Raw genomic sequence first — 144,179 nt, 5'->3', positions numbered from 1 at the left:
TTCAACACTCCGGTGAGGACATACTTACCGGAAAGTGTTGGAAAAAGTGGGTTAAAGTTCATGGTCATCCACACTCCGGCTAGGACATACCTACCTGTTGCAAGGGAAAGAGGTGGTCAAAGGTCAAGGTCTTCGAAAGTCCGGCAAGGATATACATACGTGACATGTGGGAAAGAGGGGGTCAAAGGTCAAGGTCTTCAACACTCCGGTCAGTACATACCTACCTGACGAGTGAGAAAGAGGGAGTCAAAGGTCAAGGTGTTCAACACTCCGGCGAGGACATACCTACCTGACGCGTAGGAAAGAGAGGGTCAAAGGTCAAGGCCTTCAAGACTCCGGCAGGACATACCTACCTGACGCGTAGGAAAGAGGGGGTCAAAGGTCAAGGTCTTGAATACTCCGGCGAGGACATACCTACCTGATGCATGGAAAGAGGGGTCAACGGTCAAGGTCTTCAACACTCCGGTGAGGACATACCTCCCTGACGCGTAGGAAAGAGGGGGTCAAAGGTCATGGTCTTAAACACTCCGGCGAGGACATACCTACCTGAAATTGTTGGAAAAAGTGGGTCAAAGGTCAAGGTCTTCAACACTCCGGCGAGGACATACCTACCTGACGTGTAGGAAAGAGCGGGTCAAAGGTCATGGTCTTAAACACTCCGGCGAGGACATACCTACCTGAAATTGTTGAAAAAAGTGGGTCAAAGGTCAAGGTCTTCGAGACTCCTGCGAGGACATACCTACCTGACGTGTTGGAAAGAGTGGGTCAAGGGTCAAGGTCTTCGAAAGGCCTGCGAGGACATACCTACCTGAAGCGTGGGAAAGAGCAGGTCATGGTCTTCAACACTCCGGAGAGCATATACCTACCTGATGTTTGGGAAAGAGGGGGTCAAATGTCAAGGTCTTCAACACTCCGGCAAGGAAATACCTACCGGAAATTGTTGGAAAAAGTGGGACAAAGGTCAAGGTCTTCAACACTGCTGCGAGGACATACCTACCTGACGCGTGGGAAAGAGAGGACAAAGGTCATGGTCTTTAAAACTCCGGCGAGGGCATACCTACCTGACGCGTGGGAAAGAGGGGGTCAAAGGTCAGGATCATCAACACTCGGGTGAGGACATACTTACCCGAAAGTGTTGGAAAAAGTGGGTTAAAGGTCATGGTCGTCGACACTCCGGCTAGGACATACCTACCTGTTGCATGGGAAAGAGGTGGTCAAAGGTCAAGATCTTCGAAACTCCGGCAAGGATATACATATGTGACGCGTGGGAAAGAGGGGTCAAAGGTCAAGGTCTTCAACACTCCGGTGAGGACATACCTACCTGACGAGTGAGAAAGATGGGGTCAAAAGTCAAGGTGTTCGAAACTCGGGCGAGGATATACCTACCTGACGCGTGGGAAAGAGAGGGTCAAAGGTAAGGCCTTCAACACTCCAGTAAGGACATACCTACCTGACGCGTAGGAAAGAGGGGGTCAAGGTCTTGAACACTCCGGCGAGGACATACCTACCTGATGCATGGGAAAGAGGGTTCAAAGGTCAAGGTCTTCAACACTCCGGCGAGGACATACCTACCTGACGCGTAGGAAAGAGGGGGTCAAAGGTCAAGGTCTTGAACACTCCGGCGAGGATATACCTACCTGATGTGTGGCAAAGAGTGGGTCAAAGGTCAAGGTCTTCAACACTCCCGCAAGGACATACCTACCTGAAATTGTTGGAAAAAGTGGGTCAAAGGTCAAGGTCTTCGACACTCCTGTGAGGACATACCTACCTGATGCGTGGGAAAGAGTTGGTCAAAGGTCAAGGTCTTCAAAATCCGGCGAGGACATACCTACCTGATGCGTGGGAAAGAGTGGGTCAAAAGATTCGACACTCTGGCGAAGACATACCTACCTGAAGCGTGGGAAAGAGCGGGTCATCCTCTTCAACACTCCGGAGAGCATATACCTACCTGACGTGTGGGAAAGAGGCGGTCAAAGGTCAAGGTCTTCAACACTCCGGCAAGGAAATACCTACCGGTCAAAGGTCAGGGTCTTCAACACTCCGGTGAGGACATACTTACCGGAAAGTGTTAGAAAAAGTGGGCCAAAGGTCAAGGTCATGGACACTCCGGCTAGGACATACCTACCTGTTGCAAGGGAAAGAGGTGGTCAAGGTCTTAGACACTCCAGCAAGGATATACATACCTCACGCGTGGGAAATAGGGGGTCATAGGTCTTCAACGCTCTGTAGAGGACATATCTACCTGACGCCTGGGAAAGAGGGGGTAAAAGGTCAAGGTCTTAAACACTACTGAGAGGACATACCTACCTGACGCGTAGGAAAGAGAGGTCAAAGGTCATGGTCTTCAACATTCCGGTGAGGACATACCTACCTGACGTGTGGAAAATAGGGGGTCAAAGGTCAAAGTCACCAACACTCCGGTGAGGACATACCTACCGGAAAGTGTTGTAAAAAGAAGGTCGAAGGGCAAGGTTTTTCGACACTCCGGCTAGGACATACCTACCTGACGCGTGGGAAAGAGTGGGTCAAAGGACAAGGTAGACAACACGCCGGCGAGAACATACCTATTTGAAGTGTTGGAAAAAGTGGGTCAAAGTTCATGGTCTTCGACACTAAGGCGAGGACATACCTACCTGATGCGTGGGAAAGAGCGAGTCAAGGTCACCGCTCCTGAGAGGACATATCTACCTGACACGTGGGAAAGAGTGGGTCAAAGGTCAAGGTCTTCGACCCTTCGGCGAGGACATACATACTTCACGCTTGGGAAAGAGAAGGTCATAGGTCAAGGTCTTTGACACTCCAGAGAGGACATACCTACCTGACGTGTGGGAAAGAGGGGGTCAAAGGTCAAGGTCTTCAACAGTCCGGTGAGGACATACCTACCAGATGCGTGGAAAAGAGGGGTCAAAGGTCAAGGTCTTCAACACTCCGGTGAAGACATACCTACCTGAAGCGTGGGAAAGGGGGGGTCAAAGGTCAAGGTCTTCAACACTCTGGCAAGGATATACATACCTGATGAGTGGGATATAGGGGGTCAAGGTCAAGGTATTCACCACTCCAGTGAGGACATACCTACTGGAAAGTGTTGGAAAAAGTGGGTCAAAAGTCAAGGTTGTTGTCAGTACAGCTAGGACATACCTACCTGACGAGTGAGAAAGAGGGGGTCAAAGGTCAAGGTGTTCGACACTCCGGCAAGGACATACCTACCTGACGCGTGGGAAAGAGCTGGTCAAGGTCTTCAATGCTCCGGAGAGGACATATCTACCTGACTCTTGGGAAAGAGGGGGTAAAAGGTCAAGGTCTTAAACACTACGGAGATGACATACCTACCTGATGCATGGGAAAGAGGGGGTCAAAGGTCAAGGTGTGCAACACTCCAGAGAGGACATACCTACCTGATGCGTGGGAAAGAGTGGGTCAAAGGTCAAGGTCTTCCAAAGTCCGGCGAGGACATACCTACCTGACGCGAGGGAAAGAGTGCATCAAAGGCTTCAACACACTCGCGAGGACATACCTACCTGACGTGTGGGAAAGAGTGGGTCAAAGGCTTCAACACTCTGGCAGGGATATCCCTACCTGACGCGTGGGAAAGAGGGGGTCAAAGGTCAAGGTCTTCAATACACCAGCGAGGATATACATACCTGATGCGTGGGAAAGAGGGGGTCAATGGTCAAGGTCTTCAACACTCCGGTGAGGACATACCTACCGGAAAGTGTTGGAAAAAGTGGGTAAAAGATCAAGGTCGTCGACACTCCTGCTAGGACATACCTACCTGACGAGTAGGAAAGAGTGGTTCAAAAGTCAAGGTCTTTGACACTCCTGTGAGGACATACCTTTCTGACGCATGGGAATGATTGTGTCAAAGGCCAAGGTCTTCGAAAGCCCGGCGAGGACATACCTACCTGACGCATGGGAAAGAGGGGTTCAAAGGTCAAGGTCTTCGACACTCCGGCGACGACATACCTACCTGACACGTGGGAAAGAGGGGGTCAAAGGTCAAGGTCTTCAACACTCCGGCGAGGATTTACATACCTGACGCATGGGAAAGAGGGGGTCAAATGTCAAGGTCTTCAACACTCTGGTGAGGACATACTTACCGGAAAGTGTTGGAAAAAGTGGGTCAAAGGTCAAGGTCGTCGACACTCCGGCTCGGACAAACCTACCTGGTGTGTGGGAATGAGGGGGTCAAAGGTCAAGGTGTTCCACACTCTGGCGATGACATACCTACCTGACGAGTGGGAAAGAGCGGGTCAAGGTCTTCAACGCTCCGGAGAGGACATATCTACCAGACGCGTGGGAAAGAGGGGGTAAAAGGTCAAGGTCTTAAACACTACAGGACAGGACCTACCTACCTGATGCATGGCAAAGAGGGGTCAAAGGTCAACGTCTTCAACACTCCGGCGAGTACATACCTACCTGACGCGTGGGAAAGAGGGGGTCAAAGGTCAAGGTCTTGAACACTCCGGCGAGGACATACCTACCTGATGCGTGGGAAAGAGGGGGTCAAAGGTCAAGGTCCTCAACACTTCGGCGGGAACATACCTACCGGAAATTGTTAGAAAAAGTGGGTCAAAGGTCAAGGTCTTCGAGACTCCTGCAAGGACATACCTACCTGACGCGTGGGAAAGAGTGGGTCAAAGGTCAAGGTCTTCGAAAGGCCGGTGAGGACATACCTACCTGACGTGTGGGAAAGAGTGGGTCAAAGGCTTCAACACTCTGGCGAGGACATACCTACCTGAGGCGTGGGAAAGAGCGAGTCAAAGGTCAAGGTCTTCGACACTCCCACGAGGACATACCTACCTGACGCGTGGGATAGAGTGGGTCAAAGGCTTCAACACTCTGGCAGGGATATCCCTACCTGACGCGTGGGAAAGAGGGGTTAAAGGTCAAGGTCTTCAACACTCCAGCGAGGATATACATACCTGACGCGTGGCAAAGAGGACGTCAAAGGTCAAGGTCTTCAACACTCCGGTGAGGACATACCTACCGGAAAGTGTTGGAAAAAGTGGGTAAAAGGTCAAGGTCGTCGACACTCCTGCTAGGACATACCTACCTGACGAGTGGGAAAGAGAGAGTCAAAGGTCAAGGTTTCCAACACTCCGGCGAGGACATATCTACCTGACGCGTGGGAAAGAGGGGGTAAAAGGTCAAGGTCTTAAACACTACGGAGAGGACATACCTACCTGACGCGTGGGAAAGAGAGGTCAAAGGTCATGGTCTTCAACACTCCGGCGAGGGCATACCTACCAAATGTGTAGGAAAGAGGGGGTCAAAGTTCAAGGTCTTCAACACCCCGGTGAAGACATCCCTACCGGAAAGTGTTGTAAAAAGTGGGTCAAAGGTCAAGGTCTTCGACACTAAGGGGAGGACATACCTACTGGAAAGTGTTGGAAAGAGTGGTTCAAAGGTCATGGTCTTCGACACTCCTGCGAGGACATATCTACCTGACGCGTTGGAAAGAGTGGGTGAAGGGTCAAGGTCTTTGACACTCCGGCTAGGACATACCTACCTGACGCGTGGGAAAGAGGGGGTCAAAGGTCAAGGTAGTCAACACCCCGGCGAGGACATACCTACCTGATGTGTTGTAAAAAGTGGGCTAAAGTACAAGGTCTTCCACACTAAGGCGAGGACATACCTACCGGAAAGTGTTGGAAAGAGTGGTTCAAAGGTCAAGGTCTTCGACACTCCTGCGAGGACATACCTACCTGACGCATGGGAAAAAGTGGGTGAAGGGTCAAGGTCTTAAACACTACGGAGAGGACATACCTACCTGACGCGTGGGAAAGAGAGGTCAAAAGTCATGGTCTAGGCGCCTTGACGCCCTTGGGGCTAAGTCTGCGCAAGATAAGATCCTTTTCATTCAGGTCTTTGACACTCCGGCTAGGACATACCTACCTGACGCGTGGGAAAGAGGGGGTCAAAGGTCAAGGTAGTCAACACCCCGGCGAGGACATACCTACCTGACGTGTTGTAAGAAGTGGGCCAAAGTTCAAGGTCTTCGACACTAAGGCGAGGACATACCTACCGGAAAGTGTTGGAAAGAGTGGTTCAAAGGTCAAGGTCTTCGACACTCCTTCGAGGACATACCTACCTGACGCGTAGGAAAGAGTGGGTCAAAGTTCAAGGTCTTCGACCCTCCGGCGAGGACATACTTACCTCACGCGTGGGAAAGAGGGGGTCAGAGGTCGAGGTTTGACACTCCAGAGAGGACATACCTACCTGACACGTTGGAAAGAGGGGTTCAAAGGTCAAGGTCTTCGACACTCCAGCGATGACATACCTAACTGAAGCGTGGGAAAGAGTGGATCAAAGGCCAAGGTCTTCGATACTCCGGAGAGGACATACCTACCTGACGCTTGGGAGTTAGCAAGTCAAAGGTCAAGGTCTTCAGCACTCCGGAGAGGACATATCTACCTGACGCATGGGAAGGAGGGGGTAAAAGGTCAAGGTCTTCTACACTCCTGAGAGGACATACCTACCTGTAGCGTGAAAAAGAGTGGGTCAAAGGTCAAGATCTTCAACACTCGGGCGAGGATAGACATACCTGGCGCGTGGGAAAGAGGGGGCCAAAGGTCAAGGTCTGCAACACTTCGGCGAGGACATACCTACTTGACTTGTTGGAAAGAGTGGGTATAAGGTCAAGGTCGTGAGTGACTAATGAAATAGAGGCATGGGTGACCTTGTGGCAAACAACGAAGATGACATACTTGCCATGAGCAAAGAGGTCAAGAACATACTGGGTTCCCTATCTAATAAGGTTGAAGAAATCAAGGCGCTCTGGGAAAATTGAAAGATTCGTAAAACGGATCACGGTGAGATAATGTACTGATCCGGAATGTTTCGGAACAGAGGAATGTGATGACATCATCCTGTACCATAAGTCTCTTTTCCAAATTGTACTCAAAGAGGGCCCACCACATAAGATTCCCTTAATCCAGGCACATCGAGTAAGAGCACAACGGGAAGCACCTGCTGTCTGCCCCAGCAGCATTATACTTAAGCGGGGGTCCTCCCACCTAAAGGACATTGTTAATGTGAGAAGTAAATACATTAGATCTGCTCATTTTTCGAGAATATACTCTTGACCTTTTCTAGGATGTTTCAGATGTGGCCATGAACAAATGACGCATGCTATCCTTAGTAACTCCTGTGTTTCACAGTCGAGTGAGTCATATCCATGCAGTTCTCCTGAGTGGGAACGGGAGGGTCGAAGAGTGGGGGAGGGTCAGGGGAGTCTGGTCTGGGCAGAACTTGATGTTGGAAGTGTTTTGTATTCACTTTGACTGATGGTCCACACTGTTTTATCCTAATCTATAAAAACAAAGAGAAAAAAGAAGGCTGGAGGCAGAAATCCCAATGCTACTGTGTGATGGAGGGGACGTGCCAACAGCCTCGCCAAACTCACAAGGGGAGCCTATGACAGTGGAATTGTGCTACTGGATAGCTAGGAATAATATTCTGCATTGCAATGAGCCATTCCTAAAAGTAGATACAGTGATTCTGGGAAATAGGGGCTACCCAACGGTTTTGTATGGACCCAAGACAATGGCAGAACTAAAGTGTCATACCAAGTCCATGATTCTATCATGGAAGGAGACCACTAGATAAGTGTATGGGAGAAGGAAATAGTGAATCAAACCCTGATATGGGACAGTGTGGCACAGGCTGAAGTGCAGAAAACGCAGAGATCTGAGGGATGGGACTAGACATGTTCCTAAAAATTGGGAGCTTGTGCCAAAATGGGAGGCTGATACACCAGGGTTGTCCTTTGGGAGGACTGCCAGATGGCTGAGATGGAGGTCTTTTTCTAGTTCCAGACACACCATACTATGTCGACTCACATAGTGGTGGGAGCATAGGTTGCGAAGGCGCCCCCGCTGAAAGACCACCCTGCTGTCAGAACCCCTTACCAAGAAACCATCATACTTACTTAAAGCTGCTCAACAATTACTGAAATGCCGTAGAGAAGCTAAAGAGGGGGTGGGAGTAGGCACTTAGCACCCTCGAGAAATAGTGATCTGGGCTACCTTTTGCCTGGTCCAGCTGCTCTTTCTACAGACATCCTACTAAATAAAATATAGGCTGTGTAAGATGGGGAAAGTAGGGTCAGATCTCTGTGCCAGAGGATGCAGCTGATTGGGAACCTATCTTCACGCACTATGGGGCTGCCAAAGGCTAACTGGCTACTGAAGGCTGCATGGGCGTGCCAGAGCGATGTCACTGGATCCCAGGGAAAACTGTCTCCCAGGCTAGAGGTACTCAACATATGGAGAGATTGAACACACCCCACACACACAGCACTCTCACCACCATGGGGCTGATAACAGCAAAAAGGAATGTGGGCAAGAAATAAGGATCTGATATGCCTCAAAATTTGAACCTGGGTAAACAGACATGGATGGGTGTATGTTGGTGGAACAGCAGGTCTATGAGTGGAGGGGCCGCCCCTATAAGAGGGAAAGCATATGGGAGCAATGAAGAATGCACTGGGGACAATAGTGGCCTGGCCCTTGTGTGAGGCAAAAAAGGAAACCACTGGCAGAATAGTGGAGAATGGAAATGACAATTTGGAGTTGCCAGAGCAAAAAGGTTTGGTGTGCTAATCTTGCTGGGTGCTTGAGGTACTCCTTCCCTGAAAAAGCTTGAGGACATGCACAAGTGAGGCCTATCCATGTGCAGGGGAGAGGGCTCTTCCACAGATTTAAGTAGTGCAATTTGATGGACTGATAGAGCGGGAGTAGAGCTGGGGTGTTTTGATGGAGATGTTTTGCACTGTTTTTGTAGTTTTCTTATGTCTTATAAAAAGGACGCCTTGCAGTACCTGGCAGATTGGAATGGATTTAGTTACAGGAGGTCCCTGTCACTCTTCTTTCTGTTGCTTTGGCTCTTACTCCCCATTATGGGGTCTTGTTGGTTGTGTTCATGATTAAAGTTAAGGCTTTTTGCATCTCAACCAGTAGATCTTGATGGAGGTGGGTGGGGCTTGGGGTGATCCAATCTCACGCTCCTCTGAAGATGTTGGATCACAGCTTTCAACATGATCAGTGTATGAATGTGATTGTTTCTTTAAATATATGACAAATGCTTTTTTTCAATTTATCATTGTGTGGCTAGTGTCCTTGACTTTCTGTCTGTTGCGTGTTGCCATTGTATTTGCAGATTTGTTTGCCAAAGGCAATAGATTCTTTGTTGAGGTGGGCGGCGAATCTACCACTACAAGCTCAGGCTTTTTCAGTGGGTTTGATAGTTTTTTTTTTGTCTCATGCTGTAGGCAATATTGGAGAGTGAGTCATCGCAACACTTGTGAACTTTGGTCTGCAGAGGGTTATGTTGGGTGAACCGTAGCTTGGTATCTCTATCCTGTTTGTTTCTGTTACAAATTGTGTCACACCAATGTCTCTCAAATCTTGCCTTTGCGTAAGATGGTATAGTCTCAGAGAGTCTTCAAATTCCCTAGTTTGCTCTGATTTTTTCAATTTTTAATCAGCGCAATGCTTCAGATTTACCAATTTAGCGTCAATTTTTGGTGTTGAATTTGGCGGTTGAGTAGGAGATTCGGTTTAAATGTGCCCAACACTGATTGGAATATTAATGGAACATTCCCAATGTGTTAAGCATTGGGGGCAGGGACATGCCCATGGCTCTGGTTGGTCTTATCTTGCGGCCAAATTATTAAGGAGTCTAGATTTTGCAGAATGTTCTGCCCTTAATGCAGAGTTTAGTTGCCTTTCAAACAATTAGATGTCCTCTGGAAGAACTCTAGAGAACTATAATGACAGGAGAAAGGTAAATACTGTAAGTTAACTTTAGTTAGTCACATTAACAAGAGCAAATTCAACAATTAACAACAGTAAATACAACAGCGGCCCTGATTTAACTGAATACGTTTCTCATGGTCGCTCACAACAATTCAGGCTCTCTGCCAAAGAAGAACACTGGTCCAGTTATGGACCCTGCAATGTGCCGGCCTTTGACTGGCCAATAGTAGCTGCTTCCATCCGAGATATTATATGCCGGAGATGGCTACTTTCCCCAGGAATGCAAATGCAGTCTCATTTTATTGTGTAGGGCAGCAGCCAGTGTAGGACAGGAATGGCCATGTCGGTTTCATATCAGTCTGTCACATACGATCTTACATTCTTTTCAAGTTAACCATGTGTATGACAATGAACCTTTAAACAGATGAGCTGCTTGTGTAACCACTGAGTGCCAGGTGTACAAACCTTTTGTGAGGTCGCAAACTTCCCCAATCACAGAATACGATTGCGTCCTCCAAATAACAATTTTTAATGTACAAAGGCCCAATTTGAAATTTAGTAATCTATCACTGAATTGCAAATTGGGTTTGCGACTTGGTGTTAGTAAGGGGCGTGTTTAGTGCGTCCATTCCTAATACCGAATCGCAGTGGTATGGTGAATGTTTTGCAACCGACGTTAGGTTGCAAAACATCAACATTTTTCCACCTACTTCAAGTAGGTGGTAACCCTTTTAACAGTAGTAATAAGCTTTATTCGATAAAATGTATCATAAAAGCATGTACATCCAAAATTCATATATATAAAACATATATGCAATGTAATAGTTAAGACCGACCGTATATCATATATTTACAATTAAAATTAGGTTAAAAAATTCCATTAAAAAACATAGAAAACAATGATCAAGGTAAGTACATCAAGTGACATGTGCATGGGCTGCCGGGCAGCTATTTCTCGCTTAGAGCTTTGTTCTTGTTATCCATGTGCAACCCAAAAATGTAGCCACACCACAGACCAGAGTAAGGGAGGAGGTGTCAGTCTTTAAGATGCGCAATGCCATCCAGTAGTAGTTCTTGGAGCCAAGCATTTTACAGACTGGTTTGAGCCACTTGGCTCTAGCCATCCTGTACCCCGGGCACGCAAAGAAGAAATGGGCAATGGACTCATTTGGGGCTGCACAGCCTGGGCAGGGAACAGATGGAGATTTATGCCAGTTCCAGGTTGCTATCAACTCGTTTAGCGGGAGAGTCCCTATCTCATTTTCAGATAAAGTGCCCTATCTCTGGGTGTTTGAATAAAATCAAGAAAGGATTCTAATTTGCAAATGGGTTTATGCTCAAGCAACATCTCAGTGATTTTCCCCATTTTGGGATTGCGCATCTCTTCTTCCTGTACCCATTGCCAGTAGGCACTTTTTAGGTCCTGCTTGGATGGTGGAGTTTGACTAGCCCAAGCCTCCCCAAACCCAATATCAATTCAAAGCTGTCTGAGGTTGGGGATCCATTTGATCCTATTTCCTATGTCAGCTATTATCAATTCGCTAAGGGCAGCAGCATAATTGGACAGCGCAGGGGTCCTTCTTTTGCATGCCCAAAAGAGTAGGGGGCGCAGACGTACAATATCCTTGATGGAACGTCTTCCCAAGTACTGGTATAGGGGCTTCAGTGGGGTGAAGGTTGGAAGAGAGACGAGATCCCTAAAGAACTTATTTTCGGATCTTGCCAGTTCAGTGGTGTTCTCAAAGCCCCATAACTTGGCCCTGTATAGGGCCGAGGGTAGCGCTTTACCATCATAGACCACAATGGCGGGGGCAACTGGTCTGCTTACAGACAGATGCTGCTCTCTTATGATAGCCCCGGACACCCGTTTATGGGTAAGGAGCATCTTGGCCATGTGGGAGCTCCATTTCATCCCTTTTAGGTCCCGGATTCCCAGATAGTCAAAAGACTCAATGGTGTCAAGTGGAACACCATTAAGGGTCATGCCGTTTCGGAAGCGTTTCGGTGGGTTGATTATCATTAACATTGTTTTGCTTGTATTTATTGTCAACCCCCGAGAGTCACAAAAAAGGCTAAACCTGTTTAAAAGTTTCTGAAGGCCGCCCGGTGTTTTGGAAATCAGGAGGGTGTCGTCGGCGAACAGGAGGGTGGGGGCTTACTCCCAGGCCAGAATTGGAGCGTCAGCTGGTACCGCTTTAAGATGATCTACCACCCCGTTCATAAATAAAGAGAACAGGGTCGGGGCCAGGACTCAACCCTGGCGCAAACCCCTGTTCACCACAACCCTCTCCGTCAGCTGCCCCTGAGAGCCCCACCTTATTCTGGCAAAGTTGTCCTCATGGAGACGTTTGATAAAATTCAGAATCTGAGGGGAGATGCCCAGTTCATGCAGGACCTGCCAAAGCTTGGCGCGTTGCACGAGATCGAATGCGGTCTTCAGATCTATGAACGCCAAATACAAACTACCTTTCCCAATCACCACTGCTATCCAGTGGATCGTGAAAAATCTGAAGACCTGGTCTATCGTGCCCACCTTCAGTCTAAAGCCTGCTCGATAGTGCGAGAGGATATTCCCATCCTCCATCCAGGACCTCAGCCTCATAAGGAGGACCCTGCCAACCACCTTCTGAATCGCATCGATTAAACTAATCGGCCTGTAGTTGGCAGGGTCCTCCCTAATTCCCTTTTTGTAAATTGGTACTACCTCCGCACCTTTCCATGACTCAGGGACACCAGACCCCCTATCTATCAAATTCATTAACAGTAAAATAAAATGAGCCCAAGGCTTCGGGTCATGGAGAAGCAAATCACCTGGAAGGCCGTCAGGTCCGGCAGCCTTACCCATAGAGATGCAGCTTATTGCTAGCTCCACCTCATATAGATCAAAACAGTCAGGTAGCAAGGAGGCACCAGGGGTAGCTGTGTGAATCTCAGTCCTGGAGCACAGGGGGACTTCGTCTCCCGAATAAAGGTTGGAGAAGTGATCCTGCCATTGTTGCCCTGTAATGTGGTTCGGGATTGGGTCAGATCCCTTTCTTTTCCCACTATTAATTAGCTCCCATAATAGGGTAGAGTTCTTTTGTTTGTGGCGTGTTTAAGCTCCTGCCAGTGTGCCTCATCCCAATTTTGTTTTGCCTCCTCTAATGCCCTGGAGTACGCCTTTCTTGCTGCTCTGATTGCCAGGGAGTCTTTCTTTCTGACAGCTAACGCTAAGGCCTGCCTCTTTTCCCTACAAGTCGGTGAGTACCATGGGTTTGTGGGCAGTGCTGAACATCTCTTTCGTGCCCTGTTCCCATCTATGATAAAAAAGGAGCCAATCTTATCTAGAGTTTCTCGATAAAACAGAGGAAAAGAAGGTAAGTTCTCCGCTTCACAGTGGATCGTTTCAAGCTCCTTAATCTTTAAATCAAGAAGTTCCCTAATGTTTTGGAGTTTACATTTTTTTTTTTTTTTTTTTTTAAACCTTTATTGAGAAACAGGTAGAAGTACAAGCGCAGGCCTACAACCACAAGGGCCGGCCGCAAAATCAGGAGAGTCAAAAAGGAACAACATCAATGTGTACGGTAGGATGAATACAGGATAGACGTGTAATGAAATCGTTGCACAGTAAGCGCCAGGATAAGAAAGGTTTCATTTTATGATATATAGAGGAGGCAGAAGCCATATCTACCCATGTGTCATGCAACATACTCAGAAAAAGAGGGGGGGGACGAGAGGGATGCAGCCCCCTGCGCAATCAAATAACCACAGTAGAGCAAAGCCCAGAGACATCCAATGCCCATCAAAGGTTCAAAAAATAAAGGACAAAGCGTAGCAAACAAGTAAATGGGTCACCGCATAGACCGCCCTCCCGCCCCGAAAAAGGAGAAAGTGCAGACACTTACGAAACGAAGGAGAAAGAACAAAGGGACATAGCCCACCCCCTAGAAAGAAAGCAAAGAAGGGACCATAGAAGAAAACAAACTAAAATAACAAACACCCCCCCCACCCTACATCACTGTAATGGCTATGGCCTATCCCACTAAACAGCGTGCCTGTCGCCCAGAGTCACCCGAAATATAGAAGAAAGAGAAAGGGAATAATAACGAAGGGAAAAAAGAGAAAGGGATAAAAGGAGAGGAAAAAGAGGGAAGAGAAGGAGAGGGGAGAAGAGAGGAGGGGAGCCAGCGATCGAAATACAGAACACCACCCCACCCGCAATAACGGATCACTAGTCGAGGTCAAAAAAAGGATACTGAGAAAAGCCTACATAAAGGATGAAGACAGGAACTGTCCAAATGATGAGGCACGGAGATGCCAATTAACAAAACAAAAGTCCCGCAGGTACCCAGGCACGATCACCCCTGTCCACTTCTATGAAAAGCAGAGCTGCTAGACCCCGCCACGGCCAGGAAACAGCATGATACAGTGGGTCCATACCAGTCAGGGAAAGCAAGTGGGATCTTCACGGAACACCGTCTCGGCGAACAAGAAGCAGCCAGGAAAACTCGGCAGCAGTCAGAATGCAAAAGTAACCCAAAGATCCACGTGGCCAAGCACAAAGTCCGGGCTGTCCAGCACAAAGCAAAGAAATCAGGATGTAGGAAATACTGCTGCATCGGCACCGGGTCCACTTGATCCCATGGAATCGAACACCCAGCCGGATATCCCAGCACAGCAGCTGGAGAAGTCTCAACAATACCAACTCGGGGAGACGACACCGCGTCACAAAATGGCTGAACAACCATGGCGGCGATCCGCAACTCCAAGTCCCGGCAGTGCAAGGACAGGTCGATCCGCAGAGCACCCAGGGCGAACAAGACAGCACTCCGTGTAGGGGCCGCCCGAATCAAACGAGGTCTGGGGAGAGCAAATGCAGCAACGTCCCTGTCTCCCGGAGGAAGACACTCCGAGGGGCCATCCGCCATCTTGTGCATATCGCCCGCCGCCATTGTCGCATCCGCCTCCAAGCCCACCAGGAGTGCCGGAGGCCCCAGGACACACAGCCGATCTGCGGCGGATGGCGTTCGGCGGAGAAAGGAGAGTCACCAGAAGAACGGGCGTGCTCCCCACAACACTCGGGGGAGCCCTGCACCGGATCCCAGGCGGGACAATCAACAGGAGTGGGCTTCTCACCCGAGGGGTGCCGGACAACGCGGCTTCTCTTCTTCGGGCCGGCAGGCAATCAGGCATGCGGGGTGGCCCACCATCGGGGGTGGGTCCACTCCGGCGCTTCCGGCTCGCGGCTCTCAGGCTCCCACCATCGGGTCTCTTCAGCGGTTCCGGGTCGCCGGCACTCCGAACACCTCCGGGCAGACACAGCACTCGAGGCCCCGGCGTCAGGGCCGGGAAGGCCAGCAAGGCTACAAGGGCAGAACGCAGAAACCACTGCACGCCAGAGCCCCGGAAAAAGACAGTAAGTGAAGGCTCTTCCCAGGTAACCGAATTCGGAACACCCCGATCAGGATTAAAGACAGGATAGGCGGCGGGGAGGAAGGGATCTCGGAGCGAGGCGTTTATGCGACTGTTCCGATCGCCATCTTGGCTCCTCCTCGGAGTTTACATTCTTGCTGAGATAATTTGTGCCATTTAAAGCGTCTATTGCAGTTGGAGGGGGTTACCTCTCTTGTTGACATTAGAGAAGGTGTTGGTGCCTTTGTCGCGGAGGGTGACCAATCGTTATTGATTTGCATACATAAAGGATTATGGTCGCTATCCAGAGAATGTTTGACAACCATATCCAGGATGCCCCCCATAATCGCACATCTAGAAGTATGTAATCTATTTGGGATGGAGAGCTAATCCTGTTAAAAGTATTTGCCCCACTCTGGTCCGAGCATGTCCTTCCATTTACCGCTCTTAAATTGTATTCCATGGTCAGGGCATTAATTTGGATAGCCCTCTTTGACCACTTCTTGATAGGAGCAATAGTAAGGGTCGGAATAGCCCATTTAGCATCTTCTTCGTTTGTTCCCAAGAGGTCCTCCCCGCACAGAGGTTCAAATGTGCAGTTGAAGTCCCTCGGCTACTATCGTGGTTAAATGAGGCAGAGTGCGGGATAGCTCCCACTCCAGTGCTGCTATGGTTGCTGATGTTTGGGTGCCAGGAGAACCTCTAGCATATATATTAAATAGCTCAATAGTTGTGCTATTAGCTGGCTCAATAATGGTCAGATGAAGAATGTCTCGTGACGAGGAGGTGTGTGTGACAATCGACGAATTTAGCGACATATTAATCCAGATGTGCAATCCCCCAGAGGGACTACCCTTGCCTGAACTTATTGCTGGAATAAAATACGTGGTGAAGCCAGGTTTGTATAGAGGCGTTAGGCTCCAAGTTTTCTGGAATAGGCACACATCGAACTTTTCGATGAACTCATTCCACTCAGGGAGGAGTAGTTTCTTCTGAAGCCCCGCTATATTCCAGGAAAGAAATTCGAGGACTTTCAAATTGGACCATTCCGCTAGGGCTTTACTGTCTAAGGTACAGGCGAGGGCCCGTGCCTGGTCAGCAATAGGTCTCTCGCTCTTTGATCCTTCTATATGGGGGAAGCTAGGGATAGAATTAAACTCCCTGCATCCGGCTCCTACCGGGATGGTAAAGGTATTCTGAATTAAACCCCCATTTAGTCAGTCAATTGCGTTTAGGCCGGACCAACCTCCCAGTCTCCCTGGCACATCACGCTGTGACTGTCTCGATCATGGGTACTCACAAACTTTCTCTCGGGGGCCAAATTTACAGTGTAGTTTGTGTCCGAGGGCCGCACCGGTGGGGGTGGGGTCAGTGGGGGAGGGGGCAGGGCTAGAGAAACAAAAAAAACTGGTACCATGAGGTTGATCACTGGTCCCTCCAGCGGACGCCTTCATCCTCTGAGCCACCAGACCCGGCATACACACATTTCTCTCTCTCTCTCTCATTCTTTTTCAGTCTCTCTCTGTCAGTACCCCAACTCAGATTTTGGCAACAGTCCGCTCCGATTTGACTAAAACGAGCGAAGTACTTCCAGAAAAACATTCCTGGATGGTTCTCGTTCGAAATTGGCATTCCAAGATGGCCGCCAATTTCGATATCCAAGTTGCGGTAGTCTTTAGACCGCAGCTGCTCGGTGATCGATGTGAAGCGCGAACGTGAGGGAAAGTGCGCACTTCACCAGAGAATCAACCAGGTTAAGCAGCCATTTTACTACGTTCCTAGTTTAGTCGGAGTTATCATTTAAGCCCCCCTTGTAGAGAGGTTAAGGTAACGAATAGCCGAGAGTCTTGAATACAGAATTGAGAAAAAAGGATTTAACTCGTTTTTTTTAAAGAATTACCTGACCATTGTTTGAGCACCACCGGCATTCCTGTGAATTACGGATTCAACACAGCGGCAGATATCAGCGCGAGCTCGTAGTGAGAACCGGAGACCTGAGGAGAGAAACATCGAAAGAAGACAAAAGCTAAGTGATTTGAGAGAATGAGAATATGAGTTAATAAGACACATAAATAGTGAATAAGATAATTCGATACTTACCAGCAATCGTAGAGGAGAGGTTTTCCTTCGAATCAGTCAGTCAAATAAGAAGGGTAACCTATGAAACAAAAGGAACAGAAGGTTAATATTAAAGAAAGCAGGAAAGAATAGACACCTAATAGAAGAGAAGGAGCAATAAGCAGCAAACACTCTTAAGAGTAAGTGAAAAACTTAAAAATAGATAAATACATGGTTAAGCTTAGGTGGAAAACTAATGAGCATTTATGTATTCTCTAGATAGGAGTGAATAAACACGGACATAGGAAAAAAATATCTAAAACAGAGAAGAAAAGAATAATAATAAGAGTACGGCAAATTAGTGAAGTAAGTAAAGGAGTCAGAAGATAATAAATAGGAAGTTAGACAAAGCAAGAACTAAAGTTAAAAAACGTCAATCTTGTCATTTCAGGTTCAACTAATTTGACATAAATCTGATAACTAGAATAAACAGAAAAGACAGAAGAGGAGCATAGATCTTGGAAGACCAGGGTAGGTGAAAAATAAGTTAAGACATTATAAGAATAGAGTAGGAGAGGAAAGATTAGAACTGGTAGTTAATTGCCTATTACAACTGGATTACAACTGACTGCAAACGCTCTGGCCACATCTCACCTGCTCTTAACACCCTTAAATGGCTTCCTATAGAAGGCAGATCCTCCAATAAAATAGCCTGCATTACGTACATAGCCCTTCATCAAAAGACCCCACTTTACCTCTCAAACAAACTCAATAAAGTGGGCAGTGCCCAGCCGTTAAGAAGCACCAACTGTCTCCTCCTTGTCCCCACTCTGTTAAAAAAGAAAGCTGTGCAATCTTGCTCCTTCTCTTGTAAGGCTCCCAGCATCTGGACTGCACTCCCTAAAGAGCTACGACTCTACCCTTCATACGCCAGTTTCAAAAAAGACCTTAAAGTGCACCGCTCAACAAATATTGGGGTCCTTAATCCTTCCATTACCATACCTGTTATACTCTCCCCCCTTCTTGACACCCCGTCTTCCCCTCTCTTCACTCCTCCTGTGTCGACCCCACCTATTCACCCCTTCCCTACCCATCTTCACCTTTTCTTCCACCCGACCATCCCTTTCCGAAAACTTCCCCTCCCCCTTTTTCTCATTTGCACAACCCTTCCTTATTCACAAAAAATTAGTCCACCTCCTTTATTCTGTGTAATAATTTGTAATTACTCTCTTCACCTGTTGTTTTGTAAATTGCTTCTTGTTTGCATTTGTTTTAAGTCAAGTCCATCATGTCTGAATGCTTCTTTTGGACACCATTGTTTTGTATTCCATGAATTATTGTCATTCCAATGTAAAGCGCTCTGATACCCCCGGGTGGAGCCAGCGCTATATAAAACCTTTTAAATAAATAAATAAAATAAATATTACATTTCAATGAATTATTTATTAAATAATTAATGTAATTATGTATTTTATTTTAGGTGTGTGTTGTGGTGTTTGTAGATATAAATGGTGGGAAGTAATTTAATTTAAATTTATGAATTAATAATTGGTTATTAATTACATTTAATTAATTTGTAAATTAATTATGGTTATTGTCTAATTAATTTTAAGTGTGTGTTGTGGTGTTTGTAGGCGTAAATGGTGGGAAGTAATTTGGGTTTAATTAATATATAGTTGTTAATTAATGTTAATAGATTCATATTTTGGGTAATTTTTGAGTTTTTTTGTTATATTTATTTTGTAAAAGGGGTAAAGTGTGGGTATTAAATACATTTTAATAATTTAATTATTAGTTGTTCATAGTAATTTGATTATAATTTTAAGATAATTTCTAAATGTGTTTTATTACGTGATAGTTTAGTTTAGTTTGTGTGGTGGAAATTATAGTGTTAAAGTGTGTGTAGTAGATTAATATTTATAATTCTTGTATTAGTAAGAATTTCTTAATTGTTTATTAATTATGTAAAATATGAAAATAAAAGTAATTAAGAAATGTGAAGTGTTTTATTATTAGTATGGTGTTATAGGTTAGGAAATTATATAAATATTTATTTTGTCATTAGTTGATTTTTTTGTAAGTATTTTAAAATAAATATATGTTGGTAAAAGTATTTGTTATTTTTTTTGTATATAGTATTTGTAAGCTTTTGTTATATATATATATATATATATCCACATTTGTAAAGCGCATAATCACCCTTAAGGGTCTCTAGGCACTGGGGGCCGTCGGGAAGATTAAGCAAGCTATTGCCCAGAGTCACATGGTGCTGGGCTAATTTACCGCCGGTGCCGGGGATCGAACCATGATCCCCAGATTCCGAAGTCAGTCACCCTGGCAGCGGCACCACACCTCTTCCTACTATAATTACTATAGTTATATGTATTTTTAAATGTTTTAACATTAATTGATTATTCATTTTTATTAAATTTTTGATTTTTTTATATATATATATATATTTTTTTTTTAAGTGTTTCAGTGTGAATAGTATTTTTTTTACTACGGTATCCAGCACTTTCCCTACTCTTTCACTCATTGGAGTGGTAATAGTAATTTTTACCCCTCCACTATGAAACCCTTACCCTACCGTTGCACTCACTAGAGTGGGAATAGTAATTTTTACTCCTACACTATCCAGTACTTTCCCTACTGTTGCACTCACTGGAGTGAGAATAGTAATTTGTACCCCTCCGCTATCCAGCACTTTCCCTACTGTTGCACATGCTGGAATGGGAATAGTAAATTGTACCTCTCCACTGTCAAACACTTTCCCTACTATTGCACTCACTGGAGTGGAATTAGTAAGTGTTACCCCTCTGCTATCCAGCACATTCCATACTGTTGAATTTACTGGAGTGGCAATAGTAATTGTTACCCCTACACTATCTAGCGCAATCCCTACTGTTGCACTCACTGGAGTGGGAATAGTAATTTTTACCAATACGCTATCCAGTGCTTTCTCTACTGTTGCACTCTCTGGAGTGGGAATAGTAAATGTTACCCCTCTGCTATGAAACACTTTCCCTACTGCTGTACTCACTGGAGTGGGAATAGTAATTTTTACCCCTACGCTATCCAGTGCTTTCTCTACTGTTGCACTCTCTGGAGTGGGAATAGTAAATGTTACCCCTCCGCTATCAAACACTTTCTCTACTGTTGCACACACTGGAGTGGGAATAGTAATTTTTACCCCTACGCTATCCAGCACTTTTTCTACTGTTGCATTCACTGAAGTTGATTTTTTTTTTTACAGACTTTAAAATAGTTTAATGTATTAATTTATAATATAATGTAATTTATTAGATTTTATGTTATTGGTGTTTTTGTATATATATATATATATATATATATATTTATATGTATATTTATGTATTTATACACTTTTAGAATAATACAATAAATAGTTTACACATTGTTTTAAAATACTCATATATATAATTACATTTTATATACAAATGTTTAAATGAAATGTATTTGTTATTTTTATTCACATGTATATTAAATCCAATTAATGTTTTCAGTTAGTTTTATTTTTTATATATTTAATATTATTTTGATATATATTAAAATCGATATTTCGTACAACTATATTTTCTCATCTATATATTTTTTTTAAATGTGTACTAACAATAATAAATATAGGATGTCAATATTTTTTACATCGATATTCAAAACTCGATATTTGTGTATGGGGATATTTTGGGGGTTGATATTTTGTCATTGAACCCTATTTAACTCCCTCTTAGGATTCCGAAGCCAGGTCCACATGGATTTAAGGACTTCGTATGCTCTGAGATTGCTGCCCATCTTATGTAAACTTTAAATGCTTCCGAGATTGTCTGATGAGAGCCAACTGACCCTACATTCTGTTTAAAATATTCATCTATGGCTGTCCTCTTTGCTCTGAATACTGCGTCCCTTAAGGCTGATGATGCAAACACCCAAGGTTCATGTCTGTATAGTAAGTCGGGTAACATAATGCCAAGTACAACGGATGAGTGGTCGGAGAATTTGCAGGGTTAGTATTCAAGGGAGAGGACCCAGGGGACCTCCTTGGGGGATTAAAGCAAGAAATCAGTCCTCAAATATGTGTTGTGGGCAGCGGCGCACTATGAGTAGGCCTCTGCTTCCCCCCGCAGCTTACACCATACAGCCACTAAACCATCATGCTCAAGGATTTATTGCAAGGCGTACGCTGCACTGGGGGCGCTAGTCATGTCTCTGTGTCTGCTATCAAGTTCTGAATTAAGAACTAGGTTAAAGTTTAAACCCCCAAATAACACTTATGTCTCCATGTCTATGATAATGCTGCATAACGTCCTCGAAAAACTTTAGGAGACAAAGTTGGGTCTGTAGGAGTTTTTGACTGTGATGGCAAAGTCACAAAGTAAGCCAGCTAGATTAATGAATCTGCCCAAGGTGTCTCAATGAATATAATTAAATGAGAAAGGCAATGTTTGATGGATTAAGATTACTACTCTAGCCATGTATGAGCTATAGGAAGCAAAGTAAATTGTGGTTCCCCACTGATGCACAAAGTTAGCCCTGTTCCAAGGTATCAGGGGCATTGCTTGAAGAAAAGCCACTTCTGCCCCGTGTCTTTCTAAATATGCGAGTATCAATCTGCATTTTTAGAGATACCAATTTCTTGTACATTGCATGTCATACACCTAATTATATCTTCCACCCTTGAAAAGAAAAAACATAGCACACATTAATCAACCTGATGCAAATATCCATCAACAGTGGTGTAATGAAGATCAAGTAGTTCCAGACAGCTCGCTCCTCAGTGAATGACGCCAAACCAAAATTGCGAATGAAACCAAACCCCTTTCCTCCCACCTCCCGTCCTGACAACCCAACCATCAGTGACAACTGAAAAACTCAGCAACTCAGTTCAGAATAGCAAACGTGTGCTTAGCACAGGAGACTAGAAAGTTAGAGCCAGCTACCGACACACAGCTCAGTGCTGCACAACTGTGATTTGAGATTAAATACTTGGGGCATATTTACAAGCCCCTTGTGCCACTGGAGTATTGCATTATTTATGCTACGGTGGCGCACAGTGCAGGCCAATATCTACAAGTCCCCGTAAAGCCACTCTGCGTGGCTTTGCTTGACTTTGTAGATACGCTGAAAGACCACGCAGCAAAGTCGCTGCGTTGCCTCATATTCCGGAAGGGAGGCGTTCCCATGCAACACCCTTGGATTTTGAGACAGCCCCAGATTTACAACATAGCGTGAATCTGAGGCAATATGCCTCCCAGAGCAGACATAGCGAGAAGAAATGTTTACATTTCTCCTAGTTTTCTGCTCTTTCCATGTGTGCTGCATTCTGCAGCACACATAGAAAGAGGATAACACCTCTTGTGATTGTTTTATGCAGAAAGGTGTCCCTTGCTGCACAAATATAATCATGCCAACAACACAACACCTTGCACCCTGGTGCAACGGTGTCTGCATTGGCGCACATCTGCAATTTTGATTTGGCACTGGCTGAAAGAATAGGAATGCACTGTATCTTGTAACTGCAGTGCATTTCTGTCCTTTCAAATTGGCATAGGGCAGCGCAGCAAAATGAGTTGCGTGCTGCCCTGCGCTAATTCTTTGTAAATATGGCTGTTGAATTTTGCAACAAATGACTAAGGCAGGGTGGAACATCAGGTTGTCGTAACTGTTATTGAGCGGACCACCTACAAGTATGTAGCTGAGACACGCTGCCGTCTATCACTCACTGTCAGCACATCAGAGCTAAGTGTGCACTCCAGGGGACGTCGTTTGTGAAGGAATAGTTAAGGTTAGGCGTGACTGGGGGCCATTCCTGGTTGGAATGCAATCGCTGATCGGACACCAACAAAAAAACAGCCAAAACAAATAACTTTACCCTGCAGTGGATTCTGCTGAAAGCAATCAATCTCAGCAAAGGTGGTCAAACCCGAGAGACAGCATTCCACACATGCAATGCACATATGTAACTGCAATAACTATGAAAAGACCTCAGTCTCATGAACTTACATCTCATATCCTATATACAGTGGAATCTGCCAACATAGAAATGTGCCAGACATTGCATCATCTCGCTAAAATCAGACAAAAAATACAGTGGACTTTCACAAGTAAGAAATTACTTTCCAGCAACGATTAGCATTAAATCGCGCAGCACATGTTCACAAAAGTAAACTTTTTAGCCATTTAAAAAAGTTCAGGCAAGTAGTGTAACATTGGAAAGTCATTTTATATCAGCCCAGATTAAAATCTTCTGAAACATGCAATTTTCAGTTAGGTAAACATAACAGCCCACTGGAATTCTATCTCATCTTGTACTGGGACAAACTCCTGATCAATAAAATTGATGTAAAACTTACCAATCAAATTTGTCAAGTGAATCAGCGGAAAGCAGCATCCTGCGACCTCGCTCCATGAAAATCAGCGAGACATTGGGGTCTTGAATCACATCGACAGGTCTTCTACTGCTTATGCTGAACAGGTCACAATGCGGAACGCATCATTCACACTATGACATCACCAAACGTGACAGAGCTTCAGGCTAGCAGTATAGGGTCCCTAACGCCATGGCAACAAGGGAGCACTGGTACAGGAAAGTTCACCTATTTCTAATGAATTATTAGGCAGATTTAGTTTTCCTATTTGTTGTCAATTTATGAATCACTGTCCACTACTACGTTCAATTTATAAATGCCTCTGGCACTTGTTAATATCAAATAAAAAATTATTTAATAAAAGGAAGACCAGTTGATAAAAACAAAGAGATTCTAAGGGCCTCATTTACAAACTTTTGATGCATGGCAGCGCTGCAGGCCTTTCTGCTGCCCTGTTGTGCGTCACAAGAAAATGGCAGGAATGTGCTGTATCTATAAGATACAGCGCATTCCTGTCCTTCTTTCCTGTGGCAGCCCACAAACAGCAGCCGTGCGCCAACACAGCCACCCTTGCGTCATGTTGCAAGGGTGCCTGCATTGCGGGTATGATTGTTTCTGTGCATGAACGGACGCCTTCCTGAAAAAAAACAATAATTCATTAAATTTTCCTCCTCTTCTTTGTGTGCTGCAGAATGCATCAAGCATAGAAAGAGGAAACAACTAGGAGGAGTAAAAGTATTTCTCCTTGTGGCGCCGCTCCCACGCCTCCCATGGGGAAGCGTAGGGTTATGACGCAATCCCAGGTTTGCGATTCCTCGTAAATATGGAAATGCTTCAGATTCCATGGATGTTGCGTGGGAACACCCACAGCGACACACATGGAACTCACCTTTAACGCAGTGTCCTGCATGAAAGGGGCACACATTTACACAGCAATGAAAAGCCACGATCGGTGACTTTGCGTGGCCTGGTAATTATGCTGTGGCACTTTGTACCACCGGAGCGTCAAAAAAGTGCCACTGGGGCCTCGTAAATGAGTCCCAAGTGTCCAACCAACCAATAAAGAAGATGTAATAATCCCTTTTCATAAATAACACTGTACACCGCGGCTGTCATAGAGACATACCCAAGAAGACGAAATCCTTATATTTTGAAGTGCTTCTTTTCATTCACAATTAAGCACGTGCGGATGCGGATTTTTTTTTTTTTTTTTTTTTTTTTTTGGTTCAAGACATTTATTGAGCATTGCCAGGAATACACAGCGTCTCGCCAACAACCCGGAGGCCGGCCGCTATCAGTGCATATAGAAATACACAACAGTTAGACAAGTACGTGCGCTAAAACAGTTCCGCCAACAGTACCATACATTTGACAAATGCAGCGTCTTCACAGCTAAATAAATGAGTCCCGAATTTTAAAGTTTTTATATAACCATTAACATGTGCAGTGTCTATACAACTCAGAAATACTAGGTGGGGGGGGGGGGGGCACATGGGCATCCAGGCGGGCATATCTGATCTCGGGAGGCACATGACCGGTAGAGCAGCAGAGTTATGAGATCATAACAGGTGGAAGGGTGAGTCACAGTACGGTAAGTAGCGGGCTGCCAGGCACTTGGGCGATGTCTCGGACGATGGGTTCCTCACAGAGGGTCCTGATGTGGGGGGGGGGGGGGCGGGAGGGGGGTAAAGAGGGGGGGGGAGAATGGGGGGGGGGGGGAGGAGAGGAGGAAGCAGCTGACATAATATGTCCTACACATTGGTCATGTAACTGTAGTGGAAGTCCAACAAATTATCATCCCCGGATTTCAACTTCCCCACTTCAAGTGTCCTCAACCTCTGGCGTGAATGGGGGGGGGGGGGTGGAATCAGCAAACATATCATGCCATATACAACAGCCAGGTGGTGCACTGCAAGATCAATAAACATCATCAAATGGTCTCTATACCCCAACCTCAATTGCTGTCATCCTCGGGCGGATCAGTTATCAAATAACAATGCAACGGGGCCCAGATATCAGCAGGCCTAGAAGCAAGCGGCAAGAGTTCGGAATAGGTATGCAATTGTTCCTGGCAGTACACCATGTCATTCATCCAGTCCTTAAATTTGGGTGCTCTTCCCCTCCCCCATCTACAGGCCACCCTGCGTTTAGCCAGAAGCATAGCCAGTGCCACATATTTGCGGTGAGCCGCTTGGAGAGGAGCAACATATCCCAGAAGGGCCACTAATGGGGATGGATCCACCGTCATGTGTATCATTTTGGAGAGGGCCTGGAATACTTGTGTCCAGTATGTAGTCACTTCAGGACATCCCCACGCAAGATGAAGGAAATCAGCCCCTGGTGCCCCACACCTGTCACAGTTATCTGTAGGTCGAAGGTGGAATCTGTGTAAGCGCGCCGGAGTGTGATACAGCCTATGCAGGAATTTATAGTGGATTATCCTAAAACGGCTGTTAGCTGATATGCGCTCAGTTTGCTGTAAGCAAAACTCCCACTGTGTGTCCGTGAATGTCATGTCCAGATCCTTTTCCCATTTCTGCTTAGCGGGCAGAGCGGTGTATGTCGTGTTAGCCCGTACAGATTTATAGAGTGTAGACACCAGCTTAACAGGCTGGTCTCGAAGCAGCATGGTTTGTAAAGGAGAAAGTACCTGGGGCTCGCAGGGGAACCCAGGCGTGATAGCCTGCAGTCCGTGTCTGAGCCTAACATAATAAAACAAGTCTAGAGCGGTTGGATGGATGTTCTCATATAAATGTTCCCTAGTCCGGAAGACGCCATGTAGATATAGGTCCCCCCACGTAGCGACATTAATTTTTTTTAATAACTTCCGAAAACCAGCCTCCTGGAGAAGCGGTAATTGTGGGTGATAGGCCAGCGGCAATCTCGGTGCGTATAGGAAGTGCAAGTCCAGCTTAGACACAATAGAACGCCACGCTGTCACCGTGCTTGACACAGTGGAGGGGGTCTTGTCCCTACCTTCAACCTGGGAGTAGAGCGCGCCTTCAATAGGGATCGGGTGTGCCAACCAGTGTTCAGCTGCAAGTTGAGGCATATACCTCTGCTGGCGCACCCAAAAGTATGCATAGTGGGCCTGAGCAGCTCGGTAATAGAGCTCAACATCAGGGATATCAAATCCCCCTTGTGAGAAGGGCCGGATCAATATCTCCCATTTGAGTCTGGGCGATTTACCACCCCACACTAGTCGGATCAATTCCGAGCGTAGCAGTCGAAAAAAATGAGATCCGGGGTGATAAGGAATGTTCAAGAATAGGTACAGAAGCTGAGGGAGTATGACCATCTTGACCAATGAGGCACGTCCCGCCATAGATAGAGGGAGCGTTATCCATCTAGATATATTGTCTCTCATCTTGTCCATCACAGTGCCATAGTTCGCGCGAATCAGTTCCTCCTTATTCTTTTCCACATATATACCTAGGTACTTAAAATCCCCTGTGCTCCAGGCCAGTGGGAACTCCAGCGGAAATGGATTCGTCGCGGCAGTGAGGGGGAAGATGCACGATTTCGTCCAGTTGATCTGAACCCCCGAAAGGGCACCAAACCGAGTGAACTCACGTAGTATAGGATGAAGATTATTACTGGGGTGGCGAACATAGAGGGTGATGTCATCAGCATACATAGAGACGAGTAACTGCCTCTGAAAGCAGCGCAACGCCTTGTCCTGATGGTGCTGTCGTAATTTAGCCGCCAGGGGTTCGGTGGCTATGGCAAAAAGAAGGGGGGACAGAGGGCATCCCTGTCTTGTCCCCCTGGTAATCGGGAAGGCAGACGACAGTTTTCCATTGATGAGTACCCTGGCAGTCGGATGCGTATACAGTAATTTAATCCAAGAAATAAATAGAGGTGGGAAACCCATGCGCTCAAGAACCTGAAACACATAGTCCCATTCAAGCGAGTCAAACGCCTTGGTGGCGTCTAAAAAAACGGCTGCCATTGGGAGATCCTCGTGGACTGAGTCGTATACCGAAAAAAAAGTACGGAGATTATGCGATGTCGCCCTACCAGGGACAAATCCGGACTGGTCCGGAAGGATAAGAGCAGGCAGGAGGAGGGCTATGCGCGTCGCAATCAGTTTCGCGAGAATTTTAACGTCGCAATTTAATAGGGACAAAGGCCTATAAGAGTCGCAGCTTGAGGCGGGTTTTCCTGGTTTAAGCAGCGAAGTAATGAGGGCAGCTCTCATGGAGGCAGGGAGATGCCCCACCTCCAATGCGTCCTCAAAGACCTCCCGCAACACCGGAGCCATGAAGTCTATGAACGTTTTGTAGAATTCTATAGGTATGCCATCTAAACCAGTGGCCTTACCCGACTTCATGCCCATGATAGCCTCCCTGACTTCATCCAACTCAAAAGGGGCGTTCAAGAAGTTTCTTTGCGCATCGCTCAACCAACCCAAGGAGACATCAGCCAAATAGTCATCTAACGTGAGTTCACTATGTCTGCTGGTGGAGTATAGTGTACTATAATGCCGCACAAATTCGTTAAGGATTTGGGTGGTGTCTCTAAGTACCAGCCCCTCCGCCGTTTCAAGTTCTAATATTATCGTCGGCGATCGCATCAGTTTGACCGTCGCCGCTAGAGCCTTCCCAGGCCTCTCTCCCTCTCCATACCTCCTGGCCACCCAGTATTTGTTCCTAAACTTCACCTCACGAGCAGCCTCCTCAGAGAATTCTGACAATTTGTCGCGGATGGTAGCGAGGGTCGTATTGTCAGGATGTGTCCTAAGACGGCTTTCAGCACTGCGCAAGTCAGCTTCTATGCTGCGTAATCGAGTGAGTATGCTCTTGAGCACTCCCGAGCCCTTCGATATGCATAAGCCTCGGAGTGTGGCCTTAAAGGCATCCCATACCGTCTCTACATCCCGGACGGAGTCCTTATTGCGTTTAAAGAAATCCAGGCATTCCTCCCGGAGTTCTTCCTGGAATTCCGCATCCAACAACATAGCAGGCTGCATGCGCCACGCCGTCACTGGGGGGCCAAGCTCAGAACCAACCAATGTGATTAAGACGGGGGAGTGATCGGAGTATGTCCTGGGGAGATGAGACGCATGTATCAGTGCTGTGTATAGTTGCGAGGTTAGGAGGAAATAGTCAAGTCTCGCCCATGACCTAGCTTGCGCTGTAAAGTGTGTACCCTCCTCTCTAGTCCCGCAGTGTGACCGCCAGGCGTCAATAAGATTGCTACTAGCAATAGTCGCTCTAAGGACTTCGCGCCCATTAGTATAGTGGTGTGGGGCAGGGTGTGATCTATCCAGGGGGGGGTGCAGGGTCGTGTTGAAATCTCCTCCCCATATGAGGTGTTGGGGCCCTGTCTCAATTATCTCTGCCCACAGAGAGGAAAAGAATTGCGGGTCATCCGTGTTGGGCCCATAACAACAGACAAGTGTCACTGACATGTGTCCCAGCCTACCCCATAGTATGCAGTACCTCCCCTGGGGGTCTACCTTGGAACCAGCTAGCCGAAAAGGTGTGGATCTCTTAACCAGTATGGCTGTACCCCGTGCATAGGAGGAGTAGTTAGAGAAGGGCGAGTGAGAAGCCCACCTGCTCCCAAAGGCTTGCGATTTGTGGGGTGCAAAATGTGTTTCCTGTAGGAAAGCAATGTGGACATTGTGGCGATCCAGGTAGCTCAATATGTGCCTCCTCTTCCTATGATCACCCAGCCCTCTCACATTCCAAGTAATCACATTCAGGCGTGCGCTACCCATGTAGACTTGTAATACCATAACTGCAGGAACAAAGCATGGAAGGCTGCCAAGCCCACCTCATCAACAAATAAAACATCACACAATCGGACCAGTCCTATGCCCTTAATCGAGAGTGGAAATAGAAGCAGAGAGGGATCGCCTCCAACCTCTCTGCCAAGGCCCTGCCATAAGTAACGCGAAGTACACCCATCTCGCCCCCAGACCCCCCGGCCATAATCACGGAGCCCTCTGAAGGGCAAATAGGTGAGTTCAGAACACAACATGCACATGTCAAAACTTGAATCCCAACAGAAACCCCAGCAGCTCCCTCCCCCCATACCACCCCCGATAACTCCAGGTAACAGACCTAGTTGGAAAGAGGACCAACAGGTCCCAGCACGTGACCATAAGTAACTAAGCAGGCCAGCATCGTTAACGGAAGTTCCACATCGCCCAGTGCTAGCCCGGTCCATCTGATAGTTAGTCCACCACCCCCCACCCACTGAAGCCACCCCAACTCGCCAGTGTCCCAGTCCCGCCCCCCGCCCTTGAACCAAAACAGCGCTAAATAGCAACCAACAAGCAAGTAACCAAGTCAATGTCATTGGGGAACACCCATCAGGGGTCATCAGAGGTGCACGGTCTACCACCCCCAGCCATCCCACTCCGCGCATGTCCATTCCTGGGGTCACCCGTGGAGCAGAGAGGGATGAGGGGGGTGGGGCCTGGCATACATTACCAACTGCAGTTCAACACCCGTCCATGGCATCCCAGGGGCAGCTGCAGTCCACTTCAAGACGGATGACTTTCCCCCCAGCATCGAGGGGAGTTAGGACGGATCCACCACTCGCAGAAGAAGTAACTGCAGAGAGCCAGCCGTTATCTACTCAGGATCAGATGCATTTAAATTTCCAGCGTCCTCAGGTCGTCTGGACCTTTTAGGCAAGGATTTAATGTAGTCTTCGACCTGTTGTGGGTTGAGAAAAAAGTGTTGCGTACCCTGGTGCGTGACTCGCAGCTTAGCCGGGTATAGGAGGGCATAGTCAATGTTCAAATCACGAAGCTTCCTCTTAACAGCAAGGAATTTCCGTCGCTGTTCTTGGACCACAGGGGTAAAGTCAGGGTATATCGAGAAGGGTACGCCATCATACGTCAGATTCTGATTCGCTCTGGCCGCTCTCAGCGCCGCATCCCGATCTCGGTAGTTTAGCAGGCGTGCAATTATGGGTCGCGGTGGGGCTCCCGGTTGGGGTCTGGGCCCAAGGGAGCGATGTGCACGTTCCACAATAAAGTGAGCCGACAGAGCTTCTGCCCCCACTGTTGCTGACAGCAGTTTCTCGACATATAGCTCCATCCTCCCCGTGTTGGTCGATTCCGGAACGCCCGTGACTCGGATGTTATTTCGCCGGCTTCTGGCTTCCAATTCCTCGTTCTTGGCAGCGATTACCCTCAGGACGTTGTCCATCCTGGCAAGGCGAGTGTCATGAGTCGCGGTCGTGTCATCATGTGCCGATATCCTGCGTTCTGCCTCCGATATGCGTTCTTCATGGACGTCTATCTTCTGGGCTATGCCGTCCATCCTAGATGTGAGTCTATCTACTTTGTCGACCACCGTCGCAAAGCCCTGCCGCATTTCTTGCAGGATGGCAGCCATATCTGGGGTCAGCTGGGTCGATGTTGAGGCCTCCGTAGCTGGGCTTCGGGGTGGCACCACGTCTCCAGTGTGTCTTGTCGCCTTTTTTTGCACCACAGCGTCAAACTGCAATTTGGGTTGGCGACTGTCCGGCTTCCCCATGGCGGTAAGATAAATGTGAATTGTCTGCGTCTGTGTGCCGTGTGTACCACTGTTGGGGGGAGGTTGTCAGAAGATATAGCGATCACGCCTTATGTAGTGCTGTGCAGCACTGTTCTTTTCGCAGCTGATGTGCCCAGCACCAGGGGAAGCTTAGCTATCGTTCGCGGGGTGGGTCCCAATGAGAAGGATCACAATGCAGGAGCAGGCAGGCCCCTTATAAGAGGCGCGGGAATGGCAGCTAAAGGATGCAGCGCCCAGAGGCCAGGAACATGAAAGCCAGGTAATCCGAGCCGTCCACTTGCTGGGGCACCGGCAATAGTCAGTTTCCGAGGCTGTGTATTGTGACTGTAAGGCAGGTTACCGGACTTCACAGGCCTCCCCCTGGTACCCCTCTGCCAGTTCGTTAAGGCGCCAAGAAGCCTCGTCGATTAATGCAAATAGGTAGTTTGGCCGTACGGGGAGACCAGCTGGAGCGTCCAGCCTTCACAGCCCCCGCGCTTCAGTTAGTGCTTGGCGCCCGTACCTGCAGCCCATGCCTGCCGTCCGCTGCAGTGTCAGCCCCAGGCACGCCACTCATGAAGTGCAGGAGGCCTACCTGCCTCATGTCGATCCCCGGGCTCGCCTAGTCCAAGGGGCCGATAGCGGGCACCACCGCCGCAGGGTCAGTTCAGCCAGTGGGGTTCCGCTCAGCACAACTCCGGGGTTCCTGGGGGTATCGCCGCCAAACTTTCACCGAGTGTGAATAGTGGCTAGCTGCCCCTCCGTGGGGATTTTCACGCGGGTGTGTGCAGTAGAAAAGGATAAATTTGCGGATAAAGATGCCAGGCTGCTGGAGCCTCACGCAAATGCGGCCATGCAGCAGTGCGCCCTCTAGCGCCCCCCGCGGATGCGGATTTTTGCTTCATTCTATGAAGTTCCTGATATATTTTTTGTTAACTATCGTGCAGCTGTCTGGTAGTACCTCAACAGCCTGACTTCTTAATCTGGTGCTCATGTAAAGCACACTAATCCCCTCGGGCCAAGTTTGCACTAAATAAATATTCGAAAAAATAATAATAAAAAAAAGCATATTTGGATTTTATCCTAAACAGTAAAAGCCAACTTCAATGACTCAGTAGAAGCCAGTGGTGAGCAGCTGCACTCATTCCCACTCTGAACAAGCGGACGGGCATCAGTACCCTTGACATTGGCACATAAGTCTCCCAGGAAAGGCACCTGTGTGTGTCTCTCGTGCCACCTAGTTTCAATTTGTAATCTTGCCAAAGTCCCTGACAGATCGTGGGGGCTTTGTCAGATTACATACTACTAATGGAGCAAGGATTCAAGAAAACAAAACTTGCTCGAAGAAATCCCTCATTAACAGTACTACTTATTTGAAATAATAAAGAATACAAAATATATATATATATGCACAACTTTTACATATGGGGAAAATAGCTTTACGCATGCTTGAATAATGAAAATAGAATGCAACACGACTAAACCCCGCTTTAAACTGGGAAACGCTTTTGCGCATGTGCGAATTAGAACCAAGTAGATAGTAACGTGACTAACACGTTTTGAGAGGGAAAACTCTCACACATGCACAGAAATTACTAACATTTGCTCTTGAGGCACTGTGTGCCTGGCATGCTTGCCTGAATCTAAAAAGAGCTGTCGCTGCTAATGATTTTGCATAACGAAGGAGAAAATAACATGGGATAGATTAGAAGTGGGTGGTGAACAGTAAAAATCCCTTATTTGAAAAACGTAACATCTGTTTATGATTCCTTTAATAATAGTGTATGTTTGGGCCTCATGTGGCATACAAGAGAAAAGATGACAACATAAAATGGAGAGATTCATCCTTTGTTTTGAAGACCCCTCACTCACCAACCTGGTTGGTGACATGCTTCATCATCGGGGTCCCACCCGGATAGCCGAGTGCCATCCAGGTGTGCTGCGACACCTGACTCCACGGAACGCGAGGGTTTGCAAAATAGCCGCAGCAGATTTAGCGACAGGCTCCCACAAATCGTGGCGGTTTCGAGTCAATGCAAAACCCTCATAAGTTCATGAGGCTTACTAATACAGAGCTTCAAGTACCTTTTTTCCAAACATTTTGAGAAAGAAGTTGCAGCCACCTACTGAATTTTTTTAGGTGGTTATTTTTCACGTAGTCAAGGGCAGGGTGCACCCGGACTACCTTTTTGGTCCTGACGAAAACCCTATATTAGCAACAGCGGTTGAAACATGTAGACCACATTTTAGATTTCATCACTCATTTCCGTACACCTGAGTCCTTCCTAAATAGGCATTTGGTGTCCAGCTAAATTAAAACGATTTTATCATTGCCCATATCCCTCCAGAATAAAATTTAAGTTAGTGAGTAGTTTATTGGACAATTTTTAATTATCACCACATCACTTGTTTTTAATTCACATATAAAACGAAGAAAACGAAACCCACTCCACTGTAGTCAGGTGTCGCAGCACACCTGGATGGCACTCGGCTATCCGGGTGGGACCCCGATGATGAAGCATGTCACCAACCAGGTTGGTGAGTGAGGGGTCTTCAAAACAAAGGATGAATCTGTCCCTTTAAACACTTTAGTGCACTGCTTTCCTCCACCTGACGAGAAAATAGCACAACCAGGGGGTACTCCTCCATTTGTTTATTTATGATTAGCCAAGGGGTCTAGGAGTATTCCCATTATATTCAGATATATAAAAAATACCCTTCCTCTCTGTTTGTTTTCTAACAAAAAATGGAGGCCAGCTAGACATGCGCAGTGTAATAGTGATGTGACACGCTGCCCGAGTCACTGAGAGGCTGCCGAGAGCCAAGGACATCCGCCGCGTGAAACTTCTTCTCGACTGTGGAACAGTATTGAAATGTATTTTAAATTCTAACATTAAATACATGTAAAAGGAAGAGATACACAATATTAAATGTGCTAAAGGGGATGAGTTTGTTAGACAAAAGAGTTTATTAAGAAATTAAACATGTCAGTGTGAGGTGGATGACAACTCCCCTGTCCCTGCCCAAACAGAGTTCGTATTTCATCAAGACTTGTAACTTTTGAGGGTCGGACATGCAGAAATGAAGACTATAACTAGAGTGACTTAAATGTTAAGAATTGTCATGCATGTAAGCGAGGCGAGGCAAACATGAGTGCAAGAGAGAGAGATGCAAGAAGTACTGCTGCTGAGGAAAGAGAGAACAGACTGGGAAGATTCACCTCTGGAAGACACTTGATTAGATCGAAGATTCTGGAAGAATATCGAGTCATGTGACCCAGAGACAGGCTGCAAAAACTAAATGGTTAAGGCAGGCAAATGCCAACTTTCTAAAAGTTGAAAGAAAAAAGGGGCGAAAGTAGCGACACCAACTGCTGCACTGCTGAGATTAGGACAACAGTCTGCACTGGGTCAAAGGATAGTTGGCATCACGTGTCTATGTTTAAGTTTGGATAAACAGCATACAGCATCTGAAAATGAGGAATAAAGTATTCCAGTTCAACTTATCTGTCTCTGCTGTGATTTCATAAGAATGGAAAATATGGATTATTTTACACGTTAAAAAGATGGAAATACAATGGATCATTTTGGTTAAATGTTTGAAAACGGTTCAAATACGAAGGACTGTTGTCCTAATCTCAGCAGTGCAGCAGTTGGTGTCGCTACTTTCGCACCTTTTTTCTTTCAGATTTTGGTATGCTGTGTTGGGATGATAACAGCACTGTAATGCAGGCACCCATTTGGCAGTCAAAGCAAAAATTCACTATTTAAAAGGGAAGGAGTGCATTCGCAATTATTACTTTAACTTTCTAAAAGTGGCATTTTCATAATTGTTATTTAAAATCTGACCTTAACGTAAAGAGGGTTTTTCATTACAATTCCAAAGACACAAAATATAAACTGGATACCTGTTTCCATTTGGAAGTTACAGCTAATTAAATGTAATAAGGTAACACCAATGTTTTCCTATGGGAGAGGTAGGCCTTGCAGCGCCGAAAAACAAATGTAAGATTTTTTTACCACAAGGACAAGCAAAATTTAAAAGTACACGTCCAAATTTGAAATATACTTCACCTTGCCCTCTGAGCTCTCCAGGGCCTACCCTAGTGGTGACTTATATGTATTAAAAAGGAAGGTTTGGGACTGGCAAGCAGTTTATTTTACCAGGTCGCAATGGCAGTTTGCTCACACAGGCTGTAATTGGAGGCCTGAAGGACCACTCAAGTGTACCTGGGTACATGTAATATTATTTTAATAGGAAATTAGAAGTAAATTAAGTATGCCATTTGGGTATAAGCCAATCTTACCATGTTCTGGGAGAGAGCACAAGCACTTTAGCACTGGTTAGCAGTGTAAAGTGTACAGAATCCTGAGGCCAGCAAAACATGATCAATGGAGGAGTCTTCCCACCGGGTCCCTGAGAGGGATTGGGGAGCGGGGTTGTGGGGACGGTTTCTTAGCGAGGGGCGAGACACACTGCCAGATTTGCCCTCTGAAGTTTATAATTCCTATCCACACATGAAGGAAGCTTTGATGACCAGGTATGGGTTAACTCCTGAATTATATAGGCAGAGGTTCAGGGGGTGTACAAAGATTCCTGGGGGTACCTATGCTGAGTATGTAACCTTTTTCTGCAGAGCACTGCATGGTTGGGTGAAGGGTAGCAAAGTGAATGATTTTCATGGGCTTCTTGATTTAATGGCATGGGAGCACTTGTCTAGTAATTGTTTTCCAGAGCTACCCCAGCACCTGATTGATAGCAAGCTGACTAACCCTAGGAAGCTTGCTGAGGAGGCGGACCGCTGGCTCAGCACCAGGGTCCACAAGGATTAAGTGGTGGATTCCGCCAAGGGTGGGCAGGGTCCCCAGCAGAAGAGTGGGGGGGACAAGGGTAAACAGAGGGAGTTTCAGAAGAGGCCCCAAAGTAGTCCCCAAGGTAACCATGGGAAAGGTTCTCAGCCTCCCCCACCCCAGAAACAGACTGGGGCCCGACAGGTACCCCTGTTCAAAGAGGGCCCATACATTTTACAAGTGTGGTGAACTGGGTCATTTTGCCAATGATCTCCATTGTCGCCTGTTTGGTAAACCAGCACCCACTGGTGCCCCGCCCCGGCAGATGGCTAGTGTGGCCTTTGGGGAGGAGGTAGAAGTCCAGGGTGGGTAGGACCCTGTTCAGATGACCTTGGTCTCTTTAGGAAACAGTGCGATGGTCCCTGAGAACTACCTGCCCTTAAACACTAAGAAATATGGGCAGGTGGTGACCATCAATGGAAAGAAGGTGGAGGCTCTTAGAGACACAGGAGCCAGTGTGACTGCAGTCCGGCAGCACCTGGTGTCTCAAGAGCAGGTTGTACCCCATGCATACTGCCGGGTTGTCAATGCTGACAACTCTGAGAGTCAGTGTCCAATGGCTCAGGTTGAGTGGGGGGGGGGCTCTGGTACTCTGCAGGTTGCTGCGAGAACTTCCATGCCTATAGACTGTTTGCTAGGGAATGACTTGGAAGACTCCCCTTGGGAAGAGGTAGAGAAGACAAGACAACACACCTGAAGATGGTGGGTTTACCTGACTGGGCATGCGTGACCACCCGGTCAATGGCAGCCAGTAGGAGAGCTCAAGAGGTCCTGGAGCCTGACGGAGAGGCCCAGGAACCGGCCTTAGGGAGAAGGCGCGGGAGGCGCGGGAAACCGGCCCCTGAAGTTCCCACAGCCCAGGAGGAAGCAGACCATGAGGGGGATGCCCTGGAGCCTACCGGGGAACAGATAGCTGAACTGGGAGACCTGTCTGAGCTGACCCATTGGCAGCAGGAAGGAGGCCCCTCCAGGGAGGAATTCTGCAGGGAGCAGAAGGAATGCCCTTCGCTCGTGGGTGTGCGGCAGCAGGCTGCAGACCAGGCCAATGGCGATCAGTCCGGTACACATTTCATTTACTGGGAGAATGACTTCCTGTATTCAGAGCCTAAGGTTGCTGAACCTGGGTCAGCCCGTGCACTGGTGGTACCCCAGAAGTTCAGAGCCTTCCTACTGGGGCTGGCTCACGATGTGCCATTAGCAGGGCATTTGGGGCAGGACAAGACCTATGAAAGGCTTGTCGCCCACTTCTATTGGCCTCAAATGCACAGGAACTCAGATGCTCACTGTAGGACCTGCCAGACTTGCCAGGCAAGTGGTAAGAGTGGGAGGAAGCAAAAGGCTCCTCTCCAGCCTTTCCCTGTAGTCAGTACCCCATTCCAGCGAGTGGGAATTGACATTGTGGGGCCACTGGACCCCAGGACAGCCATGGGCAATAGGTTTATCCTGGTCCTGGTGGATCATGCCACCCGGTACCCTGAAGCCATGCCTCTGAGGACAGTGACGGCCCCCGTGGTGAGACGGGCACTGATGGGAATTTTCTCCAGAATGGGATTCCCTCTAGAGGTGGTGTCTGACAGGGGCACCAATTTCACATCCAAATATTTGAAATCCCTTTGGCAAGAGTGTGGTGTAACCTACAAATTCACCACACCTTACCACCCCGAGGAAATGGGTTGGTTGAGAGATTCAACCGAACCCTAAAAGGCATGATTATGGGTCTTGAGGAACCCATGAGGCATAAGTGGGACGACCCCTTACCATGCTTTCTCTTTGCATACCGTAAGGTGCCACAGAAGTCTCTAGGGTTCAGCCCCTTTGAGTTCCTGTATGGTCACCCAGTCAGAGGACCTCTAAGTCTAGTCAATGAAGGCTTGGAGCAATCTCCCAGGAAACCTCCCCAGAATGTATACAGTTACATGCTGGCCTTTAGGAACCAGACTAGGCGTTTCAGGAAACTTGCTGAGGCAAACCTGGAAGCCAGCCAGGAGGAAATGAAGCGGTGGGATGACCAGAATGCCACTCTGGTTGAGCTTCAGCCTGGTCGAAAGGTGTGGGTCTTGGCCCCAGTGGAGCCTTGTGCACTTCAGGATAAGTGGACAGGCCCCTTTGAGGTTGTGGAGCGCAAGAGTCATGACACCTACTTGGTGGACTTGCAGTCTACCAGGAACCCCTTGAGGGTCCTACATGTCAACCGCCTTAAGCCCCACTTGGAGAGGCCCGAAGTGGGCATGCTCTTGGCAACAGATGATGGAATGGAGGAGGAGACAGAGCCTCTTCCTGACCTCCTGGTAGCCACAGAGCAAGATGGGTCAGTGGATGGAGTTAACCTCTCACCCGCCCTGACCCCTGAACAACAAAATGACTGCCGCTAGTTGCTGGGACAGTTCTCTGGCCTGTTTTCCCTGGTCCCTAGTATCACTGATTGGTGCGTCCATGATGTGGATACAGGGGATAGTACACCTGTGAAGCACAAGGCTTACAGGGTGACTGACAGGGTCATAACCTGCATCAAAGAGGAGGTCTCAAATATGCTTGCTCTTGGATTAATTGAGTCCTCCAGCAGTCCTTGGGCCAGCCCAGTTGTCTTGGTCCCAAAGGCTGCAGCGCCGGGAGCCACACCCAAACTCCGGTTCTGTGTGGACTACAGAGGACTCAATTCAGTCACCAAGACTGATGCGCACCCCATCCCCAGAGCTGATGAGCTCATTGATCGGTTAGGGGCTGCCCGGTACCTCAGCACGTTTGATCTAACGTCTGGCTACTGGCAGATCGCCTTGACTGATGGGGCCAAAGAAATGTCAGCCTTCTCTAAACCAGATGGGCATTTCCAGTTCCGGGTTATGCCATTTGGGATGAAGAATGCCCCTGCCACCTTCCAGAGGTTGGTTAACCAGGTGTTGGTTGGGCTGGAGGAATTCAGAGCCACCTACCTGGATTACATAACAGTGTTCAGTGTCACATGGGAAGAACATCTGCGCCACCTCTGGGAAGTGTTGATGGCACTGCGCAAGGCAGGCCTCACGATCAAGGTGAGTAAGTGCCAGATCGGGCAGGGTTCTGTGGTGTACTTGGGACACCAAGTGGGAAGCGGCCAGGTGGCACCTCTCCAACCCAAGATTGAAACCATCCTGGCTTGTGAGCGCCCAAAGACCCACTTGTTTGGGTCTCACTTCCGGGTTCAGACAGACCACAGGCCCCTCAGATGGTTGATGCAAATGAGGGGTGAGAACCCAAAGCTGTTGAGGTGGTCCATTTCCCTACTGGGTATGGACTTCACGGTGGAACATCGCCCTGGCACAGTTCACGCCAATCCTGACGGTCTGTCCAGATTCTTCCGCCTTAGTGATGAGGAACTCCCTGGAGTAGGGTAGTTCTCCCCACATTTCAGCTGGAGGGGACACGTGTTAGACCTGGCACCTTGCCATGAGTCTCCCTTCTACTTTTTGCTGGTGTGCCTCATGTGTTTTGCTGGTGTTAGCTGCTCAGGGCACTGTGCCTCTGCCAACCAGTGCCATTGTGCAAGTGCTCCCTATGAAAAGTGTATACATTGATTGGTTTCCATGATTGGCTTATTTGGTTTACTATCATTCCCAGTAAAGTGCACCAGGAGTGCCAGGGCTTGCAAATACAAATGCTGCAGGTGGGCTTGCAGCACTGGTTGTGCCACCCACAGAAGCGGCCTGGTAAAATGTGTCTAAGGTCTGCCATTGCAGAACCTGCGTGCAGTCTGGTACTGTCATGCTGACTGCGCAAGTGCACCTACTTGCCAGTCTCTAAACCTTCCCTTAATTTCATATTAGTCACCCCTAAGGTTGGCCCAAGGGTAGGGTGCATTGTAAGCATAAGGTTGGACACGCCCTGATGTGTGTGGCATGTCCTAATAGTGAATTCACTATTGTAAGGCTACCTGCTCTCCATAGGACAGAATGGGCTGCTGGAATTATTACACTGTATAATCCTAACAGACTCAGAGAGCATGGTAGAAAGTCAAGTTTAGTATGCTTGAACTCAGAATAATAAAATACATCTTTTAGTAAAGTTTATTTTAATATCCTGTGTTTGCAAATACTACTTTTAGAAAGTTAGTATTTGCTTGCCAAACCATTTCAGCCCGCCTCTACTAGGATGTGTATCTGCTGTCTGGTTTCTGTGAGTGACAGGGCTGGGGCTGAGAGGTGGTGAATAGAGGGATTACACCAGGATGGGTGGAGGGAGGGCCCCTTGACTCTGAATATATCTGTGCTCTGCCACCTCAATGCCGGCTCCGCCCTCTGGGGAGCGGCTGATGTCTCTGCCCAGCACCTTGTAAAGAGAGAGGGGAAGACTGTCAACAGAGTACTCCTGGACTGTACTTGTCACTACAATGCTGGCTCCACCTCCTGCAGAGCGTCTGATGTCCCTGCCCTGCTCACTGAAAGAAAAGCCAGAGCTGCCCAAAACAAAAAGCTCAGGGCCTGGACTGGATTAGGCAAAGGCCCCCCTGGCCTGCAAGAACAAAGGATTTGTGGTATAAATGTAGGAGCCCTGCTCCTAAGAAATCAGATCCTGCTTGAACCAAGAAGAACCCTCTGCCTAAGGAGAAGGAACCGGGAAAGCGCTGAAGGAGGTAAACTGTCCCTCTCCTTGGGACTGGCCTGCAGTGGCTGCCTTGCTGCCAAAGGAGAAGAAACCCTTTTCAAAAGACTTACTACTTTCTACTAAAGACTTGTGCTTCAAAGAAAAACGATCTCCAAGGGCTTGGAAGCGAGCTTGCCCCCTGAACCGAGCCCCAGGACCATTGGGCTTATCCTGCCTTCCTCTCTGCTGCTGGTCTGCTATGTGCCCGCCTCACCGGAGCCGTGACCTCCAGTGCGCCTCGCCCCTTCCTTGGGCCGTGACGTTTGGTGCCTGGCCACCCCTGCTTTGTGAGAGCCCTGCTCGAGTTCCAGCCGCTCTCCCTACGCCTCGCTGGTCCGCCCGCACTCCATTCACCTCGCCCACTTTGGAGCGCGCTGTGCGCACCTCACCCCTCCCGCCGAAATCAGTTTGAAGTGCTGACTGAAGCCCCAGACGGCCCGTACGTTCGAGACATACCCCGCCGCCCCGCTCCGCACTCCTGCATCTGAAGGGCCATGCCGCACACTGAAGAGCCTCCGGTACAGTCCGTACTAGGAGCCCTGTGCCGCACCTTCCCGCAGCGCACCACAGCCCCCCCAGCAGACCCGAAGGTACCACTCTAACAACAACACATACGGAAGGAGTACGCCTCGTACGCCTAACAGACACCTCGCCCCACGAACGCTGAAAGCCCCGGATCGTCCGCACCTCTCCCCGTAGTCCCGCTCACACGCCTCACACCTCGAGGCCGCCTACGAGCCAGACTGCCAGTAGGAAGTCGCCGACCACGCCTTTGCCTGTGGCCGCATCTATACGCGACGACCTCTTGCATCCTAAAGGTACTGTGCGACTCAAACTGAGTCTTATAATTCGCATCAGACTGCAGGGTCCGTAACGTTTGTTTAGTTCATTTAAAAGGTACGAACTGCCACGAACGGGTCGCACAGCCAGCGTGAAGCATACAGGACCCAAAATTAAGCATTTTGAACGAACTCTTGAATACCAAAGTCCTGTGGCCTTATTTTAAAATTGTTATTGTGGTCTTGTATTTTAAGCCTGCCTAAGAAGTATATATTTACATAAAGTACACATAATTTTATATAACTACGCCTGGTGTCCATTTGTGGTATTGCTATATTACTGTGTGTGGTCATAAATGCTTAACTAACTAAACGCCCTGAAGATTAGTCTGGTCTGCTCGCGCCACACTACCTAGAGGGTGAGCAGGGATTATTTTTAGGAGTAAGTCCCTTGCCCTGACTAGAGGAGAGGGTCCCTGTTTGTCACAAGTGCATACCTGTGCCAACCAGAGACCCCTAAATCTAACAGTACCAATCATCCTCAAATTAAAAAAATTATTAATCAAAATTAGATTACTCATATTAACCAACATTTTTCAGTGATGCCGCAAACTTGCACTCCTACTACTCAAAAAGTGATGCAATGACTCTTCACCCTTATTGTTGTTAATGCAGGTATATAATCCCACCCCATCTAGGGTGACCAATAACATCCCTGATTCCCATTGAAGTCCTGTAATTTATTCAAAACATCCATTGTGTCCTGGACATAAGATGGAAGATTCACCACTAGTGGTTTTAAAAAACTGTCCACAAATTCAGACAAATGTTCCATGGGGCTTCCAATACTAGAAACTATCGGTCTCCCGGGGGGGGTCCAGTTTAGATTTATGAATTTTGGGTAACGTGTAAATAAAGGGGGAGGTCGGATGAGTCACATTCAGCTATTTATACTCTGCCCCGTCTATTAAACCATCCTCTTTCCAACTAAAGAGTCTCTCTGAAATCCGTCTTGTTACAGCCTTAATGGGATTCCCCAGTATTTTCACATATCAACTAGAAACACTTAATTGTCTTTCAATTTCTTGAACATACTTGATCTTATTAATAACAACAATGTTGCCCCCCTTGTCTGCCTCCTGGATTACTAGTGTTTTGTCGTTCCTCAAATCCTGTAAAGCTACCCGTTCAAAACGAGACAAATTGTCCTTCAAATTAAAAACTTTTGAGTCTTGATCCTCCAACCTATGGAATTCTTCCATGGTTATCCGGACACATATCTATTGCTGCAAATTGGCTACCTTGCGGAATAAATTTAGATTTAGTCCTCAGTCCACTAGTACATGAGTAATCAGTCACAACCCTACATGCATCAGCTACTTCATCCATATTAAGTTCTGCATCTTCTGACAGAGACAATAGTAAATGAACATTCTGTAAATCAGCAACACTCATCTCTGAACCTTTATTCCACAATTTATTTTGAACATTTTTATCCAACATGGAAAAGAAACTTTTCATTTTGAGATTTCTAGAAAATTTTAATAAATCAATTTCCAAACTAGTATAATCACACACATTAGTGGGGCAAAATGAAAGACCTTTTTTCAGTACTGATAATTCATGTACATTAAGATTTCTGTCTGAAAGATTAATAACCTCTAATTCCCCTCTCGACTGTGGGTCTAGATCTACTTCCTGATCTTGTTCTGGCTTCTGGTGCCCATCCTTGAACTTCCGATGTTTCCGCCCCCTTCTGGTTCGTTGGGGATTTTTCTGTGTCCTTTCTTTATTCTCATCAGTTCCTTGCAAAAAGAAGATCTTTTTGCAGGAACTCCTCCCACTGCTCCTGGGGCGGTTTGATCTTCCATCGATGATATACTAGAACTACTATAATTAGCAGAACTAAGTTCCCCTGGCGGTGCCGCTCCACCTGACTGTCTCTGTTTGGGAAGTTCATCATAGTCCCTTGCAAAGGTAAAGACCCTTCAATGATTATAATCACATTCATCCCGTCACAGTATGCTGAGTTTTTTATCTTTAATTTGCAGTTGATGATGGTTAATCACCTCTTTTAAAAACGTGTAATTTTTCTCAGTAAGATCTGGCAAGTTCATATCTTTAATTTCTTTTTACAGATCTAAAATCTGTTGTCTAAGTTTCTCCACCTTTCTGTCAGCATTTTTAATCAATATATTCATCATCGTGAATGATGACGCATATAAATTCTCTTCCCATTGTTTCAAATGATCTTCTTCCAGATCATCAAAAGTCGGGAAGATAAGTATTCTTAACCCTCTCGGTATTCTTTTTTGATCCAAATAATTCTTAAGGGTCATGCCATCCCACCATTTGGAGAGTTCGGCTTTCCAAAGTCTCTCTAACTTGAGAAATGTATCTCGCAAACTTGTGTTGGAGTTGTCCTTGCTTGCTGTCGAGCTGACTGATTTCCCCAACTGAAATAGCTCTGCTGCCAATTTGTCTCTATCGTCATCCATTTCTAAGCTCCCGTGCTACAATAACCCTAAGAAATACAACTACTCTACGACTGGACGATGTGGGGTCTACTGCTATGTGCACTGAGAGTTATTAAATAAAATCTTGCACTGGATACTTTAAAATGAAAAAGTCACGCTCAACTTCCTAAAGGGGCATCGTCAATAACCCTCATTGCTACTACAAGAATTACAATCAAGATGGAACCTGAAAATACAAAACAGATTCATGTAATTCAAATATCACATTAGCATTAATAGATCTGATTCCATAAACAGTTTTCCAGACGGACGTTGTGTGATTCGTTTTCTTTATTCAAATCATTTGCTGTTATAAGTCAGCTCTATATTGGTTTTAAGTACAAAGTTAACAGCCGACGCGTTTCGTCCCCATCTGGGACATCATCAGGGCTGTGAACAAGGAAAAGAACATACAATCACTGTATAATAGTGTATTTCAGCAAAATCAAACACTCAACATTTTTACAACTAATACCAGTAGCATGCATTTTTATTGATGATATTTAAACAAGAAAAATATATACTCTGCCTATTGAACAATCTAACAGAAAATATCAGGATGCCACATACATCATTAAATCAAATAATCATGTTACAGCGTGGAGAAATTAGACCAATTGAAAGGACAGCTCAAGATAAACAATAGATCATACTTTTATACATTATTATTTGAAACGTATCCCTTACTCCTACTTCATCAAATGACCATCTATTTAAGAAAGTATTGCGACCTGTCGCCAATCAAGAAAAAGGCAAAAAAAGTGTCCTTAGCTCACCTTCCTCAACGATCCCCGTAGATCAAAATCTCAATGCAATCCTTCAATATCCACACTATCTTCGAAGATGATCATAACAGTGAATAACCATCATCATAAGTAAACCCAAATCTCAATAGGGAAAAGGTGAAGATTTTAACTCTAGTGCCCTATTATGAAAGTTCCCTCACAATTTACTGTTGATCAGTCTACATAACCTTACTGTTGGGCGAAGACGATTTCCCATCCCCAGGTATTTGGCTGATGCCCCAGTAACATTATATATTTATGGTTATTGGTCTAGAACACATTCAAAAAGTCTAATACTAATAGAATATCCCCAGGTTAACACCCTCCAAGAATAGAAACCCAATTATAAACTGGGTTCACAGTCTTACTCACCTAATAGTGACCTTCTGGAGTGCAACCACAACGATTATTCACTAAATCTTCAATTCTATTCACAATCCTTTTATTCAGACAATACACCGACTGAAAAAGACAATTCATGAAAGATATTATAAGATAAAGTCAAGAGGGATAAGCCCTGTTTACTGTAATCTCCTGCATGGGTCCCCTGATCGCCCAACTAAATCTCTCTTACCCTTTCAAGTGTCCATTCCACAAACCAATAATATTTCTTTTTCAATCAAAAATAGCTCCAAATACTTTCGCTACAACAGCGACCAGCTACTACGAAAAAAAATGTTAGAAAAATTGCTTAAAATCACTTCTCCTCAAGTATACAAGACAGTGTATCCCCACCCTTATTCCTTCCATCTCTTACCGGATTCAAGCATTCGAAATCCGCAACGCACTCCTTGCTCCGGGCCCGATAATTCCAGAATGCAAGGAAGACCCGTTTCGCTGTCCTTTTAAAGTTCCCGTTCACCAATCATAAGCGTAGATGCCTCCCGCCAATATGTACCTCCGCCCATTCTCTATACAAGGCAGGCTTCCCATCACGTCCGCCACCTATTCTACAACCGGCCGGTGAAGTGACTTCCTGTTCATAGGTTGAACATCCGGCCGGTGACGTGACTTCCTGTTTATAAGTTTGAACCACTATTCCCTCTCTGGTCCGCGTGTCATACCTCCGCATTATTACTATTATTATTATTCACTCGTATTTAGGCAGCGCACAATTATTATTGATCAAATGTCTTTCTAAATCGCATACCTACAGACTCTGTTTGTCTCATTTGTAACGACCAGCCAACACCAAAAACAAAATGATAGTCTCTTGCACTCATCAGAGATGAAATATAATACATATATGTCATCCTGCTACAATAGCACCTGAAGACAACCTGATCAATAGGTCTGACGACCACCTAACACCCAACAATATCTCATTGCCATTTTCAATCATCAGAAAAGAGCCATGCACTTGTCCATATCATGGCAAAAAATATACATCCACAACAATCATATAAACTGAAAGGGAAGTAGTCTACTAATATCCCTGTGTGTCCATCCAAACAGAGTTGATTATCCAAACAGAATTACTTACTCCAAACAGATTAAATTAAACAAAAAAATAATGCAATTCTGAATCAGTGTTCAAACCATTGCTTACCATCCTACATTTACAAATCCACTTTGCTTCTACTTGTCTAATCCTGAGGTCCCAATCTCCACCCCTGATATTTTGGCTCACCTTCTGAATCCGGTGAAATTTGAACTCTTTCTGTGAACTATGATGTGTCTCCATATGCACATATAATGGTGCCCTGATATCTTGATTGGCTACAGGTCTTCTGTGCTCGTTTCAATTAATGATGTATAAAAGTATGATCTATTGTTTATCTTGAACTGGCGTTTCAATTGTCCTTTCAATTGGTCTAATTTCTCCACGCTGTAACATGATTATTTGATTTATGATCTATGTGGCATCCTGATATTTTCTGTTAGATTGTTCAATAGGCAGAGTATATATATATTTCGTTTAAATATCATCAATAAAAATGCATGCTACTGGTATTAGTTGTAAAAATGATGAGTTTTTGATTTTGCTGAAATACACTATTATACAGTGATTGTATGTTCTTTTCCTTGTTCACAGTCCTGATGATGTCCCAGATGGGGACGAAACGCGTCGGTTGTTAACTTTGTACTTAAAACCAATATAGAGCTGACTGATAACAGCTTATGATTTGAATAAAGAAAACAAATCACACAACGTCCACCTGGAAGACTGTTTATGGAATTGATTCTATTAATGCTAATGTGATATTTGAATTACATGAATCTGTTTTGTATTTTCGCGTTCCTTCTTGTTTACTTAGTGTAAGAGTTAGCGTTTGATAGTTAGTATAAGTTAGTGTTAATCAATCAATCAATCAATCAGGGTTTTGTAAAGTGTGCTACTCACCCGCGAGGGTCTCAAGGCGCAGGGAGGGGGGGTGCAGCTCCGGATCAGTCGAAAAATCAGGTCTTGAGGCTCTGCCTGAAGGTGTGCAGAGTAGGGGATCACCTGATGTTGACTGGGAGCTCGTTCCAGGTCTTTGCAGTTGTGTAGGAGAAGCCTCTTCTACCTGCTCGGGTTCTGGCGATGCGTGGGATCACTGTCAGGGCAAGGTTGGCGGAACGGAGGTTCCTTTTGGGTATGTGGAAGGTGACTCTCTCGTTGAAGTATTTGGTCCAATGTTGTGGAGGGTAAGTAAGTAAGTAATGTATTTATTTGTACATGATTAATTAAAATCTTTACAAAACAGTGAAAGCATTGCTAAAAATTGTTAAAAGTTCATTGTGCGCGTTTTCCTCAATATTACAAATTTGATTAATATCAGTTCATTGTTGTCCACAAAATATTTCAACGGTCTTCAAGTGCTCTTGTGTCTTTTTTCTACTAAATCAAAAAACTTTACGACCCGACAGTTTAATTTTGTTTTAGTGGGGTTAAAGCACAATTTAACAGCCTGCCTGCATGTCTGGACGCCATGTAATTTGAAAGAGGGTCGTAAAAAATTGTACCTCAATACTTTTAATTTAGGACGAACACACATCACGAGGACAATGTCTTACTTATCAGCTTTATACAGGCGGCACTGCTGCGAGAAGTTTTGCCTTACCCACGGTGGTAAATGCGTGATTACCGGAATTACGCCAATGCATACTTTAAAAAACGTTTCTTTCGTGTTTAGATTCATTCCAATGTTGAGATATGCTTGTGGCTGCATTCTTCCATAGTCACTGAGCGTGATCCAACCGTACCCTCTTTTTGTTAATGTCTCCTTATCCTCAATAGAAGAGATGATTCGTGCTGATTTGTTTGCAAAGTTTTTGAAAGACAAGAGATCAGTTGGGGTGCCCCAAAGGTCAGATAGACCCAGGACTTGGAGTGAATCAAATAGATAATCTCTAGCTGAGGATTTACTATGTCGAAGCAGCTCTTCCCATACGTTGGAGTTTAGATAACTAACCTCAGCGCTGCAAATCTTGTGCCAGCTGGTAACATACGCACTCCGCCTTTCTAGTGTTTGTTTAAGAATACCGAATTCTAACCGGATTTGTGCAGGCGAGACGTATCTTGGCAGGTTAAAGATAGCCCTGTATGAGTTAGCTATTACTATGTCCAATACTGCAGCGTCCTTCCCTTGAAGGGATTCACTCCCATATGTGAGAGTCGGCTGTAGCTTTGCGCGCAGAACCCGAAGAAGAGGGTTGAGCATTAGGTTTCAGAGTTTGTCCATTAGAGATTTTATGGCCTGATAAGTCATGGTTCCCTTTCCTCGTAAGGAGTCCAATTGAGGTTTAAGCAAGTTCTTGGAGTACAGAATTACTCCCAAACATTTGTAGGTGGTTACTTGGTCCAACCCTTCTCCATTTATGTGCCAATTGATTTTCCTTTTTTTTGTAATTCACTGCCATGACCTTAGATTTGTTGAAATTTATTTGCAAGGCATTCCTTTCTGAAAAGGAGTGAGCTACATTTAGAAGGTGCTGGAGGCCTATTGGTGTCCGGCTTATCAGCACCAAATTGTCCGCGTACAGCAGATTGGACAGTGGAATTTTCCCTAGTTTTGGTGCGTGGCAGAGGCATTTATCGAGTTCCCCTGGCAGGTCAGCAAGAAAAAGGTTGAATAAAATTGGTGCTAGCACCAACCCTGTTTTAACCCTTTTGTTGTTGGAATGGGTTCAGAAAGGTGTGTGCCCGCTCCTAGTTTAAATTTAATCCAGGTGTTTGAGGGGAGTGATATCTGCACGTCTAGGAGATGTTTAGGTATTCCCCAGCTGTCCAATTTCTGCCAGAGTTTGTTGCGATCTACATGGTCGAATGCAGAAGTGTAATCAATAAAGGAGAGGAATAGGGAATCGTTGGTCTCTTTTGCTGCTTCCATCAGCAGGGTCAGTGCCATGATGTTGGTTGTGGTCCCTCGACCCCTGCAGAACCCTGTTTGGTTGATCGGAATTACTGAGTTTTCAGATGCCCATAACGTCAGCTCCTCCAGTATGGTTCCTGCAAAATACTTAGCCTCCACATCTATGAGGGCAATAAGCTGATAATTATTTGGATGTTTCTTATTGCCATGTTTGAAGATTGGGCTGATTATTGACCCATGCCAGGATTCAGGAAGAGTCTGGGTGTTCGTAATGTTGTTGAATATCGGTGTTCGCGCTATGCTCCAGAATTCCGCGTCTGATTTATACAGCATCAGTGGAATGCCGTTTGGCCCAGGGGCTCCTGACGGTCTGCCCCTGGCTATTTGCCTTTTGACATTGGCTGGCGTGGTGGCCAAATGTCCAGACTCAATGTGGCATGAAGAACTAGGATCAGGCATTGATTTTTCCGTTCGAGGTGGTAGCATGACTCCATTTGTGTGTATTCCTTGGGTCGCGGCCGTTATATGGTGATTGTCTATTTTTTCCCTCTGAGCTTCTTTGCAGAGCTTTTTTGTCACCGCTTTTTCAAGGCTGACTTCAGTGTTGAAGTGCTTAAGTAGGTATTTTGTCCATACTTCCTCCGTTATGTTTGAGTTTAGGTCGAGATGGCCTGGATTCTTTATTCTTTTAATCATTTGCCAGAACCTTGAGCTTTTTTTCCGTTTAACTTCATAGAGAAGTTTTGCCCATAGCTCGTCATTTCGTTGTTTCTGTTTTTCCCATTTATTCAGTTTTAACAGTTTTTTTGCTTTCCGTAGGATTGTTTGCAAGTCCTGGTTTGTTGAATCCTTTGGCCTCTGTCTCAATGTTCAGTTTATTAACTGTTTTTGCGTTTTCATTTCTGGGGTGAATTGTAATTTGGTTGATGTTTCCTGTCCTTGGCATAACCTGTTTGGCGGACCTTTTAACAATTTCACACTGACATCTAGAATAAAGTTATCCATAGTTCTGTCAACTTTGTGGAGCTTGCTGTTTCGGTGAAAAGAGTTTTCGCTGCAAGGCTTATAGAGTCAATGTTAGAGGGATTGCACCGAAGCCGCCTTAGATTTGAAGTCACTTCAATATCAATGCATGTGTGTAGTTCAGTATCCAGAAGTGAATTGACTTTTATTGTGGCTTCTTGGGGCAGGTGGTCACTAAGGTTGCTCATCCCTATTTTGAGCGCCGTTACCCTGCCAATCATATTTAGAGATGTAAATGTGTAGTCCAGGTTTGAGGATTGCTTGTCGGAATGAAAAGTTGCGACCAGTGGATCGTCTTCCACGTAGCGCCCATTCAAGGCTCTTAAATTAAGATGTTCTAGTTGTCGAAGTAGATTTTTTGAGCAATTAGTAGATTTGTTGATTTTTGCGGAGCCCTGTCTTGGGACTCCCCATGCAGCGCTAAATTCTTGGTTACGGTCGTCATCTGAATCCGAACTGATGAGAAACATGTAACGTCCTCTGCCAGGATGATTAAATCGGAGTCCTCTTCATCCAATATTTTTTCCAAAGCTTTTATCAGTTCGTTGGCAGCTTGTCGTTTCTGTTTAGGGTGGATGTAAGTATTGATTATTATTACATCTTGAGGCTAGTCTTGTAACCGGAGTGAGATCTTTGCAACTTGTATTGCGCTTGGAGGGGGTATTTGAGATTCTTTTTTCATGGTCTCACCTATTATTGCTATTGAGGCAAAAATCGTTAGACCCCCCTGATCTGCGACCGAAGGTGGAGCTTTTGTTTGCTGGAAGACAATAAGATGTGAACCCTTGCAGCTCAAATGCATTTTCCTTCCAAGTTTCTTGGAGCAGTAGCAGGTCGAATAAGTTTAAATATTGTAAAAACTCAGGGTCGTTGCTTTTGCGAGCTAGGCCATTGATATTCCAAGTGCATACGCTAATTTGCTTGGTCTTTTCTAAGGGATGAACTGAGTTCTTACCCCTTTGTCAATTTGTGTGGTTGAATGTGTTGATGGTGCGTTGGATCGACTTCCAGTTCGGAGGGGTGACCGGCGAAGCGTAACCACCCTGCCTTGGTTCTTGTCCAGAGAAGAATGTTTTTGTTTCTTGGGGGTGCGCTCTTGGAGAGGTGCTCCTTGCTCCTTTTGATACTGAGTTGGTATTTTTCCGTGCTGGTGACCTGATAGGGGGTAAGAAAGGTGTCGAATAGGGAGGTTGCTTTTTGAATCTCAAATTAATCCCCCATTGTTTGAACGTTGCTTCTTCCTTTAAAATTTTCTTGGCTGTCTCTGTGGAGTTCCAGGTTGCTTTAGTTGTTTCTGAGTGTTGTGGATCATTGCTTGACAGAAACTCTGTTTGAAGGAGATCGGAGGAGCTTATGTTTCCTAAGCTTGTAATCGAGTGTAAAAGTCTTAGTATGTTTCCCCTGTTCAGTATGTCGTCCCTACCTCGGGACTTGTATTCTGGAGTGAAGAGGATGATGGTCGGACTGTCCTGGTGTTGCACTGTTGTTGGTTTTGGTTGGTTGGAATTGAAATTGATGTTGGAGTTGCAGTTGAAGTTGAGGTTGCCGTTATGGGTCCTTCTTTGTGTACGTTCTTAACATTAGGATTTACTTCCTGAGGATTGGCTAAATGTGATGACATTGCTGGCTCAAGTTTCCATTTCCTCGACTTAGACTTAAAGTTGGATTTTGGTTTAAGTAGGGGTTGCCTAACTCTGCCCGATCTCATAGCTCCTGTGAATTGTTTTTATGGACTCATTTTTTTATTTTTTATAATTAAGTTAATTGTGTTTGATTTGGTGTTTGAGGCTTGAGGAACCTCCCCTCTGCAAGACCCCTCTTGACCGGGTCTAGCTCGGGGCTTCTCCCTTGACAGAGTCTAGCTTGGGGCTTCTTGCTTAGCCTGACTAGAACCCAAATCTTTGGTACTTTGATATTGGACCTTGAGTATTAATATTGTAATTGGTGTTGATATTGGCAATGTGGTTGCTGTTGGAACCTCAGTGCTTCATTTGGAGTTTGATAAGGTCTTGATCTCGTCCTGATCTGCCCTCTTGGGGAGGCCACTAAGATGAAACAAAGATTGAAGAAGTTGACAAACTGAGGATATAGGAATTATGACTGGCCACCCCAGTCTGGCGTGGCAGAAACACAGTCTCAGCCTCAATCTCATTCCGGGGGTACAGTGAGGTGCTGGGCTGCACAAAAGGCTCTGGGAGGCACTGGAAGGCAGTGGGGGAGGGGGGGGTTAAGAGAGCAGGGGCGAGAGGCCTGGCATGCTGCCAAGAGGGCAGCTGTTACAGCGTGCTCGGTTGGTTTTAAGCTCTCGCACTCCCCTGCCCTTTTTACCTCTTGCCTCCAATTTACTGCCTCGACTTGTGCCTGTCTCCAATGCGGACTCCAATGCTGGCTCCAATGCTCTCTGCGGATCGAGGGCAACCAGCGCCACCTCTGCGCTATCTCTGTTCCTAAGCTACCTGCTACAATGTAGCTTTTGGTGTGAGCTTTTTGGGGGTAGCTCACTTGCGTCCTTGTCTTTTGTCTTTCTGCCCTTAGTGTGGATCCGCACTCTGCCCTCTGCCCCATTTTTCCTGGTAATGTTTTTTTATTCTCTGCGATGCTTGCGATACTTGCAGGCAGGTGGGCGGGCAGGCAGGGAGCAGGCCAGCAGGCTCCTTTCACGGACTGAGCCGTATATAGGTAGTCCTCAGGTGGTCAGGTGAAGGAGGGCTGAGTAAAGGATGATGTGGGGGGCCCAGACGCTTTTCTGTGTCCCCAGCCCTTGAACTTGGATGATCTGGGCAACTGATGACAGCCGTGACAGCATTCTCCGCTGTGTTTTCCGTGCTCAACCTCTCCTCTGCTCTGCTCTGAACTTGCTTCCCGCTTTCTGCTCTCCGCCCTCCGGCTCCTGCTCTGCTAGAGTGGGACTTCGAGTGGGGCGCGGGACAATGCAGGCGGGAGCTGGGGCTGCGGCAGAAAAGTGTCTTCCTTCTTGTGGGCCAAACGCTGGAGATACCTCAGGCTGCCGGCACCGAGCGAGGTCCTGTGCGTGGAGCTACAGTGTTCTTTCCGCGGCTCAGCTCAGCTCCTGCTCCTGCTGGGTGCTGGACGCTTGGAAGTGGATGTACCAAAATCACAAACTGGAGTCACTGCCGGGATAGCAGAACCTGTGAAATCAGTAATGTTGTAGAGGGATTTGTAAGCGTGGGTGAGTAGTTTGAAGGTTACTCACTTTTCAACGGGAAGCCAGTGATGGTCTTGTGGGTGCTGGGTCATGTACTTGTGTCGAGGGGTTCAGAGGATGAGTCTGGCTGCGGTGTTTTGGATGGTTTGGAGCTTTTGTAGTAGGGTTCTGTTTATTGCAGCCTAGAGGGCATTGCCGTAGTTCAATCTGCTGTTTACAAGTGCATGGGTGACGGTCTTTCTACTTTCGGGGGGATCCACTTGAACGTCTTGTGGAGTATGCGGAGGGAGTTGAAGCAGGTGGAGGTGACGGCATTGATCTGGCGGGTCATGGAGATGGAGGAGTTTCTCATGATGCAGAGGTTACGGGCATTGTCTGATTGAGTGGGTGGGTTTCCGAGGGCAGGAGGCCACCAGGTGTTGTCCCAGGCGGTGGAGGAGGGTCCAAGGACAAGGACCACTGTCTTCTCCAAGCTGACCTTCAGGAAGTTATTGTTCATCCAGGCTGCAACTTCCTTCATTCCTTCCTGGAAGCAGAGTCTGGTTTCTTAGGGGTTCTTCGTGAGAGAGAGGATGAGCTGGGTGTCGTTGGCATAGGATACTATGCTGAGTCAATGCTGTCTGACGATGGCGGCGAGGGGGGCCATGTAGATGTTGAAGAGCATAGAGAGGGGTCATGCAGGAGGGTGGTGCTGAGGTGTTCCTCTATGATCTTACTCCAGTTCCTTTGTGGCATGCACGGGTAGGGTTTGGGTGCGGTGGTGGTGTTGAAGTTTAGGTACAAACAGTGGTGGTCTGCCCGGAGGGGCTGTGTGGCGTGAAGAAGGCGACGTCTGGCAAGAGGGTGTTCAGCAGGTCCCAGATCTCAATGTCATGTCTGTGTATGGAGTGCAGTTAGTTAGGGTTAGAGAGTTAGTGTAAGAGTTAGGGTTAGACAGTTAGTGCAAGAGGTAGGGTTAGTGTAAGTAAGCGTTATATAGTGTAAGAGTTAGGGTTATATAGTTAGTGTAAGAGTTAGTGTTTGAAATATTCTAAAATGATAATTTGGAACCGGAGAGCAATATCCTATGTGAGGCCCAGGGCTCAGATTATGCTTCTCTCTTTTTATTTTTTTTACTGAATTTTCACAGCTACCAATCATAATTAGGGCTCCCGGTTTCCGTTTAAACTGATTTTTACATATAAATACAGACGGGAAACAAGTTTTCCTTTATTTGTATCCATATATAAAAATGGGAAAATACTAGTACATTTTGCGGCACTGCCGTGGGAGGAGACAGCCATCAGACTGTGAAGTTAGTGGAAAAGGAAGGTTTTCAAAAGTTTGCGAAACTTAAGTAGGTCTGGTTTGCTAAGTAGGGGCAAGGAGTTCCCGGGGGAGGCGGCGTTCCATGAGAAAGAGCGTCCACCCCATCAAGCTCGATTAATTTTCCGAGTTACTGCCAGGAAGGTGGTACTGGAGCATAGATTTCTTGGGGGGTGGTAGGTGGTGACTAAGGAGCAGATCAATGCAGGGCCTGCGTGCCACATAGCTTTATGGGCTATGCACATCGCCTTGAATTGGATCCTGGCCTGTATAGGCAGCCAATGGAGTTTTTTCAAGGCAGCTGACTCTGAGTGTCTCCGAGGCAGTCCCAGCAATAAGCGTGCTGCAGAATTCTGAGTTACCTGAAGTTTTTTGATGGAGCTCACCGGATGAACTGCGTTTTTCTGCTATCCAATAAATGCCTTTCTTTTCCAATCTATTAAAAGACACTTTAACAAGTCGAGCTGTGCCGTGGGAGGCTCAAGTAGTTCTTTTTGTTTTTGCATTTTGGAACTCGTAGTTAGCTTTCTAATTAGCGGCACACCAGAATATATTGGACATCCTCAAATGTTTGGATTGCTTCGGTGATGTAGCTAATTGGTACCACACTTTTCTGGTATTAGTTATTCATCCAGGGCAGGTACACAACCTAATGCAAAACAGAGACTGAGACAGTGGTTATGTATGTCTTAGCAGAGCATCATTGCAAAGAAGGAACACGTGAACCATCTCCGCCAGACACTGGTGGCAAGAAGTCGAAGCAAATAGATCGGAAACAGGATTAACAATTCAGTTCCAGTGAGAGATCGAATTTCCATAAGGACTGCAAACTTTCAAGAACTTTAAGATACACGCCCTCCCAAAACTCTCCTGTGTGCAATATCGAGTCTGGTATGCTGAGCCGAACTAAGAGAAAAGTGCCCCGAGCTGACAGGGGAGAAACATGCCAGTTTACTGAAGAATTAGCCCCTCCCGAAATTCTTATTAGCCCCCCCACCCTGAAAATACAACCAATAAATACATAACTAAATAAAGCAAGACAGAGTGGTCGCAAAGTGGCAGATTGGTTTTATTTACACTCAACACATTAGCGCCACCTTACAGAGTTTGCCAGTGAAGCGCTACTTTTCTTTTCATGTTGTTTGTTTTTCAAGCAAAAACACTAATTGATTTCTGAATAATTTGTGTAAAAGCGTTAAGTTGTATTCCCTATGAGTGTTTGCTTTCTTCCAGTCTGTTGTAACTTTTTTTCAGTCAGTATATAACTGTAGTCTAGTGCATAATTTGAATTGAATTGCTTCCAGGTGTTTATAGCGGGGCACAATTGGACTCTAGCTGAAGGCAGTGTGAGTTTCTCTCAGTGGGGCAGTATGGTGTTCAGTGGGGAAGAGGATGTGGCACCCTGCGGATGACAGACACTGCTAGGCTCTGAGACAAACGGCTTGTCATAGCACTTTTAAGCATATTTGTGACATTCTGCAAATGGCAAAGTCTTCAGATGAATGTATAGTGTGGACCAATAACAACCGGGCGCATGTGTGCATTGTCAATTTAAATAAATGTGGAAAAATACTAGCTGTAGCATCATCTTTTGCTTGTGGCAAAAATAAATGTGGATAAATACAGAAAAAATGCCCCCCCAAAAAATATGGATAAATACAGACAGAAATGGCAAAACAATAATTACCATAAAACCAGGAGCCCTAATCATAATGCAGTAATCTCAAAAGCCAGATTTATATACTATATATTAGTAACCACAGCCTACCATTCACTGCCCTTTATTCTCCTCAAATATGGCCAGCACCATCTTGACTGCCTCTTTTTTGCTGCTCAGCAGCCAAAATGAATGCGGAAGTATTTGATTGCAGAAGTAATTGTAGGAATGTGCCCCTTTTTGACATGGTCACCCCTACTTTATCTAGTATTTTATGCGATTTTGACTGGAAGTGCATTGGGTTCCTGCTAACCAGGTTTCCATTGCCAGATCTCTTTCACAAAATTGTTCTATTGTTTCCACAAATGGCAATACCTTTAGCACCCTCTGTAAGTCCTTAGTAAATGGTACCCCAGGTACCTAGGGCAAGGAGGATAAAGAGGGTACCTAAGGGCTGCAGCATATATTGTGCCACCCTAAGGGACCCCTCAGCAAAAACATACACACTGCCACTGCAGGCTCATGTCTTGGTGCAGGCAAAAGTGAAAACACCACATCGCTCACCTCCCTGTCTGCCATGCCAGAATACACTGCATGCAGTGTAGGTAAGTCAACCCTACAGCGGGACTTACAGCCCTAAGGCAGGGAGCACTCTGCTACATGTGTGGACATATCTGCATGAGCAGATATGGCGCTGTGTTGATCAGTTCCATTACTGCCTGTAAAAGTGAACAGGGAAGCCGTTTTAAGTGCATGTGCAGAACACTGGTGAAAACGAGTTCCCCAACTACATGATGATATCAAACATCTCGTATTGATACGCCCACACTGATTCCAGTGGTGATTTATTAATACATGCACCCAGAGGGCACCTTAGAAACCTACCAACTACCAATGTGCTACGCTGACTGGTCCTAGCCATCCTGCCACCACAGACATAGTTCTGGCACCCAAGGGTGACGGTCTTTCTCTCAGGAGGTCCGACACAAAGCCCGCTCAGGCAGAGGGTGTTTACAACCCCTCCCACAGGATGACCTCTGAATTAGTATTCCAAGGCAGGGAGCTTCAAAGAGCCCACCGCATTTGGGAACCTGGCTTCGCTCACAGGAGAGGATGCTGATTGCCCTTGGCCAGGGTCTGTTTGGCTCCTGTATAAGGTGGGAACATTAGTAGTCAGACAGGTGTGTTCACCGTCAGGATAGTTCCGTCCCTAAGATGGGCTACCTGAGTGAACGTGAAATCTCAGAGTCATCTTTGTGATGAAAGAATTAGCAACTCTGGGACAGAGTTATGCTAACTTCCCTCAGGACTCTTTGGCTACTACCCTTCACTCCCCTAAATCCAGTATTTAGGGGAGCCCCTTGCACCATGAAATCAGATCCTGATGACCTGAAAGAAGAAGACGGTTTTGAAGATTCGCAAGAAGGAACAGAAGACACTAACTGACAAGGATTGCTGTCCTTGACAACTGCGACAAAGACCACTTGTCCTGCAGCTGCTGTGTCTCCAGTAGCCTGAGAGAGGTGCCATCACTTCACCCACGAATCAGGATCGCCCATGGAGCAGCATAGCTGCTTCCCTGCATCCTGCAGGCCCCCAAACAGGACTGAGAGGACTCCGGACACCAAAAACCCAACACGGCATGCACCGTTGGTGAAGAGGACCAAAGGTGTCCCTGAGTATCATAAGAGCCGAGTCCACCTGCTGATTCAGCTTGACTGGCCTCCCAGTCCAAACCCGAAGCCTTTTTTCAACCAGACCGATCCCCGTAGATTAACATTGGGCACCAGATGCTGAATTGCACCACTGCACCCGGCCGCCCTAGTGCCCCTGAGGGTGACCTGTTGATGCCGCCTTGGACCTTTCCCCATACTCACCTTAAGTCCAAGAGAGTGATCAGGTGAGTCGCTGTAAAGAACTTGTATGCAGCTTTTGTTTTTCCTCCATAGGATAGCGTTGACGCTTATGAAAATTGCACTGTTACCTGATCGTATTGATTCTGGTGCCTAAATATATATCAAGATATGTGTTATTTTTATAAATTGGTGTGGCTCTCCTTATTGAGTCGTGTGTACCATTTATTGACTCTGTGTGTATCACAGATGTCTGAAACTCCTCTCTGATAAGCCTAAAGCTGCTCGACCACACTACTCCCTAGAAGAGCACCTTGAGATTGCTAAAGCAAACCCCGTCCGCTCATGACTCCATGCAAAGTATACCTCTTTTTGGTATACTACATAAAGAGCCAGTTTCCTACAGTTATCATTCATATATCTGGTTGTGGTGATATCTTCTTATATAAGCTTATATACGGTGTATTTGCTTATTGATTGATTCTTTTATTTGATTGTTAATGTAATTGAAAGAGAAGCTGCTACACTTGTCTGTCTAGTGATGCAATCACTGGGCAATTGCCACAGCGTTTTCATCTGTGGAGCAGTAGATTTGGGTCAGACTGCACCCTCTCTGATCGGAGGAGCGCAGTCTTCTACTGCAAGCTTTGATGCACGCGCCCCAGTGTGCCCACTCCGCTTTGCACGAGCGATAAGCCCATGGCTGAGCTGTGATAATTAGACCAACCAGACACGTTCAATATCACCTCATACACTGATCGGGAAACACTGAGGGCCTCATTTACCAAGAATTGGCATACAGCAGCATTGCAAGTCTTTTTTGGTGCACTGCTCTGGACCAAACGAAAGGGCAGGAATGCATCATACAGGACACAGTGCATTACTGGCCTTTCAGGCGCACATTTTGCAGCCGAGCACCAACACAGACACCCTTGCACCATGGTGCACTGGGGTCTATGTCTGCTGAAGAACGTGGCACACATGGAAAGAGGAATAAAAGAGGAAAAATGAAAACATTTGTCCTCGTTATGCCTGCTTTGGGGAGGTGTAAGGTTTTGGCATTGCCACAGGTTTACTTGAGTGTCTAAATCTTGGGCAGTGTCACAATAAATGCGTGTTTCGTGGGAAAACCCACAGTAACACCCATGGAACACCTCCTTGATGCAGAGTAAGCCAATGCAACGCTTTGCGCTGCCTAGCCTTACGCCATATCCATGAAGTGTTTTGCGTCACCTTGTAGATATGGTTCAGAGGCCTGCACCACACGAGCTTTAAAAGAAAAGTGACGCTCCAGCTGGGCAGGCCTCTTGTAAATGAGGCCAGAGTTTGCACCAGCAAGATCAAAACTATTTCTCTACAGAGAGTAGCTGTCAAGTACTAGGGTACTCGGCCCCTGATGCCCTTACCACTGAAAAGGACTACAATAATTCAATTAAGGGTGGACCGCCCAGAGTGAGACATCCCTCCATGCTTATTTTTCAGGGTATAGATCATTCCATGTCAAATAACATTTGGGTGGGGGGAAAAGTGAGATATTTCTTTAACAACTGGGACATGTTGTCTCAAGACACCTAGATACTAGACAAGATAAAAGACTTCAAGTTGGAGCTTTACAGCTCTTCAGCTGAGTGACGTTTATACAACTATTGCAGTGTTCCAGGTTAGACAAAGAAGGTAATCCCATTTAGGACCCGGATATTGTGGTTAAACTGTTTGAAACTGAGCATACTCAAATACGCGGCCGTAAGATGGTGCTGGCTATACCTGAGCATAATGGGCAGTGATTTGTGGACTGTGGTTACTGACATCATGGGAAATGTAGTTTTCAAGTGTACTGTTGATTGGTTGCTGTGCAAATTCAGTAATAGAAAAAGAAGCATTATTCCCACCAATATGTGCTTAATAAAAGGTTTAATTCTTGACGTGATAGCTCAAATAAAATTTCTCTCAACACCTATATACAGATACATAAACATTAGGTCTGGGCGGTGAACTCCGCTCTGTTCATAGGCTTTGTGGAGTTTTTAGCACTCCGCAGAGCACTCGGAGTTCAGAAAAACATTTCCTTGCTTGTGCTCATCAACATTAAATTGAAGAGTGTGAGCAAGGAAAATCCAGCACTAGACCATCTCCCAGCCAGATTTCTCATTGCGGCTGCCCGGGCATGGGCACTCGCACTCGTGTTGAGAAACCTTCCATTCACGTTGAGGAAGCTGCCGCTCTAGTAGAACTTCTACTCAAGCGGCGGAAAGATGCAGCGCCCTCTTGCACTGTGCGTGGTGCTGTTCGCACTGATTTTACTGCACGGGACAAACATCTGGCGCCAAAAAATCACTGTGTTTTAGTAAATTAATTTTGAGTCTAATATGCTAGTAACTTGTACTTTTAGAGCCTATGTAAACCAAATAAAGTTTTATGTCTGGCCGATATGCCGTAAATGTGCCAACGCAGCTGTAACAATCTTGTGACCTGCTGGCTTGCTCTTGACAATAATCCAGTAGCACAGCTTCAGCTGAGGCCCCCAAGTGGAGAAGCGTGGCTCAGTGGTTAGAGGCGGCAGACCTGGAAGCTGAGATCAGCTGTGGACCAGGGTTCGATTCCCCGCCTCGGCGGGTCTCGGGCTCAAAAATTCCACGGACTCGGTAATTCTCGTTCCGGTGCCTACTCAACTCACGGGGTCACACTCTGCAACTCTGGGCAATAGCTTGCTTAATCTCCACTACGGCCCCTCGCGGCGGGATGCCTGGCTTTCACCTTGTGGACACCCTGCCGGGGTATCTCACAGGGGAATACCAGGACGGGTTCCCTAAGCAAGCGCCGAGATGCCTACGGGTAGTCGTGCGCTATACAAGAGCGTAATCATTTCATTTCATCAATTCCTAGTCTCATCATTCACTTAGCCCCCAGGGCGTCTCATCATTGCACACACATACATGCCACCATTGCTACTTAGTTCAATCCTAGAGATCCGCACGTCACTGCAGATCCAGGGCTTGCTACCAGCCACAGCAAGCTCTAGCACTTGCCCAAATAGGATAGGATAGGATATATGTTTATTGAGCGCTCGATTGCCGTGACGTCTTGGCGCTAGTGTATGTAGAAAGGAAGTATGGCCTGTGTTACCGGGGGACTATGTGGAAGTGAACAGCCATGTTTTCAAGTCCTTCCTAAATACCTGCTGATTAGATTGAAATTTCATGGCCATAGGCATTTTGTTCCATAACTTTGATGCACAACTTGATAAAAACCTGCCATCCCATATTGCCCGTCTGATTTTAGCAATCTGGATGAGGCCCAAATTAGCAGATCTAAGGGCACTTGGGGGGTATAAGGTAGGAAAAGTTTTGGGAGATCCTCAGCATCGCCACCATAAAGTGCTTTGTGCACCAGGCATAAGGCCTTAAATTACACCCACTGCTGGATGGGAAGCCAGTGCAGTGACTTAATTCCTGCTGAGGTTGATTGTCCTTTAGGAATCTTGATGCAGTGTTCTGTAGAGACTACAGTTTTCTCAGCTGGGTCTTATCAATGCCCAAAAAAAGGGCATTGCAATAGCCCAGCTTAGACAGGAAGAGCACCACCACCACCGTCTTTTGCAATTCTTGTGAGAGAAAAGGGAAGATTTTTCTTAAGGTTTTTAGTAAAAAAGAAGCAGGAGGAAGTGAGACTGTTTACCTGGGCAGAAAAATTAAACTGGTCATCGAAGAGGACTCCGAGGTTCCTGACCTTGGGGGCAAAACACGGGCATTACCCGGCCTCAACCGGCCACTAGGAGTCATTCCGCAGGCACCGGCCAGGGCCAAACTCTATCACCTCCGTTTTGTCAGTGTTCATTTTCAGGAAGCTATGGTTCATCCAGGTCATGATCTCAGTGAGACAAGCATGAAAGCTGGCGGCTGTGGCCTCAGGCTGATAGAAGATAAAGATAACAAGCTGAGAATCATCAGCATATGAGACCAGGGCAAATCCATGCCTCCTGATAAGTCTGGCCCAAGCAGAGATGTAGATGTTAAACATTGTCGGGGATAGGGGTGGCAACATGGGCACTGGTGTCTGAGTGACCCCAGAGCAGCCTTGCACCAGGCATCTGTCTGACCCTTGCTTCATGGTCACTGATGACTATGGGTGGATCTTGTGGGGGACACACAACATTCATCAGGATGATTCAAGACTTCATACACTAGTGCTGTTGCTTCCATATAATAGTTTGGAGGCAAGCCTTGTGCGCTCACAGATGGCACAGTGTCCAGAGTAATCAGACTATTTTAAGCCAACCAATACGCTCAGTGAAGGAAAAGGTCCAAGGGACAAAGGTGTTCCCAAAGCAATTACACTATTAAACTTCAAAGGTTGTCTTCTGAAACATCAACAGTGCAAATTGTACTTGTAAAGCTTGCACTACTCCAATAAACACAGTGATGGAGCAAACTACACACTGGAATGCCTCACATCTTTGGGGCTGGTGGTTGGAGGGCTGCAGGGGAGCATAATCTCCTCCCCACCCTCTTCCGGGACAGACTAATCACCAAGATAGAAAACAGACACTCTGAACGTACTGATGAGTTTGAAGTATCTCACGTCTCATCACCACGTGAAACAGGCAGGCAGATTGGTTTATTAGCAAAGTTTTATTGCGTAAAATAAGACATTCTTGGCAAACAGCTCACGGCAGCAGTGTCCTTTGTCTAGTTGTTAATCTCACCCCTCACACTAGAAAAGGACACAACGACCTCACAAAACACATCACAGCATGCAATGAAATACTCCTTACAGTATCTTCACCAGACAATCTGCTTTGTTTTGTAATATATGTGAACGTTAGTTTTTGGGTATTTAATTCTCACCAAAATAGCGACCAAACTCCAGCCGACTTCTACCATATGGTCTGGCTTTGCCCAGGCCTTTACCCATTTTGGTCCAAGGTGGAATCTGAGCTCACACAGACCTTGGGTCGCCAGGTTCCACACAATCCCTTACGTCTTCTCCTGGGTGTATTTGAAGGTTTGGACGGCTCTATAGCGGACAAACATTTTCTGGGAACAGCGGTCGCTGTGGCTAAATGAGATATTGCAGCGGCCTGGGCCCAGCCCAACCCCCCTACCCTGCGAAAGTGGCACCAGGGAGTGGATTAGTGCGTGGCCCAGAAGGAACATGGTTGTCCCACGAGGTGCCAAATGGCTCAACCTACTGTTTTAAATTGCCAGCTTTGGCTCTCCCATGTAACAGGGAGCTACTTTGCAGCTTGGGTGGCTTGCATAAATACTCCTACCCACACAGTGTTTTATTTTACTGTCTGTTGGAGATGGAATTGGCTTTACTGTGTAAGATGTATGATGTCTTTTTTTTTCTTTTCAAAATGATAATAAAATTGATTATCAAAAAAAAGAAAATTCACACCAGAATAAACCATCTCAAAACATTGTGAATTGTGTAACGGTTTTGGCAGTTGAAACTGCAGAATTATATGGGTGGTGCCTCCTTTGTAAATTGTTAGACTTTGGACAGCCATGAATCCTCTTTTGATCTCTCAGCCTGGATGGGTTGTACAGAATATTTACACAGCCGGTCTGAAGATACCGATAGGGAGTAGAAGTTCCTGCTTTAGTGATGAAAGGAGTTTATATTTTTTGTCCTCAAGTGGTTATTGATTCCTATTTCTTCTCCTAGTTTCTTTTTCCCATGTCCTCAGGTCTTTCAATAATTTTTTGTTGAATCTTAGAAGTTATGTCTATCAGGATAGTTTATGATATACACTTGGTAACGTCCTCAACACTGCCACATTTCATGAGAGTCTGACAGGTTTAATTCGCAGTGAAGCAGCCTCTGTGAAGTTTGTTGCTTGGTGAAGTGACGTTAGTGACTTTGAAGAACCTACATTCTGTTTGGAGACACTGCGAAAATTAGAGTTTGTCCTTTAACTCAAAGCTCTTCTGACATTCAGAGGAAAGGGAGGATCTCAGCCCGGAAGGATCGTTAGATGTCATAGGAGGTCTAACTTCAGCTGTAGATTCTTAGATGATGTAAAAGATCAAATTTTTTTTAAATGAAGGTTTTTTGACAGTGCTTCGAGGAGGCTTCCATCTTGTATGTGTTACTTGAGGTTGCTGAGCACCACCTTTTGTTTACAGCAGTTTCCATATCCTGTACGGCGTCATTGCCGTCGCCTGTGTGTTCTTTGATGGCGTACAAGGCTTGCCTTAAGATTAAAGCTCTTGCTACACACAGTGCAGTGATAAAGCCTCTGGTCTGTGTATACGCTTTGATGCCGTACAAGGGACCTCTACTCACACACAGTGCAGTTATAAGGCCTCTCTCCTGTGTGTACGCTTTGATGCCGTATAAGGGTCTCCTTCCGAGAAAATCTCTTGGAACACACAGTGCAGTGATAAGGCCTCTCTCCGGTGTGTGTTCTTCGATGCAGTACAAGGTGTGCCTTCCGAGAAAAGGGTTTGAAACACACAGTGCAGTGATAAGGCCTCTCTCCGGTGTGTGTTCTTCGATGCAGTACAAGGTGTGCCTTACGAGAAAAGGGTTTGGAACACACAGTGCAGTGATAAGGCCTCTCTCCTGTGTGAGTTCTTTGATGCCGTACAAGGGTCGCCTTCCGAGAAAACCTCTTGGAACACACAGTGCAGTGATGAGGCCTCTCCCCGGTGTGTGTTCTTTTATGCAGTACAAGGTTTGCCTTCTGAGAAAAGGGTTTGGAACACACAGTGCAGTGATAAGGCTTCTCTCCTGTGTGTACGCTTTGATGTTGTAGAAGATGTCCCTTCTTAGTAAAACTTTTCTCACAGATATTGCAGTGAAAGGGCCTCTCTCCTTTGTGAGTTTTTTCATGTGTTGCCTTATCAGCAAACCTCATTTCATGCTCAGTGTAGGGATACCAATCTGTGTGCGTTTGTTCATGCAGTAAAAGATGCGTCTTTCCAGTAAATGTCTTCTTACACTCTTAAGCTCTTAGGCTGGTGTCTATTCTTTTCTGCCATGTAAGTAGTGTTTTATTGTTAAAATTCTCCCTGCTCTGTATTCCTTGGTGTTTTCCTTCATTTATTTTATAAGCAAAATTCTTCCTTCCTCCAGAAGCTTTACGTTTTTCTTTCCCATTCATACTTTCTGTCTGCGACTGCTGTGCTGCAGAATGAAATGAACACTGAGAATTATACATGGGAAATATTTCTTGAAAGAAATGCACGGTTATAATATGATAAAGGTGAACAGTAATATCTAGGAAGGAAGGAAAATGTTCCTACCTGTAAACAATAATTTGGTGCTTGTAGTTCTACCGTTCACATGTGGTGATCTCTCATGGGTTGGGTTCTGACTACTAAAAATAATTAATTTAAGATTGAGTTTTGATCTGGAAAACGACTCGTAATCCCATACCAGAATGGCATAATGCATCAGCGCGCATACTCCAATTAAAATCCTTGTGTTGTTTTCTCCATCGGAGTACAACTGCTTATATGTGTAAAATAAAAAAAAATAAACTGCTTAATCTGAGCAACCTATATACTTTCCAACCATACAGCACGTGGGTGATGCATGTGAGCCTGCAACATGACAAGCAGATAGTATTTGCAAGTGAGTAACATTTTCCATTTGCAGCAAGCTGTGGCACATCACAGGCTGTGCCATAAATTAAAAGAATCGGTAAGGTCCAGATTGCCGCAGCCAGGCTCATTCTTGGGACACCACGCCACAAACATATGACCCAACACCTACGAAGCATCCACTTGCTCCCCATCGAGAAGAGGATCACCTTCAAACTCCTCACCCGCGCCTACAAATCCCTCAACAACATCGGACCCACATAACTCAACGACCGAATATGTTGATGTCACAAGAGAAATATTTTATGAAAGGCTGCACAGAACCAAATGTTTCTACTTTACAAATATCTACTAGAGGTATGTTGGGTAGAAAAGCCATGGTTGCATCTTTATCACACGTGGACTCAGCCTGTGGTATTTCCACGTGGTGTCTCCGCTAGGCCTGGGCGGTAAATTCAGTTCCACTTGCGGAATTTGTGGAATTTGGGTACTTTCACATTCCGCGGAGAAAGTGGAATTGCCAAAACCTCCGCGATCCGCAGCTTCGTAGAATTTTTTGCTTGTTCACGTTTTCAAAATGTGTGTTCACAAGATATTTCCCCCCCCCGGGCACGCAAACAGGAAAAAAGCATTGTGAACGAGCGGAAGAAGCAATTCCGCGTGTTTGCAGAATTCTGTGTGCTCACAGAAATTTTCTATGCTGAGCTTTGCGTAACACGATTCCGCCCACCCCTAGTCTCCACACGAGTAGAAAACCGAGTATGCCAAACTGTTCCAGTGCAAAAAACTGTCTTATTTTTCATACATTTTCAATTTTGATCATGTAGAGCATGAGTGCATGTTTAACACTGGATGCATATTTATCTTTGTCTTTGTAAACTTGCAGGAACTGTTCATCTAGTAATGGGTCATGTAGTTTGCTAACTGTTTGAGGAAGTGATTGCTAATAGGTAGACAACTATCTCCATTAAGGCTTGCAGTCATGTAGTGGCTTAAAAGGTGGACTTGTTACTCTTGATAAAATCTTAACTGGATGCCAGGGGTGCTCTGGTGTGATAACCATTCTCAACTCTCCCATGAACATTTTCACAAGAGTTTTTCAAAAGTATTCAAGCATTAGTGTAGGCTAGGCCAGCTTCTTTATGTATGCATGTATATGTTATTTCTATACTGCAAACCTAGCTTGACGCCAGAGCCAATGATGAGCATAAATTATTTTTAAAGAAGGAAGTCCTCAACGCTTTCCTAAATGGGAGCAATGTCGGCGGTCCTGATTGATACAGGGATGTTGTTCCAGATCATGAGTTCATAGATGGAAAGGCCTGCTAATTTATTTTTTTTGTTACAGTTCTAAGTCTGCAGTCGATGGAGTTCTCCAACCTCGCATTTGTTGCACTTGAAAATAAGGAGCTGAACTTAAGGACAACAAGAATGACGAACAAGTGATAAGGATCCCCTGTGGCTACAAAATCACCCGCAAATACAGCGTCGACCAACCAGGAGAAGGCAAAGCCATCATCCCCAAGAACATCCACCAACTGACCACTTACTCGAATGACTCAACGACTACCATGGAACACCTCCCCTTCCAAATCCAGAGCAACTCCAACACCACCCTCCATGGCTCCCAAATCTACAGGACCCCCGGCCCCCACCCTTCAATGATGCCATCGAAGACATCATCGCACCCCAGGCTCTAGCATCCACCGATTACATCCTACTCGGAGACCTCAACTTCCACTTGGACAACTCCAGTGACCAAAACACCGACACCCTACTGGAGAACCTCGCCAATATCTGACTCAAGCAGCTAGTCATCACATCGACCCATACAGCCAGACACACGCTAGACCTTCACCTACAGCCACACCACTAAACTCCTCTGGACCAACCCACACTGTGTGCACTTAGCCATTCCCACCGTTCACCATCACCATCCCCCTCTCCCCCCCCCAATGACCCATCTGTTGTAGCTGGAGCAAGGCCACCGAAGAACTTCTCGTCAACTTTCTCAGCATGACCGCACCACCAGTACACGCCAACACTGCAGCACACAACTGTCACCAATGGATCTCCAACTGAGCTGACACACCAGCACCCCTCAAGAAGACACCAGGCAGGCAAAACTTCAAGAAAGCCATCTGGTTAACTTCAGGCCTCCACAAGTCCAAACGTACCAGCAGACAACTCAAGAAGAGATAGAAAAACAACAAAATCCCAACCCAAGCAACCTTCAAAACCCCTGTCAACGCACACCACCTTCTCCTTAAAACCACAAACAAAAACGGCCATCAAAGACAGAATCAAACGCACACAAAAGCACAGAAGTCTTTGCCATCGTCAAGGAGTTCGCTAGGCCCAACAGCGAGACCACAGACATCTCACCCTCCCTAAGACCTCAGCAACAAACTCAGCACATTATTCCACCCCAAGATCAGGCAGAACTACGACACATTTGACACCCAAGACCCTGCTACAATGCCTGCCACCACCGCACACATCAAGGCCTTACCTCAACATATCGTGCTCAACTGGACTCCACTCATCACAGATGACACACTCAAGACCATAAAGAGCATCCACTCCGGAGCCCCACTGGATCCTTGCCGGGAAACAGCCGTTACATCGCAACTTTTACAACGCACTTCTATTACAACGCAACTTTTACAACGCTGGATCCATTACATCGCATGCCTTTACAACGCATGACATTACATAGCAGATGCTATTACAACGCATGCCATTACAACGTAAGTATAGGTAAGTATATAATTTTATTTTATATTTTATTTAACATTATTTAATTAATTTAATTAATATTAAAAATAAATAAATATATTAATTTATGTTTTTTTATATTAGGTTTGGGTTTTGGGGTACGGGGTATTTTTAGGTTTCAGGGTTGGGTTTGGGTTTTGGGGTACAGGGGTATTTTTAGGTTTCAGGGTTGGGTTTGGGTTTTGGGGTACAGGGGTATTTTTAGGTTTCAGGGTTGGGTTTGGGTTTTGGGGTACAGGGGTATTTTTAGGTTTCAGGGTTGGGTTTGGTTTTTGGGGTACAGGGGTATTTTTAGGTTTCAGTGTTGGGTTTGGGTTTTGGGGTACAGGGGTATTTTTAGGTTTCAGGGTTGGGTTTGGGTTTTGGGGTACAGGGGTATTTTTAGGTTTCAGGGCTGGGTTTGGGTTATGGGGTACAGGGGTATTTTTAGGTTTCAGGGCTGGGTTTGGGTTTTGGGGTACAGGGGTATTTTTAGGTTTCAGGGTTGGGTTTGGGTTTTGGGGTACAGGGGTATTTTTAGGTTTCAGGGTTGGGTTTGGGTTTTGGGGTACAGGGGTATTTTTAGGTTTCAGGGTTGGGTTTGGGTTTTGGGGTACAGGGGCATTTTTAGGGTTCAGGGCTGGGTTTGGGTTTTGGGGTACAGGTTTTTTTTTTAGGGTTTAGTTTTAAAATACAATCTTTTATTTTAATTAAAAAAAAATATTTTAATAATTTTATTATTTATTAAAAATAGTTCTTTATTATTAAAAGTTCTTTTAAAAATAAACTTAAAGTAATATATGTAATAAATAATTATTTAATTTTTTTTAAATTTATTTAATTAATTAAATTTAAATTACTTACATTTTAAAAAAAAATAATATACTTACCTATACTTACATTGTAATGGCATGCGTTGTAATAGCATCTGCTATGTAATGTCATGCGTTGTAAAGGCATGCGATGTAATGGATCCTGCGTTGTAAAAAATGCGTTGTAACGGAATGCGTTGTAATATCTCGCGTTGTAACGTCATACATCCATCCTTGCCCGTATCACATCTTCCATTGAGCATCCGCTGCACCAGTTGCTCCATCAAAACTGTCACCTTCCCTGCCGCCTGAAAACACGCCACGATCAACCCCTGCTGAAGAAGCTGTCTGCCGACCCGACAGACCTCAAGTACCACACACCTATCTCCCTAGTCCCCCCCGTTGCCAAGGTCATCGAAAAGATGATTCAGAAAAGGGGGTGGTGATGAACAGAGTGCCTGAATTAAGCAGACCACTCTTACCCAGTCCAAAGATCAGGGCTTGATCCATCACCGTTTTTTAGCTCACTGCACCATCCCAGCTCAGAACTTGGCTATATGCAAATTAGTCTGTTCCTGTCCCAGTGCATGATGGGAACAGGGCAAACCAAACTACCAAGCCAATTCTTGTACTGGGAAGGAAACAAGCTTCCGGGGACCGGTTTCTGCCATTTCAGGCGTCGTCGGCCCGGCTTGCTTGAATCCTGATGGTGCAATGAGCAAGGGACTCACATCTGAGTATACCCTTCCACGCTTATGGTGGACAAAATGATTCAGAAAAGGGGGTGGTGATGAACAGAGTGCCTGAATTAAGCAGACCACTCTTACCCAGTCCAAAGATCAGGGCTTGATCCATCACCGTTTTTTAGCTCACTGCACCATCCCAGCTCAGAACTTGGCTATATGCAAATTAGTCTGTTCCTGTCCCAGTGCATGATGGGAACAGGGCAAACCAAACCAGACTGGTCCTAGACATCCCCTGCTGCAGCCACATAGCAGCACCTCAGACAACGCCACTGGCTCCCAATCATCAAGAGAATCACTTTCAAGCTCCTCACACATGCCTACAAAGCTCTCCAGGACATAGGACCAGCATACCTGAACCACCGTCTAACATTACACACGTACCCGTCAGACGACTTCACTCCGCCCAACATGCCCTGGCCACCGTCGCACAGGTGCACAAGACCAAAGTCAGAGGAATAGCCATCTCTTACGTCAGGCAATCCCTGTCGCTGATCCGATTCAGGAAGGACTTCAGGACCCGGTTCTTCTACTGAACCTCCACGCCCAGAGGGATCAGTAGCCCCGCCCCGCTCAGCGCCTGAAGACCCTCGGGGGTGAGTAGCTGCACTATACAAACTCCTGATTAATTGAGCAATGCCTGCTTTTGGGAATAGAGCCCACTGGGTCTGTGAAACTGAATACATCAGAGGATCTGATCCAGTATGAATACTGTGTAAATGTGGGCGAATATGTGATTGTACGAAATCATATGCCCACTGGGGTTCTCCCTCTGATATTACCGCAATGACTTGCATTGTATAATTATACCCTCACTGTCAAGTCCCAAGTGATATATTCATAGTTAGGGTTCTACTCTTCTGCAATGGAATAGAGCATCGAATAATACATTGTGATACTTGCTGCCAGAGTTCTCATTTCACCCCTTCCCCTCTAGTTTGCTAAGCTGCTATGGGCCAGGCTCTATTGTTTGGACTCATTATGATCCACCACAAAAGAATGACATCATCTGATGAACCCACATGCATTTACATAGTAGTAACAAATTGCTGGATGCTATAGAAACAATAATTTAATTATACATTTGTGACGGGTCGAGTTAAGTCCCATTTCTATGTTAACTAATGACAGAACCAAAGCGGATACCGAATACCATGAAAATGAATGTAAAGCTCTAAACACTGTAGGAATGAACAAAGATGATTATAATGAACCTGTTTTTAGTATGGTGCATTGGTGCACAAAACAAATGCATCCTAAAAATGAATGTGATTGATGATGTGAAAAGGAGCAGGCAATGAGTATTGATTGTCTATCGCAGACCAAAAGATGCAGATCTATGGAGATTAGGGCACTTCACTTGGGGTAGACAAAGGCTTGTTGTTAAGCCGCAACGCATCACTACGACACTTGCTGAACACAAATTAGGCATCCAGGAGTACTGGCTTGGACCTCTTCTGTGGGGAGTTGAGGAAATACGAGTTACGAGTCTGCACACACACACAGCGCAGTGGCAGTAGTTATAGTTAGGTCAGAGTTTCCATAGGAAGAGTGTTTTTGTATCACTAATAACTTAGGTCCCGTTTGACTCAAGGCTAAAAGTAACATTATAGTTAGGTGTTGAAATACTACAAAAACTAATGTTAAATAACCAAAACACTAATATTTAACAACTATAACCCTAACTAGAACTTGAGCCCCCGCCATGCACTGCTTATGACCTCATATATTACATCACATCTGACAATATCGATGACATCACTGATGACACCATACAGACATTATGACACCGTACTATTGAGTGTGTTGACATTAAGTAATTCAACATGCTTGACAATTTTCTATTATCAACTTAAAGACTTCGGATGGATCCAAATTTTAAGCCCAGAGGTTGACAAGTTTACGTTTGCTTCTCTAGGGCTACATGGGCTCAGTGCTAAGAAGATTAGTCAAATACACTGAACACATCCTGGAGATCGGCATCACAGCTGCAACCTTAGAGTCATGCCTACAGCACTAGAATGAGATAAACCACCTCTAAGTGGGACACCCCTACATGTTACATTATTCAATAATCTGTAATGCCTGCAAACCTTTAGTTAAGTTCAACAAATAAATATGCACAGCTTATAAAATGTCTCGGGACCACTGTATCACAACTACTTAACTTGGGCCAGAAATCCAGATTGTTAATGAATTGTCAACAGCTACTTTGGCCTTTTTCACAGATTTTCTTTTGAATGGGCGTTAAGCCGCAACCTACTTTCAAATATACCTCTGTAACCCACGTCAGGTGCACTCAGCTATTACCCTTTTCAACATGGAGTAATTCTTCCATCTGAACTTCAGTGATTTGAAAAGCATGCACAATATAGTTTTTAAAATGCACATATACACTTGTCTCTTGGGCTTACACTATTTTCATGCTATTGACTTCCACATGTACATTCAGTCACCTTATGCTGCATAGGACTATGATGTCATCAGTGATGTCATCAGTACTGCTGTTTGAGAGGTGAACAGTGATCTCATCGATGATGTAATTTAACATATCATGATTGAAGTAATATGTGAGGGCATAAGCAGTGCCTGGTGGGGGCACATGTAATGGTTAGCTCAGTAAATTATACCTGGCGAACTTCAGGTTTGTTTTTCATTCCTTTTTACCTTATTTCAACACCTAACTAAGACAGAGAGAAAGAGAGAGATAGGTTCGGGGTGATTCATCAAGCAGGGACCAAGAAAAGGTGACTGGGGGATGTGTGGGGGGGGGGGTGTCCCAAAACACGTTTTCCCCATGCAAATTCCCATAGGATTTTCGACAGGACTACAGCAAAACCGCTGAACGGAATTACACCAGATTTAGCAGAAATCTAGATCTTGGTCCAGAAAGAGTTCTTTGTAATTTGGTGTAAATCAGTTGAGTAGTTTTGGAGTTATTTAAGAAAAAAGATTTATGTATATCTTCGAAGCGGATCCACGCGCCAACAGCAATGCTGTGATTGTCTGGCTGGAAACCGTGACAAAAGTTGCAGCTGCCATTTTGTGAATTGGGACAGGGGTTTCGGGGTGGGGCAATAAAGTGTAAATAGGATATGAGGGGTCAGGATAGAGGTATCCTGACCCCAAGGGACTAATGTAGGGGTCTGTGGGGGAGCCCTTCTTGGGAAAGAAATTGTCCTAAAACATTGTATTTTTGCAGCTGGAGGATCCACCACGACGCTCAGCGCGCACCCCCGCGTGAATCAGTGGAGATCCGCAGATCCAGAGCCCAATTAAAACAAGCGTTGGCACAGACAATAGGCCTTGCTGTTTGGACCAATAGGCTTTACTAATGCTGATCAGCATAGACTAAAAAAAGTTACTTAAAAAATGGATCTTCACATTTTATTTTCTCTTCGCTCAACAGCAAAAGCTTTGAAACAGCTGTTTGGGGTATTAAAAATAATTAAATTTCAGGCAAGCAAACCTGACTTTGCATCCCCTGCTTTTATTGCATTTTCACTAAATTGCTACTTTCCTAATTATTTTAAAAATAAAGTGCTAAATCCACAAACCAAGAATTATAAATAGGCCTTGATTTTGACAGGAGGATATTCTTCTCGTTTGGTGGAACTAACCTGTTGGACTTGGCCCTGCTTGGTCATCCCAAATTTTTTTGCCTTTCCCCTAGCCCTTTCGCTGTGATGGAATTGGTGGGTTCAGGATGTTGGCCACTTTGGCGCTGGTTACCAGTGCAAAGTGTGTGTGCTTTCTGCCTTACATAGTTATATTAGGAACTCCACCCCCCCCCCCTTTAGGGGACATCTCCTCCATGGTAGGAAATGGATATGCCATGTGTGGTGTGAGAGGAAAATAATAAATGCTGTGTAATAGTGTACGCACCTTTATTTTCACCATTGCAGAAATGTCACTTTTAAAATGGACGTCATTTCTGTCTGCTTGTGCCGCCTGCCTGAGGTGGGTTGGCGGTCTAGTGTTTGAAGTGTCAAGGTGCTCTACACTTTCCCCACAGTGACAGTGGAGGCTGGAACTGCCAGGGACCTTCTAGAAGCTTCCAGCTCTTTCTGGTAGGTGGGAAGATATATGTAGAGCAGTAGAGATGCAATGTGCTCAGATTGAGGGTGGACTGGAATGAGGGGACACTCTGCCAGGAGGTACCGCCGCAAGAGCCTGTGTGCTGGCCCAAGAGCCTGTGTGCTGGCCCCTGAGCCCATCTGTACCCCTCTGCTGTCCACAGGGCCAGTGAGAGCCTTTGCTGGCGTGAAGACTGCTATGTCAGGAGGAGTGCCACTTTATGGGAGATTACTGCTTCTAGGAGCTGCTGTCCTGAACTGATGAGTGCCCACTGTCTGCTGATCTTGCCCAGCCTTGCCTGCCTCCTCTGCTGCCCTAGTGCCTCGTCAGCGCTATACTTTGACTGCCTGCACTCCAAGGAGGTGAGGAGCGCGGGCACTACTCCCACGGGTGGGAACCCGGGAACTGTGAGTCATCTAGCGCCTGATGAGTGCCATACTCGAAGTGGCTGTGCTCCTCTTCCTGCACTCTAGAGCCTGGTGGGCACTGTTTTCCTGATTACCAGAAGAGTTACACGATATTCTGTCCCTGAAGCTTCTAGTGGGGCCTAGTGCCTCGCAAGCGCTATATTCAAGCTGCCAGGGGAAGAGGAGATGACGCATGCAGCGCTGTGCTGTCAAAACGCTATATTTCAATTCCCCTGCGCGTGTGCTGCATTATGGTGCTGCCAGAGTGCTTTATTCGCATTGACTGTGCTCTGCTTGCTGCCAAGCCGCTACAACTGTGCCCAGGAGAAGAGGAGCGGACGTCTGTGTGGGATTCCCCCCTGCCTGCTTGGTTAACAGTGGGCAGCTGCAACATTTTGGGGGGCATTGTACTCCTCAGGAAAAGAGAGAGAGGAGTGAGAGACACACCTGCCCTGCCCCAGTGCTTTGCGTACTTTACTTTTGCTGTTTTTGCAGCCAGCCCTGACTTTGCGGGACATAGGGCATTTGAGCCCCGGAGAGAGGCCAGTTGGCCTGGGGCCAGTTTCAGAGTGTTGTGCCCCCGATTGGGGCGAACTGTTTATGCTGGCGAGGCCTATTGCCCCATATGATTTCTTGCATAATATTGTTGTATAATGCATTTGTACCTAGGATGATAAATGCTTTTCCCTCTGGTTTGCAGTGCTGATTTTGGGCCATTGGTAATTTGAGAGCCCCCGAGTAGGGGCTCCCCAGGCGCAGTAGCGCCAGAAGCGAATCTGAAACTTTGGGGCAGCTATTCCAGGTGTATTTACATAAAGTGTACTGTTAATGTTGCTTATGCCTAATGCATGTGGTTATATTGCTAATGGTTTCTTTCCCTCCCCGAATGCTTACAGGATGTTTGGGGGTTACTAGGGATGCACCATTCTGCTAATGTTCTGTCCTAATGTGCACCATGATGAAATGCTTCATGTGTATGCCCCATTCTAATATGATTAGGCCCCATGTACCGCAGGAGGTGCCTTATGCACCTGCTAATGCCTAAGGTGATGTTGCCTAGCGTTTTTACCCTAATGAGAATGCGTCATGCCTACTATGTTTATGCCCACAGGTTGATGCCTAATGCTTTTCCCGCCTAATAGGTTATTCATACTGTTTGTGTGCCTAATGCATTAATGCTGGCAATGCTTTTATCCGAATGCTACCTTGTGGTGGTCCTGCGTAAAGTGCCTAATCTAAGCTGATTTAATGCTCTCATGGTTTAGGCCCCAGTTGAGTATGGTGTGCCTAATGATATGCAGAATATGCTCACCCGTTATGCCTAATGTATTCGTGGTTTCATGTCTACTGCGACGGTAGGCCTAAGGTGTTGATTCAGGCTTTATGCCTGACCACTGTGTGTTTTATGCCTAGTGCTAATGGTTTCTTTTCCCCTAAGGCTGCAATGCTGGTGTTCTGCATACTATGCCTAACATGAGGTTACTATTCCCGGCTACGGCAACGATGATTTATGCCTGAAGTTATGAGTAATGTGTTTTCATGATTAATGCCTTTATGCTACTGTTTTTCCCTAATGCCTACGTGGCTGGTTTCATGTTTAGGCCTACCTTGACAAATGCTTAAAGTGATTTATGCCAAGTGCATGTCTACCTACCAGTAGGTACGGCCGGTGAGACGTTATTGCTTATGGACTTTCAGTTATCCTTGGACTTGTGATGTTTCTGGCAGCGGCCCGATTGGCGCTGCCCTGTATATAGTCCCCCTGTGAATTATTCCCCGGTGCAGGCTGGCACAGTTTATCTGCACCTGTGATTCCCTTCTGATGTGTTTATTTTACAATACACATACTGTTTTTCACCTAACCTGGTGTGGAGTCTCTTTTTGTAGTGTGCCTTGTGTGTCGCCTGTGTGTGCTGTGATGATGCTTTACACATTTCCTCCGGAGTTTGACCCGCTCTGCACCACACTACCCGTTTCTAACATAACCCCAGTGTGTTTTTGTTTGTGCGAAGTGAAGTTGCTGCATGGGAGTGCTGTTTAACTGCAAGGAAATATTTCTGTGGTTTGTTTTTGGTTCTGGCAGGCTACGCCACGGCCATAAATGAAAGATAAAGAGAGAGGCAGAGACTGGGGCATTGAAAGAGGCAGACACCATCAGTGGAAGAGAGAGAGTGGAAAAGCAGAAAAGAGGCAGACACCGGCGCAGTGAAAAAGACAGAGATTCTGGGGCACAGAGAGAGGCAGAGACAAGTTATGGAAAAGATAGAGATGCAAAATTAGAGGAAAACATAGAGACAGACAGCAGAAAAGACCAACAGAGACAGAGAAAGAAAGATGCCATGGAAAAACAAAGTTGAGTCTGAGAGGTTTGCACTACTTCCGCAGTTTGTAATGGCAGACCTGCTAACATCGGATTAGTTGGGTCACTCGGGGTGGCACAAACAGAGCTTCAGGCCTAATGATCCTTTTAATGGCCCTGCCATGGGTTCCACCGGTACCACATACCAGTGACTTATAAGCGGGTTAAAGTCCTTGCCAAAAGGGGTTACCAATTCACATGTCACAGTTTTTGGGAGAGAGCACAGGCTCAGGGGTCTGGTTAGCAGGTCTCTGTGCTCTTTCAGAGTCAAAACCATCAGCATTGGGAAAAAAGTGTGGGGGCACGGGGGAGCCATACAAAAAGGGCACTGTCCTACATCATCCTTTACCCATAATAGATGAAATGACAACACTTGCTGGAGCAAAAATCTTCTCAAAATTGGATATGGCCTCAGGGTATCATCAAGGGCTATTGAGCAAGGAGTCAAGACATATGAGGACATTTGTGGCTCCTGATGTAGTATATCAGTTTCACAGGATGCCATCTGGTCTCGCCCCTGCAGCAGCCGTGTTCCAAAGGAGGATGGAAGAGGAGGTGAATGGTCTCTCTGAAGTTTTGGTTTTCCAAAACAATGCTTTGATTTTCGGCAAAGATTTAGATAAGCATATGCGTACACTTAGAATATCTTGAGAGCCTTCCTGAAAAGAGGTTTGAGATTTAAAAAAAAATAGATAAATGTATGATTGGTTGAAAAGGTTGGGCATGTGGTTTTGATAGAGCAAGATTTCGCATATTACGCGACTTGCTTGAGTCATGAACCTCGAATCTGTCATAACCCGGTAATCCAATTTGTTCGTTTTACTAATTTCATTTATTTTTGGATGTGCGTGTGTCTTAGAGACGCTTGCCTATGTGTTTTACTAAAACAATTAACTCTCGTCCTTAAAATGGCCGCTGCTTTGAAATTTGCTTCTGCGCATGCGTTAGTCACACTCACGTGACGTGACGTAGTTGGAGTTTTGGTGGGAAGAATATGCGCATGCGTAATAGTCTCAAGATGACTGCTTATGTATTAAACGTGGTGAAGCTTGCACAGATGCTCTTGTGTTATTGTGTATTGCACTAATCTATAATCGCATAGTATATTTTTATAGAGTGAGATATGAAGTACCAACACATGAGATGTAGTACATTCATTTATTTCTATGTTTTAATTTGTTTTCGCTTACTTTTCATGTACCGCGATAACTGGGGGGGTCTGAATGAGACGAGAACCTTCTTGAAAGGTCCCTAGTACGCATGTCCAGTATGCTGCTGATGGCATTGACCGAGTGCCAACTGAAGGTCCCTGCCAAGACGTGCCTGGGAAGATGCACCTTCACCCAGCAAGAGAAACTAAAATGTTCTACATCTGTTACATTTGTATAAATCCTATTGTATTCTGTAGAATATGTCATGGGAACCCCAAATCTGCTAGGCGGTACCATGAGATGTAAATTTAGGCTTGTAGAAGTTTGTTCTGATTGGTGTGTTAACCTATCCTACATGGGGACAAATCGAAATTGGGGATTCTGACACTTTGCAACATTAGGGGGTGGTACACTGACCCGAAAACAGTATATCTAGCCTAAGTTCAGCTAGAGAAATTGTCCGACTTGTCTGAATAGCTGACCTGTCACTGACCCAACGCTCTCAATAGGTGACTGATACAGAGGTGCTGCGGAGCACTCTGTCCGAATTTGACCATAGACTCAGAGGTTTTACTAAACCTTAAGTGCTGGCGGAGCACTTTGCTGGGGAGTTCGCTAACCCAATCGGGGTTCTGACTGATAACTGCAGAGAGGGTGGAGCGCAGGCGTTGCTTCCAAACTGCGGGTGCTGGTTCTGCGCATGCGTTAGTCACACTCACGTGACGTGACGTAGTTGGAGTTTTGGTGGGAAGAATATGCGCATGCGTAATAGTCTCAAGATGACTGCTTATGTATTAAACGTGGTGAAGCTTGCACAGATGCTCTCGTGTTATTGTGTATTGCACTAATCTATAATCGCATAGTATATTTTTATAGAGTGAGATATAAAGTACCAACACATGAGATGTAGTACATTCATTTATTTCTATGTTTTAATTTGTTTTCGCTTACTTTTCATGTACCGCGATAACTGGGAGGTCTGAATGAGACGAGAACCATCTTGAAAGGTCCCTAGTACACATGTCCAGTATGCTGCTGATGGCATTGACCGAGTGCCAACTGAAGGTCCCTGCCAAGACGTGCCTGGGAAGATGCACCTTCACTCAGCAAGAGAAACTAAAATGTTCTACATCTGTTACATTTGTATAAATCCTATTGTATTCTGTAGAATATGTCATGGGAACCCCAAATCTGCTAGGCGGTACCATGAGATGCAAATTTAGGCTTGTAGAAGTTTGTTCTGATTGGTGTGTTAACCTATCCTACATGGGGACAAATCGAAATTGGGGATTCTGACACTTTGCAACATTAGGGGGTGGTACACTGACCCGAAAACAGTATATCTAGCCTAAGTTCAGCTAGAGAAATTGTCCGACTTGTCTGAATAGCTGACCTGTCACTGACCCAACGCTCTCAATAGGTGACTGATACAGAGGTGCTGCGGAGCACTCTGTCCGAATTTGACCATAGACTCAGAGGTTTTACTAAACCTTAAGTGCTGGCGGAGCACTTTGCTGGGGAGTTCGCTAACCCAATCGGGGTTCTGACTGATAACTGCAGAGAGGGTGGAGCGCAGGCGTTGCTTCCAAACTGCGGGTGCTGGTTCTGCGCATGCGTTAGTCACACTCACGTGACGTGACGTAGTTGGAGTTTTGGTGGGAAGAATATGCGCATGCGTAATAGTCTCAAGATGACTGCTTATGTATTAAACGTGGTGAAGCTTGCACAGATGCTCTCGTGTTATTGTGTATTGCACTAATCTATAATCGCATAGTATATTTTTATAGAGTGAGATATAAAGTACCAACACATGAGATGTAGTACATTCATTTATTTCTATGTTTTAATTTGTTTTCGCTTACTTTTCATGTACCGCGATAACTGGGAGGTCTGAATGAGACGAGAACCATCTTGAAAGGTCCCTAGTACACATGTCCAGTATGCTGCTGATGGCATTGACCGAGTGCCAACTGAAGGTCCCTGCCAAGATGTGCCTGGGAAGATGCACCTTCACCCAGCAAGAGAAACTAAAATGTTCTACATCTGTTACATTTGTATAAATCCTATTGTATTCTGTAGAATATGTCATGGGAACCCCAAATCTGCTAGGCGGTACCATGAGATGCAAATTTAGGCTTGTAGAAGTTTGTTCTGATTGGTGTGTTAACCTATCCTACATGGGGACAAATTGAAATTGGGGATTCTGACACTTTGCAACATTAGGGGGTGGTACACTGACCCGAAAACAGTATATCTAGCCTAAGTTCAGCTAGAGAAATTGTCCGACTTGTCTGAATAGCTGACCTGTCACTGACCCAACGCTCTCAATAGGTGACTGATACAGAGGTGCTGCGGAGCACTCTGTCCGAATTTGACCATAGACTCAGAGGTTTTACTAAACCTTAAGTGCTGGCGGAGCACTTTGCTGGGGAGTTCGCTAACCCAATCGGGGTTCTGACTGATAACTGCAGAGAGGGTGGAGCGCAGGCGTTGCTTCCAAACTGCGGGTGCTGGTCGTGCCTTTGTGGTCCTGTCCTGATCCTAATCTGGTTTTCCTGTCCTGTCCTGGGGTGTCCATTCTGCATCTGCTGTCCCATTGATGACGGTCCTTTCTTGGGGTTTATCCTGTCCTCAACTGACTCGTGGCCAGGGTTGGTTTTCACACCAGTCTAGGTAATTATAAGTGCGAAAACTCTATGCTGCACTTTCTATTTTTCTGTCTTTGCTTTAATAAAGACATACCTTTGCATACGTAATTTTCCATGCTTTCGCAAATCTTCTAAATGAAAAGTCTATGCATTTATTTCCATAGCATGTTCCTATGTTTCCCAACCTTTTAGAGTACATTCATTTCAGCTGTCTATGAACTATAGATGTGGTTTACTATTTCCCTTGCAAACTGAATGAAATACCATTGTTAGATTATTAGCATGTTCCCCTTTTCACCCTTCCTATAGAAATATAGGATTCCTCATTTTCTACTCGTTCATATAAAGTACGTCCCAATAGTGTTATCTTAGTACGAGCATAAGTTTTGCCCATCTATAGACGTTCATCTTTAAATCTGCTTAGGGTATTTCCCTGTTCTCATCTCATATTAGAATTCATAAATGGTTGCTTTGATTTATTTCCTATACGGTTATGTGCTTTTCGTTATTTTGATTATTGATTGCCTTTTAACTGTAAGCATAATGCTCTCTGAAACTGAATACTAAGATAAACTTTTAAACCTTCCCAGTTGTCCGTGGTCATTTCAATGAATACAACGTAAGGTATAAGAATTTGGTATTTGTATTTTTTTGCCTACCTTTTCTTTTACAGCTAGCTCCCTGATCTATCGTGGTCATAGGTACCTGTAACGGTGGATGGTAAGTCGGGTACACTAGAATTCAAATAGGAGGGAATCAGGGTTACTGGTAGTAGAATTGTGGGGTCATCTGATTAATGAGTAGGTTGAAATGAAATTTATGGGCCCGAAAACTATATGGTGAAATTATTGGTCGGGTGACCCACGATCTCTATCAGTAATTTTCTGGTAGCAGAGGTAATGGTTAGGGACTAGTTAAAGTTAGGTAGGACTAGTTAAGCTAGATAAGTTGGATGCTGCTAAAACGTTTTTTTGTTTTGTGTTTATGCTGCTACGGAAGTAAAACAATTTGCAGGAATTGATCACTCACGTAAAAATGTTTGCTTTGAAAAATTATGAAATGTTTTAAATTGTTTTTCCTATTATTGTGCTGATATATGTATTAACACATTTGTAAGTTAAGCGTTATATGTTTGTTGGGAATCCCCGGGGAATTGAATAGCGAGTGGTGAAGAGAATCCACTTGCAGTGAGGTCACTGGCTCCAGGAAAGTTGGTGCAGGTTAGGCAGAACTGGAAGCACTAACTAGGGTTTTCTGAATGCATGTTTGAATAAATGTTAGCAACGAGATCGCTGGCAAAAACTTCTAGCGTGATATAACCTATTAAGGGTCACATAGGAAGGAGTAGCAGGTTCGTCGGAGCTTTGGGTGATAGCAGAGGGGTTCGCGGGTGAAACTTTAGACTTAGAAAATATCCCAGAAAGTGGATGAGTCTGAGGAAGTAACAGGTTCTCCAATGCTTGAGTGAAGGGTAAGCAGAAGAGATCTATCCGTAGTGAGTGAAAAGTAAATGGAAGTAGTTTACTTGCAGTGAAACAAATCTTTTCTGTCTAGACACTTGAGTACAGTGGCGAATGTGTATTCGTTGTTAAATAACCAAGCACAAGCACTTTAGAGAGAAATTTAGTTGCCGTTACCTTGTGAAGGAGGGAGTCAGTCGCGAAGCTGCTCTGACGTCACTCCGTGCCGCGCTGGGATTGGTAGACGCAGCGGGTGTGTAGCGGAGCTGAAATTGTAAAGGAGGGGTGAGTGCCGAAGCGTGAGAACTGTCTCGCGAAAAGGGCGCGCACCCATTGGTCGAGACTATTTGAATTTGTGCATTTCATTGGTCGCACGGAAAATAAGAGACGCGTTTAGATTGGAAGTGATTTTTGTAAACAGGAGTAGATTGAAGGAAATTATATGTGGCATACGTACAGACCGCATACTAGACCAGATCCAAGACATTTAGGGTTTGAAAACGATCAGTGGAAAGGTCATAACACTAGCATTATGTACGGAAATAAGAGAAAGTTGTCACTCGTAAACAAGGTAAAGAATTATTTCAAAAAGGACAAACCAATTAGGACTCGAGAAGGTGTTGTCATTCCGCCACCTAATACTCCCGCATCATTCATGATTTGATAAAGGGTACCACTCATTTGTATGGTTGGAAAACTGGGCGGAATACACAAAAGATGACGGAGTATTGGCTTTTCCGTTAGAAGGTACATTTAACGGCAGGATTCTATTTAATTTGAGAACCCGAATGAATGATTTACATCCCAGACCTAGACTAACGCAGTACGAAGCACTAGAGGAATGGGAAATTGAGGCTTTTGAAAAGGATAAGCCCCGGATGGATAAAGGATTAACTAATTTTTATCCAAAATTGAAGCAAGAGACCCGAGACAAAAAGATGAAACAGTGGAGACAGAATATGATTGTAGAGGGACTGTTTCCAATGATGCCAGCGGGTGGTCCTCCCGAGGGGGAAAAGAAAACAGAAAAATGCAAACACTGGGTACCCATTGGAGAGTCGGATGATGAGTTGTTAGATGACATGTTTATAAGAAGTCCGCCTCCTTATAATGAAGGACACCGACCTTCTAGTGAAGGGGATAATTCTCGAAGACCTCCGCCCCAGGAAGAGGCCAGATCCGCAAGTGTAGGAGGGGGTTGTCATATACCTCCCTATACCGAGAATTTAGCACCCATAGATGCGAGAGATATTTATCCAAGAATACCCACTAGTGGAGAAGCAAGATACTCGCGAGAAAGGGGTTTTTGCTCTAGACTTCCCTATGAAGGTGAGGCAAGACTATCCAGTTCAGGAATGCCGTTCTTAAACCCTCAATATGAGGAAGAACCAAGATCCCTAGGCACAGGAAGTTTGTTTCCAAAACCTAATTATGGTGAGGGACCAAGAGAGACACATCCCCCTGCCCGAGTTATGCCCCAACTTTGACCCCACAGGTATTACATGACAATTCAGTCGAAAGGATATTGGAGGACAGGGAACGAGAGGCTCTAGCCAAACAGAGAGCTGAAATAATTCAGAAAATCTCCCAGTTAAATGCAAGTCCTGAGTCTTTAACAATCCCGATTACTATTGGACCAGTGGTTCCCTTGTATGGGGACCGACAGGGGAGTCCAAAAACTCCAGTTATTACCCCAGTTGTAGCACAGCCGAGACCAGAACCCTTAATTGTAGATGATCTAACAAGTGAATGTGAGTCTGAAGTTTTGCTAATGGATCTGGCCATTAGGGAGACAGGAAAAAGGATACAGAAAAGACATAATCCTTTCAATACGAGAGAGATTCAAATGGAATCAGCTTCAGGTACTAAGAGCGTCACGGTAGTGACTCCAGAAGAAATTGAAAGATGGAGTCGAGAATTAGAAAAACAAACTCTTCAGTCGAAACCTTTAGACCTCTACAAACTGAGAGTAGAAATAGAAGAATTATTGGCCGGAAATGTAGGATTAGATAGACTAAATACCTACTCAGAAGAAGAGCTGTTGTTTATCTGCAAAAGCCTTACTCGAAATGCCAGAGTACTCCATGAAAAACTAACTGACACTGCAGCTAGTATGGGAATAGATATCTCGAAATCAAAACCGTTGCAGAAACCGTACAGAGCAGATTTCTCAGATAAAGATCTTGAAAACCTGAATGTGTCAGGGATAAAGGCACAGGTCAAAGAATTATTGACAGTGTTGCAGAAATGGGGAGATGTAGAAATATGGAAAGCCAGGTGGGCCAAAAAGAAAGATGAGGCTAGATCAAAACAAGTGACTCCTGAATTCGTTCTAAAGGAAGCTGACAAACCAGAGCAGTTATATCCTATGCGCGAAGTGCCAGGTAGAAAATACGTGCATGTCCCCTGGTCCAGACAGGATATTGTGTCCTTTACAAATGATTTCCCAAAATTAAGAGAGAAGCCTGTGGACTGGTACAGGCAAGTGGAAAGGTTTGTAAAGGTACAGAAATGCCTGTGGAAAGACTTGGATGGGTTCTTTGATATAGTGGTTCCTGTAGATTTATGGACCGAATGTAAGATTGCCATAGCTTGGCCTAGTGAGGAATACCCGAGGGATGCTAACACAGGAGCACCCTCTGATGAAGTAATGAAGAAATATGATCAGGTAATTCAACATCTGAAGCAAAAGGTGCCTGCAAAGGAAACTGATTGGACTAAGATAGATCGAACCACGCAGGAAAGGGATGAGACTGTACACTCTTTTTATGAAAGACTGTTGCAGGTGTTCAAAACGTACAGTGGTATAGATAACATCGAGATGAAGGACATGACCCACTTCATTTACAGGTTTGTAAACGGTTAAAGACCCGAAATTTGCCAGTGGATTAAAGACAATAAGATTTGTTGGCAGTCTAAGAAAATGGATGAGGTCCTACGGTACGCAAAGTACTGTGAGGACGAGATGGCAGATAAACGAAAGGCTTTAAAGGAGAAAGTGATGTGGGCACAAGTGAAGTTAGCAGAACAGCAGGAAAAACAATTGAGTAAAATGAATAAGAATACCCAAAATCAAGGACCTGGGGGTGGAGGGAAGCCCAAGGGGAAAATGAGTAGAGAAGAAGCTAAAAAGAAATTTCCTTGTCACCAGTGCGGAGAAATCGGGCACTGGAGAGACGAGTGTCCATATTTACAGCATGATAATACCCAAACCCCTGATTTAATTCCACAGACGCAGAATGAAAAATCAAGAAAGACCCAGCATCAGGTAAAAGCAAGTCAATTGCCCAGAGCGCCAAAGCCAAATTACAAGGGAAAATCACCGCAGGGTGACGACATAGAAATCTGGGGAGGAAATGAGAATAGAAATGCAGCAACTTCGCAGTTTCTGTTGAATGACACTTTTCTCTGTGACGACCAGTACTGACGGGGCCTGAGAGGGGAGGACGAGGAGTGTGTACTTGGCGCCTCTTTGCCGGTAGACCAGTCAAGGCCATACATTGAAGGAAAGGTTGATGGAAATGATGTCACCTTCCTATTGGACACTGGTGCTACCCGTTCTACTGTGAGAACAGCGGACGTTCCAAACCTACCCCTCTCGGGAGAAGCAATCCAAGTAGTGGGCGTATCTAATCAATTGATTAGTACCCCCGTTACCGAGCCTATGGAGATCACAATAGGGAATTTCAGAGAAATGCACAGATTTGTTGTTTGTGATACCAGTCCAGTAAACTTACTGGGACGTGATTTGTTGTGCAAAATGAACTGTACCATCTTTTGCTCACCAAAAGGCGTCGAAATTCAAACCCCAGACGAAGATGGCATCTATAAATTAATGTTAATCAGACCTGACTCAGAAATTAAACGAATGACTATACAAGACTTACCCGAAGAACTCCAAAAGACAGTGAAATCAGAAGTATGGGACTTTACTGGAAAGGATGTAGGATTAATGGCAAATGTAGATCCCATACAAATAACCATGAGAGAAAATGCAGTTTACCCCAATACTAAGCCATACAGAATGAGTGCAGAAGTGAGAGCAGGAGTTGCCATTGAAATACAGAAGTTGCTAGAAGCCAACATCATACAAGAAGTAATGAGTAGCCCATGTAACTCTCCCATTATTGGAATCAAGAAACCTAGTGGCAAGTACAGAGTAGTGCAGGACCTGAGAAAGGTAAACAAAATGGTGGTTCCTTGCTGTCCTATTGTCCCGAACCCAGCAGTGATCCTGTATCAGATTCCCTGGGATGCTGAGTGGTTTACTGTGATAGACCTATGTCACGCATTCTTTTCGATCCCATTGCATCCAGATAGCAAATTTATTTTCTCATTTGCTTTCAACAGTCACGTGTATGTTTGGAATCGTGTCCCCCAAGGGTACACAGAAAGCCCCTTTATCTTTAATCAGATCTTGAAAAAGTGCCTTGAATCGTTAGTCTTACCTGGAAAGTCTGTATTGGTGCAATATATGGACGACCTCTTGGTGGCATCTAAAAGTCATAAAGATTGTGTGATTGACACCATTGCCTTGCTGAATCACCTAGGTGAAAAGGGACATAAAGTGGCCCCTGAAAAACTGCAGTTCTGTTCAAAGTCAGTGAAATATCTGGGGCACCAGATAGAACAAGCATTTGCAATGCAATAGGTCTCGCATTAGAAAAGTTTGAGCTATTGGTATTGTAAATGACAAATTTTGTATTTATGTGTTGGTTTTGAAAATAGCGAAATTAATAGCTTTGTCATTTACAATGCTAATAGGTATAGCTTCCGCAAATGTGACACCTATAGCATTTGTAATGCAATATGTGTTTTATTTACGTGACTTACATGTATTGATATTACAAATAAATGGCTTTTATTTATTTTTTAATAATTAATACTTAAATAAAAGTTATTGTAATTTATAATGGCAATAGCTTAAAGTTTTGTAAATAACTTTTGTGAAGATTATGTTCAGTGTATTTTATTGTGATGAAAATCCAAGAAGAGATGTGAAATATTAACATATTTTTTGTGACATTTATAATAAAGCTTGAAACATTGAGAGAACATATTTGAACTAGTTGTTGTTGAATGGTTGCACAGATTGATGCTGTGGTGGCGCGGAGTGATGTTGTGGTGCCCCTGAGTGATGCTGTGGTGGTGCAGAGTGATGTTGTGGTGATGTGATATATAGAGTGAGGGCGATAGATAGATAGAGAAAGGGCGATAGAGTGGGGGCGATCGATAGAGTGGGGGCGATAGATAAATAGAGTGAGGGTGATAGATAGATATATTGATAGAGTGAGGGCGATAGATAGAGTGAGGGCGATAGATAGATATAATTATGTGGCACTGAGTGGTATTGTGTGGAGTGTGTGTGTTGCATTCAGTAAAGTGTAATTATGGGGCGTGAAATTATGTAGCACTGAGTGGTATTTGGATTGTATGTTGCATTGAGTGCAGTGTAATTAAGTGGCGTGTAATTATGTGGCACTGAGTTGTATTTGGAGTGTATGTTGCATTGAGTGCAGTGTAATTATGTGGCGTGTAACTATGTTGCACTGAGTGGTATTTGGAGTGTATTGTTGCATCGAGTGCAGTGTAATTATGTGGCGTGTAATTATGTGGCACTGAGTGATATTTGGAGTGTATGTTGCATTGCGTGCAGTGTAATTATGTGCCGTGTAATTATGTGGCACTGAGTGGTATTTGGAGTGTATGTTGCATTGAGTGCAGTGTAATTATGTGGCGTGTAATTATGTGGCACTGAGTGGTATTTGGAGTGTATGTAGCATTGAGTGCAGTGTATTTATGTGGAGTGTAATTATGTGGCACTGAGTTGTATTTGGAGTGTATGTTGCATTGAGTGCAGTGTAATTATGTGGCGTGTAACTGTGTGGCACTGAGTGGTATTTGGAGTGTATTGTTGCATTGAGTGCAGCGTAATTATGCGGCGTGTAATTATGTAGCACTGAGTGATATTTGGAGTGTATGTTGCATTGCGTGCAGTGTAATTATGTGGCGTGTAATTATGTGGCACTGAGTGTTATTTGGAGTGTATGTTGCATTGAGTGCAGTGTAATTATGTGGCGTGTAATTATGTGGCACTGAGTGGTATTTGGAGTGTATTGTTGCATTGAGTGCAGTGTAATTATGTGGTGTGTAATTATGTGGCACTGAGTGATATTTGGAGTGTATGTTGCATTGCATGCAGTATAATTATGTGGCGTGTAATTATGTGCACTGAGTAGTATTTGGAGTGTATGTTGCATTGAGCGCAGTGTAATTATGTAGCATATAATTATGTGGCACTGAGTGGTATTGTCTGGAGTGTATGTTGTATTTAGTAGAGTGTAATTATGTGGCGTGTAATTATGTGGCACTGAGTGGTATTTGGAGTGTTTGTTGCATTTAGTGCAGTGTAATTATGTGGCATTGAGTGGTATTTGGAGTGTATGTTGCATTGCGTGCAGTGTAATTATGTGGCGTGTAATTATGTGGCACTGAGTGGTATTTGGAGTGTATGTTGTATTGAGTGCAGTGTAATTATGTGGCAGTGAGTGGTATTTGGAGTGTATGTTGCATTGCGTGCAGTGTAATTATGTGGCGTGTAATTATGTGGCACTGAGTGGTATTTGGAGTGTATGTTGCATTGAGTGCAGTGTAATTATGTGGCATGTAATTATGTGGCACTGAGTGGTATTTGGAGTGTATTGTTGCATTGAGTGCAGTGTAATTATGTGGTGTGTAATTATGTGGCACTGAGTGATGTTTGGAGTGTATGTTGCATTGCGTGCAGTGTAATTATGTGGCGTGTAATTATGTGCAATGAGTAGTATTTGGAGTGTATGTTGCATTGAGCGCAGTGTAATTATGTAGCATATAATTATGTGGCACTGAGTGGTATTGTCTGGAGTGTATGTTGTATTTAGTAGAGTACAATTATGTGGCGTGTAATTATGTGGCACTGAGTGGTATTTGGAGTGTATGTTGCATTTAGTGCAGTGTAATTATGTGGCATTGAGTGGTATTTGGAGTGTATGCTGTGGTGTTTCAGAGTGATGCTGTGGTGTTTCAGAGTGATGCTGTGGTGTTTCAGAGTGATGCTGTGGTGTTTCAGAGTGATGCTGTCATTACCTTAATGGTCTGTCCGACAGACCATGAAAGCAAAATCTGCAGTGCACGGGGGGTCTGTACATGCGATATGATATTTATGTATTTTTATCCTGAGGGGCATTTTGTAATTGTATTATGATGGGTGGTAGACAGAATGTGGTCTGTGGATATTAACGATCAGGCACCATCCCTGCACATCCTCCCAGGCTGAGGTGCAGTTTGGTCAGTGCGCCCTGATACACGGCGATGCCGGTTTGGTGTTGTATTCTGTTGCCAGTGATTGATGCCTGCTGCATTGTGTGGTCTGTGGGGGCTGGATACAGGGTGCTGTCAATGATGATACAGCAAGTAGTTTCTGTGAGTTGAAAGTGGGAATGGGCAATGTCTGGAGTGTTGGGTAGCAAATGGAGCGAGGACAGTAGTTTCTCGATAGAGGGTGACTGTGTAGTGGGCAGTTGGTGCTGGGAGCGAGAACCTCTGAGGCAGGATGCGTTGGATGCAGGAAGTTGTCAGTGACTGACGCCTGTATCTAAAATGTGAAGCAAAGTTTGCGAGCAGGATGGTGGATGACACTTGCGAGGTTGTGCTGGCTTTGGCAGTTGGGCGAAGTCCGTGGGTTTGTTTGTAATAGTTGGTGACACATGTTTTTTGGTGGGTGGAAGCTAAAGGCTGGTGTTGCCAGGGTCGGACCTCAGTTGAAAGGGAGGGGTTCAGCGCACTCACCCAGGCTGGTAGCCCCCGCAGGAGCCCCCGTGGGCTGACCGTGGCCCGCACTGTCTCTTCTTCGCCCTCCACCAGCTCTATGGCGGTCCGCAGGCTGCGTTGCTTGCTAGAGCGCCGGTGCTTCCAGCACAGATAGCCCAGCAGGCCGATTAGGACCACAACCAGGCTGATGTTGTAGTAGCCAGCCATGTAAACGGGTGCCAGCAGTGCCAATAAAGCTCTGCGCAGCTGCAGGAAGCACGGGTGGAAGGAAGCAGGGGGGGCATGGCAGTCTGAGGACAAGGGGGGGGGCATTGTGGAGAGACTGGGAGAAGAGACACGGGGGGGCTGTGTGGAATTCAGAGCCGCCGGGGCAGCTGGTGAGACAGGAAGTATGAGACAAGGGGGCCCCGGGCTGCAGGGGAGGGGGGGCTTGAGGGAGCGTGATATCTCACCCACAGCACGGACATTACCCACAGGCCTTAGAGCGCTTTACAGGACAAACAACTGCAAACAAGAGCTATAAGCGACACGCAGGGCGCCGCTCGCAGCCAGGGGGCCCCTCAAGAGTTGATCGTTTTTCAGTATCGATCAATTTCCCCCTCTCTCTGGGCCTGATCGCCGCATCTGCGTGAGGAACGCAGCGATCAGACAGGTAATCAAGGAGCCCTCCCCTGTGGAGTGCGCCCGACCCTGTGAGAATGAACAGCAGAGTAACCCGCAGGGCGCAAGACAAAAGAGAGAATGAGGGCTCAGATCACCTAGGGTGAGGGGAAGGCACCGAGGTGAATGAAAGGGGCACAAGAGCGGCAGGTGTGAGCACAGCAGCCAAACAGGTGGTGCACGAAGAGGAGCACAGCTTATTTATTTATTAATTTTATGCGTTTTTATACAGTGCGGACTTTACCCGAAGGTGTCAGAGGCTTCACAATAGGAACAGGAATGAAACATGAGGAGAAAATTACAAGTGAGCAAATTACAAGAGCAAACGTTAAGTTACATGAGGCAAAAGTGACAATTAAGAGCAAAAAAAATACACGAGGTAGCAAACGGTGCATTACAGGAGGAAAAAGTGACGTGTGCATGTTACAGAAGCGAACAAAGTACAATTAGAGGTAATATACTGCAATTTTCTGTGGAGGAGAGTGGCTTTAGTGGAGAGACGTCTATAATAGCAACATTGGTGTAAACGTGGACATGATTATTCCGTGAGGGGAGATTAATCACCGACTTCAAAACCTATACCGGACACTCAAGAAGGAGAATGTGCCTAGAAGCAAAGATGTCAAAGCCAAAGCAAAGCTTTTCATGGAGACAGAGATAACCATAATGGATCCAAAAGGCTCACCAGAGCCTGTAGTTGCAAACACTGTGAGCCTGTCATTTTGAAGCAGCTGGATAAACCGAGAGGGCTGCTTAAGCAAAAAAACGGAAGTCAGGCACTTTTGCCTGAGACGGGGGCGGGGCCTGCAATCCGGCAGGAAGTCCCGCCCGCCGCCGCCGAGGAAGAAGTGGAGCCGGCCGACTGATGGCCTCTCCGCAGCCCGGGGCTCCCAGGTGCTGGAGGGAGCCCCGGAAGTGAAGTCCTGCCCCCTGGTACCAGCGCTTCCGTAGATGAGACACTGAACACGCTGAAAGAGCCCGGTAAGTGGTGGGGTGGGGGGGGGGGAGGGGTGGTGGACGCGCGTGTGTCTGTGTGTGTTCGAATGTGTCTGTGCGTGTGTCTGTGTGTGTGCGCGTGGGTTTGCGTGTGTGTATGCAGTGTGTGTGTGCCTGTGTATGGCTGTGTATGTGCGCATGCGTGAGTGTAGAGTGTGTTTGCGCAAGGGAATGAGGCAGGAGAGGGGCACGGCGCCGTGCGCGCTCACAAGGTCAAAACTGAGCACATCTGCGCTCGTGCACCCTCTCCTGTCCACATTCCCAAAAACGGGTGACATTAGTTGTCGAAGCAGACTGCAATCAATGCTTACGCATTGAATGCAGGTCGTGCTTTGACCTAAAAAGGCATCAGAAAAGTCACCTCCGAGAGAGTCAGAATAATTCAAAAGATGCAGTTACCCCGTACTCAGAAAGAGATCAGAATGTTCCTTGGGGTTGTAGGTTACTGCAGACAATGGATTGTGGGATTTGCAGTCCTGCCAAAGCCTTTGATAAATATGACAAAGAAAGGAGCAAATGACCCAGTGGAATGGGATGATAAAAGCTTAACAGAATTCACTAAATTACGAGATTGTCTGTGTACAGCCCCTGCTTTGGGAATGCCGGACTATTCTAAAGAGTTTGCCCTGTTCTGTGACACGCGAGGCAATTGTGCACTGTCAGTCTTAACTCAGGAGCATGGTTTGACTAGACGTCCAGTGGCATATTTTTCTGCCACTTTGGATGCAGTGGCTGCTGGATTACCTGGATGTCTGAAAGCAGTAGCTGCAACTTGCACAAGTTTAGAGCAGAGTGAATCTATTGTGATGGGACATCCTGTAACTGTATATGTTCCTCATTCAGTTGTGATTTTGTTGACCCGAACTAAGATTCAAATTTTTCACCCCTAGTCGGTTGACTAAATACGAGAGGATTCTCGTGGGAGCTGCAAATGTAGTCATTGCTCGATGTAATATTCTGAATCCAGCCACCTTACTCCCTGACTCCATGATTGTAGAAGATAAAGGAGAGAACGAGCATGACTGTATTGACCTGACCGAATCCAGTACTAAACCACGCCCAGACATTAAGGAAACACCTTTGCCTGTAAATGATGAGGAGTTCTTTGTGGATGGTTCATGTATGAGACACGAACTTGTAGGCCTAAGCGCTGCTTATGCTGTAGTCACTCTAAACAGCATTACGGAGGCCTCCTGTTTATTTGGGGTGAAGTCTGCACAAGTAGCCGAATTGATCGCATTGATAAGAGCCTGCAAAATTGGGAAAAACAAAAGAATAACAGTGTATACTGATAGCCAGTACTGTTATGGGGTTGTGCATGACTTCCGCCAATTGTGGCTACAACGAGAGTTCCTGACTTCTTCAGGTACTCCCATTCGAAATGGGAGAGTGGTACAGGATTTACTGGAGGCAATCCAATTACCAAAAGAACTGGCAGTGGTCAAATGTGCTGCTCATAAAAAGGGCCTTGACCATGTATCTTTGGGAAATAATTTTGCTGATGAGGTGGCCAGACATTGTGCAAAAAGCCGCATGTCTGTGAATATTAAATTGGGTGGAACTGGAAACAGCTGCCAACTTATGGTGTTTGAAGAAGTGCCTACCTGGGAGGAGGTGAGAGATTGGCAGCATGCTGTGCCATCAAAGGAGAAGGAGAAGTGGAGAAAACTTGGTTGTCGACCAAGAAGTGAGGATGGTGTCATTGTGGGCCCAAATGGTATGCCTGTGTTGCCTAGACATCTGCTTGCTTCTATGGCCAGACTGATACATGGAAATTCACACACTGGTAGGGACGCCATGGTTCTGGTTTTCCAACAAACATGGTACAATCCGAAGTTCAGGAAGGTAGCAGAATCACTCTGCCAGAGGTGCTTGACATGTTAGCAGTTCAACGCTGGGAAAAGAACAGTAGTTGAACTGGGGAAAATTGGAAAATCAGGGGGTCCCTTTGTGAGAATACAGATTGACTTCATTACCATGCCTCGTTGTGAGGGAAAAAGATATGTCCTTGTCATTGTCTGCCTGTTTTCAAAATGGGTGGAAGCCTACCCTGCCAAACAGAGTGACGCCATAACAGTAGCAAAATTGTTACTACGAGAATTGATACCTAGGTTCGGGGTTCCAGTCACTATTGAATCAGATAGAGGCAGACATTTTCAGAATGAGGTAATCGATCAGCTCTACAAAGCATTCGGGATCACACAAAAGCTACACTGTGCATATCGTCCAGAGGCTGCTGGAGTAGTAGAGCAAATAAATGGCACTATAAAATCGAGATTAGCAAAGATGTGTAATTCTACTGGCATGAACTGGATAACTGCCTTGCCTCTTGTTCTGATGGGACTCAGGAGCATTCCAGACCGAAAAACAGGCCTGAGCCCCCATGAAATCCTGATGGGAAGAGTGATGAGACAAGCATGGGTACCAGGATACAAACTGTTAAACATTTCTGATGATTTGGTACTTGAGTACTGCAAGCAACTAGGTGACCAAGTGCGTTCTATCTCTCGCCAGATTGGGGAAGACGCCGTCGCCAATCCAACGACTCCAGTCCACAAATTGGTCCCTGGTGACTGGGTCAGAATCAAGAAACATACTCGTTCGAGTTGCCTTGCACCGAGGTGGGGAGAGAAACGCCAAATAATACTGGTGACCACGACAGCGGTGAAGTGTGCAGGCGTTTCCAAGTGGATCCATGCCAGCCATACACAGAAAGTGATTCCAGACGAGGAAAAAGGCGCTGAAGGTTGTACAGCTGAGGGGTCTGCAGACGTTGGTCCTGAGGTAGCTGATGACGAACAACCGAGCACCAGTCAAGATGATTGGATACCCATAATCGACCTAACTGAAGACCCAATCAGAACAAGAGAGCGAACCTACGAAGATAGAGAGTGGAATAGAGAGGAGGAGATAGGCACAGGCGAAGAGCCTCAGATCATTGAGATTCACGTCAAGTCTGAGGAAGGAGAAGGTCAGACAGGGACAGAAGAGGTGATCGATACACCTCCACAAACTCCTGAAACTGAAAAGGGACAGACTAGAACTAGTCCAAAAGTTCGAGCAGAAGAAAATCAAGAGATCGAAGTGCTTGAACAGGATCAGATAGGATTAGAAGAACGTGTTCAGGACTCAGAAATAGAGACAGTTGAAAGCCAAATCCAAAATTCTCCTGAACCAGGCCAGCTTAGTATCCAGGCAGAAGAAACAGATACAAGACCTGGGACTAGTCAGACAGGAAGGGAAGAGACAGAAGCAGGAGTGCCACAAACAAACGAAAATAAAAGAGCATTAGAAGAAAGCCAAATCACAGTGCCGGCTAAAAGACTCAAGAAAAAGAAAAATATTGAACCAGGATATATTAAGAAACTGAGACTGAGAATAAAAACAGTAGAAGAAAAGCTTGCAGAAAGGAGGAAAAGTTCCCGTATTTCAGAGCAAGCTGGAGAAAACTCCAAAAGAAGGAGTGATCGAATAAAAAGACTGAACGAGAAATACCAAGATCCTGAATGGACATACCTAATTTTGGAAGAATTTGAGGATCTTGATATAACTGACGAAAGTGACGAAGAACAGATTGCTGATCTGTCTGCCGAAGAAGACGAACTCACTTGAAGTTACTCAGTGTAAGCTACCTGTGTAAAGTTACAAAGAGGGGTTGAGAAACTTCTTCTGAACGAAAAATGTCTGATTCAAGTGTGAATGGAAGGCCTAAACGCAATTGTTGCAAAACATGCTGCAAAGTATGTATATGTAGTATAGCTATAGTGATAATAATATGGATAGGACTAACAGTTTTCATTCCTTTTATGGTAAGCAAAAATACTAATATTGACCCTACACAGACGGTGACTACTGACACTAAAGAACTGACAACACGAAGTGTAGAAAGACGTGAAAAAGCACTCAGACAAACAAAACGAGACTTAGAAGCATCAGATGAGGAAGGACTACATTACCACGGAGTTAAGAATCAGACTAATTTAAATGTTTTCGCAAACCTTTTAGTGCACTATGTAGAAACTATGGAAATAGAAGACTGTTATGTCTGCATGAAGCTACCTACTTCTGTAGCTGAAGGCGTGACTTATCATCACCTGCCATTGACTTATGGAATTTCCTGTAGTATTTTAGCAAGCTTATTTTACAAAAGAGGACCGTTACAGTACTACTACTCTAACGCTGACGTAATATTTTCTGAACTTCCTATACGTGGAAATCTGAATCCTGTACATACTAAAAGTGATGTTACACGTTGTATGGGAGAATACTGTCTATAGGTACCATAGACTTAAATGAAGCACACAGAGACAACTTGACCTGTTCATTACATGAACAAGAGAAAATATTTTTAAACATGGCAGAGAAAAGAAGGGAGAGTTTCCAAAGAAAGGCAAATGACAAGAGACAGAAAACTCCTAAATGGGCTGAAAACATGGAAAGCACCTCAAATGGTGGGGCTGGTCCTGCTTTGTTGCTGGATTTCGAAAGGAAAGGGAAACTCTGTCTTCACCGCGAAAGGACTAGTTATTATAATAACATTTTCATTGGTTCCAGTCAATGTAAGCACAATTACAAGGTAATTGGAGGTTGGGGTTTCAAAAATGGGTCAGAACCTGTGTTTCCCGGAATTTATTATATATGTGGAAACAAGGCTTATTTCAAATTGCCGGATCACTGGTATGGAAGCTGCTACTTTGGCATTGTCTTCCCGAAAATATACCATGTGAATGAAATTGCTGGAAGCGACGAAAACACTAATGGCTTAGTGCGTAGTAAAAGAGAAAGCGTAGGTGAAATAATGGGTAGTATTTTTAGTGCACTGATACCTGGAGTGGGAGTGGTTCTGAACACACACAGAATTTGCAAATTATCCACAATAGTGGATGTGCTGTCTACTGACACAGCTCATGGATTTCTATTGGTCAATACCGAAATGGTTGCGATCAGATCAATGGTTTTGCAGAACAGACTTGCGCTTGACACCTTATTAGGGAAAGAGGGCGGAGTCTGCCGGATGCTGAAGGCGCAACATTGTTGCACTTACATACCGGACAAAAGTGTACAGATCAAAAAGTATGTGAAAAACATTACTAATTTGGAAAAAGAACTCAAACCACTGGCGGTTGACAGTGCTTGGAAGAGACTCGTTGATGGCAGCCCCAGAGAGGGTGACGCCGGTAGAGCCTACCTCCAGCTTGTCGAGGCTCCCCTAAGGCGCGTTGGTGTGTTCCAGGACCGAGGGGCGGCCGGGCTTGGATCCGCCGCTGCAGCGCTCCACCCTGCACTTCCGGCTGGCCGGGCTTGGCTCTGCCGGCTGGGAGCCCACCAAACTACAGCCCCCAGCAGCCCTGTGGCCAGGTCCCCTCCCACACCGTCAGCACGCAGCGCCAGGAGGCGCATAAGGCAGCAACTCCTGCCGAGGACCGAGTGGCAGCCCCAGAGAGTGTGACGCCGGTAGAGCCTACCTCCAGCTTGTCGAGGCTCCCCTAAGGCGCGTTGGTGTGTTCCAGGACCGAGGGGCGGCCGGGCTTGGCTCCGCCGCTGCAGCGCTCCACCCTGCACTTCCGGCTGGCCGGGCTTGGCTCCGCCGGCTGGGAGCCCACCAAACTACAGCCCCCAGCAGCCCTGTGGCCAGGTCCCCTCCCACACCGTCAGCACGCAGCGCCAGGAGGCGCATAAGGCAGCAACTCCTGCCGAGGACCGAGTGGCAGCCCCAGAGAGTGTGACGCCGGTAGAGCCTACCTCCAGCTTGTCGAGGCTCCCCTAAGGCGCGTTGGTGTGTTCCAGGACCGAGGGGCGGCCGGGCTTGGCTCCGCCGCTGCAGCGCTCCACCCTGCACTTCCGGCTGGCCGGGCTTGGCTCCGCCGGCTTGGAGCCCACCAAACTACAGCCCCCAGCAGCCCTGTGGCCAGGTCCCCTCCCACACCGTCAGCACGCAGCGCCAGGAGGCGCATAAGGCAGCAACTCCTCCCTCGTCCCGCGAGGACGCGCGCGGGACGCGCCGGGCTAAGCCCGGGCAAAGGGCGGGCCCTCTGAGGCCCTCTGAGACCGCAGGAGACCGGACCGGGCCACCCCCCTGATATTTACCGTTCCCTGCTTATCGAAGGTATTTAACTCCTCCTTGACTTATATGGTAATTGTGGGTATTAGGCCTGATGGAGTTCAAAAGTAAAAGTAGGGTGGCGGTCAAAAAAACACCTATGCTCACTCGCTCAACTACCAGAAAACAAACTTTGGCGCCAACCCCTTTGCCCACCTTAACTGCAATCGATAGGATGCTGCAACAGACAATTGGTGTCGTTGTCAACGCTATTGAAAGTACTGAAAGAAGATTATCATTACCAGCTAGTATGTGTTTAATAAATCAAACATCACATACTGATAATACACATGTTAACATTCCAAATGAGACAACAATGTCACATGATTCACTTCTATTGGAATCGTTTGCAGGTTTGCCAAGGTATGATTTAATACAATCTGATGTACCACAACTCTTAGATTCCACTGTTCCCGGTACTAGGGAGACTAGACTGTCTATAACACCTGACCTATCAGCCAGCATATTACCACAGCCCCTAATATCTAGTATTGTGTCTGTAACTAATGGGGATTTGGATGACTATGCTACTAATCCTGTCATTTTAACTGTACAAATTAGTGATATCAGTCTGTCAAGCAGTGAAATTGATTGTGAGCCTGTACCCTCCAAAAGGAAAATAACCCAAAGTCGAAATAGGTTAATAACAAACAAACAGACCAAAATATACAGAAAGAAAAAGAAGAGGGCTATACAAACTCTAGATACCAATGAAAGAGAAGGTGTGATACAGCAGAACAGTGGAGGGAGACATGAAAAAGATATAACATTTCTGGAAATGCAGGCTTCTAGCAATATCCCGGCAGTCAAAGAATGTCTCGAGAAAATGGTAAGGGTTTGCATTGCACCAGTGATGGAATCTCTGGAAATTCTAAGTAAAAAAATAGAAAATCTAGAGAAATTGGGAATAGCTAACTTGGATGTTCTAGAACAACTGGGTTCACAAATTAGATCTCATCCAAGTAATTTAAAACCTGGGAATCAGAGTAATGGTAAATTAAGTACAGTAAATTGTACTCCTAGTGTGCCCATTATGAAGGGAAATTCGGTACCCTCTACAAGTGGAAGGCAGAGGCCAACAACTACCGTCCCCAAGGTAACACGAGGGCAAAAAGTTGATGGGGTCCAAAGAAACATCAGTGAACCCACCCCCACCTACAAGAGCCTACCTGTACCAAGGCGCCATATTGATAATGTCATCCCAGCCACTATCAATTTGCCACCTGATTGCAGACCATTTGTAGCGATACTCGCGAATGTCCCCAAGTTGTTGCCTAACCAATTTGAAAATCAAGAAACCTTGAAAAATAAGACCTTGTATTGGTTGGTGAAAAATTGGGGGTTCCCACTACGAGGCGCGGAAGAGATCATAACTACGCAAAGGGTAGGTTGGGTTGGGCCTAACAAAAAGGAGGTAGATGGGGACTGCATAATTATAAATTTTAGGACTACAGAATGGGCGAGAGATTCAATTTTACATGCACCTATGCCATCGAACCACGAATACAACATCACACTGTTCCCACTTGACTATTTCTATAGGAACCAGTCAGGAAGACACATTTTTACACATAACTTCCAGCATCCAAGAGTGGCCTTTACTAAATATCCCAATGTTGTACCTATCTGTCCCCCCTTACTACCTAACCTGTATGATAACTTCCTGGTCCCGACTTCTAATAGATTCCAGCTGCTCACCTCACTTGAGGAGAACGATTGACTGAGCAATCCATCTTTGACATTGAGTTCTGGAAGTACTGTCATAGGTGATACATTACCTTTGGAGAAAGAGCTGGGTGATGAAAGTTGTGCAAATAATATAACTGAACCACAATCAATCTCATCACATACCATGCTGTGTATAGGCAATGTTGTAGATAACGAACCAACTGTAACCAATGATAATGTCAATGTTACTCCGACTGGAATATTTGAGGTTTCAATCTTGTCCAATCACCCCGAAAGTACTGGAACTAATAATGCTGATTCTCTTGTATTTAATAGTTGGAATATAGCCGGAATTGCTTCTAAATTATGTACCCCATTTTGGGACAATTTTATCATATGTGGTTATGACATAATTTGTCTACAAGAGACATGGCATACTGGACTAATAGAAGTTGAGGGTTACACCTCCTATAATGTGGCAGCAGTAGCTTCCAAAGCTGGTAGAGCTAAGGGAGGTCTGCTGACCTTGGTTTCAACTAAATTGACAGAATTTACTCTTGGGGAGCATTCGACAGTTTGCCAGCATGTGTCTATTGTGCGCCTAAAACATAGTCATGGTAGGGATCTAATTGTTGTAAATTTTTATAATAATATTGTGGGCCCTAAACGTGATATGATTGTCCCCGATGTCGAATGCGCTATTGAAGCTGCAATCACTCTCTCTAAGAATAACTTTGTAATTCTGTGGTCAGGCGACTTTAACATCCAAGCCTGCAGATATGCCCGGAAGGGGATATGTGGTCACCACGAGGATTATGAAGAGGGTGACAGTATTTATGTTAATCACTTCCCGCATAGTAATTATGGCAGCGCACTGAATAATTTAATAGCCAAGTTCAATTTGGAATTGCTCGATTGTACAAAAAATAATAATAATGAAATTTGTCCAACTTTTAGGGGGAGAGATGCCCATACTAATATTGATCATATCTTGGTGTCCGGTGGTTCAATTTTCACCAATGTCTGGGTAATAGAGCAGCCTGTGAGTGATCACAACAGCATCTCTGTGGAGTTAATGCGTTGGGGTCAAAAAAGCGTTGTGAAAAGTAAAGCAGTTCACAGGATTTCCGCCGAAAGACCAAATGGTACAAGAATCAAGTGGATTAAGATTGACCCTAATAAACTAACAAAGGATATTCTTGGTAAATGTACCAGAGAGGTTGAATACTGCCTTGCACCTAATGTGATAGCACCTGAGGTTCTCTCCAATTTTATGAAAATTACATGCACAGTTGAAAACTCCCTGTTAAGAAGAAACAGAAGTGTTAAAAGAAACAAAACTGTGTGGTTTGATAAACATTGTGCCGAGACCCTGAATAAATTAAAAAGTGTACTTAATACTAAACCTAGAAATAAAGAAAGAGTCAGAGAAGAACGTACTAATTATAAACTGGCCCTGTCAATTAGGAAAAGGGAGCTACAGGACGAGGCCTGGAATAAACTCGATATGGCCGCTGTAACCAAAAACCATAAACTTTTTTGGGAAACGATTAATGGCCCATTCTTAAAGAATGAAAATACCCCTGAGGTCAGTTCCCATGTCAGCTGTCTTGCATGGATTGCACATTTTTCTGAGATTTTTAATTCGGATCTTAAATTTGATGGGCCTACCGTATGTTTTAATTGGAAGAAAATGCACTTGTTTTTAACCTTAAACGAAGTGACAGATGCAATTAAAAATAGTAAGGGTGGTAAAGCACCCGGGCCCGATGGGGTACCTATGGATTTTTATAAGCATGAAATAACATTATGGGCCCCAATCCTAACTCGTCACTTTAACGCAGCGGTGGAAGATAAACTACCACTGACATGGGGCCAATCAATTATTATACCCCTTTATAAAAAAAGGTCCAGGTCAGAGGCAAGGAATTATCGTCCATTCTCTCTTTTGGACTCGACAGTTAAAATCCTCAGTCGAGTCCTATTAGTGAGGTTGGAAGCCTGGGTCGAGGAGAACAACATTTTGTCCCCAGTGCAGTATGGGTTTCGTAGGGGACTGGGAACCATGGAGCAGTGCGTGAACCTGGAACTCATAGTCGGCAAGTATACTAAAGCCAAATCTGGTAACCTTTTTTTATGCTTTGCCGACTTGAGTTCCGCGTTCGATCTGGTGGAACACGCACTGCTCTGGCCCATATTACTATCAATGGGCGCCCCTATTGAAATTATCCATCTGCTAGCTCGCTTGTATAGTAATTTATCAAGCAAAGTAAAGTTTGGAACAGATGGTGAGTGTACCCCCTTATTCGAAGTTAAGAGAGGCATCCGTCAAGGATGCGTACTTGCCCCTTTACTATTTTCACTTTTTATTAACCATGTGGATACATTTTTAAAACTGATTAAATCTGATGCTCCAACTATAAATGGTAACCCCGTCCCCGTCCTTTTATACGCGGACGACGTCCTTTCTAGGACACATAATGGACTACAACAATTAATTGACCAATTCCATGTTTTTACTAAAAACAGAAACTTGAAAATTAATAAAGGAAAGACTGTTACTATGGTTTGTGGTAAGAACATTAGGAAAAATAAATCCTTTTTCCTAGAAGGAGAGAAACTAGAATCTGTTAGGAATCACCTTTTCGGGAAATGGGAAATGGATTAATGAACAAAATAGTGTCCTTTTCAAAATGGCCCGGAATACAAACTGTATTTTTAGATTTGCTGCTAAATTAGGGGATCGCAGAATTCGTGAAATGTTAACCCTTTTTAATGCTAGATGCATCGCCTCAGCTATATACGTAGCTGGAATATGGGGGTATGATGCACAGTGTACCAAATCTATCCAGGTGAGGGAGAATGTGTTTTTAAAAAGATTAATCAGTGTTCCAGTCACGGCTTCAACGGAGCTAATACACAAGGAATTAGATATGTACTATATCAATGATCTAATTGCCCTTCGTCCTCTATCCTTGTGGCGCTCAATATGGGCAAAGGAGGAAACCAAGTTTACGCAGGACGTAATAACAGATTGTATTAAACTTGATCGCCGTTCGAACATTCCCTGGCTGAAGCATATACATCACTGGTATAAAATTTTATATGGATTGGACATTTACAATGAATTAATAATGGACCCCAGTTTATCAAGGCGGGAGCTGAAGGTCTCATTTATGAAATTTACAGAAGAGACCAGGATGGAAAAATATACTAAACAGAATACATTCAATTTTTACCAACAATATAATATGAATGTAGGGTTCCAATCTTATTTTGTAACAGTTAGTATTCCCTCCCATCGATTTGTTTTAACCCGCCTCCGCCTAGGAATTGTGCATCATCTTGTGGCTTTTCCTGAGCCTAAAAAACCTGGAACCTGTGTATGCCCATGTGATGGCAAATCAAAACAGGGCACGTGTCACTTTATGCTGTCTTGTACTTTTTATACTTTTTTAAGGAAATGAGGTTCCGTGACGATTTTATACGTGTTTGTAACATTGTCGTAAATACATAATTTTGGTATCAGTGAACCGCAAATGATCCATTTAGTATATCCTGGTGTTTTCGCTATGCTACGAGCAAGAGCACTCCTGTTACCAACACATTTGTGATTTACCCATGGCATCCATCTTAGAACACGGAAGCCATTTTGTATTCCTTGCCCTCACATAGTCAATGGACACGCAATGACTTCTTCTTATTTAAGGACACGTAGGCTTTAACCGGCGATTCACCTTGCTAGTGACACGTGCACCTTAGGCCAGCAACGCTGTGGCAGCATGACTCGGCAAGAACTGCCTCCCCAGCCTGAGGCCAGTCCTGCTATACTGGTTCTTGTGTTCGTTGGCCTGATCATGATTAGGCGGCCGAAACTGGTAACCGTGCCCATTTACGACCCACAAACATTTCTTATCCTGTCTTTCTATCTTCCACACCTGGCTCTGCTCCTTTCCTTCTGGGCCTTTATTGGGGGGAGGTAACGAAATTTACGATGAGGCGGTCCGGGTCTTGAATGAAGAATTGACATGGGATTATGATGGAATAGTGGGAACCCCTCATTCGTAATGTTTTGACATCAGATACTGTTGACGATTCCTGTGCAACGCCAAATATTTATTGTTTAAGACACGAATGTTTAGAACTGTGGTAACATGTAAAGAATTTGCCTGAAGCCCAATATTTAGTATATAAGGAGCAACCCTCTTTGTACAAATTGAACAGGCTCCTAGACACTGCCCGTGTGCAGTTTCTGTGACTTCTGTGTCCCTGCAGTAATAAACCTTTGGTCTTTGACGCCACCATCGAGAAGCCCGTGTTTCTGTTTATTTGTGCACCGAGACAGGTGGAACTCCGGGGTCTTCGGGTGTTATCCCTGACACCTCTGGACGGAACCAAAAAGTCCAGAACTCCAATTGGCGCCCAACGTGGGGCGACGTCATTCGGTACCGGTCCAAAAGCCTGAAGAGTTCGAGGAGCTTCGTGTGAAGATTTCAGAGGGAGGCGCCCCACTTCATCGATCCCGGCATATCGCAAAAGTGGCCCCGACGTTCTCTTCCACGAGGGTTCCCGTTCAGACGGCTGCAGTGGTCCGTTGCCTTGACCGTCGCCCTGTCTTGGACCCGAGGTGCAGTCCTCAGTACGGCGAAACGTGACGGGTTTCTCCTTGGTGACGTCTTCAGTACCTCAGTTAAGTATTTTGTGAGGGTTGCTCCTGTTTGGATAATCCTTTTAGTTCTCAGTTCAGTTCAGTTCTGTAAGGTTATCACTGGTTATTCTGGTTACGATAATCATTCTGTTCAGTTCAGGTATCGATACATTTGTCAGTTCTGGTAGGCCTAAGTTCTTGGTTCGAGTGCGAATTTTTTTTTCTGTTTGTGTCTTGTTTGTTTTGTGTTCCGGATTATAAAATGGTAAGTCGGAAAAATTGTATGTTGTCTTGTTTTAGTTGCAACAGTGATTCCCAGTTGGAGGACTCGTGTTTGGTTCCTCCGATTGGAACTCCCCTTTATGATCTATATTGCAAATTTGGTGTGGGCCCTATCTCTTATAACGAGATATGGATCCGCTACACAGAGAAAGATGGTGTCCTTAGTTGGCCACTACATGGTAGTTTCGAACCTGAAGTTCTCGATAATCTAGAAAGAAGGTTGTTTAAGAAGAAAGCCCGGCCGGCAATGTTTGATTCTTTCCGTTATTGGCGAAAAGAATCTAAACAGAGAGAAATTAAAAAGTTGAAGAAAGAACAGAAAGAGCAAGAGTTGACTTTAGAACATTCTGCTAGGCAGCTGCAACTCAACGAGTCTGAGAAAGCGATGGAGGTGGCCGATAGAGAGCGTAATTTAGCGATAGACAAGTGCTATCCTGCTTTGCCATCGAGTACGGCTAAGATAGTAGAGGACCCTGAAAAGGATCCCCTGTTGTCTTACTTGTTACGATCACCCCCACCGTATGCACAGGGTGCTACGGCTCCACCTATACCGAATGTTCAATTACCGGTTGCTGGACAACCTGGTGTCCCTGTTCCCGCACCCCTGAATCAAGTTCCTGTACCTCCTGTGGTCAATATTAATGTTCCTTCGACAACCCCTCTTCTAGGGTTGCCGGCTTCTTTACCTATGCCTGTGTCGCTCACACCTGCTACTTCACAAGCTATTTTGCCTGCTACTCCTACTGTTCCTGATCTATCTGTTCCAACTGCTACTCTATTTACTGCTTCTGCTAATATTATGACTCCGCTTTCTGTTCGTCGAAGAATCACTGATTCTGTCTCTAATATTCTATCTCCCTTCTATAAAACTCTGATTAAGACTCCTACCTCTGACTCTGTGCAGAGACGTAGTCAGCTTCCCAGTACTGAAGAAAGAGGAATATTAGATTCCACTGCTCTTAGATGGGTTTCGAAAGTTGGAAGATATAATGTACAAAATGTATTAGATACATTTATGCAATGGAACGAACCGACACAACGATATGTGTTCGATGAGATGTGTTTCCTTCTACGTGAGGAATTGGAAGAGGATGACCCTGAATCAAATCTAGGAGAATTAATTAATGTTCAGAAAGAGTTTGCTGCAGGTATGATAGTTGGACAAAATATAAAAGAAGCGATGGAACTGATTTTAAGTTACAGGAACGACTCATCCCTTCGTTCACCGAGAGAATTAGAGAAACGTAGTACGAAACAAAATCGTCAATACCCAATGAGAGAGGTTCCGCCAATTTGGCGTGAAGCTGTGCAAGCTAACGCAAACCTTGGTATTGCAGCCGCTCCGGCCCAATTCCAGAGAGTATGGATACATATTCCATGGAAGCGAGCTGAAGTGTTAGCAGTAAAACAGGCCTTGCCAGATCCGCGTAAAAATCCTGCAGGGTACTACAAAGAGTTGGCTCAAACGGTTGACGCTTGTGTATTGAATCTTGCTGACATAGATCTGCTATTTGGTAATGTAGTACCGCAACCAATTTGGGCTAAAATTCGTAAAGAGAATCATCCAGTTGCCCTAGGTGGTGACTGGGCAGCTATAATTGCAGCGGATGGTCAACAAATAGGTGGTTCCAAACCTGAACCTTTAATTGCTAATTTGCCTGGTAGAATAATTGATTTAATGAAAACCTTGATGCCAGCATTGCGCGTTAACTGGGACAAATTGTCCGCGTGCAAACAAAAGAAAGACGAAAGCGTCTCCGACTTTTTCACAAGATTCGAAGAGACGTTCGTGGATCATAGTGGTCAGGATATGAGCACAGAAGGAGGCCAGAGATTATTTGTTGATAAATTTGTGCACAATCTGTTGCCAGAACTTAGTAGTAAATTAAAGAATTCTGAAAGTGCGTGGGCTATCTCTACGACTGCGCAAATACTTGCGACTGCTCAGTACTATGAAAATAGGGATGAAGAAGAGAAGGAAAAATCAGATAAAAAGACGAAAGATTTAAAAACTAAAGTACTTTTACAGCAAGCTTATCCGCCTCGCACGAATCAGACTAATATGCAGCAAGGGTCATATCAAAGAACGGATTATAATTTTCAAAGACCACAATACCAATGGAATCAATGTGCTTATTGCAAAAAGGAAGGTCATTACAAAAGTGAGTGTCCAGTTCGAACGCAAAATAATGCTGCGGCAGCTCAGAGAGGTCGTGGTAGTTCTATGCAAAACTCTAGAGGTCGAGGACGAGGTACTATGCCTCCGCAGACGAGTGATCGCCCCTCTAATTATTTCGACCAGCGAAATGGACAATCTGCCCAACAGAATAGGTCTCCACAGTATCATGTTGAAGACTATTATGAAACTAGTGAGGAAGTTCAGCAAAGTGAGTACTAGGACAGCCATGGACAAAGAGAGGGAGTAGTATCAGTACCAGTAGATCAGAGTGGGCCTTATGTCGCAGTAGCAACATCAGGTGTAGTCGAACCGTTTCTGTTGGATACTGGTGCAGCAAAAAGTTCTATCATACATGCGAAACTCCCTGGCGCACCTTTGTCTGGCTCAACAAACGTTTCAGTAGGTTTTTCGGGCGCCCCTGTTCACAACCCTGTTTCTGGTCCTTTGTCTATTTCTGTTGGACCCCGTCAATTGAAAGCACCCCTGATTTTGACGACAGGTTGTAACGAAAATCTGCTTGGTTTAGACTTGTTAAAACGCCTGTACGCGACATTGTACTGTTCTCCAGCAGGAGTACAGCTTACGTTGGGTAAAAGAATAATCTCCCCGATGTACTTGTCGATGGATGCGCTCCCACCAGAGCTGCGTTCACTCCCTGATACTCTTTGGGCGACTGGCCCTAATGATGTAGGTCTCTTGGAAATTCCACCCTATGTAGTAACTTTGAAAGCAAATGTCAAACTTCCACGAATTCCACAATACAGAATCTCTAGTGAAGGTGAGCGTGCGCTCCTACTGATAGTGCATGATCTGATTGAGAAAGACGTTATAGAAGAAACTAGAGGTAATGTCTGTAATAGTCCTGTACTGCCTATTTTGAAACGAACTGGCCCTACAAAACCTCCAGTATATAGGTTTGTAATTGATCTCAGAGAGGTTAATAAAATTGTGATTCCACAGTTTCCTGTGGTACCAGACATTACTGCATTGTTAACGTTGATTCCTGCTACAGCAGCATGGTTTTCGGTTGTCGACTTGAAAAATGCCTTTTTCAGCATTCCGATAGCCGAGGAAAGCAGAGATATCTTCGGTTTCTCTCTAGGAGGACGAAGTTTCAGATTTAAACGCGCTCCACAAGGCTATTGTGAAAGCCCATCCATTTACAGTCAAGCATTAAAAAGCCAGTTAGATTCCTTCGTACTTCCTCGTGGTTCTGCTTTAGTACAGTATGTCGATGATCTTCTAGTGGCTGCCGATGACAAGGAAACTTGCAAAACAGTTACGATTTCTTTATTGCATCACTTGTCAGATTTGAATCACAAGGTGTCACCTTCAAAAATGCAATACTGCTGCCAAGAAGTGACCTACCTAGGTCATCTCTTGTCAAAGGAGGGAAGGAAGTTGACCCCAGAGAGAATAAAAGCAATTACACAGATGAATGTTCCTAGCACGCAGAGAGAAGTACGTGCCTTTTTAGGTATTACCTCATATTGTAGGCAATGGATCCCAAATTTTTCTCTTCTAGCAAAACCATTGGTAGCCTTGACTGGGAAAGGTGTTCCGAGTCCGGTACCATGGTCTGCTGAATGTCAGCAGAGTTTTTCTGAATTACGAAATGCACTGTGTTCAGCACCTGTATTGGGTACACCCGACTACAGTAAGCCATTCACGCTCTATGTCCACGAGAGAGAAGGTTGTGCATTGAGTGTTTTGACGCAGAAATTTGGTGATAAACAACGCCCTTGTGCGTATTTTTCATCAACATTAGATCCAGTAGCTAGAGCGTTGCCTAGTTGCTTGAGAGCTACAGCCGCAGCTGCAGCTTCCATTCGACAATCTGCTGGTTTAGTAATGAACAACATGCTAGTAGTTATGGTTCCTCATGCTGTGGATACACTCATGAACCGAACCAAGACGCAACACCTTACCAGTGCTAGATTATCAGGTTATGAACTGACACTGTTAGCTAGTCATATTCAGATCAAAAGATGCAATGTATTGAATCCAGCAACATTGTTGCCGACTAGCCAAGAGTCGAGTGATTCCGAACCACACGACTGTTGTTTCAAAACTGAGGAAGAAACAAAAGGACGAATTGATCTAAAAAACACTCCGTTGTCAGATCCAGATGGCACGTTGTATGTTGACGGGTCTTGCTTCAAATTGGAGAATGGTGATGTGACTGCTGCTTATGCAGTAACAACTTTGAGTACGATTGTGGAGACTGCAAGAGTGAGTCAGAATTCTGCCCAGGCTGCAGAATTGATCGCGCTAACAAGAGCGTGCGTTTTAGCTAAGGGAAAGAGAGTGAATGTGTTCACAGATAGTCAGTACGCGTTCGGCGTGGCCCATAGTTTTGGCCGTTTGTGGAAAGAGAGAGGTTTCATTACGTCCCATGGGACTAAGATTCAACATGGTCAGCTAGTTAATGACTTGTTGGAATCTCTAACCTTGCCGACTGAAGTTGCAATTGTGAAATGCAGTGCTCATAAAGCAATCACGGATGATGTTGGTCGTGGGAATGCTTTTGCTGATGAGATTGCAAAACAGACAGCTAGAAATATGATGAGTAGAATGTATGTTGCAACGTCTGCAAGATGGATTTCTGAGTCTGGAATGTGTGAGAACACAGTAGAAAGCGTGAAAGAAATTCAGAAAGAGGCGACTGAGGAGGAAAAACTCGCATGGAGAGAGAGCACGGGTAAATTGGACTCGAGTGGGTGTTGGATTGATTTGTCGGAACAACAGCGTTGGATGTTGCCTGATGTATATGTGATTGCAGTAGTAACGATGGCACATGGAACAGCACACATCAGTTCAAAAGGGATTTGTAAGATGTTGGCTCCGGTCTGGAAGAATGATGGGATTAGTAAGTGTGCAGAGAGAGTGGTGAGAAATTGTATGGTATGCTTGATGCATAATCCTGGCAAGGGAATCCCCACACCTGCAGGTCACTTCGCTCCTCCTTCCTGCCCCTTTGAAGTGATCCAACTAGACTTCATTCACATGGATCGTTGCAATAATCTGAAATACGTCCTAGTGGTAGTTTGTGCTTTCTCCAGATGGATCGAAGCATACCCACTGAAGGACAATACTGCCTTATCCACTGCCAAAATTCTTCTTAAAGAATACTTCCCCAGATACGGAATGCCACGGATTGTATGGTCAGATAACGGAAGTGAGTTCATAGGGAAAGTTATGCAGAGTGTGTGTGCCGGTCTAGGGATTAGACAGAAGTTTCATAGTGCGAATCATCCCCAGTCCGCGGGTTTAGTCGAGGGTTACAATGGCACCCTTAAACTGAAACTTGCTAAGATACAAGCATCCACGGGTTTGTCCTGGCCAGACGCATTGCCTTTGGCTTTGCTATCAACAAGAGCGACTGTACATTCTAGAGTAGGGCTTAGTCCTTATGAAATAGTTTTTGGCCGTCCTGCAAATGTTTGGGGGGTACCTAGACCGAAAGAATTTAAGCAGCTGGAATACCCAATGTTAATTGATTACCTTTTCGACTTGACTGCTAAATTGAGTCTTATTCACCAACAGGTTTTCGATGCATTGCCAAAGCCACCGGAGAGTCCAGGCCATCAGCTGAAACCGGGTGATCAGGTGGTCATCAGAAATTTTGCAAGAACAAAAAATCTTCAGCCCAGATTTATTGGCCCTTTCCAAGTCCTGCTAGCAACGAGAACTGCTATTCGTGTGGCCGGAAGAAAAAACTGGATCCATACGACACATGCTAAACGTGTGCCTCTGCCACTTCCTTATGACAAATGGGTAAAGAAAGGAATCGGTACCTCTGAAACGGAACAAATCCCCAGGTTCATACCTTTCAGCGATGCAGAACTAATCACGGATTCACCAAATTCTGACTCTCCTCCTGAAACTGCTCTTTTGAACCCTGAACATTTGTCATCCACACCCAATGAACATTTGCCATCTGCACAAAAAGAACATTTGCCATCGGCGAACGTGAACATTGCAACGTCAGCTGAAAATACATTGTTTCCAGATCAGACAGCTCCTGCAAAACTGAGATACAACTTACGTTCTCGCAATATGGACAAATAAAGCAGGAAACTGCCTATTTTCAGATTTGAATTTGCTATACATTGCCTCCAGCCAGGAAGTTTGCTAATACTTTGTATTGTTTCTTTTTGTTTTAAAATTGCCTTGCCGTCTGGGTAGCCGTAGGGTCGTGGCTGTGTGCCTAGTTGAATCTGCGGGGGTCAGACACAAGGTCGATCTTTCTGTTAGTTCTGGGAACTCCCAGGGCTGATAGAGGCATTTTCATCTACGTACACATCATCAGTGGTCGCGAACGGTCGTAGAAGATGGAGCTTCCTGAGCTACAACGAGAAAATGTAAATTATGTTCGCAGAAATAGACTGTACAGAATACTTCACAGCAAATGCTTTCTAATGCAATGTGCAGTTACATTTTTAATTGTTTTGATAACGTTGGTGGGTGGAATCGTCTTTGGTGTACATTTGATTTTTATACCAGTAACTACAGTACCTTCCCTTGATCCTACTACTTCTACGGTTTCTTCTATGCATTCTTTTCACTCATTTCCTGAACACGAACAAGCTCGACGCTCAGAATTTATTAACAATACATTTGTACAGCTCTTGCATCAACACCAACTGATAGTTAATACTACAGACTGCTGGGTGTGTGGCTTGATACCCCACACTATGGATAAAGGCATTCCCTATTTAGTCTTGCCTTTCAGCTATAATGGATCATTTCAGGCCTTTCAGACCATTTTTTCATATGCCCTTGAAACCTATCCTCCGCGTCCACCACGGTCCACTAAATTCAACTCAGCCAACAAAGCTTTAGTCCAGGGAATTATTGACATGAATAAAGACGTCAATAATACTCCATCTTATCCTAGAGATGAATTACGGGTGTATTTGAGTTGGAACTCTACAGAGTATCGCCTTAGTTTGGGAGAAAGCAAGCGTAAAAGCTCCACTTCAGTTTGGGTCGTGCCTCACCGAGGTCAGGTCTGTTTGCAAGGAAATGGGAGAAATCCGAGAGCTCAGCTAGGGAAGAGTGAGTGCGTTGAGACTTACGTATTTCCGTCTAACTCCTCCCCTGCCTTTCTGACTGCTAGGGGTACCTACTTCATTTGTCAGGACAGAGCATATACATGGCTGCCTGCTGACTTTTCAGGTTCATGTTATATTGCTCGATTGTTACCCCCGACATACACTGCTTCCTCAGATTTTCACAAAACCAGAGTAGCAAGAGGTGTCTTCAGCAAGGAAGATACCGCTGGTCAAGAAGCTGGAGACTTTTTCAAAGGTTTCCTTCCGTTTTGGGGGCCTATGGCCAATAGTAGAAATCTTCGTCAACTAACACGGGTAGTTGAATCTACTATTACAGAAACTGCAGGTGCCCTTAGTAACTTAACAGCTGAGCTTCAGGCGGATCGTCTCATGACGTTGCAGAACCGTATGGTTCTAGACGTAATACTTGCAGATCGAGGTGGGGTATGCAGAATGATCCAATCGAGCTGCTGTGTCTTTATTCCAAATAATGCTCCAACAGTCTATGAAGCAATCTCTAAGCTACATAAGATTTCCGACTCTATACACGTAGATAAGGGAAACTGGTCCTTCATGGAGTGGTTTTGGACTCTGGTATCAGCGTGGGGATGGAAGGTTCTGATGGTCATTGGTGTCATCCTAGTATTTCTGTTCTCGTGCTGCCTTATTATCCAATGTGGTCCCGCTCTGTGTAGTCTCTGTGCTGCAGCCTGTTTCAGAAAACCACCTACATTAGGAGAAAAGGCACGAGACAGGATGATGACGCAACAACATGTTGCTGACCTAATGAGCATAGAATTAGACTCTGATATAGACTGAGTAATTGCCTATGTAAGGGCAAAAGGAGGGTCTGAGGTTCCGTGACGATTTTATACGTGTTTGTAACATTGTCGTAAATACATAATTTTGGTATCAGTGAACCGCAAATGATCCATTTAGTATATCCTGGTGTTTTCGCTATGCTACGAGCAAGAGCACTCCTGTTACCAACACATTTGTGATTTACCCATGGCATCCATCTTAGAACACGGAAGCCATTTTGTATTCCTTGCCCTCACATAGTCAATGGACACGCAATGACTTCTTCTTATTTAAGGACACGTAGGCTTTAACCGGCGATTCACCTTGCTAGTGACACGTGCACCTTAGGCCAGCAACGCTGTGGCAGCATGACTCGGCAAGAACTGCCTCCCCAGCCTGAGGCCAGTCCTGCTATACTGGTTCTTGTGTTCGTTGGCCTGATCATGATTAGGCGGCCGAAACTGGTAACCGTGCCCATTTACGACCCACAAACATTTCTTATCCTGTCTTTCTATCTTCCACACCTGGCTCTGCTCCTTTCCTTCTGGGCCTTTATTGGGGGGAGGTAACGAAATTTACGATGAGGCGGTCCGGGTCTTGAATGAAGAATTGACATGGGATTATGATGGAATAGTGGGAACCCCTCATTCGTAATGTTTTGACATCAGATACTGTTGACGATTCCTGTGCAACGCCAAATATTTATTGTTTAAGACACGAATGTTTAGAACTGTGGTAACATGTAAAGAATTTGCCTGAAGCCCAATATTTAGTATATAAGGAGCAACCCTCTTTGTACAAATTGAACAGGCTCCTAGACACTGCCCGTGTGCAGTTTCTGTGACTTCTGTGTCCCTGCAGTAATAAACCTTTGGTCTTTGACGCCACCATCGAGAAGCCCGTGTTTCTGTTTATTTGTGCACCGAGACAGGTGGAACTCCGGGGTCTTCGGGTGTTATCCCTGACACCTCTGGACGGAACCAAAAAGTCCAGAACTCCAGAAATATTACTTGAAACCCATCTTTTTAAAATACAATACGCATCATCTACAAACAGCAATGACACTAGTGTTTAACCTAGAGTCCCCAGATGTATGCTTTTATGTGGCTACTTATATTTTAAAATGTATCTCTGCGAGAAAATCAATTATTATATGAGTTCCTTTAGCTGCTAAATGTATTATGCACTTTAAAATTGATGCTGCTGTATCACGTATTTGTATTTTGCACACATATGTTTGTTGGACTAATTGCTGCTACTATTATATTTTTCATAGGGTTGGCTTATCACATGTATTTTATCATTGTTTTAGCTAATGGTTAGACTATGTGCTGCTACTCGCATATGCACTTTAGAATTGCCAATTTGCACATTTACTAAATCTAGAGACACTATTTAGCACTTTAAATTGCATATTTGTACGTAATTAACGGTTGTAGGATTGTTAAAACCTTAAGCCAATAATTGAACGACCCAATGACTATGCTCTATTGATACTGCTAAAATGTCCTATCATGAGCGCTATTATGTAAGATTGTATTTCTTTTTTTTCCTTTGGATAGCCTAATTTAGTATTGTGTCAAATTTCTTTTAAATATATGTTGCTATATGGTTGTATTTCTTTACAAACCGAATAAAGCATCTTTTGAATTGAATTGAATTGACTCATTGATGGTCTCTCCAATGTAGGTCATTGGTTTGCTAATTTAGGTAAAAGTTTATTGTTTAAGGTACTGATGCCAATTGGAGTGATAGGTTTCCTCCTTTTCCTCATATTTGTCTGTTGCAAATGTCGCAAACACACAAAGAAATACACTATGAATAGAAGAGGTGTGAAACGGAGTGTGGATGAACTTGAATTGGAAGATTTGAATAATAAGATTTACAAAAAGGTGAAAGACTCTCACCCTGATAAAGATGTGAAAGAGAAATTGAATCGGATGTTGGAAGAGATAGAAATGTACAAAGTGTGAGAAAAGTTGGCATCTGGTTCCATTTTTGTTTGTGCTGATAGTAAATATCATCAAAGAGGGGATTGATAGAGCAAGATTTCGCATATTACGCGACTTGCTTGAGTCATGAACCTCGAATCTGTCATAACCCGGTAATCCAATTTGTTCGTTTTACTAATTTCATTTATTTTTGGATGTGCGTGTGTCTTAGAGACGCTTGCCTATGTGTTTTACTAAAACAATTAACTCTCGTCCTTAAAATGGCCGCTGCTTTGAAATTTGCTTCTGCGCATGCGTTAGTCACACTCACGTGACGTGACGTAGTTGGAGTTTTGGTGGAAAGAATATGCGCATGCGTAATAGTCTCAAGATGACTGCTTATGTATTAAACGTGGTGAAGCTTGCACAGATGCTCTTGTGTTATTGTGTATTGCACTAATCTATAATCGCATAGTATATTTTTATAGAGTGAGATATAAAGTACCAACACATGAGATGTAGTACATTCATTTATTTCTATGTTTTAATTTGTTTTCGCTTACTTTTCATGTACCGCGATAACTGGGGGGTCTGAATGAGACGAGAACCATCTTGAAAGGTCCCTAGTACGCATGTCCAGTATGCTGCTGATGGCATTGACCGAGTGCCAACTGAAGGTCCCTGCCAAGACGTGCCTGGGAAGATGCACCTTCACCCAGCAAGAGAAACTAAAATGTTCTACATCTGTTACATTTGTATAAATCCTATTGTATTCTGTAGAATATGTCATGGGAACCCCAAATCTGCTAGGCGGTACCATGAGATGCAAATTTAGGCTTGTAGAAGTTTGTTCTGATTGGTGTGTTAACCTATCCTACATGGGGACCAATCGAAATTGGGGATTCTGACACTTTGCAACATTAGGGGGTGGTACACTGACCCGAAAACAGTATATCTAGCCTAAGTTCAGCTAGAGAAATTGTCCGACTTGTCTGAATAGCTGACCTGTCACTGACCCAACGCTCTCAATAGGTGACTGATACAGAGGTGCTGCGGAGCACTCTGTCCGAATTTGACCATAGACTCAGAGGTTTTACTAAACCTTAAGTGCTGGCGGAGCACTTTGCTGGGGAGTTCGCTAACCCAATCGGGGTTCTGACTGATAACTGCAGAGAGGGTGGAGCGCAGGCGTTGCTTCCAAACTGTGGGTGCTGGTCGTGCCTTGGTGGTCCTGTCCTGATCCTAATCTGGTTTTCCTGTCCTGTCCTGGGGTGTCCATTCTGCATCTGCTGTCCCATTGATGACGGTCCTTTCTTGGGGTTTATCCTGTCCTTAACTGAACCGTGGCCAGGGTTGGTTTTCACACCAGTCTAGGTAATTATAAGTGCGAAAACTCTATGCTGCACTTTCTATTTTTCTGTCTTTGCTTTGCTTTGCTTCAACGTCTACATGAGCCCCCTCGCGGCCATCGTACGCAAACACAACCTCAGCATAATCTCCTACGCCGACGACACCCAGCTGATCCTCTCCCTGACCAACAACCCCGCCGCCGCCAGAGCCAACCTGCACGAAGGGATGAAAGAGGTAGCCGAGTGGATGACGACCAGCCGCCTGAAACTGAACTCGGACAAGACGGAGGTCCTCATCCTGGGCTCCTCACCCTCCGCCTGGGACGACTCCTGGTGGCCTCCCGCCCTGGGCACCGCTCCCAAACCGACAGACCATGCACGCAACCTGGGCTTCATCCTGGACTCCTCCCTCTCCATGACCAGGCAAGTCAACAACGTCTCCTCGGCGTGCTTCAACATCCTACGCATGCTACGGAAGATCTTCTGGTGGATCCCCACCGAGACCAGGAAGACCGTCACCCAGGCCCTCGTCACCAGCCGACTGGACTACGGCAACGCCCTCTACGCCGGTACCACCGCCAAGCTCCAGAAGAGACTCCAGCGGATCCAGAACGCCTCAGCCAGACTCATCCTCGACATCCCACGAACCAGCCACATCTCCGGACATCTGAGAGACCTTCACTGGCTCCCCGTCAACAAAAGAATCACCTTCCGCCTCCTCACCCACGCACACAAAGCCCTACACGACCAAGGCCCGAGCTACCTCAACAGCCGAGTCAACTTCTACGCTCCCAAACGCAACCTCCGATCAGCCAACCACGCCCTCGCCGCCGTCCCCCGCATCCGAAGAGCGACTACAGGAGGAAGGTCCTTCTCCTACCTGGCCGCCAAGACCTGGAACTCCCTCCCGACCGACCTGCGCCTGACCCAAGACCACCTCTCCTTCAGGAAGAAGCTGAAGACCTGGCTGTTCGAGCAGTAGCGGCACCCCCCCCCCCCAGCGCCTTGAGACCCTACGGGTATGTAGCGCGCTTTATAAATGTCAATGATTGAATAAAGACATACCTTTGCATACGTAATGTTCCATGCTTTCGCAAATCTTCTAAATGAAAAGTCTATGCATTTATTTCCATAGCATGTTCCTATGTTTCCCTACCTTTTAGAGTACATTCATTTCAGCTGTCTATGAACTATAGATGTGGTTTACAATTTCCCTTGCAAACTGAATGAAATACCATTGTTAGATTATTAGCATGTTCCCCTTTTCACCCTTCCTATAGAAATATAGGATTCCTCATTTTCTACTCGTTCATATAAAGTACGTCCCAATAGTGTTATCTTAGTACGAGCATAAGTTTTGCCCATCTATAGACGTTCATCTTTAAATCTGCTTAGGGTATTTCCCTGTTCTCATCTCATATTAGAATTCATAAATGGTTGCTTTGATTTATTTCCTATACGGTTATGTGCTTTTCGTTATTTTGATTATTGATTGCCTTTTAACTGTAAGCATAATGCTCTCTGAAACTGAATACTAAGATAAACTTTTAAACCTTCCCAGTTGTCCGTGGTCATTTCAATGAATACAAAGTAAGGTATAAGAATTTGGTATTTGTATTTTTTTGCCTACCTTTTCTTTTACAGCTAGCTCCCTGATCTATCGTGGTCATAGGTACCCGTAACGGTGGATGGTAAGTCGGGTACACTAGAATTCAAATAGGAGGAAATCAGGGTTACTGGTAGTAGAATTGTGGGGTCATCTGATTAATGAGTAGGTTGAAATGAAATTTATGGGCCCGAAAACTATATGGTGAAATTATTGGTCGGGTGACCCACGATCTCTATCAGTTTCAGCTAAAGAGATTTCAATATGGCCAGGCCTGTTGACAGTCACTGAAATACCTGTTACAAAACACTGTGACCAACAACTTGAGTTTAAGGAAATTGTGGGAGGGATGGGCAGAAATAGAAGCTAGGAGGCTTTAGGAGTTTATCAATTGTTCCGGTTTATTTGTAGTTTGTAGAGAAAATCAAGAGTTCTTCTTGAGCTGCTGTCCTGGTGGGTGGTCAGAGGGTCTCTTCTGGTGTGTGTTCCTGATTCCTGGTAATTCCCGATATCGGCTTCGGCTGTCCGTCTCCCAGATGGCTTGAAAGGAAAAGAACAAAAAAGGATGGTGAGACTCGGATTCTCGGAAAAGTCCTAGGTCAGGAGATGGAATCGTGTCCGTCATCACACCACGTTGTGCATGAAGAGGGGGTTAATGCCTAATTAATGTGGCCCTCCCCCCCGTGTAGGTAATTCAAGCCGAGTCACTCGGGAGTTATAGGAAGAGAATCACCAGAGATGAGTATTAGCCCAAGACATCGGTAAAGGGTGAAAGAAAAATAAAGGCAGACACCAAGGAAATATCCTCATGAAAGAAAAGAAAATATGTGGCTTACTTTGGTGCAGTACAACCACCCCTTGACTTCCACCCTGTACCTCAATATGCTCTCCCCTGCTAGCTTGATGCCCTCACTTCACCCGGTTCACTCACTGTCCTAGCTGCAGCTCTCCTGAGCTGCGGCGGCATTTTCGCACCTCCTGGGTGAGGTGGGGATCCACCAATCCTCGCTCCTCTCCTTCGTCCGGGTTATCATTGCCGTCGTCGTCCCATTTTCTCAACGTTTCTTCCCTCTTCTCTCCTCTGGCATCCTGCTAATACAACTCGATGCACACTCCCATCTTCCGTCTCCGCCTTTTCTTTTCTTGTAGGCCTTCCTGCTTGGTCCTTCTCCGTAATGCCACCTCCTTCTTCCTAGAAGGAGGAGGTCGGGAGCAACGGGTTAACCCTTGCCATCCCCCGGCTTTCCGTGGTATTTCCGATTTCCAGGATGGGTAACGGGGGTTCAGGGCCCTACTCTCGGGGTCCTTCTCACCGGAATGTATGAATTTTATTCAAAATGTACTGAAAATGTTGCGGTGATTGCTGAACCACTTCACAACCTTTTCAAAAGGAATGCTTGAGGGATTTGGGCACAGGAAAGGGGAAATCTGCTAAATGCAGGACTACTGAGTCTATTTCTACCAAGCAATGAGTGCTGTATCACTGAAGATACTTGTAGCATTGGCATTGGCGCTGTAGTGACTCAAGGCGAAGGAAATGAGGAATGTGCAATGGCATCACACACACTGCGACCACGTGAACGTAAATACTCGACCATTGAGCGTGGGATGTAGGACTGCACGTGGGCAACTTAAAAGTTCAAGTCATCCTTATGTGGGGCCAAGTTCAGAATATGAACAGATAATAAACCACTTTTGAATGGTAATAATGTGAACACTAGCAGGCTACTGCCAGGTTGGTGAGGTTAAGTTTGAAACTTTTGAAACATCATTTTGACGTTGAACACACTGCAGGAGAGAGAAACAAAAATACTGATTGCTTGCCCTGACTGCCCTGAGGGCAGGAAGATGTGGAACATAAGAACAAAGAGAATGACTGTGAGGATGTGGAATGTACTGCAGCAAGTATTTGTTGGCCAGATAAAGACTGTCTGTGTGTGTGTGGGGGGGGCAAAAGTATAGAAAGACATTGGATGAAGATTCTATTTTATTGAAAGTGATTCATTTCATGAGGAAAGAATGGCCAAAAGATAACGATTTGTTGTGAAAACTGCAGACCAATAGCAAATTTCATACTGTCAGAGGTGAGACATTTAGCTGTGATATCAAGTTCAAGTTCAAAAAAATTTGTATAGCGCGCTACTCACCCAGAGTGTCTCAAGGCGCTTGAGGGAAGGAAGTGCTTTACTTATCGAATATCCAAGTTTTTAGTTGTTTTCTGAAGGAGAGGTGATTCTGTGTAAGGCGGAGGTGGGTGGGGAGAGAATTCCAGGTTTTGGCCGCTAGGCCGCTAAGTAGGAGAAGGATCTTCCCCCCATGGTGGATATAGAAAAATAAACGACTGACAATGCAATACTGGTCGCCTGCCATCGACAAGGATGTGGAAAAATTCATTAGAGAGAGTTACCAGTTGTTTGCAAAATGATAAAACACTGATATACACAGTTCTGCTTATTACAGAAGTGGGTTTTCCTGACAGTACGGGACTATGAATGTAATGATTTTTTTAGGTCTGTTTCAGATGCTTCCTGCTGAAAAAGGGGAGAGATTTCCCTATCAAACCCAGAAAGGACCGGGAAATAAATCAATCAAAAAAAGAAAACTTCCTTTCTGAGTATTACAACATTACAGTTGACTTGAATGTTCATTTAGGTTTCTCCACAACAACAGTTACCCCAGAAATTCTAGTTCAACCAAAACTAACAAATGTATGTATCAAAATATAATTTTTATTTTGATTTTATCAAGGCAAAGAAAATACATTCATAAAATTGCTAAACACATTAAAATCCTAATGTAATGATCATAGTTACATAGAATCATAAAAATCCTTTTGTACACAAAAACACATTTTATACAGACACATTCAGTTTATAAAAAAGAACCATAATTTTCAAGTGTACAGAAAAGACCAATTAATAATACATGTTCAATAAAAGTTTGTCGACGCGTTTCGGTGGTATATTCTTTAGAACACCTTCTTCAGGACTTTCTAAAGGATCTTCTTAATCTAAAAATAGATACATAACAATATGTTAGAAGTTAAACTATCGGGGGAGTTGTGCCACATCACTGTTGACCGTGCCCTAATATTTCTTACATTTAAAAGTGGTCCTTTTATACATTGCCACATCAGGGTACTGGAGTATTGTGAATTGGTTATAATTTTATCCCTCGCGTTGCATCAGGGAATCTGTACATGGGAGATACAAGTTTTTTAAAAAAACTTAAGTACACACTTATAGCACCTGCCCACAGTATTGCTAGAAATTAATGCGGATAATGACTAGTTCACCTACTTTTTATTGCATCAGCAAGTCGGCTAGTACACACAGTTTATCCAGCTCACGTTATGATCCTTGTATCACTTTGCATTGATACTCGAGTGGCTTGAAATTCTACACTCCGTGGATCAATCAGCTTGGCGTGTGCACCTCTTTTTATATTTAAGATGCTCTCACCAACAGCCTGGATAAATAACATATATATTCTTTAGTGTCTCAGATGTTTGTATAGGTTATTCATTATACAAACTATTATTGCTGGAGTAAACTCCCAATCACCACACTTATTTCATTAATAGTGTGGATGCATCTATGCTTAGAAAACTCTGCATTTTATGCTTGAACGACTCTACATTTTATTATTGGAGATTTTGGACGAGACTCATGTCCAAAATCTTCTACGCTCCATGTAAATAAACAGGTATGTATAACTCACGCACTACTCTGCTACTCTGGCACTGTTTAGGCAATATAGTAGCATTCTGTGTCGGATATTACTTTTCCTTTAATGCTAAGTGGATGGCTATATACGTACGCCCATCTTCTCCACCTACTCTTAACCTAGCTCCGCGTTCTGGCGAGCAGTTCAAGCAGGAATCCTAATGTAACCTGGATTCCCTTACATCTGGCGCTGAGTCGGCGGCTTGGAACTCCCGCCCCTACCCACCGCGCCCTCTTACTATAGCCCCTCGGTCTATCGAGCTAAATCAAAGCCCGGACCTACTTAACATGGTAACGGTCCCTCTTACCTCCTATCTGTCATCCGATCGTCTTGACCCTTCCGTGTGGTATACGTGCATGCAACTGATCAAGGGGTTTATATACATGCACTCGCCCGGCGCTTCAGATGTAATAGAAAGCACCTGAGGTTCAGTCATTCCGGATTTCGCGGCCATGATAGTAGTTTATTGCCGAACCATGGAAACGTACACATTCGACGACGGACCAATCAATCGAAAACACTACCGACCTATTCATAGTGTTCTCAATCGCACACCGCGATATTTATAAAGAACACACGCTAGTGTGCATACGCTGTTACTGGTGCACATTATTATAAACATTTTAGCGATTCAGTGTTTCTTGTTGTTATTTTGAGCTTTTCATAATGTTCTCGATCGCACACCGCGCTATTTATAAAGAGCACACACTAATGTGCATACGCTGTTACTGGTGCACATTATTATAAACATTTTGGCGATTCAGTATTGCTTGTTGTTGTTTTGAGCTTGGTATTGTCGGCCATTTTAGTAGTTTATTATAAGGATTGCGTCTCTCGACACAAGAAACCCCATGCATTATATTGATCAATGCATATATATGGCATATTGTCATGTGTAGATTTTACAATTTTCATAAATTTTATATTGTATACATTGCGCTCAACAGCTGACAACATGAGCATTAAACTACAAGATTTAAAAATGTCTTATAATCCTATTGACACAAGATGTTTACAAATTGCCCCTATTAGGGTCTGCACGTGTTCACTCTGCACTAGGGGGTAATGCTTATTAAGCTATTCGCACAGGGTCCCTCCGCTACCCATGTTGTGTTCAATAGGGAAAGCCCATTATATTAACTCTTGGTGGGTTATACAGGCAGAGTGAAGGCGTCCGTCCCCTTTACAATCCAGACTCGTATTTTTTATTTCACATCAATCTAAATTGTATACGCCTAATTACACATTTCGACCGGATTTGCAGTGAGGATTTACCACAAATGAAGCAAGGAAACTGAACTCAGTATTACCAACACCAGCATATATCTCTACTATAGCGGTATATACTTCACTTCATTTGAGTATACAGTTGACTACTATTTACATGATACTGAACTACCTCACTATTCTCTCCCATTCTTCTCTATTGTTCAGCCCTTCTGTATAAGATTTAAATTTAGACATAAAGAACTGCTCTCTTTGTTTGCGTCTTTTATCAGTATTGCCACCCCTCATTGATGTTTTAATTTTTTACAGTATGAACCAACGTAGTTCATCTTCTCTGTGATTCATGGTGATCCAGTGTTCAACTAAGGGGGCGTTTTTCTTTCTATTTTTCAGGGCTGATCTATGTTCAGACAGGCGTAAGCGCATTTCTCTGCCTGTCTCACCAATATAGCATTTCTGGCAAGGGCACATAAGGAGATATACAACATTAGATGTCCTACAGTTGACATGTTCGTTCATCCAGTGTGTTATACCCCTAAGGTCAACTTTGTCAGATTTTATTATGGTTTTGCAGTGGGAACAAGTTCCACACGGTAAATTACCCCGAATTGGTGCATTATGGTCGATGCTCAGCTGATGGCTCCTTTTTGGTTCTCTATATGTTTGTACTAAACAATTACGAATTGTTCTGTTCCTCCTGTATGCAAAGGTCGGTTTTGGTAAATTTGTCTGGCCCTTTTTGTTTAGAATCGACCAATTCTTAGTGATTAGATTCCTCAATTTTATACTCATGTTATTATAGTCAGAGACCATAACTATGCCATCCTTTGGCTGTAGTGATGCTTCTTTTGGTTCAAACAAAGTATCTCTATTTCGGTACTTTGCCCTCTTATAGCTTTCCCTGATGAGTCTTTTGGGGTAACCCCTCTGCAACAGTTTCTTTTTCAAAGTTTCAGCATGTTTTTCGAACATAGACCTATCCGTACAATTTCGTCGGATTCTGACAAACTGACTGTATGGTATACCATCCTTTTGGCATTTTGGGTGGTAGCTAGTATGGTGGAGCAATGTATTTCTATCAGAGGGTTTAACGTATAGTTCCACCCCTAATTTCCCTTCCTGCGCCTTTATTTTAATATCCAAGAAGTCAACTGCCACTTGACTCTTGTTAGCAGTAAATCTCAGGTTTGCATCTCCACAATTTAGCCAGTCTAAAAAAGCATTGAGGTCTGACTCACTTCCATCCCAAATAAAAAACACATCGTCTATAAACCTAGACCAGTGTATGATGTTTTCAAAGAACGGACTAACCTCGTTGTAAATATGCGTCTCTTCAAACTTTCCGACATATAGACAAGCGAGGCTCGGAGCACATGTAGCTCCCATACTTGTCCCCTTTATTTGGCAAAAGAGATCCTTATTAAAAAGGAAGATGTTATTCAATAGGATTATCTCTATGCAGTCAACAATGAAGGTGTTCAACTCATCCAGTTCTTCCTCTCCCCTACACAGGATATTCCTCATCATTGTGATAGTGTCTGCTTGGGGTATGTTAGTATACAAGGACTCTATGTCCAAGCATACTAACCACTGTGTCTCATCATTAAAATCAATGCCTTCAATTTTCGAGATCATGTCAGTTGTATCTTTTATGTAAGATGGTAATATTTCCACTAGTGGACGGATGAAGTGATCTACATATTTACTTAGTGGTTCAGTACTAGAATCAATACCAGACACTATCGGACGCATCGGGGGGTCCTTCATGTCCTTGTGGACTTTTGGAAGTCCATATAGTGCTGGTATCTTTGGGTGCTCATTAACTAGGAACTTAAACTCTTCCTCACAAATTATGGAGTCCTCTCTAGCTAGAGTGACTCGATCTCTTATTTTCTTTTTAACATTGTTCCATTCAGTCATACTAGAGCTCCTATAATGTGATTTATTATTGAGGAGGGAGTGCATCTTTGAATTGTAGTCTTTGGTGTTAAGGATCACTATACTTCCTCCCTTGTCACCGGGTTTTATTGTTATCTGGTCACATTCTGAGAGATCTTTTAAAGCTTCTCTTTCTTTTTTAGAAAAGTTACTTTCTGTCCAGGTTTTTTCTGACAGCAGCTTCTCCATCCCTGTAGACACTACTTTCTCAAATGTGTCTACCTCCTGGCCAACCATCGTAATGTTTGGGGTCCATGTGGATGGAGGTTTTAAACCTGATTTGTTATTGTTTTTTGTCAGATGCTTCCTGTGCATCAGAAATGTGCTATTGTGCTTGAAGACTACATGTCAAATTGGTTGCAAGTATGGTTTGTACACGGCAGAGAGGGTTTTCAGGGTGAATTGGTTTCGGATAATGGTGCATAATTGGTCTTGAGGGAGATGAAGCAGTATTTGGATGGAACTTGATTCAAGATAAATGTGTTAGTCATCATCACCCACAGTGTAATGGCCAAGCAGAGAGAATGAACATATTGGTCAATCAGGGTTTTTTCATGGCCGGTATCAAAGTGGAAGAGGCTGTCATGGCTATGCTTACAGCTTATCGCAGCACACTGCACTGCACCATTTTGTGCTGAGAGGCGGAAATTTGCATGATTTGGACTTCGTAATATGCACTGAAGTGTCTAAAGAGGGGCTAAGTCACAATAGCTATCTAAAGAAGTGTGACTCAGGGGTTAGAGGCAGCAGACCCGGAAGCTGAGATCGGTCCTGGACCAGGGTTCAATTCCCCACCTCGGCGGGTCTTGGGCTAAAAATTCCCCGGACTCGATAATTCTCGCCCCGGTGCCTCCTCGACTCACGGGTTCACACTCTGTGACTCTGGGCAATAGCTTGCTTAATCTCCACAACGGCCCCTCGCGGCGGGATGCCTGACTTTCACCTTGTGGATACCCTGCTATCTCACAGGGGAATACCAGGAAGGGTTCCCTAAGCAAGCGCCGGGAAACCCACTGCGGGTAGCTGTGCGCTATATAAGCTCAACTACATTTACATTTACATTTACAAGAAGGAAGGAAGATGAATTGACCTTCAAAAGATGCATGTGATATTGTAAAGCTATTGTTCGCATAAACATGATCACAGAGGCAATAATAAACTTATGCAATCATAGTACTCTGGAATGACTAGGGGAATCAGATGCCGAATTTCCACAGTCATTCCACATATCTCAGAGCCAAATGTCCACAGTAATTCCATATATCTCAGAGCAATCACCATTTACTTCACCCACCCTCCAGCAGAGTTTCTTTTATCGCTGATATTGCTGACTTGGAGGGAGGAAAAAGTGAGGAAAATGTAATAGGAGACATAATGGCAGACATAGCTAAGGCCTTATAATGGGGCCCATATTAGATAAAATAAACATAATAAAATATATCACCCTATCATGTATACTGTAATACAACTAACCTGGCTTGATATTCAGAACACCTTGTACTGTGCACATAACCCTACAGACCACAATTAATCTTGAAACCTCTTTGAACTTGTACATTGTTCTACATGATGTAGTATGTTATAATACAACTGGCCCTCTATGACCTGCAGGCCCCCCAATTCTATGTACATGAACCTACACACCACAGACATAGACCACTTCTTACCGAAGGCTCTGGGGTGCAGCGGGCCTTATCCCACCCATTCCACCACTACAGACCTGACTTACAGATCACCTTTCCTCTTCACACTGCCTTCCTCCCCTTTTAAGCGGCAGACCCTGGCTGCCCCAGAAATCCTCCTACAATCTGTGCACTCACACATCACATAGACCCAGCCCGATCTCTAAAGTGCTTTAGTTTGCTCTAGCAACAAAAAAGGGCAATGTTACTCTCGGTGAATAACACCTCACTTTCATCTCACACTTAGGGGATGGTGAGTATCGCAGAGCTTGGATTGAAATCACAAATTCTGCCACATAATTCCTCAGAGGTCCTGAGCCCGGAATGGGACGTCTCGTGCACGGACCAGAATTCAGGTCATTTTTCATGTGCAGAGTCCCAATTCTTAGCCTATCACATAACGGGAAGGAGAAACTTCTTTGCGAAAATAAAGGAGATACTAGGTACCTAATTCTAATTTCTAATTTCTAATTTCTAATTTAAAACACTTGTAGAGCGCGGCGTACACCTTGCGGTTTCTTGGCGCTGGAGGTTCAGACCTGAGGGGGAAAGACCATGGAAAGGTGGAATAAGTATTAGGCGGGGAAAGCCTGGCTGAAGAGGAAAGTTTTCAGGTCTCTGCGAAAGGAGAGATACTGAGTTGCAGAACGGAGATTGTCTGGGAGTGAGTTCCAAAAAGTAGGGGCCAGGGTTGAGAAGTTAGAACCGCCCCACTTTTTGCGTGAGAAGCGGGGGATCTGGAGAAGGGACTTGGAGGAAGACCGAAGATTTCTAGCGGGGACATAGGGTTTAATTAGTGAGGCGATGAAGTCGGGGGCAGTGCCCTGGCGGGCCTGAAAGACCATGCATCCGATCTTAAAAAGGGAGCGTTGTTTCACGGGGAGCCAGTGAAGCTCTTTTAGAAGGGGGGTGGAGTGGTGATAGCGTGGAAGGCCGTAGATCAGCCTGGCCGCCTGGTTCTGGATGGTTTGGAGTCTACGCAGGCTGTATGCTGGAATGCCATGATAGAGGGCGTTGGCGTAGTCCAATCGTGAGATTACCAAGGCGGCTATGATGATCTTAAGTGCCTGGGGAGAGAAGAAGCGGGAGACAGAGCGGATAGTTCGGAGAGTGAGGAAACAGGAGGAGACCACGGAACCGACTTGTGAGTGAAGAGTGAGCTGATTATTCATTTTGACACCCAGTGTTTTGACCGTGGTGGAGGGGGATGGTGCCGGGCCAAGAGAGGGGGGCCAGAAAAGAGAGTTCCAGGGGCTGGATGAACCACCAGTGAGAACCAGCTCGGTCTTGTCGGGGTTCAGTTTAAGATGGTTGTGGTTCATCCAGTCCCTGATAAATGTCATAGTTGACTGGAAATTAGAGACCGAAAGAGGAGAGGGAGACAGATCAAAGATGAGCTGGAGGTCATCCGCGTAGTTGTAAACAGCGACCTCCAGCTGCTGGAGTGCATAGATAAGAGGAAATATATAGAGATTAAAGAGTAAAGGAGAGAGAGAGGAGCCCTGGGGAACACCGCAGGTGACAGGGAGAGGGGTGGAAGTGAAATCGCCCAGTCGGACCGCCTGAGTGCGGTCCCTCAGAAAGGAGGAGAGCCAGACCAGAGCTGATCCCCCGATGCCGGCCGCCTTGACACGGGCGAGTAAGATGGTGTGGTCCACCGTGTCAAAGGCGGCGGAAAGATCAAGGAGGACCAGTGCCTGGCGGTTGTTGTCATCCATACCCTTTCTGAGGTTGTCTAGGACTGAGACTACGACCGATTCGGTCGAATGCCTGGGGCGGAATCCTGCCTGGCGAGAGGCCAGCCCCCCATTCGCCTCGATATGAGCGCTCAGAACTGCGGTGACATGGCGTTCCATCACCTTGCCCAAAAAGGGCAGCAGGGAGATGGGGCGAAAGTTAGCCAAGATGGAAGGGTCCGCGCCTGGTTTCTTCAACAGAGGCACTATGGTAGCGGCCTTTAGTGCAGGGGTCACAACACCCTGAGCCAAGGAGCTGTTAAGGAAGGCGATAGGGGGGTCGGGGCAGCTGGAATAGATTTGCTGTAAGATGCGCGCGGGGCAGACGTCCGCCGGAGACCCCGACTTCACTTTGGGGAGTATTGCCAGAAAGGATTCCTGAGTGAGGGGAGGGATGAGGGTGAGGGAGTTTTGAACAGAGGGGGGGAGGGGATCAACAAAAGCAGACGAGGGTAATGGAATGTTAGCCTTGATAGTTGAGATTTTGTCCAAGAAGTAGTGATTGAGTTGATCACAGAGGAGCTGGGAGGGGGGGATTTGGGACGAAGTTCGGTCAGAGAATGCCAGGTCATTCACAATGCCGAAGATTACCCTGGATTTGTTGTCAGCAGACGTTATTTTCGTGGAAAAATAGTCGGTTTTTGCAGCCAGAATTGCTGATTTATATTTAGCCAGTGATGCCAGGAAGAGGGTTTTAGATGAGAGACTGTAATCTTTCCTCCACTGCCTCTCCGCCCGTCGGGCGCTCAGTTTGAGTTCTTTTAGGTGGTCGTTAAACCATCTATTGGAGTCCTTGAGTCGGCGGATGGAAATGCGACGCAGGGGAGCCACCGAGTCGCAACCTCCAGCCAGCCAGGTGTTAATGGCCTTGGCTTGAGAGGCAGATGATAGGCCAGAGGAGGGGGGAATGGAATTGCGGAGCAGGGAGGTCAAGGAGGGGAGATCCAGTCTGTTCCAGTTCCGCGCCCAGGTGTTTTTGGCACGCGGGGTTTTGGAAATTGGGTTGTGGGGGATGGAGAAGGAGATGAGGGCATGGTCGGACCAGGGGCATGGAGAGACAGCCACCGAGGCCAATGGAAGGTTGAGGGACCAGACCTGGTCGAGTGTGTGCCCGTGAGAGTGAGTGGGGACAGTTATATGTGACATAAAGTTGAAAGATAATAGGGATTCTGTAAATTCTTTTGAGGCCGGGCACTCGTGTGGGTCTGAGGGCCAGTAATTGAAATCCCCCAGCACCAGAACCGAGGCATAATTAACTACCAGATTGGCCAGTAGGTCTTGAAAAGCAGGTAGAAATGAAGGAGAGGGCTGAGGAGGGCGGTACACAAGAAGGCAAGTGATGGGAGGGGAGGATAGAAGGGAGCGGACTACTAAAAAGTCAGCAGGGAGCATAGGGGGAAAAGGAAGTGATAGAAAATGCAGGTCAGCCCTGGCGATTAAGGCGACCCCACCGCCAGCCCTGCCCGCCGGACGATCGGCACGCAGGACCACATAGGAAGGCGGAAGGGTAGCCAGGAGAGCGGGGAGGGAGGAGTCGCAATACCAGGTCTCGGTCAGGAGCAGTAAGTCCGGTTTCTCAGAGTCGAGTAGGACGTACAACTCGTGTTGGTGCTTGACCGCTGACCTGGTATTAAGTAGGACAATAGACAATGCTGGGGTCGTGGGACAGGGATCGGCGAGGGGGGGGCCGGGTGACGGGGGGGTGCGTAGAGGGGGGAGCGGAGGTGTGGGGAGGGTAGGGGCAAGGCCTAGTGCAGAGACGAGTCTATGGACGGAATCCGGAAGAGGCCAGGGGCCTTGAAGGGCGATGAGGTCTTTAGACAAATAGGACCGAATTTTGGCATAGTGACGTGCCCCTAGCCCCGATCGGCCGCGGACGGGCGCAGACGGGCTTGACTTATGCGCGACTTCGGCGCGAAGTCGGCGCTCCCGCTGCGCTCGTCCGCTGCGCGTACTAAAATGGCACATTGTTATAGATGGCCGTAAGGGCGGGAAGGGGGCGTGGCCTGAAGGTGGGCGTGGCCAGCCGGCAGGAGGGCGTCACGTGGGCGCTAGATCCGCTCCACGGAGCCCTCGCAGTGCAACAAGTAAATAGCAGCAGGTAAAGTTTGAAAACACAGTATGCACAAGCTAAAAAGAGCGTCTCCCGGCTTTCCGCCTCAGGAGATATGAACCCAGCGAGCGCTCTGGATCTGGCGCTTAAGAAGGGCGGGAAGGGGGCGTGGCCTGAAGGTGGGCGTGGCCAGCCGGCAGGAGGGCGTCACGTGGGCGCTAGATCCGCTCCACGGAGCCCTCGCAGTGCAACAAGTAAATAGCAGCAGGTAAAGTTTAAAAACACAGTATGCACAAGCTAAAAAGAGCGTCTCCCGGCTTTCCGCCTCAGGAGATATGAACCCAGCGAGCGCTCTGGATCTGGCGCTTAAGAAGGGCGGGAAGGGGGCGTGGCCTGAAGGTGGGCGTGGCCAGCCGGCAGGAGGGCGTCACGTGGGCGCAAGATCCGCTCCACGGAGCCCTCGCAGTGCAACAAGTAAATAGCAGCAGGTAAAGTTTAAAAACACAGTATGCACAAGCTAAAAAGAGCGTCTCCCGGCTTTCCGCCTCAGGAGATATGAACCCAGCGAGCGCTCTGGATCTGGCGCTTAAGAAGGGCGGGAAGGGGGCGTGGCCTGAAGGTGGGCGTGGCCAGCCGGCAGGAGGGCGTCACGTGGGCGCTAGATCCGCTCCACGGAGCCCTCGCAGTGCAACAAGTAAATAGCAGCAGGTAAAGTTTAAAAACACAGTATGCACAAGCATAACCGCTTCTGGTGTACTCAAGGCCCCTGCCCCCAAAGATACCAGTCCACACAACTCAGATTTGGCCCCCTGCAGGTCTTACTAAATATCTGGGCAGATCCACTTTGGAGATATTTTATGCTACATTCCCTCAGAACTGTACAAGTTACTCGACATTCTGGATGTTAATTCAGTACGAAACAAATACCTGGGATGGCTTTGAGCAGCAATCTATCTGCGTCTGTATTTCCTCTCTCCAATGGGTCTCTAGCGATAGCTCCATCAGTATCAGGAGCATTCTGTGCCAGGAATGATGAGACTCCAGATGGGCCCTGCGCATCAGCACATGTTGGTTGTAGGTCAGAGTTCCCATCTCGGTTCTCAGGGTGCAGTGGTTCTTGCTTGTAGTTCTCATCGTAGTCCTCAGGACTCAGTGGTTCTAGCTTATAGCCGCGATCTAGACTGAGTGCCTCAAGGTGCATTGGTTCGGTCTTGCAGTTCTGATGTGGTTCATGTGCACCAGAGAGCACCTGCAGGCATGTGTTGAGCTGCAGACTCTGGTCTTCTTGAAATGCTGGTTGTCTGCAGAGGTTTTGCCGTTGACCCTCACCCTCAAACCACAACAACTCTTGCTTTAGGAGTTCACTTGGTCCCTCCCCATCTGGGAGCACTGGTTGTCTGCACTGGTTTTGCTGTAGCTCATGTCCCTTGTGAAACAGTGGCTGCGGGCAGACGTTCTGTTGTGCGCCCCAACTTTCTGCATACAATGGTTCTTTCTTCATGTGTTCCTCTGGTTCTTGTTGCATGCAGTGGTCTTGCTGTGGTTCATGGCCATCATCAAACACTGGTGGAAGACCTGGGATAACTTGAGCATCTGGAGGAGGGCACCTGGAGCCAGTGCAGTCCTGCTGTGGTCCAGGGCCAGTCGGAGACAGAGGTTGGAGGCACTGGCTCTGCTGTGATTCATGCCCATGAGGAGACAGAGGTTGAAGACACTGATTCAGCTGTGGTTCGCGACCAGGTGAAGATGTAGATTGAGGGTTTTGGTTCACCTCCTTGGCCCTGACTGAAAGATTGATCAGAGGGATGCTGAGAGGACAATCTCTAACCACAACCGGACTAACCCTCTCCAAAGACAATGCCCCATTTTCAAGGTGATCTAGACCATTTGCTATCCAGATTTGCTCCATAAGCCCTGCGACTCTTGACGGCACATCCTCTACGGTATTCTGCAAGTTATCCAGTTTGGCTTCCAACTGCTCCAACATAGATAAAAGGATTATGTTAGGCGGGTTCCCCGATAGGGCTTCCATCTCACAGTCCCTCTGAGCATCAATTTGGGATCTTGAAGAAGGCACATTATGGATAGGAGAAGGGAGTGCAACTCTTACGGGTTCAGGTGAACAGTGCACTTCTCCTTTTTGTCTTGGAACCTGCCTTTTCTCCATTGTGAAAATCTGATGTTCAAGTCATCAGATGTCTGTGAAGGGGAAGAAAATAGAAAAGACAACACATTATCACAGTACAATTAGGTCAAAATACTCCTTCCTGTCACCACACGCTGTTTAAGTTTTAAATAAAAAGTATTCAGTCCATTTAATGGCTCGAAAGAACTAAATTGTCTCAAGAGCTGGAGAGGACTTACCCTGTTCAAGATCCGGCTGTCCTCGAGGACATCAGGAGTTACTCTGCTACACATCTAAACCCCGCTCAGTGCTGCCCTTACGTGATATGGTGAGATTTCATGCAGGTCCGCTCTGCCCTGCCAGAGAGGACTCCCTATCCAGAGCTGATCTGTTAAGCTTCAAAATTTATCAGTATGACCTCATCAAACCTAACCCTATAATATTAGGTTTTTGTAATTCTTTAATTTTTGTTATTAAAATTTGGTAAGCATTACCATAATAGTTATTCTCTATGAAATTGAGCCTTGAGGAATAATAGATTTAAATTCCCTGATACAAATACAAATTTGCTGGTCAGAAGCTACCCAGGTCACATAATCTCTGCTGATGGGGTCTGCCCCAAAGATGAATCAATTAAAGCCACACAGGAAATACCTAGACCTATAAACTTTTGCCATGTGAGTCGTGCTGAGGAAGGGTGCAGACTATGTGAGGAGTAGGGAATTCGAGAAGAATTTGCAAATATTAAGGAGAGTCTTGTGAATGCTCACAGTCTGCATAGTTTTGCCCCATTGCGTTGTTACGGACGCCAGAGACAAGGGCCCAGGAACTGAAACAGCGGCATGATCGTAAAGAAAGTCATTATTGCCTTTGCATCTAGGGCTTTGCCGGAGGCTGAATGTAGACATTCCACTACTGAGAAGGAGGCATTGGTCATGTTTTGGGCTCTCAAAATAAACATTCTTGTGGAGTGTCGGAAACTGTAAGTAGAGGATGTTCGACCAGTCCAAACTGGACCCAACCTATGCTGGTGCTACAAGGCGCCTGCTTTCTAGTGTCAAATAAGGGGCAATCTCTTTCTGTCTTTTAATATGATACATGCACAATGACACAACTGACAGACCTTGCCAGACCAAGAAAGCACTGTTGATCTTTACTTTCAAGCTCTACATATTTTGAGCAAAGAGTGGAAGAGTGCCCATCTCCGAAGGCTAGTAGGCATCAAGCCATAAGTCATTATGGCCATTAACAAGCAGAACTTCTGTCTTCTCAGCGTTTCACTTTAGTTCACTTTAACCATATTCAGTGGAAAGATATTAGGGATAAAGTACCCCCTGCTGCACCTTCTAAGGATATTGCAAGTCAACAAGGTGTTCCATAACCATATAGAGGAACGAGGAAGGCAGAGTTCCTTTATAAGGTTATGGAACTCTGAGGTGACTTGCAATAATCTTATAATATGCACCAGGTGGTACTTTATCCCATATAATACAAGGTCACACTATCACCTTTCCCACAAAGCTTGATTGCCTAGCTCCTACATATGCAACAGCTAACATGTTTGCAAACATGAAGAATGAACATAAAACCTCTCGTGCAAAAGTAAACATTAAAACTGTTAGATATTTGTTGCAAAAATATATTGGGAACAGTTCAATAAAAGCCCATTAAAAAAAGCTGCAGTAGCTTGAAACGTGTAGAAACATGCAAAAAGATTCCACCCTTCCTTTATCTAAGGAAACTAATAAACATATTCCCTCTGCTTCTCATAGTAAGCTCTTCTGCCCCCTCCTCCTCCCCCTCTCACTCCCTCTCACTCCCCCTCCTCCCCTCCTCTGCCTCCTCCCCCTCTCCTCTCACCCCCCTTCCTCCGCCCCCCCCCCCCCCCCCCCTCAGTCTCACCCTCTCTTCTCTCTCAGGGTCTCTTCTCTTCTCTTCTCCTTCAATGTTAGGCAGAGACGACAGAAGCAGCGATGGAGCTCTCCTCAGGCCTGACAGAGGCACAGTGTCCGGGTCACAGGCGGCAGCGTCAGCACCAGCAGCGAAGGCGGGATGAAGCCTCCTCTCAGGATAACATAAGCCCCGCCCCCCTCTCACACATGTCTGCTTCCGGGTCAGCAGCGGCAGAGTCAGCATTAGCAGTGAGCCTGCAGAGGAGAGAGGAGCCCTGAAGGTCTGTCTGTCTGTCCAGTGGAAGGAGGAGTCCTGAGGGTCTGTCTGTCTGTCCAGTGGAAGGAGGAGCCCTGAGGGTCTGTCTGTCTGTCCATTGGAAGGAGGAGCCCTGAGGGTCTGTCTGTCTGTCTGTCCATTGGAAGGAGGAGCCCTGAGGGTCTGTCTGTCTGTCCAGTGGAAGGAGGAGCCCAGAGGGTCTGTCTGGCTGTCCAGTGGAAGGAGGAGTCCTGAGGGTCTGTCTGTCTGTCCAGAGGAAGGAGGAGCCCTGTGGGTCTGTCTGTCTGTCTGTCTGTCCAGCGGAAGGAGGAGCCCAGAGGGTCTGTCTGTCTGTCCAGTGGAAGGAGGAGTCCTGAGGGTCTGTCTGTCTGTCCAGTGGAAGGAGGAGTCCTGAGGGTCTGTCTGTCTGTCCAGTGGAAGGAGGAGCCCTGAGGGTCCGTCTGTCTGTCTGTCCATTGGAAGGAGGAGCCCTGAGGGTCGTCTGTCCATTGGAAGGAGGAGCCCTGAGGGTCTGTCTGTCTGTCCAGTGGAAGGAGGAGCCCTGAGGGTCTGTCTGTCTGTCCAAGGGAAGGAGGAGCTCTGAGGGTCTGTCTGTCTGTCCAGGGGAAGGAGGAGCCCTGAGGGTCTGTCTGTCTGTCTGTCCAGTGGAAGGAGGAGCCCTGAGGGTCTGTCTGTCTGTCCAGGGGAAGGAGGAGCCCTGAGGGTCTGTCTGTCTGTCCAGTGGAAGGAGGAGCCCTGAGGGTCTGTCTGTCTGCCCAGGGGAAGGAGGAGCCCTGAGGGTCTGTCTGTCTGTCCACAGAAAGGAGGAGCCCTGAGGGTCTGTCTGTCTGTCCAGAGAAAGGAGGAGCCCTGAGGGCCTGTCTGTCCGTCCAGTGGAAGGAGGAGCCCTGAGGGTCTGTCTGTCTGTTCAGGGGAAGGAGGAGCCCTGAGGGTCTGTCTGTCCGTCCAGTGGAAGGAGGAGCCCTGAGGGTCTGTTTGTCTGTCCAGAGAAAGGAGGAGCCCTGAGGTTCTGTCTGTCTGTCTAGGAAGGAGGAGCCCTGAGGGTCTGTCTGTCTGTCCAGGGGAAGGAGGAGCCCTGAGGGTCTGTCTGTCTGTCCAGAGGAAGGAGGAGCCCTGAGGGTCTGTCTGTCTGTCCAGAGAAAGGAGGAGCCCTGAAGGTCTGTCTGTCTGTCCATTGGAAGGAGGAGCCCTGAGGGTCTGTCTGTCTGTCCAGAGAAAGGAGGAGCCCTGAGGGTCTGTCTGTCTGTCCAGTGGAAGGAGGAGCCCTGAGGATCTGTCTGTCTGTCTGTCTGTCCAGGGGAAGGAGGAGCCTTGAGGGTCTGTCTGTCTGTCTGTCCAGTGGAAGGAGGAGCCCTGAGGGTCTGTCTGTCTGTCTGTCTGTCCAGCGGAAGGAGGTGCCCTGAGGGTCTGTCTGTCTGTCCAGTGGAAGGAGGAGCCCTGAGGGTCTGTCTGTCCAGTGGAAGGAGGAGCCCTGGCTGCAGTTACCTTCCGTTTCAAATGTAGACACAGCAGGGGTAAGAGAGCCTCTCACAACCATCGGCAACCTAAGAGGTGTGAATACAGCCTGGGGGTGTACTGACCTCACACCATCATCGGGGGGAGGGGGGCAGGTGTGCTGACCTCACACCATCATCAGGGGGGAGGGGGCAAGTGTACTGACCTCACACCATCATCAGGGGGGAGGGGGCAGGTGTACTGACCTCCCACCATCATCAGGGGGGAGGGGGGCAGGTTTACTGACCTCACACCATCATCAGGGGGAGGGGGACAGGTGTACTGACCGCACACCATCACCGGGCGAGCAGGGGGCAGGTGTACTGACCTCACACCATCATCAGGGGGAGGGGGCAAGTGTACTGACCTCACACCATCATCAGGGGGAGGGGGCAAGTGTACTGACCTCACACCATCATTAGGGGTTGCAGGGGGAAGGTGTACTGACCTCACACCATCATCAGGGGGGAGGGGGACAGGTGTACTGAGCTCACACCAACATCAGGGGGTGAAGGGGACAGGTGTACTGACCTCACACCATCATCAGGGGGTGCAGGTGTACTGACCTCACACCATCATCAGGGGTGCAGGGGGAAGGTGTACTGGCCTCACACCATCATCAGGGTGCAGGTGTACTGACCTCACACCATCATCAGAGGGGGTACGGGGGCAGGTGTACTGACCTCACACCATCATCAGGGGTGCAGGGGGAAGGTGTACTGGCCTCACACCATCATCAGGGTGCAGGTGTACTGACCTCACACCATCATCAGAGGGGGTACGGGGGCAGATGTACTGACCTCACACCATCATCAGGGGGGGGCAGGGGGAAGGTGTTCTGACCTCACACCATCATCAGGAGGGGTGCAGGGTGCAGGTGTACTGACCTCACACCATCATCAGGGGAGGTTGCAGGGGGCAGGTGTACTGACCTCACACCATCATCAGGGGGTGCAGGTGTACTGACCTCACACCATCATCGGGGGTGCAGGGGGCAGGTGTACTGACCTCACATCATCATCATGGGATGCAGCCGGCAGGTGTATGTGTAATGTTTAATTGTGAGACGACATGGCCCACTGTTATATATGAATCCCTTCATTTAGCCATGGCTCTTTAAAGAACAGTGCATTATGATATTTAAACACCCATATTAACAGTGTTTAGATCCAAGCTACATGTGCCAGAATGCTATGTATCCTTGCTGAAATTCAGGACTTGAGGTGTACTGTGCAAGGGGGTCACTTTGTGACCTTGTTATAATACATCAAAGATTTAGTGTGGCCTCAGTGTGTGGTCTTAACTCCTTTATATCTGGAAGGCGTCCAGAATGGGAAACACCTTTTACAACACAACCATTACATCACACTACATGTACAACGCAGGCATTGCATCGCAACATCCTTTACAAGGCATGACACTACAAAGCAGGCATTACAATGCATGATACTATATCGCAATTCACTACTACGCAGGCATTGCAACGCATACCATTAAAACGCATACCATTGGAGTAATTTTTACACCTACACTATCCAACACTTACCCTACTGTTGCACCCCCTGGAGTTAGAATAGTAATTTTTACCCCTAGACTATCCAACACTTACCCTACTGTTGCACCCCCTGGAGTTAGAATAGGTATTTGTATCCCCATACTATTCAATACTTACCTTAAATGCAATGTGATGGTATGCGTTGTAATGGTTTGCGTTGTAAAAGTAGTATGCGAATAGTAGTAATGGAATGCATTGTAAAGGTAGTTTTTTAAAATGCGATGTGGTGTCATTCAATGTAATGGAATGCGTTGTAGTGGATGTTGCGATGTAAAAACTGCGTTGTAAGTGCATTCGTTGTAAGTGCATGCGTTGTAAATGTATGCGTTGTAACGTCATACATTCGTCCAGAATGGGTCCGTATGGATTTGTTACTCATTTTCATGAATACCTGCTCAGACCTTGTTTTTTAATGTTTGTATTCAGTGGGAGGTTGTCTCTGCAATGGATTAAGAGGTATGCTAGGAGGAGTCAAAAGCATATTTTTACAGAACAATATTAATTTCTTCTCTCCGAATACAAGTCTTTATTAAGCACATTCGTCCACAGTTCTGTACATTGAACCCTTTGATATCCCCACTTTGTTCCCTAAAGTAAGGTGGTTGTTTTGTTCATAACTAGCATATGAAGCTGACTTCTAATTCTTTGATATACTAATGATATGTGGGGCCCGGGCAACACATATTTGGGGCTCCCTATTTGGAATACATTTGAATTTATTACCGCTTTTAGGGTCATTGAAGTCCGTGTGATGCCCCAAAAATATTTAACTGTGTTAAGCCTTCAGAACCCGGGGACGGCAAAAGCATCTAAAAGCCCAAGCTGACTAGAGTCCACCAGCCAAGTACTATCAAAGAAGCTTGAACAAACATTGATAAAGGTATTTCTTTTTGCGATTTAGTCTATATTTTTTCTTGCAAAAAGGTTTTATGTGGTTGTCCAGTCAGCTTGTTACTCCTATTGCAGGAAATCCTGTTATGGGTTATGTGTTCTAGGTTTAGTGGACTAGTGCATAACATTACAATAAAAAAAATTATACATAAAGCACTTGAAAGTGTAGCTTTAGTTGCTGAATATTTGTAATTACAAATAAATCCCCTATCACAATAGGCATTCCTGCTGCAGCAACGAAATTCAAAGCACCGATCTCAGGATTTTTGCAATCGCATTTGTGAAAATCGAATAACTTTCTCTTTATTTCTCTTCCCCTGCCTTGTCCATCTCAACTTCTATATATGTGTAAACCTACAGCTAAACCCGAGCCGGTTTCAGTGGCGGGCCTTGGCGGGGTCGCGAACCCCAAATCTCAACAACAATCGTTTCGTCGGTATCCCACAAACGATGCCAGGGCCACAAGTATTTCTTTTCAGCGTGTTTTTATTTTAAGCCAAGTCACTCGGCGCGTTTCGGAGGCAACCTCCTGGTTCACGAGTGCAATGCAAATCACAGTGTTTATACAATATCATGTGACACACCTCTACGTAATAGACAGTTACAACAGATTCAAGGTGTTTGAACGTCACAGACTTGTTTAGTCAATGTTGGGAGATACATCGTGAGACATTGCATTAAAACCATCATGCAGTATGTAAATTAAACATTAGGTCATTGCTGATAACCTAAACATTTTTCTTGAGTTTTTTACGTGCTGTTGCGAAAAGCATTCATTCCGCATCGTCATGTGCGGCACCTTGTCATTTCCAACCAAATAAGTGCTGGCGAAAGTTCACCGTGATTATAAGATAAACCACGTCATCTGTAATTCTACGCGCTTGGTGTAAAACACATTCAATCATTAGTGCTGGTGACCAAGCGAGTAGAATTACAGATGACGTGGTTTATATTGTAATCACACAGAACTCAACTCTGAGTTGAGGATGGGTAGACCACGCATACACAGGAGAATGTGAGGGTTGAGGCTGAGCAGACCAAGCATGCACCATCGAATGTGAAGGTTGAGGCTGAGCAGACCAAGCATACACAGTTGAATGTGAGGGTTGAGGATGGGCAGACCAAGCATGCACAAGAGAATTTGAGGGTTTAGACTGGGCAAATCAAGCATGTAAAAAAGAATGTGAGGGTTGAGACTGGGCAGACCAAGCATGTACAAGAGAATGTGAGGGTTGAGGATGGGCAGACCAAGCATGCACAAGACAGTGTGAGGGTTGATGCTGGCAGACCAAGCATGCGTTAGAGAATGTGAGGGTTGAGTCTGGGCAAACCAAGCATGCGCAAGAGAATGTGAGGGTTATAGCTGAGCAGACCAAGCATGCGCGAGAGAATGTGAGGGTTGAGGCTAGGCAGACCACGCATGCGCAAGAGAATGTGAGGGTTGAGGCTGGGCAGACCACGTATGCACACTACGGAGCAGATTTATTATTTTTTAGTGCAACATAGTTCAGCAGTTAGGTGCAGCGCTGTGATGTGCGAGGGGGAGCGAGCCGCGCTGAGCCAGATTTATGAAATACAGAACGCTGCTGCTCACTACCCCTGCACTAGTACACAGTCTACCTCGTGCCACACAAAACCTTTACACCTTAGGCCAGAGGTGTGTGTACTGTCTAGCATAGAATTCGTACTGGAAGCACACCATTCCAGTATAAAATCCTATACATAGAGTAATCCTTAAACACTCCAGAGTTTGTGTTTGTGCTGTAAAGTGCTGCACAGGTTGTGTTTGTGCTGTAAAGTGCTGCACAGGTTGTGTTTGTGATGGAAAGTGCAGGGCAGGTTGTATTTGTGCTGTAACGTGCAACGCAGGTCGTGTTTGTGCTATAATGTGCAGGGCAGGTTGTGTTTGTGTTGTACAGTGGAGGGCAGGTTGTGTTTGTGCTGTGGAGTGCAGGTCAGGTTGTGTTGTGAAGTGCAGGGAAGGTTGTGTTTGTGCTGTGAAATGCAGGGCAGGTTGTGTTTGTGCTGTAAAGTGCAGCGCACATGCAATGTGTGGAGTGTTTGAAGAAGTGACAACGTTTCTCTGTGTTATCACCTGATTCAAGGGTTTTTTTAACATAAAATTCACAGACCCTCAGTACTCTCACAATGCGATATTGAAGCGTTGTACATTTTTCCATATTTCCGCGTGTCGCTAATATATGAAGTATCGCGTATCCATGGAGGTGATAGAAAGGAGAAGTTTATTTCTTACAGAATGCTCCATCCACAGATCTGCTTCCTCCTCAGATACTTACACCTTCCAACTCCCTCAACAGCATTCCACATTGGGTGTTGCCTCAGAGACTCTGGGATGTCACAGCTCTGTTGAAGAGACTGCAATAACTTTGTGTGAAGAGTGAGCCGTGATTATTTGGGGTGTTACATGTGATTGTGCAGATCTGTGCCCACCCTGTGCCCACCCTGGGTGTAGGTCTCCGGGAGTAGGTGATTCCCGTGAATGGCTTGGACGAAGCCTAACCTTTCACTGTAAAATGTATGGAAGTGATTTGTTTGTGCGAGACAGTGTGTATGTGCTTGTTTGTGATTGGTCGTCTTGGGTAGATACATTATATATGAGCGTGTGAACGACTGTCTGATTACTTATTTCCAGTGTGTAGGTCTTTGTGCCTGGGGATGAATTGTGTTTCACGTGTGTGTGTGCACTGCAGAGCACAATGCTTGTGTAATTGTGAAGCATTGAAGAAGTGGTTAACATTATCTGGTTTGTTACATTTGTCGTGTGTGTTGAAAGCATTTTGCCAAAGACAAGCCTGTCTGCTCCCAGGCACACTTGGCCGCCACCGCTGGGACCAGAAGTTAGGTAGTATACTCAATATTTCTCATATTCTGCATAAGATCTAAAGTCTTTCAGGTACACAGATTTTAGTATCTCCCCCATGTTTGTCTAGTTTTTAGAGGCAAATGGCGTGTATGCCAGCCACACATATCGGGTAATCTGGCACGCAAAAGACCTCAGTTTGGACCAACAAACAATAAGACTCTTCTACATCCTCAGATTGAGGAGTCGTTAAAAGCGGCTTTACTAAACTCACCCTCCCTAGGCAAAGATAAGGTGGAAATACTCAAATTATTAGAATCTCCTAAGACGGATATCCTGTTCTTAACTGAAACCTGGTTGTCAGAGGAATCTACTCCAGATCTCCAGAAGCCATACCCGAAGATAACCAAAAGAGAACGAGCTCAGAGGAAGGAGGTGAGATAGCAGCAATTATTCTCCAGTGGATCCACACATCTCTTTTACAAATTACTCAAACTGAAGGGGTAAATCTGCTTTCCTTTCTTAAGTTTCGAATTGATGACGACAACTCGGTCCCTAAAGATAAAGAATTTGCTGAATTAATGATGTTGAATTTACACCAACACATTACATGCTCAGATCACAGAAAATGAAATCCCTTAGACCTGATCTGGGCATATAATTCTAATTGACTGAATATAATCATCCTTCCTTGCATACGGCTCAATCAGTATTTGATTCAGAAAAGGCGGTGGTGATGAACAGAGTGCCTGAATTAAGCAGACCACTCTTACCCAGTCCAAAGATCAGGGCTTGATCCATCACCGTTTTTTAGCTCACTGCACCATCCCAGCTCAGAACTTGGCTATATGCAAATTAGTCTCTTCCTGTCCCAGTGCATGATGGGAACAGGGCAAACCAAACTACCAAGCCAATTCTTATACTGGGAAGGAAACAAGCTTCCGGGGTACCGGTTTCTGCCATTTCAGGCGTCGTCGGCCCGGCTTGCTTGAATCCTGATGGTGCAATGAGCAAGGGACTCACATCTGAGTATACCCTTCCACGCTTATGGTGGACAAAATGATTCAGAAAAGGCGGTGGTGATGAACAGAGTGCCTGAATTAAGCAGACCACTCTTACCCAGTCCAAAGATCAGGGCTTGATCCATCACCGTTTTTTAGCTCACTGCACCATCCCAGCTCAGAACTTGGCTATATGCAAATTAGTCTCTTCCTGTCCCAGTGCATGATGGGAACAGGGCAAACCAAACTACCAAGCCAATTCTTATACTGGGAAGGAAACAAGCTTCCGGATGGGGCAGTGAGATAAATAACGGTGATGGATCAAGCCCTGATCTTTGGACTGGGTAAGAGTGGTCTGCTTAATTCAGACACTCTGTTCATCACCACCCCCTTTTCTGAATCGTTTTTGGCCACTATAGGTGTGGCAGGGTATACTCAGACATGAGTCCCTTTCTCACTGCTCCATCAGGATTCAAGCAAGCCGGGCCGAAGAGGCTGAAATGCCAGAAACCGGTCCCCGGTAGCTTGTCTCCTTTCTGGTGAAGAATTGGCTTGGTAGTTTGGTCTGCCCTGTTCCCATGATGCACTGGGCCAGGGACAGACTAATTTGCATATAGCCAGGTTCTGAACTGGGATGGGGCAGTGAGATAAATAACGGTGATGGATCAAGCCCTGATCTTTGGACTGGGTAAGAGTGGTCTGCTTAATTCAGACACTCTGTTCATCACCACCCCCTTTTCTGAATCGTTTTTGGCCACTATAGGTGTGGCAGGGTATACTCAGACATGAGTCCCTTTCTCACTGCTCCATCAGGATTCTAGCAAGCCGGGCCGAAGAGGCTGAAATGCCAGAAACCGGTCCCCGGTAGCTTGTCTCCTTTCTGGTGAAGAATTGGCTTGGTAGTTTGGTCTGTCCTGTTCCCATGATGCACTGGGCCAGGGACATACTAATTTGCATATAGCTAGGTTCTGAACTGGGATGGGGCAGTGAGATAAATAACGGTGATGGATCAAGCCCTGATCTTTGGACTGGGTAAGAGTGGTCTGCTTAATTCAGACACTCTGTTCATCACCACCCCCTTTTCTGAATCGTTTTTGGCCACTATAGGTGTGGCAGGGTATACTCAGACATGAGTCCCTTTCTCACTGCTCCATCAGGATTCAAGCAAGCCGGGCCGAAGAGGCTGAAATGCCAGAAACCGGTCCCCGGTAGCTTGTCTCCTTTCTGGTGAAGAATTGGCTTGGTAGTTTTGTCTGCCCTGTTCCCATGATGCACTGGGCCAGGGACAGACTAATTTGCATATAGCCAGGTTCTGAACTGGGATGGGGCAGTGAGATAAATAACGGTGATGGATCAAGCCCTGATCTTTGGACTGGGTAAGAGTGGTCTGCTTAATTCAGACACTCTGTTCATCACCACCCCCTTTTCTGAATCAATCAGTATTTGATCAGCATTTGTATTTCGGTAGATTTTTCTAGCTTGATCCACAAGCAGGAAGTGAAACCATACACACATGGCGATACATTAATACAGAGCCAGTGTTATCAACACTTTCAAACCCCTCCCCCCTCTTCCCATCAATTGAAGACATTCTCTCTAAAGAAAAATAATCCACTCTGTGGCTTAGAAGCGCTAGTGACCCACACCCAGGTCTTGAGCAGTCCCCTGCAGAGCGTTTTCATCAATTCAGCAACTCAAGCTGTCGTTCCAAGCGCGTTTCATAATGTCGTAGAGCTCACGTTACTGAAAAACCAGGGAGAAGTCCCGGATATAACCAGGAATTATAGGCCAATATCTCTGCTCCCTTAACCTGCAAAAACTATTGGTTAGAGAACTATCTTCAAGAGGTTCCAGGCTTTATAAACACACCAGCTCTCAGATAATTCTTATCAATGGAATGTCAGCCTCACCACTCCAGTCTCAAAATATGAAGCAGTTTGATGATTACTTGGTGAGGTTGAATCAGCTAAAACTGAATATTGGCCAAACTGAGATTGTAATTTGAAAGAATAAGACCAACGTTTGGAGCCAACTTTACTCTCCAACAAAAATTAGATTGTTACCGGAGCCTAAACCCACAGCTAAAAGCCTCCGGGTGATAATCAATAGCAATCTTAGCAAGATCCAGCTGCTGGAGCAGTAGGATCTAAATGCAGATTTGTGCTGAAACTACTTTAGAAACTATACCCACTCCTCCCACTTTAGACGAGAAAAGCAATAGCGGTGGCCGCAGTCCTATCTAGATCGCATTATGCCAACAGAGTATATGTAAGAATACCCAATATCACCATTCATAGACTGCAAATAATTCACAGCAACACAGCTTGTATACTACATCATCTTCAGAGGTGGGCACGCGCCACACCTATCTTGAAATAACAAATCCACTCTGAGACCCTCTGCCTCGGCCCTAAAGGGGTGAGAGGTCTAGCTCCTCACTTCATTGCAAACCAGGTGGAAATGCATACACCCGTACAAAAGCAGAGATCTCCTCGCTTGAATTTACTTGCTATTGCAAAATTACAGAGGATCAGATCAGGTGGACGCAGCTTTGGTACAAGTTCCTTTCATCCAGAAATCTGACAGCCCACAAGCATATTCAGACTAGATTCTTCCCCGTTATGGTTCGTTTTGTCCTCTTTTATGTATTTCTGGTTCAGTTTCAAGAAACCCCAGGTTGAACATGCTTTCTATATATGCAATGACATAAGCCAGGGTATTATAAACCTTTCATTGATGCAAGGCTGCTACAGTATTCTCTTTTTGTGGTTGCACAGTG

The 144,179-nt window shown here is 45.6% G+C and overlaps 1 pseudogene across 1 annotated transcript; it reads right to left on the bottom strand.

The window, feature by feature from the left end:
* Positions 1-64,083: 64,083 nt before the first annotated feature.
* LOC144758506 (uncharacterized) lies at positions 64,084-133,459 on the bottom strand (annotated as a pseudogene). The gene is made up of 4 exons (XR_013595598.1): positions 133,372-133,459; positions 131,116-131,543; positions 130,272-131,067; positions 64,084-65,063 (listed from the first exon to the last, which is right to left on the bottom strand). The product of XR_013595598.1 is annotated as an uncharacterized LOC144758506 (transcript).
* Positions 133,460-144,179: the final 10,720 nt, after the last annotated feature.

Source organism: Lissotriton helveticus, chromosome 1_1 (genome assembly GCF_964261635.1).
Source record: "Lissotriton helveticus chromosome 1_1, aLisHel1.1, whole genome shotgun sequence".
In the NCBI taxonomy this organism is placed as follows: domain Eukaryota; kingdom Metazoa; phylum Chordata; class Amphibia; order Caudata; family Salamandridae; genus Lissotriton; species Lissotriton helveticus.
This window is presented reverse-complemented; position numbering and strand designations above follow the sequence as displayed.